The 144,179-nt window shown below is 39.6% G+C and overlaps 5 protein-coding genes and 1 long non-coding RNA gene across 9 annotated transcripts; all 6 read left to right on the top strand.

Moving 5' to 3' along the window:
• Positions 1-12,579: 12,579 nt before the first annotated feature.
• On the top strand, positions 12,580-22,174 carry LOC306897317 (nuclear factor 7, brain-like; the record flags this gene model as incomplete). The annotated part of the gene is made up of 5 exons (XM_079461937.1): positions 12,580-13,023; positions 13,266-13,361; positions 16,176-16,409; positions 17,297-17,438; positions 21,636-22,174. The coding sequence occupies 5 exons, from the start codon at positions 12,580-12,582 to the stop codon at positions 22,172-22,174; spliced, it is 1,455 nt and encodes a 484-aa protein (XP_079318063.1).
• Positions 22,175-30,227: 8,053 nt separating this feature from the next.
• Positions 30,228-42,023, top strand: LOC306894982 (E3 ubiquitin-protein ligase TRIM21-like). Its single transcript, XM_079457857.1, has 7 exons — positions 30,228-30,284; positions 37,549-38,340; positions 38,481-38,576; positions 38,677-38,910; positions 39,863-40,004; positions 40,301-40,327; positions 40,418-42,023. Exons 2-7 carry the CDS (start codon positions 37,786-37,788, stop codon positions 40,954-40,956), a joined length of 1,593 nt encoding a protein of 530 aa, XP_079313983.1. The 5' UTR covers positions 30,228-30,284; positions 37,549-37,785; the 3' UTR covers positions 40,957-42,023.
• A 5,274-nt stretch (positions 42,024-47,297) lies between these two features.
• LOC306894974 (E3 ubiquitin-protein ligase TRIM21-like) lies at positions 47,298-55,648 on the top strand. The gene is made up of 7 exons (XM_079457846.1): positions 47,298-47,354; positions 50,999-51,576; positions 51,793-51,888; positions 51,987-52,217; positions 53,589-53,730; positions 54,025-54,051; positions 54,142-55,648. Exons 2-7 carry the CDS (start codon positions 51,022-51,024, stop codon positions 54,822-54,824), a joined length of 1,734 nt encoding a protein of 577 aa, XP_079313972.1. The 5' UTR covers positions 47,298-47,354; positions 50,999-51,021; the 3' UTR covers positions 54,825-55,648.
• A 6,665-nt stretch (positions 55,649-62,313) lies between these two features.
• On the top strand, positions 62,314-64,295 carry LOC306899754. The gene is made up of 7 exons (XR_013787222.1): positions 62,314-62,434; positions 62,838-62,882; positions 62,975-63,049; positions 63,132-63,200; positions 63,285-63,368; positions 63,519-63,736; positions 63,858-64,295. It is a non-coding gene; the product is annotated as an uncharacterized lncRNA (long non-coding RNA).
• A 3,598-nt stretch (positions 64,296-67,893) lies between these two features.
• LOC306891406 (E3 ubiquitin-protein ligase TRIM21-like) lies at positions 67,894-77,372 on the top strand. The gene is made up of 7 exons (XM_079451635.1): positions 67,894-67,936; positions 72,869-73,446; positions 73,662-73,757; positions 73,856-74,089; positions 74,663-74,804; positions 75,101-75,127; positions 75,217-77,372. Exons 2-7 carry the CDS (start codon positions 72,892-72,894, stop codon positions 75,738-75,740), a joined length of 1,578 nt encoding a protein of 525 aa, XP_079307761.1. The 5' UTR covers positions 67,894-67,936; positions 72,869-72,891; the 3' UTR covers positions 75,741-77,372.
• A 2,630-nt stretch (positions 77,373-80,002) lies between these two features.
• Positions 80,003-118,335, top strand: LOC306903187 (solute carrier family 24 member 2). Of its 4 annotated transcripts, XM_079472175.1 has the most exons (11): positions 80,003-80,123; positions 81,322-82,314; positions 92,537-92,575; positions 93,148-93,256; positions 101,297-101,347; positions 105,498-105,578; positions 107,490-107,572; positions 113,263-113,397; positions 113,478-113,567; positions 114,039-114,205; positions 114,280-118,329. In XM_079472175.1, the coding sequence occupies exons 2-11, from the start codon at positions 81,463-81,465 to the stop codon at positions 114,527-114,529; spliced, it is 1,857 nt and encodes a 618-aa protein (XP_079328301.1). In that variant the 5' UTR covers positions 80,003-80,123; positions 81,322-81,462; the 3' UTR covers positions 114,530-118,329. The 4 variants fall into 4 exon arrangements, with proteins under 4 accessions (XP_079328301.1, XP_079328304.1, XP_079328302.1 ...); XM_079472176.1 differs by lacking the exon at positions 101,297-101,347 and having other exon boundaries at positions 80,038-80,123; positions 114,280-118,335; XM_079472177.1 differs by lacking the exons at positions 92,537-92,575; positions 101,297-101,347 and having other exon boundaries at positions 80,038-80,123.
• Positions 118,336-144,179: the final 25,844 nt, after the last annotated feature.

Here is a 144,179-nt window from a genome sequence, read left to right as displayed (position 1 = left end):
ACTACATTTTTAAATAAACATGTGCATTCTTTTTAGGAAAAATTAACCAGCTGTAACCAGCTTAATGCTGATAATTCACCACAAAAACCACTATGGCTGGATGGTTGATCCCTGTTATCAGGAACGGGAGACCGGAGTTCGAACATCGATACATGGTGTGCTAGATGTTGGGATTGAGGGCAGAGGTAGTGGGGAAGGTGCTATGGGATCCCGGGAAGGGCTTTACCATCAGTAGCGAAAGCCTGTTCAGACTGCAGTGCTACCTTGGGCGTTACGTGAGGTGTGCAGGCCTTCCTGGGCCCTTGGGTGTGGAGAATCCTCTGGCGCCGCCCCTCCCCTTTCTCTCTGTGACCCATTTATACATATATAAAGAATAGAGCATGTGCCAGTGTTTTAAATAAGACTACAAAGTCATTTTTTTTTAAATATTTACTTTGTGCATTCCCTTAACAAAAACCAAAACCAACCCAGTTGTGCTTAGATGGGTTTTGTAAAGGTTAGCTTTAGTTCGCAAAGGTCCTTTTATTATTTAGAGCTAGACTCATTTTGAGTCTTTTGTATCAGGCAGACAGCTGGGCTGTCTGTAAGTCTTGCGTCTGAATGAACTGTGGTTGCTTTCTTTGGCCAAGTCCAGCTATGTATTTAACTTTCCAACGTGATTGCATAGTACGGAATTCATGGATATGCATGCTGGAGGCACTCAGAGACAGGGCATGCCATATATTTATGTTTAAATAGTATATCATTTAAAAAAATTCTTTTTTTGCAACTTGTGCATTGTTTAAGTGCATTATATGGATAAGAACCCTTGAGAAAGCCTCAATTTGTTTTCAACAGAAGAAATGGACACACGGACAGCTTGTATGACCCGTGAGTGAGTAAATTATCATGAAATTTTAATTTTACAGAGAACTACTCCTTTAAGGGAGCTATATTTTTTTGCTTTAATAAATTAGAATAACCAATATAAGCCTTTGTTTTTATTTTCTAAACACGTTTTATGGAACAGCCCTCAGGTCTAGTATAAGTAAATGTGTGTTTTTCCCGGATGCTGCTCTGTGTAAGGCCTATCTGTGCATTTCTAGTCACATCCACGATCTCCATCACGCCTGCAGGATAAATACCGTTATTATATAATTGTATTTTAATGTTTATTTGGTTCACATCCTGCAAGGTTGTCTATTGCATTTGTTATATACAAATATATCTGGTATTTAAACTGTGCAAAAGCTACAGAGAATTTACGTTATTATAGCTGCATCTTTGAGGATATTGCAAAATCTTTAGCAAGGCTTTACAAAGGTATGAAATACTTTAAATTGATTTACTTTTATAAACTGTAAAGTCTCACTTCCGTTTTCCGTTGGCGTCCATGCACAAGATAAGCTTAAATTGCGCTACAAAATGACTTTTTTGAGGTTGCCTTATCTACTGCGCCTGTGAAAGAAAATGCCAGCCCGACATATTGTAGCACACATTATAAATTGTTCATCTACACTGTTAGCTCTTACCAGCCTTTTCTACGGTAATATATTGGCAACACTGTGGCCAGATAGTTACTGTAGGTCACACTTACAAAAGCTCTTATTGAGGTTGAAAGGTTGACTTTTTCGAAGTCACCATTAATGTGATCAATGTAAGTGTGTGGCTTCCTGAGTTAATGGATATTTTTAATTATGTTTTTTTAAACCGTCATTGCAGTAGTTTACTATGAAACACCTACAGTAACTAGCTCAGTGGTTCTTAACTTGGGTTCGATCGAACCCCAGGGGTTCGGTGAGTCAGTCTCAGGGGTTCGGTGGAGGTCAAGACACACACCCGACTCATATGATTCGTGATGACACGCCCCGATTGGCCATCATTGGCTGCAGGTGATCACACAACATCGCTTGGCCTATCTGTGCTGCAGGGAATTTGGTGCGCTCAGTAGTCGACTTGTGACTGTCGTGATGGTACGTCGTGTGATTTCGTTCTTAATATTTGAATCCCTTCATACTAACTATGTCGAGCAAAAAAAGAATTTGGTCGGACGAATATGTACAATATGGATTCACATGTGTAACGGAACGTGGTGGGAGTCAGCGTCCTAACTGCATGATTTGCAATTCTAGTCTAGCACCGGCAAAACTAAGAGAACACTTCCTTAACCTGCATGGATATGGAAAAATGTTTTAATGGTTTTGTTTTTTAAAACACAGTGATGTTGATGCACGGTTCATTTTGTGCACCAGTAAAATATATACCTATGTTTCGAATTTGAAAAAAATCTTATTTAATTTTTCCATTTACGAAGGGTTCGGTGAATGCGCATATGAAACTGGTGGGGTTCAGTACCTCCAACAAGGTTAAGAACCACTGAACTAGCTGTATATTACTGTAGAAGGGCCAACAGTGTAAACATGATTACCAATTACTGAACTTGTGTGGTTTTCCTCACAGTGGAAGTCTGGCTGCTCGTTTTTGTGTTATGCAAATAATAAATCCTCGAACGTTCCTCCTCCCAGGCTGTCAAACGCCTGACAAGAGACCCGCCCTTACCTAATATTTCTACAGTAATATATTGGCAACACTGTTGCCAGCTAGTTACTGTAGGTCACACATCTACAGGACATTTTCTTTCAAGTTTGATCGAATTTGTGTGTTGTTTCAAAAAGATAACTGTGCATAGTATACATCATACATACATAACTAATTGTTCATCTAAACATGATAACCAATTACTAAACTTGTGTTTTTCTCACAGTCGACACATGTTAAGTCTGGCTGCTCTTTTTTGTGTTATGTAAATGATAGGGAGCAGAAACTGTGTGTGGGTAAAAAGAAACCACGGCTTTAACCACGGCCCAGTCAACACGACGATGTCACAGTGATCTCAGTGATGTCACCATGAGCTTTCAGAATACTCATGATGAGGTCAAAATGTAACCTCATAGCAAACTCACAGTGTGCTCAAACAGTGGGGGTTAGAGCGTTGGTCTTGTGATCAGAAGGTTGCTGGTTCAAATCTCACCCACTGCGCAAAGACACGTCTTAACGACGTCTTTTGTACGTCATTTTTGCACGTCCAATTTGGGTTACCCGCAGGTGCAGACTGTGACGCCAGATGACGTCTTTTTTTCAACGTCTACTGAACGTCCAGTATTGACGTACACATGACCTCTATATATGGTCTAGATATAGTCCAAATGTGGTTGTTGTGGGTTTTTTTTCAAAATAAAATTCAAACTTATTTTAGAGGCATAAACGAAGCTACAGTAAGTTAACTGGTACAAGAAACAGGTCCTCCACCTTCTTGAAACATATGACTAGTCATACACAGAGGTTTACAAAAAAACAATTCAATCACCACTCATTTATTTTAATCTTTATTTAACTGGGACTGTTAAAGACGCCTTTAAAAAGACGTCCGTTTTAAGACTATTTGGTCGAGGTAAAGTCGTGGTATTTTTTAGACTTGAATTAAGCATAAATTCATTATTTCATCATACATTATTATAATTTTAAAGTAAGACAACTGACAAAAAAGTAAGCAACAATAAAACATTTATTATTATTACATACAAATAATTTTAAATCGATTATAAACCAAAATAAATACAACCGCCAGATCATCAGGGGCATGTTTAAGGTCTCCCACGGCTTTGGTTATCGTGTGTTCGGCGGCCTTGCTGTCCCACAGACTGCATCTGTAATGACAAAGATACACTTGTGTTGTTTTCACTGCATAAAAGTAATTAGAGTTGATACATGGTTTATTTCTACGTAGTAGCCAATACAAGAAATGTCTTTATCCTCTGTTTCAATTAAAAGTAAGCCGCGACTTCCGTCAACTCACAATATAAGCTGTTTGGTTACTTTCCTGTTTTGTTATTTTGTGGAACACTGTCTCGTATTTTAAATAAATAGAGAAATTGAAACAATTAATGCCGTTTTGACTTCACTATCTTCTGCATCTTTTAGGCATATTAGAAATAAACTGGGGAGCAGCAGTGTTAGTATCGATTTTTAGTTAGGCTATTTAAACCATGCGAAACAGACTGAGAAAAATGCAGGATTAGTTCACCACTTGAAAATCGTCACTGAAAAAATAGAGAAGAGAGTTAATTTCTTAATTAATTTGAACTATTATTATTACTTTTGTACATAATATGTTATTTGTTTAGTTGTGGGCTCATGTTTTAGAATGAATTTAAATAAAGTAAAAATATTTTTACCTCAGAAAAACGGCAGTACATGGTGTCAACAGAGAAGTCAGTCAGGGCGGTGTGCGCGCGATGGTCAGTCACCATGGTCACAGACCCCAGCTTCGCCGTCTCGGCATGCGAGCAAGAACTTCTGACAGAAGTTTTTTATATAATATATTTTTTATTTTGGGATATTTTATTGTACATTTGTACGATTATACATTGTGATATACTTCCAAATGACCAAAAAAGTAAACGCATTAAAAAATTAATCTGCGCTGCAGCTCCATGAGTTCATGAAACTACGTCATTGCGCATTGCATTTGGGGAAGATTCCGCCATGTATTCTACGTATACTAGCAGTACACAATAAGAATAACAACGGGACTTACAAAGATCAGATGTAAAGTTCCATACAGAGAACATGTTAAAGATAAATACCATTTGCGGTACTTATAGCAAATATTAAAGCAATCCAACGATACGCAAATAAATTAGTTGGTGATAGTGGACATTAACTTGCACTTGCCATCGCTTTGTTTAAATATATCTTTATATTTATTTAACATTATCTGTTACAATATGTGTAAAAACATTGTAAGCAACAAATCAACCTTTTAAAAAGACAAAACGATTCTGCGTCTATTTTTGGTCTAAATTTGGACCACTTAGACGGAGCAAAAGAAAATTGACATCCATTTTCGTCTAAACTTGCACCAAATTTAGACGGACCAAAAAAAGACCACATTTTGACGTCGATATTCGGGCTGAAAGACGGCATGGACGGGCCGACTTGATTTAGCCCAAAAAAAGACGTCAAAATGACGTCTGGTGCTGGGTGGGCAGTGCCAGCAGGTTATGACTGGAGGGCCCTTGAGCAAGGCACCTTACCCCTGATTGCTCTGCAGTAATGTGTCACTGTAAAAAAACTACTTGTAAAGTCGCTTTGGATAAAAGCGTCTGCCAAATTAATAAATGTAAATGTAAATTAAGCTGTGACGTCAGTCAGTCGTTTCCCATCATGCTTTTGAATAGCGCAGTCGGAGGAGAGCAACTTTGCCGCCTTGCCGTCGCGAGTGTTTTTTGGCACACGCCAGCATGACATCAGAGCAAGGCGGACGTAAGTCGGACACTTTTCTAACCGGCATGCAGCTCGCGGTGATCACCGGTGATCGGTTCTGCGCAGATTTTGCTCATCTCAAACAAGCCTAATATAATGACTTCAAATGACAAACCAGTCACATCTCAACCTCTAAGATCACAGTACAACAGTAAGATCACAGTTTAAACACACTCTGAGTTTGCTGTGAGATCACTGTGACATCATCGTGTTGACTGGGATTGGCTCCTACAAGGGGAACAAATATATATATTTAAGAGCCAAATAACATGAACTTTAGAAGATTTTTTCTAATCACATTCTTTTCTTTATTCTGCTGTTTAAATCTTCCCTCTCAGGGAAGTACTCACATCATGTTGTTTTCCCTCATCAGCAGGTGATTCAGAATCTGCAGGTTTTATTTGTAAATTCCACCCTAAAATGTGGGGAAAATTGGCAGAATTCCACAGAATAGGTTTAAATTTGTTTTCATTTGTATAGAAATACAGTATTTAAGGAATAAAAAGATCAGCGCTAGTGTATTTAGGCCTTTTAATTAAAATTGAATATAGTTAAACTGTCAATTCGAATTTAAGGGGATACTGAGGTGATTTTTTTTAAATGTACTTAGAAATAGTGAAGGGGCCCCACACATTTTTTTGACATTATGGACATGAATTTGACACATCCCACTACAGTTAAATGGGCGATTGCACTTATGAGTCATTTTGAAGTGCTTTATCTCAAATACCACCTTAAAAGTGTCACATTGGCATTATACCCAGGTACTTGTCTATCACCAAGCGAAAATACAGACGTTTTTACTGTATCAATTTAATGTTATGGACCAATGAAGTTAATTGACAGATGTCACAATACAGTTAAATGGGCGATTGCACTTATGGGTCATTTTGAAGTGCTTTATCTCAAATACCACCTTAAAAGTGCCACATTGGCGTTATACCCAGAGTACTTGTCTATCACCAAGCGAAAATACAGACGTTTTTACTGTATCAATTTAAAGTTATGGACCAATGAAGTTGACAGATGTCACAATACAATTCAATGGGCCATTGCACTTTATGGGTCATTTTGAAGTGCTTTATTTCAAATAATTGAAGGTAAAGGTTAGGTAAATAATAAGGGTGTGTTGAAAGTTTTACATTGGGCTTATACCCAGTCCTTGTTGTCTAAAGTCGTTTTTTGTCATTTACAAATATACAAACCCTGAGGTAATGTATACAAATATGCAAACCGCTGTGGACAGTCAGCCAATGGCTTTTGTGCTGGGAAATGAAAGTAAACTGATGGATCGTCACTGCAAGGAAATTAAATTTAAGTTAACCCTAAAAGAGAGACAAATCTCTGAAGAGAAGAATTCACTCCTCTGAAAAGGTATGTCTGATTTCTCACCCCTTATGTGTGACTTTAACTGAAGTACAGTACATACACTGTAAAACATTTCAGTAAAATTACAATGAAATCCCGTAGTTTTTACTGAAACTAGTAAAAAACTACTGGCAGCTAAAAATTATGTAAATATCTTGAAAAAACAGGTAAACAGTTGGTGTTTTACAAAATGACAGAAAATATTTGTGTGTTTTACAATCCCTGTCCGTTTTACAGTCCCTGTATATTTGACGGCAAAGTCTTTTATTTTCTGCAACTCTTACTCCACTAAAAAGTATTTCTTAATTTAAAACTATAGTAAGATGTATAGATTTACTCAAAAATGCTAGTTTTATCCTTTTAAAAAGTTTACATTATTTTACAATAAAATGAAGTGTTATATCTTGATAAAATGTTTTTTTTGTCATTTGATCACTTTATTTGTGCAGTGTATTTCGCAGTTAACCAATTATCAGTTTTATTTAATAATATATAGCAATTTTTCAGTGGAGAACAACAGAATAAAGAACAGAGCAACAGGGGCTCTTCACCTTTGTTTTTTAATGTCAGTTATGGTTTTCTTTAGCCTTTAACTGTTTTCATTGTGTGTATCTCTTATAATGGAAAAGGATAAGATAACATTTTTTTTTAATAATCAAATGAGAAAGACAATGGGTGAATTCCTATTTTACACTGCAAATGGATTGAATGTAGAAAAACTGATTTTGTTTATTTTTTGAAGTAGAACCAACAGCAGACTGATAGAAGGAAGGGATTGCATCCGTTTTGCATTGTAAATAACCACTATTGGGAAGTAAATGTTTTAGAATTATCTGATTTTATTGTTTGAGTTTTACACAGATCAAGTTTAACACTTTATTTGAGGGGTCAATTCTCCCTCCTAGTTGTTATTAGTATGCCTGTTATTGGCATATTGGCTGATTATTTGTACATATTCTGCGTGACCATATTCTACATCCCTAATCCTACCCAATGCCTAAACCTAACATATACCTTACTAACTATTAATAAGCAACAAATTAAGAGTTAATTGGGAGAAAAGTCATAATTAATGGTTTGTTAATAGCGATTATTGCCCCCTATACTGAAGTGTGAGTAAATCTTTATATTAACAAACACTTTTTATAGTGGACTCAAATGAAATAAGTTATCACACTGCTAGGCATTGTAGAAAACATTGTGTTGAGAGACTGACTGGGGTTTGATCTTGAGAACCTGTCATCTCCGAGATAAATTTTAAACGCCAATGGGCTTGGTGAATGGCACGTGCACGCCAGTCTCCGCCTGTACATACGGGTATAAAAGGAAGATGGCGGCGGTCATTCATTTACCCTTTGGGCTGAGGAACCTGAGAAATAACTCCTGGTCGCTGCAGCGGTTCGGTGAAGCATTGTGGCATGAAGACACGGAGGTTACAGTCGTAACCGAGATATTCCCCTTCAGTCGGTCTCTCGACGTTGTGTTGAGATACTGTCTGGTCATCTATCTCTACACGACACGGCACTGAGCCATATCACAACCTCCAGTGGAGCGACACTGACTAGACTAGCGAGTCACAATGATCACTTCCGCGAGACATAATCTTCCGGTAAAACTAATAGTGGTCATACTGAGAAGCCTGTACTGATGGTCATCACGGACAGGGGTGTACGCCTCTAGTAGTGAGGTGCTGTCCGGAGCTGAATACTGGGGAAACACTGCTCTCCTCGTTGAAGAGTGTGTTACGGAGGCCACATCCTACCCAAGTGGGAGGTTACATCTGGAGAAACTAACATGCTCTCACCAGTGGGGAGAATAACGTGAGAAAAAATGTGTCAGCCCGAGTAGGGGACAAAAACTCAGGTGGAACAACCACCGGCAGGGAGGTCACAGATTCACCAATAGGGAAATCAAAAGTGAGGAATACAACGTACGGGACGACCCTACAGGGGAGTCACTATCTATGGTGCACTAGTCCCAGTATAGGGGTCCACCTGATTAGTGGTGACTCTACCAATACTTGACTTGGTTACAACAGACTGCTCCGCCCAGTCCGTTACCATGCCAATGCTTAGTGATGGATGGAATGCCTGTACTTCGCCCTGAGAGGGGGAAAGTAGGGAGGCTATATAGCACGCCAGACTCACCTGAGAAGGGGAGAAGGTGCTTTCGCAGGCGTACACCCAAACCAGGTGCAAGTCATATATGCCAGTAGGGCTCAGGAAATGGGGTGGCACTGGTTCCACTCGGAGGTTGAAAAACCTTGCGAAGGTACTGGGCGTAGATTAACCCGCAGCGTTGCAAATGTCTGCCAGAAAGGCGCCCTGCCAGCGGGTGCTGTCCCCCATTACAAACAAAGAGCTGCTTGGAGCTTCTAAGGTTGACTGTGCGCAGAGGAGCTCTGCGTGGGGGAGAGTTTACTCTTTTCCCAGTTGACCCAAAGGCCAAGACGGTCTAGGGGCCGAAGCACAAGATCCCTGTACACAACAAATCTATTATGCCAAGATAAGGTAAGCCAGTCGTCGAGATAGTTGCATACATGCACAACTTACCCCCTAAGGGGAGCTAAGGTAGCCTCCACGAATTTGGTAAAAACCTGTGGGGACAGGGCCAGACCGAAGGGCAGGACCTTGTACTGACACGCTCTTCCCTCGAACGCGAACCACAGGAACGGCCTGTGTCGAGGGAGAATAGAGATGTGAAAGTACGCGTCCTTCTGGTCGATTGCCATGAACCAGCACGGGGGAACTCTCTCCTGGCACCATGGCTGGCGACTGGCGAACTGGATCGCGTAACCGAGACGGATCGTCCTCTCTAGCCAGCATGACGGGCAGGTGCACTACCAAGCGCCCAAGAACCGCAGCAGTGGAACCAGACAGACGATCTGCTTTACCGTGACTGGGGAGGCTGGTTCGGTGGCTGACAGTGCGGTCTACTTGCACAGGGGGGAACCCCGGGGAGGTTGACTACTCTGTTGACTTACCTGCTTGTCGTCGCTGCCCGACTCAACGTCGGATGGAGGTTGCGGCCGGCAGCTTGGTCTGTCCCAGACACCATCGAGTCGAGAGTGCTGTGTAGGAAGAAAACCCAGGGAAAACTGCCATCATCCGCGGTATCACCAAACAGGCTAGCTGGCGAGATGGGCACATTCAGAAGGCATGTCACCCATCTGTGCAAGGTTGAGCCACAGATGCCCTCTAGGAACACCATAGTGGACATCGACTGACCCAAGGAACGGGCCGTGGCCTTCGTCGCCGGAACGATTTCGCTTGACAACACATGCCACGCAGGTTCAGAATAACAAAGGAAGAATGAATGACCGCTGCCATCTTCCTTATATACGGGGCAGAGACTGGCATGCGCGAGCCATTCGCCAAGTCCATTGGCGTTTTAAATATAACTCGGAGTTGATAGGTTCTCAAGATCATCCTTCCTAGAAGACTTGGCTTGGAGGAAAGACCATCACCTCCAGCGTAACCCTGCCAAGACGCGGTCATGCCGATATGCCTTATCAACATTAAAAAGGTTAAACCCTACCTCACTGAGCACGCGGAACAACTCCTTATCCAGGCCCTAGTGATATGAAGGTTGGACTACTGCAATGCTATCCTTGCTGGTCTTCTTGCAAAGGCTATCAAACCACTCCAGATGGTTCAGAATGCAGCACATCATGTGACACCGCTTTTCATCTCTCTCCACTGGCTAGCGGAAGAAGCCCGTATCAGATTCAAGTCACTAATGCTTGTCTACTGGATCTACGCTGGCATACTTTCACACTCTTCTACACTCTTACACCTCATCAAGAACCCTGTTTTCAGCAAACCAGCGGTGTATTGTAGTGCCTTCTCAAAAGGGCAGTAAATCGCTTTCCCGCTCATTCTCCTTCACAACTCCTTCCTGGTGAAACATTCTTCCTAACTCAATCCGGTCAACCACATCGATCACAGCATTACATTTTTTTATTAAAACCCATCTCTTCTTTGAATACTTGACAGACAAATAAAAAAAACAAAAGCCTTTCCCTCTACAGATATTGGTCTGGCTTTTGTAGAAACTAGTACCTTTGTTTTAGCACCTTTTGTATAATTGCTCTTGTTTGACATATCACACCCTGAACTCTCTGTTAGTCACTGTGGATAAAAGTGTTTGCCAAATGACTAAATGTAAATGTAGTGGCAGGTAATTTGTTTCAATTGTTATTGTTAATGCAGTGGCTTATAGACCTCTTTACGGCCGACGTCATGATTACGTCACAGAGCTAGCTGGAGGCAAAACTGTAGATAATTTTTGGAATGATCATGTTAATATGTTGTATTTAAATGAATGGGGGCCTTTAAGAAAGGAAGCCTGTCGTCTGCTTCCTGGTGTCAGTGTGCTAGGTCACTGTTAAGTTACGAGCACGCTCGGGTCGTGCTGGAGTACCCGGTAATAAAGTACATACAGTCAACCATGTCTACCACTATTGTGCTTTAATCACTCTTATCTTCCTGTATAAGGCTACACACATCTAAGCTAACTTTGTTAGCAGTTAGCCAACTACCGGAGACTAAACATAAAGGAAACAGTTTGCCGTTGCTGTTTCTACAGTTTTCATAAGTGCATTTGTAGAATTGGGTAGAGAAAACAGTGGAGGAATCTTTTTGCCACCACTTATTCTCCACCCACAAAAATGCAGTGTTTACTAACCAAAAAGGGGCCTAAACATTGCAGTCATCATCATATTAGGCATATTTTGTAATATTTCTATTGGTATCTTCCAAGAAATGACCATTCTTCTCGATTTAAAATGCAGCAATTTTTGACCTTTTGCAGGTTCAGGTGAGAAATAAAAAATACATTGTTTACAAACACGTTTACGTTTTTTTACGTAACCTTTACGGAACAAAAATATATAGGAATATACGGCCAAATACGAAGCGATATATTGCATAATACATGTCCATATATTGGAAACTAGTATCTACTAGAAAGCTTATATTTTTCAATATACAACAATATGTATTGACAATATATGATACATACAAATATGTTTAGAAATTAAGACAAATATTTATCTAATATACATAACGTTTGATCTCTTATAGATGTTGCATGCAAATTTGAATGTACATGTACCTATGCAAACATTCACAAAATGAGTTGAAGCAGATATCCAGGTCCCAGCATGCGTTGCTTATGAAATTGTTAAAATTTGGTGTTATATTTTCTCAATTTTAACATAGGGGGATATCTGTAAGTTTTTAATGTTGTATAATTTTTAAATGTAGAGGGGTTTCTGGTATATGTAAATTTGCGTGGTTGTGGTGGTGTTGCAGAGTAGAGCCTGTGATCAGGGTAATGATGTCCAATTGCCATAAATGTAGCGGTTATAGCTGCATGTAAATATAATGGTGGGCTTTGCTCACCAAATATGATTCTCCACCAGATCTAAGATTCATTTAAAACACCAGTTTCAGTCAAGAAATTAGTTTAGTTCAAAGTAAACCTATAATTATCGTTATTAAATATACCTATTTTACAGTCTCTGAGTAGTAAAAGAAAGTACAACAATATTTGTATGCATTCGTCCAGCGAATGCATCAATGATTAATACAATTTACGTTATCTCATTGCCATAAGTAGCGTGACTTTACCAAACAGAATTTAGAGCAAAGGTAGCGTAAATCTAACACAGTTTAAGTGACCCTCGTATATGAGCATTGAGCACAGAAAACCCATCACAAGTGAATATATGGTTGTTTATTAAACTCTACATTAAATGGTAAACATGATGATGATCGCATAAACACAAACAATACATGAAACTTTTAACAGCTGGGCACTTTTCAGGACAGGGGTTGTTGGTTCATGACATTATTATTAATAATTTTATTTATATCATCAGGCGTAAACTCAGACCTAATCACCATGGCTACAGCTGTAGATATCTCTCACTCTCTTCAGTGTCCCATCTGTAACAACCTGTTTAAAGATCCGGTCACCACTGGCTGTGGACACAGCTTTTGCCAGTGCTGTCTGGACCAGATGGATGATATGAGTCTCTACACGGGAAAGAGAGGTGAGATCCCCTGCAATGGCTGTGAGGAAAACCGACCGTTCAAAGCTGTGAAGTCCTGCTTGACCTGTTTGCTCTCGTACTGTGAGCACCATCTGAAGCGCCATCAGTCTTTGGAGATGCACAGGTTTCATAAACTGGTGAGTCCGGTGGAGAGACTGGAAGAGAAAGCGTGTAGTGTCCACGGCAGACCTCTGGAGCTCTACTGCAAACGGGACAAGCGCTTGATCTGCACCTTATGTTTGAAGAACGGTGAAGATGTCATATCTGTGGAGAAAGAGAGAAAGAGGAGAGAGGTATAAACCTTTCATAGAAACGTCAACAGGGGGCTTTTTTAAGCATATTTCGTTTATCCTGTTTTAATGAAAGTTTTTGTCAAATACCCAGTGAGTAAATTCAAGTATCTATAAGCTACTGTATATAATAAAATCAGCACAAATGTGAGTCTAAATCTTGTATAAGACATCTGCTTGGTTACATTCTGATGGGGCTTTTAAACTGTATCAATGTACTCAGACAGTTTGGTGTGTTTCTGCAGGCCGAACAGCAAAATACTATTGAAGGATTGAAAAGCATGATAAACCAGAGAGAAAGCAAACTTCAGGAACTTCAAAACATTGTCACAGAAGAACAGGTTAGTTTATTTCTTTGAAATACTGTCAATGTTTTTTTTAAATATGTTTTACTAGTTTGTACAAGACACCTTAGTTCATCTAGTGACAATAGCAAAATAAAGTAAACTGTGACATATTTAACCAAAAATAATTCATACAGTTAATGTCTACCAGACTACCAGTAAAATTAATTAAAGTTTCGAAACCAAAAATGATCTTGACACATTAACCTGACAAGGTTTTGCTTAAATGTTCGTTTTATTCAATTGTTATTGCGAAATTTTTACACCACAGTCTGAACGAAATTAAGCATTGCTTGGTAATTGGTGGCCTTAAACTTGTATTATCCAATAGTGTACTTAGATAGGATAGTTGACAGCTATTTTACCTAGTTCATTTGTGAGACAGTCTTTCAAAGGACATTATCAAGATCAACACCTACACTCTAGAGTCTAGCGAGATGTGTCTGCATCAGAGAAGAGTCACAGAGAAGTGGTTCATTGTGCTGGGGAAAGCACTCTTCTCTGCATTCAACCTTAGCCCTAGCTTTTTAACATGGGTGAGAACAATGCTCGATGTTGAACCGCCAACTGTTCCGAATGTGCTAAAATCAGCCAATAGTCTATATTATTCAACACGCGAATGGTTTTCAAGAGCAGCGGATCTAGAATTGCATCTCCACGTATTTCCTGAATGTGAGCGAAAAAACAGAGCCAGGCCGAACAGAAGACCCAATTTCGTTATGCTTTGCCCCCGAAAACAATCTCAGGAACTTTCTGTGATGGGAAAGAATGGGGATGTGAAAATAGGCGTCTAATAAATCAATCGTGAAATAATTTTTTTTTTTTAAATAGATTCCAATTTGATTTCTTATTTCCTTTACATTAATAAAGTATTTTCCTCTATAGGCGTGATAAGGGATGCTCCAATTTAACGACCACTAACTCGTGCTATGACGGACGATGAAAAAGTCTATCACAACCTTCCAACGGTTGTGTTAAAGTGAATCAGAAATGCGAAATCAAACTGCTGCGTAAAATCCACTACATCTAATATTGATTCATGAGTTGAGTTTGTGCGATCAATCTGCGCAACATTCAAAAAATAACCCACAAGCTGACCAGTGATTTGACATCTTGACCACAACATAATTGCATTCACCGAGACCCTGTCCAAAGACTCAGCGACTCCAAACACCCCCCCTTTTAAATAACTAATCGGATCTACACGAATCACAATCATGACCCACCCACTTTGGATCCAAAATGTCGAAGTTCGCTAAAAGGTGAAAATCCGGCATCCGTGCATTGTGACACATTTCCATGCTGCTATATGATTAACTGAAGACAAGCCACTGGTGATTTAACATCGGATGCTGCTGCCATCGAAATGCCCCTGCTGGCAGATCCACAATTGTAATCCCCTGAGGGCATAAGGAGGAACGATCACTTCATACTAAAGTGTGAGTCGTTGCACCCTGGGAGGACATGCCCCCAACAGTCCTGACTTTTTCTTGTGTCCCGTAGTCTTCCTCGCCTGAATGACTGCCCTCAATTGTCTTCCCGAAGCCCGCACCTTCTGGGGGGGAGCTCAAGAAGCTACATTGGGGATGTGGTCACGGCGGGGGGGGTAACGTCTGAACGTCCACGCCTGCTTTGCCTACTCAAACCTCTCGACGACAGTGTTTACTGCATTGCCGAAGAGACCCGATGGGGACAGTGAGCTATCCTATCTTTTTTTTTTCATATGATTTGATGTCTGACAAATTCAACCATAAGTGCTACTCAACACATCAACATCCTTGTATGCAGACAGGTGAAGTAGCGAACCCTCTTCCTGAGTGGAAGGGTCCGCAGTATGTGTTCCCGACTCAGAAAAAACGAGTAGTGGGAGCCACGGAGGGCAGAGAGAAGCTGGAACATGTCTCTATAGCCTCCGTAATGTCCATTTGCGAGCCCCACGAGTGAAGCCTCTGCTCTGCCTGAGCTGAAATGGGACAGGCACCTGACCCTGCTAATCAAACAAAGCCAGTCGGGAGAGTGACTGTGTTGACAAATTTTCATGGGAATTGTTTTCTCATGTTCCTGAATCGTTACCGAGATGATAAAATGCCTTATCGTGAAGTTTTCGTGAGATGTTAAACTTCATAAATTGTTACACTGCCATTTTTAATGGATGTGACCAAATGAAGCGGATTCTCCTCATGTCTACATCATGTGCATATGCGTTAAAGCATGCGTGGTCTGTGTGAACCGTTACTGACCGTACCTGTTATTTTTCTGGGTGTGGGAAAGTATCTTACATAGTGGATGTGTTAGCGTGTGATTCCGGAGACTAGTCGGTGACAGCAAAGATGCATCAAAGGCCTTAAACTGCTTGAACCCCGCGAATGCTGAATGCAGCTTTAATTTTTATATTTTCTTTTAATTCCTAGAAGTGCTTTAATATCACACTGTAGTGTCACCCAATAAAAAAACACACTACTGAGAAATTAATTAAAATGAATAAACATTACCTCAAAAAGATTTCAATCACTATCACCAGATCTCATTGGATCTAAGTTTATATTGCCTTAACACTGTTATAACAAACAATGAACATTTTAAATTTAGTCCATGTGCCCAACTAAAGCGAACACTGAGCACAATAATGATAATTTGTTGAAATTTCAACATTATTTAAAGGTGCAAAAGTAACATTGATGGTCAGCTTTGTGAATATTTTTTTTAACATTGATTCAATGGTTGCTTGATATCTGACGTAGCTTGGGACGTTGTGGATGTGTGCCTGAGAGTCTATAAACAGACACTGAATAATCTCTTCTCTTCAAACAGGCTCAGATACACAGAGAGCAGAGGGAGATAAAGGAGGTCTTTGCGGAAGTGATGGATGTTGTGAGGAGAGCTGAGGAGGAGCTGCTGACTCCTTTGGAGGATGGAAGAAGATGTCTTGAGAAGGAGATGGCAGAGAAAACCCAGCAGATACGAAAGGAAATCCTGAGGTATAAAGAAATCATCGATCAGTTGAACCAAAAGAAAAAAGAGGAAGATGACATCGTCTTTCTCCAGGTCAGTGACTAATATAGTATACTATGAATTTCAAAGTCAACCATGGACCGGAAGTTGTTTTTACTTCCGTATTCTGATGCATTTCCGAGTGAAAGGATTTCAAAGGAGAAAATTAGTGGCCGTGGCTTGCGTTTTTCACTGCGGATGTATAAATACAGCTGTTGCATTTTGAAATGAAACTAGCAGCAGACTGACAGTTGAAGGGGAGGAGTTAACAGATGCTCCGCCCAAGCCGTCTTACTTGCGTCATTTGAGATGAATAGTCATTTCTGGGCGGAAGTGCATTTTCAGATTTTAACTGAAAAAGGAAATAACCCACGTTGATAAGCTATTTACAATAAACGCTGCAATATTTCAAGAAAAAATACGAATTGTAATATTTAATTTCACGGGGGCAACTCATCCCAGATGTACATTGTCTGATTTGTCAAATATATTTTCACTTAACCTTTACCAGACGCCTTCGTCATGCATGAGGTCATAAGTCAAGCCTAAAATGTAATTAGACTGCCATGAAAATGCGTGTGACCAGAAACAGGCCTGTAAATTAGTGGTATTTGCTTTGGGCTACTGAATGGTAAATGAATGAAATGGAAAGACTCCTACGGTTTCTTTTCTTTTTCCTTTTTTCATTACTCATTTACTGTACTTGTGCGCCTTACTTCTGTTTTTTTAATTTAGCACTTATGAATGCAATTGCTAATTTATTTGTTTTTGTTAAAATGAATAAACTGGTCTGGTGAATACTGAAGTCTGATTGGCTGGCGGGTGTGCATATTATCCAGTTCAAATACTGTAATTCTCACACTATTTATGTAAGAATTAAAAAAGGAATAATATAAACATGTATAATCTGTAATGTTGTGATGATTTTGTCTCTCTTTCAGTCACAGTCTTCTGTACCTGCTGAATTCAAACATGATTGTACAGTTTCTATTGACACTGAACTGAAGTTTGGCTCCATGAGAAATATAAACTCAACAACATTGGCTTCTATTAGGACTCTGCTGGAGAATCTTTGCCCTTTTGGTGAGATTTGATGTTTGTGAATAGGGATGTGTTGAGTGGGTTTACTTAGGCAAGCACCACTGATAGTGTCATAGAACCTTGCATAAATACATACCATAATATGTGAGTACAGTTATTACTCGGATGAATCAAAACATTATGACTACCCGCCTTGCAGGCAATATACATTTTTTCTGTGGCTGCTTATGTCTTGGCTGATCAGTATATATAGTGTAAAATAACATCTGATCATTGCGCAGTAAACACGATGAAGTCACTGTTATGTCAGTGATGTCACCATGAGCTTTCAGAATACTCACAATGAGGTCAAAATGTAACCTCACATCAAACTCACTTTGTGCTCAACTGTGATCTTACTGTTGTACTGTGAGCTTAGAGGTTTAGATGTGACTGGTTTGTCATTTGAAGTCATTATGTTGATTAGTGTTTGCTTTAGTTGAGCTCTTGACTCTACAGTGTTTGACTTCTCTTCCTCTGGCTGATGGATCTGTGTGTTTAGTGTATAGAGGACATTTGTTGTATTGAGTAATGCCAACGGACTCTTGGGTGATAGCAGAGAGAGAGATTCAGCTGTTGTGAGACAATCAAGATATTATAATAGTCTTCTAAATGAATTACATACATAAACATTGCAACAATTTATAGTTAAGACCAAAGTGGGTAGTAAGGCGCTTTATTGAATTCGTTAAATTTACTTGAGTAACATTTTGGAAATGATGTACTTTTAAAGTAAAATTATAAGTGGGTACTTTTACTCTTACTTGTGCATATTTCTAATAGAAATTCTGTACTTTTTCTTTGTTACATTGCGTGACGTTCCTTTTTTCCTTTATTTTAAAATATGCATTATAAAATGTGTTGTTTATTTCATGGCTGTCGTCTCTTTTTTCCCGAGTGATTGATTCTTTTGAGTCGATTCTTTCAAAAGCATTTAGTGAACAATGGGCAAAACTGTCTGATTAAGTTCACGAATCAGTTGAAACTATTTGTTCCGTTCGCAGCACGATCACTCACTCCTCGTAGCGCGGAACTTAAGAACACGCAGAACACAAAGAGCGGATATGAAGTGGATATGAATCAAATGTGTAAATGTGTTATAGTGTTTGCCAGCCGCTTGACCCGTTCGTCAGACACAGCAACTTGCGCGCGACCCGTTAGACACAAAGATGTGGGAATACATTTTATACATTATACACAGAAATATATATTTTGAAGAACAGAAGGAAGAAAACTTGTTGATGGGCGTGTGGTATACGGTTTACTGTATGTTTACAAGTAAGAGCTTTTCACAACACACATGTTTGACACAACATGTGAAAACATTTATTTAGTCTAAATCAGTTTGCATTTCATATAAGAGAGCACTGCAGGTGTTTTAGATCATCTTAGCAAATGCTCTGAGTTTAGTTAAATGCATTAGAAACGCAAAACTCTGCAGGTTCACTTTAGTTTGACATGGTCTATTATTCTAAATAAGTAGTTGTGTAGGCTTCATTGATATTAGAACTAGATTGAATTTACAGAAATGCTTGCGTCATCTGTGTTTGTCTATTCTTTAGTCTCTGTGTGTATATTGAAAAGATATCTGCTTATGATAATAATAATAATAATTAAAATATAACATTAAAATATTGGCGTTTACTGTGTATCAATACATACACTCACCTAAAGGATTATTAGGAACACCTGTTCAATTTCTCATTAATGCAATTATCTAGTCAACCAATCACATGGCAGTTGCTTTAATGCATTTAGGGGTGTGGTCAAGATCCATCATGCCTTGTTACCACTGTGCAGGCTGGTGGTGGTGTAATGGTATGGGGATGTTTTCTTGGCACACTTTAGATCCCTTAGTGCCAATTGGGCATGGTTTAAATGCCACGGCCTACCTGAGCATTGTTTCTGACCATGTCCATCCCTTTATGACCACCATGTACCCATCCTCTGATGGCTACTTCCAGCAGGATAATGCACCTTGTCATAAAGCTTGAATCATTTCAAATTGCTTTCTTGAACATGACAATGAGTTCACTGTACTAAAATGGCCCCCACAGTCACCAGGTTACGAGCCAATAGAGCATCTTTGGGATGTGGTGGAACGGGAGCTTCGTGCCCTGGATGTGCATACCACAAATCTCAGTCTACTGCAAGATGCTATCCTATCAATATGGGCCAACGTTTCTAAAGAATGCTTCCAGCACTATGTTGAATCAATGCCACGTAGAATTAAGGCAGTTCTGAATGCGAAAGGGGGTCAAACACAGTATTAGTATGGTGTTCCTAATAATCCTTTATTTAAGTGTATATGCATAATGCATTTAAAGACCTTTATAATATCTAAATATCTCAAACCAGCAGAATCTCACTCTCTACTATCTCTCGAATAGACAGTTTTCTCATCAACATTTACCCATAATTGTTTTATGAAAGAGTCCAAGAGTCATTTGGCATTACTCAATAAAACAAATGTGCTCTATACGGTAAACACACAGTTACAGCAGTCAAATACTGTAGAGTCAAGAGCTCAACTAAAGCAAATACTCATCAACATAATTACTTTAAATTACAAACCAGTCACATCTAAACCTCTAAACTCACAGTTCAATTCAATTCAATTTTAGTTATAGAGCGCTTTTTACAATATGAATTGTTCCAAAGCAACTTTACAGGGGAAAATAAGAAACCGAAAAACACAAAAAAGTAAAAAACAGTACATGATGTTTATATAACAAGTTTAATTATTCTAGTAAATAATATTTAATAAATGCAGTCTCCCAGTGGTTAATTCAGCATATTTTGCATTAAGTGAATGCTTGGCTGAAAAGTTTTTTACCTAGATTTAAATTGGTTGAGTGTTTCTGATCCTCGAATAGTGTTGGGAAGGCTATTCCAGAGTTAAGGTGCTACGTATGAGAAAGCTCAACCCCCTTTGGTGGATTTAGTTATTCTAGGAGTTATCAAAAGTCCTGAGTTTTGAGATCTTAGAGAGCATGATCGGTTGTAGTGTGATAGAAGCTCTGTTATGTAGGTAGGGGCTAAACCGTTTAAGGCTTTATAAGTGATTTAAATAACTTTAAAGACAAAACTATACTTAATGGTTAGCCAGTCAAGGGTTGATAACATTGGGATTATGTGATCATATTTTCTGGACCTGGTTAGAACTCTGGCAGCTGCATTCTGAACTAACTGTAGTTTGTTTATTGATGATGCAGGACAACCCCTAAGTAGTGCATTACAGTTGTCAAGTCTTGATGTTACCAATGCATGAATAAGCTTCTCCGCATCAGCAACACATAGAATATTTCGTAATTTGGCAACATTTCTAAGGTGAAAGAAGGCTGTTTTTGTGACATCTGAGATGAGACAGGTTGCTGTCTAATATAACATCTAGATCTTTCACTGTATTCGTGGGAGTAACAGTACATCATTCAATTTGCAGATTATAATCTGAAATATTTGTTTTTTGGTCCGATAAGTAATATTTCTGTTTAATTATCATCTGCATTGCAGTGGAAGCTTAATCCATGTTCTATAATAATGTTTCAAAGGGGCGGCATGTATATGGAGAATAGCAAGGGTCCTAGAACCGATCCCTGAGGTACTCCATAATTTACTTGCGTTAGATTTGATGATTCTCCATTTGTGGTGTCTGTCTGATAAGTAAGATCTGAACCATTGTAGTGCCTGTCCCTCAATACCAGTATAATTGTGCAAGCGACCTAGAAGTATGTTATGGTCTACAGTATCGAACACGAGGAGTAGAAGTGGTAGATGAAACCTTACCACGGATTTGTGAGCGTCAGCAATAGATGTTTCCAGCACCGTTTTACATTCTCGCAGCCATGTCTGCTTCTAAATCTTGGATCTGCTTCTCCACAGCCTCCAATTCCAAACAGCTGACAGTACAAAAGTAAGATCACAGTTTAAACACACAGTGAGTTTGATGTGAGGTAACATTTTGACCTTATCATGAGTATTATGAAAGCTCATGGTGACATCACTGTGAGATCATTGTGTTGACTGGGTGAAAACATCACTGTGCCAATTTAAGATTAAAGTCTTTTAACTTTATGATTACAGAAATGAGAAGAATTCAGAGGTTTACAGGTATGTATAAGAAGAACACATTTCTGAACTGCTACATTGGTTTATTAAGCTCTCAAGAATTCCATAAGTGATATTTTTCTCTTTACACAGTGGATGTGATTCTGGATGCAGACACCGCACATCCAAGTCTGGAAGTGTCTCAGTATGGCAAAACATTAAGAGTCAAAGGAAACTTTCCTGACAACCCGGGCCCCCACCGACAACTTGATCCGGTGTGTGGAATCCTGGGAAAGCTTCGGATCACATCCGGAAGAGCATTCTGGGTAGTGGAGGTAGGGGTGGAAACAAGTTGGGAACTCGGTGTAGTGAGAGAAAATGCAAATAGGAGAGGTAAAGTCTCCTGCAACCCCAAAGAGGGTTACTGGGACATCGTGCTCTGCGGTTCAAATCTGTATGAAGCTTTAGAAGATCCTCCTATTCAGCTTCATCTCTCCACCAAACCCCTGAAGGTGGGAGTGTTTGTCGACTATGAGGATGCTTTCGTCTCGTTCTATAATATGGACAATCAGTCACATATTTACACTTTCACTCAGTGCGACTTTAATGAAACACTTCGTCCGTATTTTAACCCTTATCCCAAAAAAGATTCAATTCTCACCATTGATCATAATTTCTGTCAACCCAAGTGACATCAGTATGTAGGAACTGTACTAAGTGCAGTAAGCATTACAATGTAAACACACACGTACGCACACACAAATTATTTAAGCATTTTTGTTTTGTTTTTCTTATTCCAAACCCTTTATAAAAACAACTACCCTAATAAAAGGACACATTTTTATTTAACTGTATTGTGTGGTTGACAGAATACAATGGGATTTAAAATTACTAGAAGCATGTGAAATTTGTAATACTAGGAAATGGGGGTAAAAATCATGAAAAACTTTTATACTAAATATACTATAGATGTAAACAACTAAACCCACACATTTAATACCTTGTTAACAGCTTTTGTAACTGCATGGTTCTTTTTTTACCTCTGCACGTTACACCCATGATGTGTATAAGAACTACAAGAAAATTTACATTAGTTTGTAAAACATTTTAACTTTTTTAATTTTATACATATATATGCATATAATAACTTATACATATAACTATATATCAGTTTAAATATATATTTTAAGATTTTTTTTCTTTCTATTAAGTAGTTTATGCAATTAAAATCTATAATAAATGTTAAGCAAATATTAATCTATGTATATTTTAATAAACATTTTGGATCAGTGAAAATTCAGTAATTTTATTACTGTGGCAATTATTTTATATATTATTTATATATAATAAATGTGAATGAAATTATAAATGTGAACAACTTTAAAAACACAATTAAACCTGGATAACAGTTTTTGTTACTGCATGGTTCTTTTTTTTACCTCTGCATGATGTGTATAAGAACTACAAAATGATTATTATGATTATTACTATGAATGGAATGGAATGTAAGTAGACGTTTTTAACTTTTTGAATTTTATTCATATAACTATATATCAGTTGAAGAGATTTCTTTTAATATTTTCTTTCTATTAAGTACCCTAGTTTATGACATTTTAATTTATAATAAATGTTAAGCAAATATTTATCTATGTATATTTAAATTATATTTTGGAATGGGTGAAAATTCAGTAATTTCTTTTCTGTAGCAATTCTCCAGAGCCACCATATATGGAAAAATACATTAATGCCTGGTTTCACAGACAAGGCTTAGGACTAGTCCCAGGCTAAAATGAAAGTTTGAGCTGACTTAACTGAAAATAAATTGCCAGGTCCAGATAAATATATCTTTAAATATGCAATTGCCATTGTTTTGTCGGAAGATGCACACCAATGATGTTTTTATCTAAGGTATTTCAATAAAAACGACTTAAATATCATAATTTCACTAAGGCATAGACCTGGCTTAAGCTTGCCTTGTCTATGAAACCGGGCCTAAAATCACCAGCAGAATGTCATGTAGATGTTTACATATATTTCAAAAAATATTTCTTTATTGATCTTATTTCATGTGTCTGTAATGAGTCAACATGTGCAAAAGACACTTAATATGAATTTCTTCATGTGTATTCTATCATATTCAATAAAGTAACTTTCATTTACAAGACTAAAGCACTTCATGTTTCCTAGAATGCTCTTAATGTTAATTAAGTTCTTCCTGTACCTCATTCTGTAGATCAGGGGTTTTCCATTAAAGTTCCAAGAGTTCCGTTCTTTATATTTTCTTCCAAACGGAGGTCCGGACAATATGTTTTTTTGAAAATAAATAAATATTTAATCAATTTTGCCCAGTTGGATATACTGTATAAAATATATGATCATATGTAAGGCCATTTATATTATATTTTGATATCCACAGTATGTGTGTATTGTGGGCTCTGTGGTTTAGGGGAATGACCTCTTAATAGAAGTCAGATTATTCATATTTGTAAATAAAATAAAAACCTACTGACAACATCCAAACAGCAAATGTAATGTAACAATTAAAATGCTCTCATCATAGACAGAAAATAAAGTCACTTATGTCCTTATCATCCTTCAGAATATTCTGTGAAAATATAGACTGAATAATGCTAAAATCATGGTGAAATTATTGCTTGAAATTATTTTTGTATTGCCTGTTATCTAATACACAATTAGATTATGAGACTTTAGCCTGGGTTTTCACAGCGTCACAAATGCTGCCATGCTGATCAATAGTCTTAAATATAGATAAAAACTTTATGGTTAATAAAATATTACAAATCTGTATGAAAGGTTGGAGACATATAGCCAACAGATTAATGGATATAAATGCTTTGAAATTTTCTGCATTTTGTTTACTGTTGTGTGCCCATTTATCTGCACTGCATGTCTACACTAGTGTTGTTCAAATAAGCACGTGTCTGCTGCTCTTCCGGCGGAGCGTTTTTGGAGGGAGAGAAGCAGCGCACGCAAAGTGGAAAGAGTTAAAAGGAAATTCGTTTGGCACTAAATGAAGATATTAGAAGATACAGCGGCAAAAGATAATTTAAAATCAATGTTCCTGAGAGCGAGTCAATTTATTTATTTAAATAAAATATGATGCAAATTTGTACCATTGTTCACAATAGCCTACCTCAATGTTTAACTAGAAATTTTGTTTTGAAATTATTTTATTTCGTATAATTTGGCACAGAATGAAACTTTTGGTGTCAAAATGATCCTCCTAAAGATAACTTCCCAGCCAGCAAAGACACATGGGGCGCAATGGGTTTGATGTGGGCAGCGTATCTGTGTCTCAGTTGGTTTTGTCCATGGGTTCCATGTAGGCCCTACATGGGTTAGCCTAGATTAATGACTAAATGAACACTGATTGGAGTGCATACTACACTGAATGTTGGAGTAAATGATATAATGAAGTTAAAACAAGCCTACAAAACACAGACATGACTTACGGCCGGGCCACACACACTCCGTGTGCAGTCACCATGCCACAGCCATTAATCTCCAAAGGTACCTCAAAACCCCAGGGGCTTTATTGTAGAGCCTGTTTGGTATACCGCTTAGTCCAGGAGCTGAAGCTGATCTTGGGTTCATTCTTTTCACTCCAAATCTCTCCACCCCATAGGTGTAGATGATCTCCATATCTTCTCCAGTTTTCTGTTGACATCTCCTTTTTTGGCAAGATCCGAGTCAATGGTTGCCCATTCTTTGTTGCAGGATTTAGGCTAAAGTATCTGAGGTCTTCTTCCATTCCATTCTTTCCTTTCCACGGCTTGGTGCGGCTGGGTAGTGTCCAGGTTGCTGATTGCTGGTAAGTTTGTGCCTTGTTGGGCTTTGTCTGGGGTACTGATACCCTGTGGCCCGTGGGGCTTGTCCCGCCACTGGGCTTTACCCGACTGATTTGCCCTACCTCTTTTGAATTATTGGTAAATGCGGGACTGAAGGAATATCGTCTGCAATGATAGGAAGAGCCGACATCGAAGGTGACCAGCATGGGCAGAGTGGCAGGTGGGGAGTTCAACTGGGGCGGTACACCTGTCAAACAATAACGCAGGTGGCCTAAGGCGAGCTCAGGGAGGATGGAAAAGATTTGTTTCATACGTCGCGGGAGCCACTTTTATGGAATTATGTGAATTAGGGAACTCTTAGACAGGTTGATCCCATATACTTCCATTATATGAAGCACAGAGGGCTGCGGATTTACCAAATAATCGTTTTTATTGTTCTACTCAAGTAAATAATGTCACCCACATTACGGATGGCCTGGCAGGGAGTAAATAAACTGCAAATTTGAATTTATGGGTGAACTATCACCTCTTTGAATACCGGGAGGGGAGCAGAAGTTCATTTGCATTTAATGGGACACACAAAAATGGTGCGTTTTCCATTGCAGTCACAAATGGCCATGTTCAACAATGTATAATGAAAGATCTGTGGTGTATTTTGAGCTCAAACTTTACAGACACATTCTGGGGATACCACTGACTATTTTTACATTGCAGAAAACATTGGCGCTTTTAGTTTAAATTGAATTTAACTTTGTTAAAGGACAGAGTTGTCTAAAGAAAAGCAGGTGTTCTTGATCGGGGATGAAGACACACACAAACAAATCCTGAGCAAATGTTTGCAAATATGTGGATAGTCAGCAAATGGCTTTTGTGCTAGGTAATGAGAGTTACTGGTCACTGATTGGAAATGTGACATTAAAATTGATCATAAAAGAGAGACAGATACTGCATACACCGAAGAGAATAATTTACCTCTTTGAAAAAGTGACTCTGATTTTGTGTGACTTTTATTGAAGTACATAGAGGTATTTAAAATAATCAACAGGTCTCCATTCCATGTGGTAACGCAAACACTTAGTTGCAGAAGAAATTTTGAGTTGACAAACCCAACCTGGTTTAGATCAGGTTCAGCTGTAGCACAACGCTTGGATTAAACTTTCTCTGTCAACTCAGGTTCGATACAGAGTTTGTGAGGTGCATGCACTTGAAAGTGTGACAACAGCCAATCACATGGAACATGGAAAGCTATTTCTTGCATCTGTTGAAGATGATGAGATCATTATAGGAAAATTTCATGAATTGAAAGATATTTACAAGGCATGAAAAAACATTGCTGCAGTGAAAGTTTGAGGAGGCGGCTACCGACTATATCAATACAGAATCAACTGAATTTAATTAAAACCCAAACCAGCCTTGTAATGCAGGCCACTAGACTGCTGTGTCAAATCATAAAACGTCCATCTCTAAAACTGATGGACTGATTTAAATTGTCAGTAACTTTGTGAATGTATTGTTTTTACCAAAAAAAAACTATCCTCTGTGTTCATCAAAACAAAGACATTTATACAAATATGGAATAACTTGAAGATGACTAAATTGCTATTGAAGATTTGGTTGAAGTATCCTTTAAAGTTATTATTCAAGATAATATATTCATTTATTAATTTATTAAATTCTTGTTTATTCAATATTAAAAATAATGTAACTTAATATAAGAACTTGTTGTTTCAAATTTAATAGCTATTTTGATATAAGTTCGATATTCTGAGATATGTTGCGTAAATATCTTGTTATTTTGAAACAATAACATGTTATTTCATAACCTCTTATTAAGGTATTACTGATATTAGCCAGTAGAGAGCAGAATACAACGTTTGCAGTACTTGTATATTGAAAACATTAATGAGAAAACAAAAAGAATCTTTATGTCAAGGTCAAGTCAAAATAACTCATTAAGCCATAGGTTTCATTTGTTTCATTGCATTCGGTTCGGTTCACCGTACAAATAAATAAATGACAATTTTAATGCTAAGGTAATATTTAAATACAAAAATCCTTGCAAATGATTATTTGTCACAAACATTTGCCCATATAAATGTTTTTGTGCTGACGCTTTTATAATGTTGCATAGGAGCTTTAGAGAAAGCACAAAAAACATAGGAAACCGGAAACACACATAACACAAAAATTTTGTAAAATTACCAAATTAAAAGAAAATTAGGAAATTACAAATACATTTAGCAGCTTAGAGGATTTAGATGGATTTAAATGCTGCCGCGTTCCTTAGGTTAACACATGATGAGATTTATTAGTGGGTGAGTAGTTGTAGAAGATGATGATGAAAACAATTAAAACAGAAAAGAAAATATATTATAACTTCACTTACATGCCAAATTATAACTTAAATGTAATGTCACGTTTTACGTTTAACAATGTTACTATGTTGGCTATGCTACTGTGACTATGTCACAGTCAGAAGAAAGAGAGTGTCCAATCTACTCATCCCCTACTTCCGTACTATCCAACAGCCAAAATGGCAATTACATTCACCTACACCAGAGACAGGAAGTGACGCAATTTACACTGAACGGTTATCCTGCTCCGCAGTGACCTGCCTCATTCAGCGACCTTGGGTTCTTGCTTTCAACTGCAAATCATTTTTATTGATATTGTAATTTGAATTCTCAGGTGTAAACTAATAACCATGGCTACAGCTGTAGGTCTTAACAGGTGGTGGACACAGCTTTTGCCAGCGCTGTCTGGACCAGCACATCAGCATGAGTGATCAACAATGCCCTCAAAACCTCAACACAGGAGAGAGAGGTGAGATCCACAAACGGGACAAGCACTTGATCTGCAGATTATGTGTGAAGACCAGTGAAGATGGTGGAGAAAGAGAGAAAGAGGTATGAATCTTTTATAGAAAAGTCGACATGTGGCCTTTTTAAGCATATGAATATTGAGTTTATCTTGTTTTAATGAAATTATAATTTGAAGTAAATTCTATTACCTAATATATAAAATAAAAGCAGCATAAATGTGGCTTTAAATCTTGTATAAGACATCTGCTTGGTTACATTCTGATGAAGCTTTTTAAACTACTCAGACAGTTTGGTGTGTCGAACAGCAAAATACTATTAACAGATGGAAAAGCATGATAAACCTGAGTGAAAACAAACTTGAGGAACTTCAAAAGACTGTCACAAAAGACCAGGTTATATTATTTTTTTTAAATACACTTAGAAACTAAAAATGTTCAGACACCACATATGTGACCCTGGATCACATAACCAGTCTTAAGTAGTTCGGGAACATTTTTTGTAAAAGCCAAAAATACATCGTGTGGGGCAAAATTATAGATTTTTATTTTGTGTCAAAAATCATTAGGATATTAAGTAAAGATCTTGTTCCATAAAGATATTTTGTAAATTTTCAACCCAAAATATATAAAAACTTTATTTTTGTCAGTGGATGGCCTGCTACTGTCATGATTCTGCCTTCTCTTGTCTTGATTTTCTGGTCTAGGGGCAGAATCCTGACAGACCCACGTGTTTTATGTGGAGAGAAACATATTATTGTCAATCAGGACATCATATGCGTTCTCTCCAGTCTCGTCATTGGCCCCGCCCCTCTCGTTCCTAGTATTGCTTTCCTCCTGTGTCTCATTACTCACACCTGCCCATTGTTATCTCCTTTGTTAGTTTTCCTATAATATGCCCTCATGTCTATTGTCTTGTGCTCGTTCGTTGTACTTGTTCACAGTCAAGATTCTGTGAGTTTGTTGTTCCTAGTGCCCTTGTCTTTGTTATTATGCTTCGTGTGACTGTTTTGAGATCGTAGTTTGTTTTTGCCCCCCATGTGGGAAGTGTTTGTTTTCAATTTCGTACTTTAGTTTTGGTTAGTGTTTTCCCCCCATTGTGGGTGTTTGTTTTGTGTTTTATCATTAAAGTCTTAACCCCTTCACCAACTGCAATTGGGTTTTTCGACTACGTTCCTGACAGCTACAATGCCTCGGATTAACAACTTCAAAAGGCGATTTTCTTGCACCCTTTATTTCCAGAGTTTTACACTTGTATCTCCACCAGATATTGTCCCATCTTAACAACCCATAAATCAATAAAAAGCTTAACTATTCAGCTTTCAGTTGATGTAAAAATCTCAATTTCAAAAAATTGACCCATAAGACGGTTATGATGGTTTTGTTGTCCAGGGTCACATATATATATTTTTACGAGTGGGTACAGGACACTGTAGTTCATCAAGTAAGAATAGCAAAATAAAATAAACTGTGACCTATTATACCCATCAAAAGCAGTATGATTTCGGGTGCGGGTCCTTTTAAAAACTACAAACATGGGCGAATATGCATTGAGGGAAAGAACAAACGGATTAGTTAAAACTGTTGCATAATGAAACACCATTAAAATCCTTGATAGGGTGACCTCTAACATCGAATTGCAAATCGTTTTAAAATTTTCACTGCGTGTTTTAAGTAAATACAGACAGCAGTTTTTTACACCACAATTGGTGTTTGCGCTGCCGCAAGCTGTTAGTAAATCAGGCTCTTAGTTGCCAAAAGTCATGCCCTTTTTTTTGTTTGTCTAACAGAAGAAATATAAAAATATTTTGTTAAAGATAAAGATTTAAAGTTGGCGTTATGTTGATAATGAGTAAAAAGAAACAAAAGTTTTGAAACACAGACTAGATGGTTTTTAAGGAATGAGAATGTAAGTTTAAATTGAATTTTAATTTGTTCATTGATGTTAAACAGACGGAAGTTCTCTAAAGGAAAGCAGGTATTGCTGATGGAAACACACACAAGCAAATCCTGTGCAAATATGCAAACCACTGTGGATAGTCAGCCAATGGCTTTTGTGCTGGGAAATTTAAGTCAAGAGAGGGATGGATAATGCCGGGAAATGAAACTAAAATAAATGATAAGAGAGAGAGAGATACCGCATACACTGAAGAGAAGATTCACTTCCTTGGAAAGGTAAGTCTTATTTATGATCCTTTATGTGTGACTTTTACTGAAGTACATAGAGATATTTAAAAGAATCAACAGGTCTTCATTCCCTGGAGTGCTGTGTCAAATGGTCAAACTTAATCTCTAAAACCAATGGACTGTTTTAAATCGTCAGTGACTTTGTGAATTCATAAAATCTTTCTCTGTCTTCATCAGAAAAAAATAAATGATCATACAGATTTGAAAAAACTGGAGGTTAAGTCAATTACAGAATTTTCATTTTTGGTTGAAGTATCCGATTAAGTTATTATTCAAGATAAAAATTCAATAAATAAGTATTTAATAAATGAATAAATTATTATTTAAATATAATAACTTATTAGTTCGGTACAACCGGCGTTATGTTGCGTTAAAATCTCGTTATTTTGAAACAATTAGATGTCATTTCATGATAAACTCTAAAAGATAATATTGTTATTAGCCACTAGAGAGCAGAATACAAGCACTACTTATATATTGAATACATTAATGAGAAAACCTCTTCAAGAAGCTTATTTAATGTTATATATGTAATATGATTTGTTTTATCCATATGGTTTTAGTTCTCTTTCTGCCTATCCAGGTCGCATTTGTTTATCATACATATGTGTCACATTTTAGGATTTATGTGATCGAGGGTGCAGACTCTCATAATTTTGCCAATTGAGAGATGTACTTGGGTTAACATTGTGTTGACCCTAGAACAACATTTTAATCCACCAATCATTCGAGGGATGAATTTGCATTTCATGCAAAGTTTAACGTCACAACTAGGGGCTTGTACACAAATGTTATTCACATATTTCACTCTGATTTAAGGGATAATTTATTGTTTATAGGGTTATAGGCTTTTTTACAAAAATATTGTTACAGCATCAAAAAAGTAAAATCAGTTTGAGGGAGGGCAGAGACGAAAATGGCACGTCTTGTCACTTTTCTTGTAAATTTTCTTTTCATACTGTATCATTTCTAGATTGTGGCCATTTCACTCCAGGGTTTGTTGTATTTCTACAAAATGAAACCTCAGGAAAGTCATCCAACAGCAATGTCAAAGACTGACATAATGACAAGACAAATGCAAACTAAGATAAAATAATCTGTTATGTTGACCTGTATCTCCAGTTTTCAATTTCTGCACATAAATGCAAATAGAAACAATATTTTCAATTTTTTATAGATGGTAAAAAAAAATTGATAGTAGTTCACAGAATTAAACAAAAATGATAACTTTACCTAAACAAATACCTTTAAATAATAAATGAGATAATCAGAAAAACATTTTTTGCACGGTTGAATCTTAAATATATGATATATGTAAGATAGTAAATGTATTGCAAGAGAAAGTGTGAGAGTGATTGACAGCTTAACACACTTGCTCTCTGACAATGCAATGAGCCTGTACCATGCATTGTGTAGGTGTGGTTTCTATTTCAGTTAAGGTTATGAAAATGAGGATCCACCCAGTGCAAATGTTTAAAGTCAGGCTATGATCGTATTCTACTTTACCTTGCACAAAATAAGCAACCCCTTGTGTATAGACTACTTTGCACGATACAAAAAAATCTTAATTTTATCCTAAATATATAATTAAACCTTCAAGATGGTCGTTTGACATTTTCATTAGTCATAAATGTTCTGTTTGTTGTATTTTATTAACACTGTCATCCAGTGTTAAAATTGTAACAGGAAGTTCTTCTAGAACAGCAGATGATTTTATGATAAAACGAATCGTCATGTTTGCTTGACTTAAATCAAATGCAAAATAACTCATTAAGACATAGGTTTCATTTTTTTCATTGCTAAGATACATAAATAAATAAATAACCTGGCAAATGATTATATGTCACAAACATTTGTCCAAATAAATTTTTTAGTGCTAATGCTTTTCATAATGAGCATTGTTGCAGAGCTTATCGAGCTTAAGAGAACACACAAAACATACAGGAAACAGGAAATAAGGAACAAACCACATAAAGGACAAAACACAAAAATATATTAAAATAAAATAAAACCCAAATAAATAAAATAGGAATACAAATAAATAAAAATGCAATAATATTGTATAGATATTTATTAGATTTTTGACATTATGAACACCTGTGTTATGGGGTCAAATATCTGTATTCATAGTGATAAAACGATTTGAAAATAGGTCAATGTTTTAAAATCACACTATTTCAGCACAGTTTAATTGCTCAATAGGACATTTCGTTTGTCGACTAGGCATCCTGTCATGATTCCGCTATCATTCTTTGCAGCGGATTCATGGGATAGCCTTAGGTTTTGTGTGAGAAAGACATGGCGTTGTTTTGATTTTGACTTGCCATGTGCTTTCTCGTGTCTTGTCTGTGTTTCCCGCCCTTTTGTCTCATTAGCCTTCCCATTAGTGTTTCATTACCTACACCTGCCCCATGTTAATTATCCTGTGTTTCTCCTTTAAAACATCCTCGTGTTCATTGTCCTGTGCTTGTTCGTTGTACTTGTTTCCCTGTATCGATCCCTTGTCCATCGATCCCTTGTCCTGCAAAACCTTTAAGTATTTTCTAGTCTTTGTGAGTGTTCCGTTTAGTCTTGGTATTTTGTAGTTAGTGTTCTTGTCAAGTGTGTTTTGTTCTTATCAGTTTATCGTGTCCCCTGTTCCTGTTTTGTTACCCCATCATGTGTGTTTGTTTTTTGTTTTGTATATATATATAGGCCTATATTAAAGTCCTTGTGTTAACCCCTTCATCCCTGTGTCTGCCTGCACTTGGGTTCTCCCTTTAACCAAACCGTGACAGAACGAACGAGCCAAATCTGAACCCAGCAGGCAGCATGAACACTGACCGCACAAGTCTGGCCCATCGCCTCTGCAGCCTTCGCCAGGGAAGTGAGACTGTGGATGAGTATGTGGAGAGGTTCCTTGACATTGCTGAGCAAGGCGTCTTCGGGAAGGGGGAGCTGGCGGTGCTGTTCAACACTGGTCTCAGAGAGCCACTCTCTCGCTCGGAGATGAGGGCAATGAGGCCGTTGGACTTCGACGCCGTGGGGCTAACTGCCACAGCTCGTTCGGAGTCCGCGACCTCATTGAACACCTTTGACTCATCTCCGCTGGTTGCGATACCCGAGAGTGGTCCTCTGCAGATCGGTGTTGTGGGCATCGCCACGCACCCCTCTGCAGCCTCTCCACAACCGCCCAGTCTCACTGGCAAGCGGGAGAGACGGGAATCCTGGGGGTCCTCTTCGGAGGCCTCCAATCCGTAGCCAGACCTGCCCTTCGTCTCCTTCCTTCTGCCGGCTACCGGATGGGTGGCGAGACTGAGAAGGAAGAGGCAAAAGAGGAGGGCACAGAAGCAAGCCCAGACGGTGCTGCAGCCTGTGTCCAGTGCCATGCCAAGTCCGGTGGTCCCGTCAAGTCCGGTGGTCCCAAGTCCTGCCCTGCCGGCCTTCCAGCCGGTGCAAAGTCCTGCCCTGCCGGCCTTCCAGCCGGTGCCAAGTCCTGCCCTGCCGGCCTTCCAGCCGGTGCCAAGTCCTGCCCTGCTGGGCCTTCCAGCCTGTGCCAAGTCCTGCCGCTCAGCCGGGGACTCCTAGTGCCCCTGGGACTTCGCGCTCTCGAGCGCTGCCCCCAAGTCCCCTGGGACTTCACGCTCCCGAGCGCCACCCCAGACTAAACCTGTCCCATCTTATCCCAATCCCTTCGGACTTTCCCTCATGGACTCATGTTGTTCCCCCTCCCTTGTTTGTTATTTTTATTACGTCACCCCAACCCTTTTGTAATGTATTCTTGTCTGCCCCTAATCTTGTTTACTATGTTTTGCCTTGTCTTGTCGTTGTCCCATTTTACCTTGTCTTGTCAGTATACCCCTTGATAAACACCTGGAGGTGTTCATTTAAGGGGGGGCTTATGTCATGATTCCGCTATCATGTCATGCTTCTTCTTGGTCTTGCAGCGAAGTCATGGCATAGCCTTAGGTTTTGTGTGAGAAAGACATGGCGTTGTTTTGATTTTGACTTGCCATGTGCTTTTCTCGTGTCTCGTCTGTGTTTCCTGCCCTTTTGTCTCGTTAGCCTTCCCATTAGTGTTTCATTACCTACACCTGCCCCTTGTTAATTATCCTGTGTTTCCCCTTTAAAACATCCCCGTGTTCATTGTCCTGTGCTCATTCGTTGTACTTGTTTCCCTGTATAGATGCCTTGTCCATCGATCCCTTGTCCTGAAAAGCCTTTAAGTATTTTCTAGTCTTTGTTGGTGTTCTGTTTAGTCTTGGTATTTTTAAGTTAGTGTTCTTGTCAAGTGTGTTTTGGTCTCATCAGTTTATCGTGTCCCCTGTTCTTGTTTTGTTACCCCATCGTGGGTGTTTGTTTTCTGTTTTGTATATATATTAAAGTCCTTGTATTAACCCCTTCCTCCCTGTGTCTGCCCGCACTTGGGTTCTCCCTTTAACCAAACCGTGACACATCTTCTATGTCTGGATGTTTTGGCCATGGGAGGCCCACGAAAGGTTGATCAGACCTGGGTGTGTGTTGCATTGTTACATGGTCATTTGGCAGCATATGCTGTGTCCATCCGCCTCAACCACAGCCAGTGGCTTCTTCTTTCCCCCCAACTGGCCAAGTCTTGATTATCCTTCACTGGACCTGTCCTCTGAACCCAACTTCCTGTGTCAATTAACTCAACCAGATTAGTGGCTGCAGCTTCAACAACACTTGCTTTGCTGGTCGTTTGGTGGCATCACACCTCAACTCAACCATACGCAACAACCTGATGGCTAAGACTGTTCTAGCCCCACTGGCAGCGTTAATGCATGTTCAGTGTCCAATCATTACAACACAATTTTATGACATGGTCATTTGACAGCCCATATTGTGTTCTTTGTTTCAACCACAGTCAGTGGCGGCTTCTCTCTGCAACAGTAGGAAGTTCTTTGAGTACCATCCTATATGCATGTTCTCTGATCCCGACTTCCTTAAGCTGCCTTGTAGAGGAATTGGAAACAAAGCCCCTGCAGCCCACTTCCACCAGGAACACTTTCCCTGCCTAGCCCTAATCTTCAGCCTCCGCTGCAAGGTTGGTATACCCGAGATTCTTTCTTTCAAATGCTTCATTAATTGCTTCTTCCCAAGGCACAGTCAACTCAACTATGATGACTATCCTACTGGAGCTGGACAACAGGGCCTTTTACGGCCGTAGATTGGCCGATGCGATTTCCAGGGGGGAAGTTAGTCTGCGATTTAAATCAATTCACATTTCCCAATCACTGGCTATGCTCAGCAGACCTGAATCTGGGTTTCGGGGTGTGGCCCGCTTTTTCTGCCCCTCCCAAATAAAAGGTTACCTATTTATCGAGTTAGCCTGGGCGTTTTGGGGATGGCATTTGCTGACTCTGTTCCATTGGTGTTGCTTTTTGCCATGTGGATGTGGTTATGCCATAACCAATTCCCCCTCTGCCATATTGAACTTGTCTCACGATGTCCTTATGTCTAAGGGCTGTCTTCGCATCTGCTACTAGTGTTGTTGTTTTCTAATTCCTCCCTGTCTCAATTGTTGCAGCAGCATTTTTACAGGGATCACAGGATTGAGCATTATCTCCAACCTTGACATGGTAAGAGAGAGAGCTCCATTCCCATACAGCCCTATTTACCTTATGTTGCAAAGGTATCTTGGTAGCCCAAGCCTTTTCCTCACTTGTGAACTCACCAATCTCTCCAGGTTCTTGTCGTGAGACACTGTGAGATCAGATATTGAAATTTGCCACATCAGGCGTGGCAACAAGCCAAATTGGAAGTTTCAGCATCCCATGAAGAGCTGTATTATTGATTTTCTCAAGTCCACTGGCTGTCTCTTGCCTGAGTTGTTCCGTCTGTTAAGCGTCTTAAAAGATCTGGGGTGTACCACCGTCAAAAGCTTTTGATGGGATTGTCTGTGACCGTTGGTATGGGCTCACCCTCTATACTGAACTTGTCATTGGTAAGCCGGCACATGAAATAACAAATGTTGTGGAATTTGCTGCGTTTGAACTCAGTTTCTTCCCAACTAACGTTTTCCTGGAGCTTATCCATGGTTGTTGTGAGGTCATGTCATCCATTTATGCCCTGATTGGAGGTAGGTGCAACCCACTTTTCAAACATTCTCCTCCAACCACCCAACACGATACCCAAACTATTATTTCCATTCCCATGGTGAAAGCCAGTGGTGAATTGTGCAACCTGCCATTGTGCCAACCTCCAGCTGTTGCCACGTTTTAGTACTATCCTGTGTGGTAATGCAGGCGAAATATTCCTTAATCAGCTTTGTTACCTGCTTTGAAAGGCATGTCAAGATCTAGAATAACCACATGTAGGTCTTTCTTCTTATGTTTTGCCATTTGCAAACGGTGCAAGATGATTTTAGCATGCTCCAAACATCTGGAGACTATTGGCCAAAACACTTGTGAAAATCTTACCTTCCACATTCAAGAGTTTCAAGAGTCGAAACTGTTCAATTGTTGAGGAGTGTTTCTCCTTGGGGATCCACCTGGAGTTTTGTTCACTAAATTGGTCCTCAGGAATGCAAATTGGCTCTGATTGTCAGAATTAGTTTTTCGTAGGTGTTCCTCAAGATCTGTTATAGGTAATTGAAGGGCCCAGTTTTCTCCTCGCTAAAAATGCTACTGACAAACTTATATTTACAATAACATTTAGTCATTTAGCAGACGCTTTTATCCAAAGCAACTTACAGAGGAGGAAACATTGAAAGCAATTATAACAACATAGGCAACAAAATGCATCATAACTAGTCCATTAAAGTCTAGCACAGTATACAAAGCTAACAATAGTGAGGTTAGTACAATTGTTTTTTTATTTTTATAAGAAGACAGAAATGAATTAGAGATTAGAATCAATCAGCTACATGTTGATGGGAGAGATGCGTTTTCAGGCGTTTTTTAAAGATGGCAACAGAGTCTGCTGATCTTGTAGCAGCAGGCAGATCATTCCACCAATGTGGAACAGATCCAGAGAAGGTATGCGAGGGTGACATTTTTCCTTTTTGGGATGGTACCAATAATCGTTGTTTATTTGCAGACCGCAGGGATCTGGAAGGTACTTTAAAGTATCTTTGTAAAAAGCGGTCCTGGTTATCTCCTTTTTCTTATGTTGCTTTGTCAAGCTCTCTGTTGCCAGGCAATCTCTTAATATTGCCAATAGTTCAAGTGGCTATATAAGCTGAGGCCACTGAACTCAGGGTGAGCTTGAACTCCACAACCAATGCTACGTCTATTTTCTTGTGTTTTTTAAGGCTCAGACGAAGGACTGCTACCCAAAACTAATCGGTACAACAACGCTCTGGAACCCGGGACTTTTTCCCCCGTGGCTATATGGACACTATTTCCCCTTTCCCCTATATCTGCAGGTTCAGTTGATAAATATAAAACAAATTGTTCAAAAACACGTCTCCAGCTTGTTTTATTTACACAATCCATTTTTATAAATTTTATTATTCAAATCCTCACGTGTAAACTCAGACCTAATCACCATGGCTACAGCTGTAGATATCTCTCACCACCTTCAGTGTCCCATCTGTAAGAACATGTTTGAAGATCCGGTCACCACAGGCTGTGGACACAGCTTTTGCCAGCGCTGTCTGGACCAGCACATAAACATGAAAGATCTACAATGCCCTCTGTGTAAGGATGCTGTGTACACAAAACCCAGGGTGAACGCTGCTCTCAGAAACCTTCTGCTAGAGTTTCACCAGGTGAAGATGGACTATATGAGTCTCTACACAGGAAAGAGAGGTGAGATCCCCTGCAACGTCTGTGAGGAAAACCGACCGTTCAAAGCTGTGAAGTCCTGCTTGACCTGTTTGCTCTCGTACTGTGATCACCATCTGATGCGCCATCAGTCTTTGGAGATGCATAGGTTTCATAAACTGGTGAGTCCGGTGGAGAGATTGGAAGAGAAAGCGTGTCGTGTCCACGGCAGACCTCTGGAGCTCTACTGCAAACGGGACAAGCGCTTGATCTGCACCTTATGTGTGATGAACGGTGAAGATGTCATATCTGTGGAGACAGAAAGAAAGAGGAGAGAGGTATAAACCTTTTATAGAAATGTCTCAATCAAAATTAAAATACAATCAGCACAAATGTGGTTCTAACACTGCTTGGTTACATTCTGGTGGGGCTTTTAAACTGTATCAATGTACTCAGACAGTTTGGTGTGTTTCTGCAGGCCGAAGAGCAAAATACCATTGAAGGATTGAAAAGCATGATAAACCAGAGTGAAAACAAACTTCAGGAACTTCAAAACATTGTCACAAAATACCAGGTTAGTGTATTTCTTTGAAATGTATATATATATTTTTTAATATTTCTGAGAGTGAATCTATAAACAGACACAGAATGATCAGTCACTTCTCTTCTCACAGGCTCATATAGACGGAGAGCAGAGGGAGATAAAGGAGGTCTTTGCTGAAGTGATGGATGTTGTGAGGAGAGCTGAGGAGGAGCTGCTGACTCCTCTGGAGGATGGAAGAAGATGTCTTGAGAAGGAGATGGCAGAGAAAACCCAGCAGATACGAAAAGAAATCCTGAGGTATAAAGAAATCATCGATCAGTTGAACCAAAATAAGAAAGAGGAAGATGACAACGTCTTTCTCCAGGTCAGTGACTATTTCTGTATTTTGTGCATTTTAAGAAATAGTTCATAATTAACTCAACCTCATCCTAGAATGTCCCAACCCATGGTGGGAAGCCGTGTCATGGGAACCACTTAAAAACCACATTGAGAAGAGCTCAAAATTTGACATGGTGTGTATGGCAATATCAGGTCAGACAGGTACTGCGGAGCCAGGTCATGCAAAGCCTTACATTTTAACATAAGGATTTAATATTAATACAGTATTTTACAGGGAGCCAGTGTAGAGACTCCAACACAGGAGAAAAATGATCACAAAACCAGGGGTCTTTCATGAGGTTGAAAGTCACGCCTAAGTTTGAATTTGAATGCCATAGAATGGCCTAACAGGCTTGTAAATTTGTTGGATTTGCTTTGGTAGAGGCTGCTGGAAGGCGATGGAAAGACCCCTGCTGTTTCTTTTCTTCTTTATTATTTTTCTTTCATTACTCATTTACTTGTGTGCCTTGCTTTTTTAGAATGCATTTACTGTATGAATGCAATTGCAAATGTTTTTGTTTGTATTCAATAAAAAAAGAATAAACATATAAACTGTTGTATAATATTTACTAAATACTCAAGTTTGATTGGCTGGAAGGTGTGCATTAAAACATGCAGATAGTTCCAGACATTTGAATGAAGGTTCAAATTAACCGACAAATTTAATGTCGAAAATTACCACCATCTGTATAATGTCTGATCAAAATCTTATCAATTAGAGCTTTTTACTACGCAAATGACCCTGATAATGCAGGTTAATCCACAGCTAGCTTCTGCATCATGTCTGGTGGTTCTTCACCTCCACATAAACATCCTTTAATCAACAGCTAGCTGTATATTATCCCATACTAATGCACTATTTATGTGAGAATAAATAAAAAGGAATACTATAAGCAGGCCAACACTGTAATGTTGTGATGATTTTGTCTCTCTTTCAGTCACAGTCTTCTGTACCTGCTGAATTCAAACATGATTGTACAGTTTCTATTGACACTGAACTGACGTTTGGCTCCATGAGAAATATAAACTCAACAACATTGGCTTCTATTAGGACTCTGCTGGAGAATCTTTGCCCTTCTGGTGAGATTTGATGTTTTTGAGTAGGGATGTGTTTAGTGGGGTTACTAAAGCCAGCGTCACTGATAGTATCATGACATTTTCAAAGTACCTCCCAGAAACACATAATGAAAAATATGAATATACAATTCAGCCAAAACATTATGATTACCTGCCATATGCAGACAATATTCATTTTTTCTGCGGCTGCTCATAACGTTTTGGCTCATCGGTGCATACATATTATAAAATACCATCTGATCATTAATAACATCACTGTGCCACTGTAAGAATAAAGTCTTTTAACTTTTTGGTTTCAGAAATGAGAAGAATTCAGTGGTTTTCAGGTATGTATAAGAAGAACATATTTCTGAACTGCTACATTGGTTTATTAAGCTCTCAAGAATTCCATAACTGAGATTTTTCTCTTTACACAGTGGATGTGATTCTGGATGCAGACACCGCACATCCAAGTCTGGAAGTGTCTCAGGATGGCAAAACCGTGAGAGTTAAAGAAAACGTTCACGAAAATTTCGATCTGGTGGGTGGAATCCTGGGAAGGCTTAAGATTACATCTGGAAGAGCATTCTGGGTAGTGGAGGTGGGGGAGAAAACGAGTTGGGAACTCGGTGTAGTGAGAGAAAATGCAAATAGGAGAGGAAAAGTCTTCTACAAGCCCAAAGAGGGTTACTGGGCCATCGTGCTCTGCGGTTCAAACCTATATGGAGCTTTTGAAGATCCTCCTATTCAGCTTCATCTCTCCACCAAACCCCTGAAGGTGGGAGTGTTTGTCGACTATGAGGATGCTTTCGTCTCGTTCTATAATATGGACAATCGGTCACATATTTACACTTTCACTCAATGCGACTTTAATGAAACCCTCTGTCCGTATTTTAACCCTCATTTTAACAAAGATGGTAACAATTTTCATCCAATGATCATATGTCCTGTCAACCCAGATGGCATCTTTATTTAGTAGCTGTGCTATGTGCAGTAAGGATAACCCTGCATGCACACACACACACTCGAACGTCTGGTTTAATATCTCAGTGGGGACAGTCGATAGGTGTAATGTTTTCTTGCACTATACAAACTCTATATTTTATCCCTTACCCCAACTTAACCTTTAACATTTAACATTTTAAGATTTAAAAAAAAAATTGTTCTTTACAGTTTATTCGCATTTTTGATGTTTATGTTTAAATATTTGGTTAAACTATAATTTTTGTTTCATTCCGTGAACTATTACCAATATTTCAAATATGAAAATCGTTTCTCTTTGCATTTATTTGCAGATAATGAAAACTGTAGAAATGCACTTTTAAGTAATACAGCATAATATTTGTACATGCATTTAGGAAAGTAAAAGAAAAGTGATAACCTTGATTTTGCACCAGAGTTTTCATGTTCAGTTTTTCACTTTTGTATGACATTGTCACTCCTGACGTTTGATTTAGTTGTAATTCAACAGACACTGGACTTGAATGGCCATAAGACATCTCTTGTAATGAAAATTTGGTGCGGTCTCTTAATTTTTTCTGTGTATGTGTCCATACATTCTGTCTATGTGTACCTATATATGATATATACGATAATTATTTAGTGATAGTGAGTTGGGTACTCTCTTTTTTGTTTACATTTACATTTAGTCATTTAGCAGACGCTTTTATCCAAAGCGACTTACAAAGAGTTCAGGGAGCAATAAGCAATATGTCATACAAAGAGCAATAATACAATAGGTGCTAATACAAACAAAAGCTAGACCACTACCTGTTGAGAGAAGAGGGTTAGTATTTTTCATTTTTTTTAATTTAAGCATTCTTATTCTAAATCCTTTATGAAAACAATTTAGAAAAAGGACATATTTGTATTTTATCAAATATTTGGACCAAGTGGTTTACTATATTGAGTGGGTGACAGAATACTATAAGGTTTTAAAATTACTAGAAGCATTTGAAATATGCAAACCAGTGTTTCACTCTCTGCAGACGGATGAATGTTACTGTTTTGAGTTGATCCCGCTTGCAAGCAAATAAATATTTCAAAGACAAATCTTGGTCTCATCTCTCAGAAATGTTTCCACAACATGATTCTTTTTTTTACCTGTGCATCTTACTCCCATGGTGTGTTTATGAATTAAGTGAAAAGTGAGAAGTTGAAGGTAAAAATATTACTGAATGGAACCCTATGTTAGTATTGTTGGTATTTTTATTAATCTATATATTAGTTCAAGAAACTTTAATTTCTACATTACACAGTATTTTTGTACTGCACAACAGTAGAGTTTCAAATATTCAAAGCTGCAACAGTCAAATAAAAACATAAACAAAAGTTAAGATTATATTGATTAGATACATAATGCGTGTTTTGTTTATGCATATTTATTTTACATTTAAATGTTAAGTTACAATATTTATTTATATTATAATCTGTGCAAGCATTGCCTTTGGTGACGTTGCAGGGCATTTTAACTAAACCTTTTTTTGTCAGTGAAGTCCACTTCAACGGATATCCTGTGCTCAGGGAGTAGGGAACAGTGAACACTGCGTAGGAACCCTATCTAATTGAACACAGCTATAGTCATCAAACTCAGTCATGACTCCCAGCATGCATTGGAGTTGATCTACTTATCTGAATGAGTCGCATTAATAATTACAGCTTGATACCTATTACAAACAGTAACCAACAACAACTTTAGTTCTAAACACCTGTTTTGTTATTAATGCACAAGTTTTTTAGGAGTTAAGAGCCCTACTAAAGCAAACACTGATTACTAAAATTGTGATTTGTTAAAATATCAAAATTTTTCAACATTACTTGCAGGTGAAAAAATGATAAGGATCCAATGCAACTAACATCGACAAATTAACTATTTTTTCACCTGCTCTTTTGCTATCAAGTACTTATACCTACATTTTTTTAATTTTCACAAGCCAAGAATGAGTCAAAATTAACAACATATTTTACCAGGCAGGTTCAAACATCGATCATAGAATAAAAGACGGATGTAGTATAATTTATCAGAGCGATCAGCAAGATGTCAAAGCTATAATGTCATACCTGTCAAAACACACACAGCAATTGTTTGGGAAGTTCTAGTTACAGAATGCTTTCTTGTGCCTTTGTCAGGCCACGTTATACAGATGAGACAGAAGATTAATAAAAGTCTCAAAGTTCCCATGACCTCAGGGCACTCAACTACAGTGACACACTACAAAAACTTGATGACTTCACGCCTCAGGTAGACCGGACCCACCCGAGACTGTGGGCCTGGTTGGGACTGGGGAACTGGTACGGAGTGGGTGGCCGACACTCCAGACGCTTGAGCGGGACGGGGGAGATATCTAACGAATGCCTCCTTGTGGCGTATCACCTCCCGGAACCTGGTGACAATGGTATTATCCGCATCACCAAGCAGTCCAGAAAGCGTGATTGGGGCATCAAGGAGGAACGCACGGTCCCGGTCCTTGATGCCTGTGAGGTTCAGCCACAGGTGTCTCTCCATGGTCACTAAAGCAGCCATAGAATGGGCAATGGCACGGTGCCCCGGCGTAGTTCTGCGAATGCCGTTTTGTCAATCACCCCGTCAGTGCTCATGTCGTGCAGCAAATCAGCCTGGTATGCCTGCAGAACCACCATGGTGTGCAGGGCAGCACCAGCCTGACCAGCTACCTGAAAAGCCTTCCCCAGAGGGCTTTTTCAGAGATTGAATCCAATCCAATCCAACCATCGTGTACCCCCGTGGTCTCGCGCCAACAACAGTCTAATAAATTGATATTGAAATCACAAAAACACTAGAGGAATGAGGTCTCTGCCATGACCGAGATACCTCGGCGTGGAGATCCCGACTTTTGGGTTCGTCCCCTTGGCCCCCGACAGATACCTGTCTGCTAGTTTTCAGTGCTTGTGGGTCTCTTGTTCCTGCGGTCAGTCGAGCTTAAGACGGTTGACTGAATTCGTCACCGCCCCAAGCTCGTCCAACGTTTTTGCGTCGCCAGAGGAACGCCCCAAAGCAGAGCTCTCCAAACCCACAGAAACTAGGAATGTCTCGTCCTCCGCCCTATCCGAAGAAGTGCCGGGGCATTATATACAACAAGCCCTACTTTTCGTTACACTATGTCTTGACGCTTTCGCTATGTAAAAACACACATGCACACAAAGCGGTCCTTGAAGACAAAAGAACCTGAAGACAAAAAACAAATAGTTTTTGCCGTGTTTGACGTGCTTCACAACTGGTCGAACAAAGCATTTGAAACGCAGCATTGAGAGTAGCTTTTGATAGGGAACAGAAAACACAGCTGGTTACACTGGTTAAGCTTGAAATGCATGGTTGATATATCAGTAGATACAGTAAGGTGTAATTCAGGGTAAACACTGCTTACTAAGCAGATTGCATTTACATTTACATTTATTCATTTGGCAGACGCTTTTAAGTAGTTTACAAGTAGTTTTTTTTTACAGTGGCACATTACTGCAGAACAATCAGGGGTGAGGTGCCTTGCTCAAGGGCACTTCAGTCATGACCTGCTGGCACTGAGATTTGAACTGGCAACCTTCTGATCACAAACCCAACGCTCTAACCATTAGGCCACAACTGACCACTGACCAGATTGCTGTAGGCTTCATGCAATATTATAGCTCTGTACACATAAAAAATCTAGAATAAAAGACATAGCACTGTAGACATATGTAATGAACTTTACTTTGAATAAATATGTCATAATATTTAAATAAAACATTGAACACATGGATATACTGTATAGGTAACATTATGTAATTAATCCTACTGTGGAACATAGGCTTTTTTTCAAGCACTTTAATGCAATAGTTAGATGAGGTATTATAAGCCATTGACTAACTTATGGTCTCTCTTATCTGAATTTTGTGTTCATCTATTCAAAACTAGAATGTGTTTGGACCCAGTGCAGACAGCTCAGCTATTGCAGCAGGGTCAAGTGTCATAGAGGTAGGAAGACAGAAGAGAGATATACCCTGACACAGTTGCTGCCAGTTTCTAATGTCATACACACACCTTTACACAACACACACACGCATGCACATGCAGCACACACTAGCAACACTTCAGCTTACTTTAATTCATGAATGTAAATAATAAATTACTTTAAACGATTTAAAAAGGTAAAATCTGTTGGCACACACTAGGGCTGCAGCTATCGATTATTTCGGTAATCGAGTATTCTACTGATTTGTTCACCGATTAATCAGGTATTCGGATAATAAAAGCTTTTTCTTTATATAAAAGCTTTAAATGTTACTGCTGAAATTGCATACATTAATAACTGTGAAAAGTTAACAAATTGAATACATTACACTACCATATTACATTCAAAGTGCAATATAATACAAATGTATAAATAAGAAACATTAATAAAAATAGAAAGAATAATTTCAAAGGTCAAACTTCAAACTAACTTCAGCTTATGCATGGTGCATTTAGTTTATCTAAATTAGTTTTAGTTTATTAAAAAAATTTTAAATAGCGGCCTTTTATTTTGGCAGGTTGTCTGAAGACGGTTATTTTTAAGTATGTCTGTTTCTTCACTCAAACAATAAAATGTTGAATGTGATATAAACTCTCAGAACAGTCCTGGAGATGAAGTTTGTGTGTTCGTGTCCTCATGAAGCGCAGACGAAGACAAATCCACGTTAAACTATGCAGTTCATTCACTCAGACACGCAGATGGCATGTGTAAAAAACAGGATTCGGCATCCACTAGTCCGCATCTAGTTTGCAGCCCCATATACCACAGGCACGTGTAAGATGTCTGCTAAAGATCTGGAGATCTGGAAAACATCTGCTGTGTAAAAAAATCTGCTTAACATCTTAGAAAGAGCTGTTGCACATCCATTCTAAATCATAAACATCTTTCAGACGTCTTCCAAAGGTCTATATTACATCTGACACCAGACGTCCCCGATATGTGGTGCAGATGAGCAAACAGCATCTGCCAGATGTACGTGTGCTATCAAGGGCCGGGAAAACAAGTTTCGCTCGCAAAAAAGACTAAAACTAATTCAAATAGCAGTTCACCATTTCAATAAGCTATCACTTCTTTATCAGCATGAGAAATACAAGTGAGCGTGTGAAAAGACTAAAATGCATGCGTCTCACTGTGTGAATGTGTGAGACTCGAGAGCCCTGTAACATGTATAAAGTCTAGCGGGATATGCGTTAGTAATAATGGTCCGTGTGTACTGTAGTTAAATCAATTAAACAAAGCTTTGAGGCAACAAAAATTGTTGGTGGAATCAGTACAGCCAGAAAACTCTGGTCTTCCAGTACCAATGCTGTGTGGAAGGATGCTATGGTAGGCCTAGGAGAGACAGAAAGGAGTGTGGTAGAGGTAGGAAAAACAGTGACACACAAATGTACTTTGGGTTTATAATTAATGGATGGTGTGGCTACAGTGCCACGGCTGAATTTTTGTCCCAGTCCGCCCCGTTGATATTTTGTAACGCATTACAAAGTGGATTCCTTAAGCGAAATGTCACATTTTTGCACAGTGAATGTGGGTTGTGTACCTACGTAAAGAATTGATATCCATATGTCACGGTTATTGAATGCAAACCAGTGAGGGATTTAATTGAGTACTCTGAATGATCTTGTTTTTTTTATTTCAATTGAAAGAAAGGCCTACCATTTATTTGGGGAAACTTTATTAAAAGCATTGCACTATAGCACAAACCCTATTACTGTAAACCTATTACAGTGATCGCCATCTCCAGAGGGCCGAACCAAAATGTTCTGATGTACAGTTGGCCTATATTGAGCATCAACAGAAATACATTTTACATTTATGCATTTGGCAGACCCTTTTATCCAAAGCGTCTTACATTGCATAATCCCATACATTGGTTTCTAAGTATGTGCAATCCCCTGGGATCGAACCCTCGACGTCACACGCTTACCACTGAGCTACAGGAAAGCTACTAATATAGGAAATACTAATTATATTAAAAGTGAGATGGTGTTACATCAAGTTCTATTTTTGTGTGACCAACAGACAAAATATAAACATCTTTTTTTAGAGTTGAGATATATTGATAATTGATAAAGTTTTGAAACACAGACTAGATGGTTTTCAGAAATTAAAATGTAATGTTATTTTGTACATTGATGTTAAAATAATGTTAAAATGACGGAAGTTGTCTAAGGATAAGCAGGTATTGTTGATCGGGGGTGGATACACACCTAAAAATCCTGACCTGAAATATGCAAACCACTGTGGATAGTCAGCCAATGGCGTTTGTGCTGTGAAATGAATGTTAAAATTGGGGTGGTTACTGTGAGGAAATGAAAGAAGAGAGACAGATACGGCATACACTGAAGAAAAGATTCACTTCTTTGGAAAGGTAAGTCTTATTTATGATCCTTTATGTGTGACTTTTACTGAAGTACATTGAGATATGTAAAAGAATCAACAGGTCTTCATTCCCTGGACTGCTGTGTCAAATGGTCAAACTTAATCTCTAAAACGGATGTACTGATTTAAATCTTCAGTAGATAATCCAAATATCTTTCTCTGTATTCATCTGAACAAAGAAATTTAAAACAGATCTGGAAGATGGAATATCTTCGGTAGTCCTAGATAATAAGTCATTATGTTTCGTTAATATCTCGTTATTTTGAAGCAATAAGATGTCGTTTCATGATAAACTCTCATTATTTAAAGGTAATACTGATATATATTGCAGGAGTGATTGACAGCACAATTCACTTATAGGTGTTGGTTTCTAATTCACTTATGAAAATGTGGATCAACCCAGTGCAAGTGGTTGAAGTCAGGATATGATCGTATTCCACCTTATCTTGCACAATATAAGCAACTTGTTGTGTATAGGACGACTTTGCACGATAGTAAAAACAGCATTGTTATTTATCTTTAACCTTCAACATGGTCATAAGACATTTTGATTAATTATAAATGTTCTGTTTGTTGTATTTTATTAACACTGTCGTGTAGTATTCTAGAACAGTATTGGATCAGCGTCGTTTATGTTTTGTGACATAGTTTTATGAAAACCAAATATGATTTTATGATCAAATTAATCTTAATTTTAGCTTGCCTTATGTCAAATGCAAAACAACTCACTAAGCCATTGGTTTCATAATGCTAAGGTAACGTTTAGATACAAAAACCTGGCAAATGATTATTTGTCACTAACATTTGCCCATATTTAATTTTAGTGCTAATGCTTTCCATAATGTGCACATAAGAAACAGGAGACAAGGAACAAAACACATAGAACACAAAAACATAGTAAAAGAATACCATAATAAATGCAATAATATTGTATAGATATTCAGTTGATATTTAACATTGTGAACAGCTGTGTCAATAGGATTGTAAAGCTGCTGTATTCATAGTTATATTAAGAAACTTTGTGTCTTGAAATATCTTGAGAGAAAGCAGGCTCAACCGGGAGTACCAGTTCTTTTCTGGCACATAACTGATAATAAGATTGCAAAAGGTTACTAGGACAGAATATTAGGCTGTGTTTACATTTGTCATTAACATGCGACCTTATCTGGATGTTGTCCACATACAAATTGAACAAAGACAAGCGTAAATGCGCTTTTGATCGGAATGTTAATGTTAACTCAATCCTTCCAGTTCATCTATATTTACCTGTACAAATTCACAAAAACCCGCCCGCTATCATTATTCTCTCGTCCGTCCGAAGCCTGTCAGACTGCTGGAGAAGGGTCTGGCGGCACTTGCACTCTCAAACTTGCACTCTCAGACACCTTTGCTTCCTATGCAAGAGATGTCACGTGCATTCGACAGTTGCACTCTTCGCGCACTGCTTGCGAGCCACGCCATTTTCAATAGACAAGCACAAGATCATCTTGTGGTCATTTCCGTAAGTTTAAATATAAATGTTTTGTCCATGTATGACAGTATATTATTTCATTTAAAAAGCCAGTGAGTGGCATTTGGAGCAGTCAAGTGAGCTGCTTGGGTCGGATCAGCTGCTCAAAGTACTCTGAAACATCTTGGTCCTCCATGCAGAGGCCATTGACAAATAAGGCAGAATTTTCTGACAAAATTGCAGCTCTGGAACCCCTACAGTTTTTCCTCACTGAAATTCACAGGCATTTTCTGATAATTTACAAGTCTCATGGCCTAGTGGAAAGTGTTTGTGAGCCTGAGCGCTCTAGGACCCTGGGCTTAGTGACGTAGGAGGAAATTTATGAATTTTGCCACTTGAAATAAAACGACAGAGCAAGAATACAATGGCAAAATAGTTTTTTTCCAGATGCAGCGTACAATATTAACAGCAATAATGACATTCAGTCATTCTGAACAAATGAATTAAAAGACTGTATTAACCACTATGTTGTTGAACCAATGTGGTTCAAACAACAGATGAGGGACAAGGTTATTTCTCGGAAACAGTCGTGGGTAGCTAGTTCAAACGATGCGTCTTACTATGGTGGTTGACCAGCAATGTGGTGTTGTTCAGAAAAATTAACCCACCATGATCGGCGGAGGCTCAAACACGAGAACACGCAATTTATATGAACGCCTTATGAAAACAAAGGTGAGGGTATCAGCAAAGACATTGAAAATCGATTTGATAAGCGACTGGATGAAACAAATCGTTCACTTCGTAGGACGAAATACAGCCCTTTCGTGGGAACTGACGTTGTCGTTTATGCTACCAGAGAAAGCAGTTATAGCATAAGGAATCTGGCAGGTCGTTTGTCCAATTGGGACGGAATATGGGATCAACTTCTCTTTAAATATGTTGTGTCCGCCTCGGTATCAACAAAAACCTTCTTTAAGTTTCCCCATTTAGGAATCCTTTTGTGCAAACGACCAGTTTTGGAGGACGACTAGCGTGTAGTTATTTTTAATGTCACGTGAGCGAGCTGTTGTGTTTACTATGGCAGTGCTACTGAAAAATATTGAGTGAAGGTGGTAAGGCGATTTAACTATATATTGGGTTAGCTCTTGATTTGATAGGATGGAGGACGTAATAGCTAATGGCTGGCAGCTGCGTAAGGATTTGCACGTGCTCCTCCCGACCGTTGTTAATAAAACATCTTTAAGGTCACTAATCATTTTAATAACTCCGGATTGGTAGTACAAACAATTGTAGCCTGTATCTGATTCTGACCGTGGTCCACTGTCTCGATCTCAACATGACTGTGTCAACATTGAAATAACAATTGTCTGAAGATCCGATCTGCCTGTTCAGATCACAGAGACCCCACGTTAATGACAAATATAAACGCAGTCTTATTCTAATTCTTATTGTTTGCTGTGCTAATGGTAGGGGTTGGTTTCCTATTATTATTTTTGTGTAATGCAGTGACTTATATAGTGTTTGTGTTACTGCCAAGCTAGGTAGCACTTTGCTCCGCCCACGTAATCAAGAGCCAATCAGGACGTGCTCACGGACTTTACGTGGCACCTGTGCCCAGAGTCTTTGCACTTTGTTTGGTGGACCATGTAGGGGACTGTGGTGTTTTCCTTCTGTGTTTCTGTGTACGTGCATGATTATGTGATGTTAAGATTTTTTTATGTCCAAGTTGGAAGATTTATTTGCCTGTTCCATTATTTCCAAGTTTGTTGTGTGCATTTGATATTCTTTAGATGTCTTTGGGGTGTCCGTGTACTGAATACTTCTTTGTGGTATTTCTTATTCTCTTTAGAGACCACACACACATTAACGAACACAATATGTGCTGGGATATGTAATAAAATGTACAACTTCATCTGACTAGACTAGATTTGTTCTCAGCGACAATCCCATTGGTTTCAAGCCAGTTATCAATGAATTCCTGAAATTCTACAGAATATTCACATATAGCATATTTTGTATCAGTAATCCTCTATAAATTGAAATGCTTCTCGGTTTGAAATGAAGTATTTTTTGACATTTTGCAGGTACATGTGAAAAATATAAAATGCATTGTTTAAAACACGTCTCCAACAGGTTTTTTTTACACAAGCCACTATTATTAATATTATTATTCAAATCCTCAGGTGTAAACTCAGACCTAATCACCATGGCTACAGCTGTAGATATCCCTCACAACCTTCAGTGTCCCATCTGTAACAACCTGTTTAAAGATCCGGTCACCACTGGCTGTGGACACAGCTTTTGCCAGCGCTGTCTGTACAAGCACATATTCAAGAGTGGTCAACAATGCCCTCACTGTAAGGAGCCTGTCCCCACCAAACCCAGCGTGAACGCTGCTCTCAAAACCCTTCTGCAAGAGTTTCACCAGGTGAAGATGGCCGATATGAGTCTCTGCACGGGAGAGAGAGGTGAGATCCCCTGCAACGTCTGTGAGAAAAACCGACCGTTTAAAGCTGTGAAGTCCTGCTTGACCTGTTTGCTCTCGTACTGTGAGCGCCATCTGAAGGACCATCAGTCTTTGGAGAGCCACAGGTTTCATAAACTGGTGAGTCCGGTGGAGAGACTGGAAGAGATGGCGTGTCGTGTCCACGGCAGACCTCTGGAGCTCTACTGCAAACTGGACAAGCGCTTGATCTGCACCTTATGTGTGAAGACCGGTGAAGATGTCATATCTGTGGAGACAGAGAGAAAGAGGAGAGAGGTATAAACCTTTTATAGAAATGTCCACATGTGAATATTGAATTTATCTTGTTTTAATGAAATGATAATTTAAAGTAAATTCAAGTAAAATAAAAAGCCTAATCTACTGTATAAAATACAATCAGCACAAAATGTGGCTCTAACACTGCTTGGTTACATTCTGATGGGGCTTTTAAACTGTATCAATGTACTCAGACAGTTTGGTGTGTTTCTGCAGGCCGAAGAGCAAAATACTATTGAAGGATTGAAAAGCATGATAAACCAGAATGAAAACAAACTTCAGGAACTTCAAAACATTGTCACAAAATACCAGGTTAGTGTATTTCTTTGAAATTCATATATATATATTTATATTTCTGAGAGTGAATCTATAAACAGACACAGAATGATCAGTCGCTTCTCTTCTCACAGGCTCATATAGACGGAGAGCAGAGGGAGATAAAGGAGGTCTTTGCTGAAGTGATGGATGTTGTGAGGAGAGCTGAGGAGGAGCTGCTGACTCCTCTGGAGGATGGAAGAAGATGCCTTGAGAAGATGGCAGTGAAAACCCAGCAGATACAAAAGGAAACCCTGAGGTATAAAGAAATCATCGATCAGTTGAACCAAAATAAGAAAGAGGAAGATGACATCGTCTTTCTCCAGGTCAGTGACTATTTCTGTATTTTGTGCATTTTTTGAAATAGTTCACTATTTACTCAAACTCATCCTAGATGTGCGTTGAATGATTCGTCACGTATATTTTCACTTGACCATTATGAGACACTTTCGTCATGCATGAGGTCGTAAGTCAAGTTGGAATTCGACTGCCATAAACACGCTTAAGAACAGAAACAGACCTGTCATTTGTTGGATTTGCTTTGGTAGAGGCTGCTGGAAGGTGAATTAATGAAATGGAAAGACCCCTGTTGTTTCTTTGCTTCTTTATTATTTCTTCATTACTCATTGACTATTGCGCCATACTTCTGCTTTTTTAGTTTGCATTTATGAATGCAATTGCAAATGTATTTTGTTTATATTCAGTGAAAAAAAAGAATATATACAGTTGAATCAAGGTTCAAATTAACTGAAGATTTTGATCAGACTGGTTATTTTCTAATCAAAACATCAATAAGAGCTTTTTACTTGGCAAATGACCCTGTTATAAGGGGGATAATCCACAGCTAGCTTCTGCATCGTGTCTGGTGTTTCTTCACCTCCACATAAACATCCTTTAATCCATAGCTAGCCGCATACTAATACTAATATTAGTTCATTATATTAATATAATATTAAAATTATAATATTAGTGTTATGATGTATAGGACAGAACCCAAGCGCAGGCAGCTGTTTGCTAAATAATAACTCTTTATTAAAACAAAGACCCACGATGGGGAAAATATGAACAAAATCAAGACTAGACTGAAAACTAAAACTTCCCACAAGGGGGACAAAACAACAGGGTAATCAGAATAATAAATAAACTATAAGTCCACAAACTTTGAAACAGCAACACGGTAACTCCAATGGAAGGCCGGGTATCAAGACAGACAAAGGTGGGTAAACGTGAGGAATGAACCGACAAGGGACAGAGGGAAACTGGGACTTGATAAAGGGAAACACTGACGAGGACTGATGACACAGGGAGAGTGGCGGCAGGTGACATGGATGAAACACTAAAGGAAAGCTAACAGGAGGATTGCACGAGGCAGGTGAGGGGAATGAAACACTAAGGGAAAGATGGACCAGGGCTGGTGACAAGACTAACACTAATGGGCCACTAACAGGGAAACAAGGGGGCGGGGCTAAAGGACGCCGGAGAGAGAGCATGGCGTGACAAACTAAAACAATGCTCTTTCTCCACAGAAAACACATGATCCTGCCACAAGACTCGAAAACCAAGACAAGGAGAGGCAGGATCATGACAATTAGTATTAGTATATTAGCCATATTAATGCACTATTCATGTAAGAATTAAAAAAGGAATACTATAAGCAGGTCAACTCTGTAATGTTGTGATGATTTTCTCTCTTTCAGTCATATCCTTCTGTACCTGCTGAATTCAAACATGATTTAACAGTTTCTATTGACACTGAACTGAAGTTTGGCTCCATGAGAAATATAAACTCAACAACATTGGCTTCTATTAGGACTCAGCTGGAGAAGCTTTGCCCTTCTGGTGAGATTTTATGTTTTTGAGTAGTGATGTAATGAGTGGGGTTACTAAAGCAAGCACCACTGATAGTATCATGACATTTTCAAAGTACCTCCCAGAAACAAATAATGAAAAATATTAATATACAATTCAGCCAAAACATTATGACTACCTGACATATGCAGACAATATTCATTTTTTCTGCGGCTGCTCATAATGTTTTGGCTCATCAGTGCATATATTATAAAATACCATCTGATCATTAATAACATCACTGTGCCACTGTAAGAATAAAGTCTTTTAACTTTTTGGTTTCAGAAATTAGAAGAATTCAGAGGTTTTCAGGTATGTATAAGAAGAACACATTTCTGAACTGCTACATTGGTTTATTAAGCTCTCAAGAATTCCATAAGTGAGATTTTTCTCTTTACACAGTGGATGTGATTCTGGATGCAGACACCGCACATCCAAGTCTGGAAGTGTCTCAGGATGGCAAAACAGTGAGAGTTAAAGAAAACGTTCACGAAAATTTCGATCTGGTGGGTGGAATCCTGGGAAAGCTTCAGATCACATCCGGAAGAGCATTCTGGGTAGTGGAGGTGGGGGAGAAAACGAGTTGGGAACTCGGTGTAGTGAGAGAAAATGCAAATAGGAGAGGTAAAGTCTTCTACAAGCCCAAAGAGGGTTACTGGGCCATCGTGCTCTGCGGTTCAAACCTATATGGAGCTTTTGAAGATCCTCCTATTCAGCTTCATCTCTCCACCAAACCCCTGAAGGTGGGAGTGTTTGTCGACTATGAGGATGCTTTCGTTTCGTTCTATAATATGGACAATCAGTCACATATCTACACTTTCACTCAGTGCGACTTTAATGAAACGCTTCGTCCGTATTTTAACCCTCATCACAAAAAAGATGGTAACAATTCCCAACCACTGATCATAAGTTCTGTCAACCCAGATGACATCTTTATTAGTAGCTGTACTATGTGCAGTAAGGATTACCCCGTGCGCACAAACACACGCAGAAAATTGAGACAATTTCACAGATCTTTTTTGAATATACTATTTATAGGTATATGCATGTGTTTAGGTAAAATTATAATTTGTTTAATTCGGTGAACTACTATAACAGAAAGATGCTCTGAAAGTTCATATTCACTTTTTTTAAGTAATACAACAGTAATATTTGTACATGCATTTAGGAAAAGTTCCAAAAGAATGTTCATGTTCTTGTCATGCTTAGTTTTTCACTTTTGCATGGCTTTGTCACTCATGAAGTTTAATTTAGTTGAAAGTCAACAGGTCTTGTAATGAAAATCTGGTGCTGTCTTAATTTTTTCTGTGGCTGTGTATGTGTACCTATATATAAATACTTTATATACGATAATTATTAGTGCGTGGTGAGTGGATTACTATCTTTTTTGTTTAAGCATCTTTTATCTGTGTTACTTTATGAGAACAATTTAAAAAAGTATTAAAACCAAGTTGTTGACTGTATTGAGTGGTTGACAGAATACGATAGGGTTTTAAAATAAGGGTTAAAATCATGTGTAAGTGACACTTAATATGAATATCTTTTATATGTATTTTCAACAAAGTAACTTTCATTTTCCAGACTAAAGCACTTTTGTACTCCAAAGTTTAAAAAAACCCAAGTTTCAAACCGCATCCAAACTTTAAGTTGTTCCTGTAGTCACCTTATCCTGAAGCTCATGGCCAGGGCCGTAGCTAAGGATTTCTGTGCCCCCTGAGAAGATTTTAGGTGGGCCCCACCGCCCGCCAACTGGTAGTGGGAATATCATTCATTAATATCATTTTGATCCAGTCTATTTCCAGGTAACATAAGATGATAATGTTGTTGTAAACCTTTTCTTTGTTTAAGTTAAATTTTAATAAATGTTACATTAATTTATGAAACATTGTCTTGAATAAATGCATGGTGTAAAAATGAAATATCACTGGTAATCTACAGTTTCTGTGTCTGAAACTTTGTATATATCTTTTTAAATATATCTTTGTAAATATCAATGGCACCGATGTGTCCGGCATATCTAGAAGGGCAGAGCTTTTGAAGGGGGAATTCTGAAGGGAGTATTTCCAATTATTGCTAAGGTTAAGGACCGAGAACAGACAATTTTGTTTATCAACCACACAAGGGAACCTTGAGCAAAAGTTGTGTCATTTTAACAACTAAACGCGTCGTTTTCAATGACTGCATGAGTTTTTGCAGAACCAGAAAATCTATTACAATACCAAACCCTACTCATTATACAGTGGTATGCAAAAGTTAGGAAAATCACTGCATCAGATTGTCACTTGCTGAGCTTTTGAAGCCGCAACTTCATTTTAACACATGTTATACCTTACGGAAACAGAAACATCTCAGTAGTGAATGATTTTTATTGGTCCAACAGAATTTTTTGGTGCATTTAAACAAAAGGAACTCTTACGTACAGGACAGGAAACATGTACAATGAACGAGCACAAGACAATAGACAAGAGGGCATTAAACAGGGAGACTAACAAAGGAGAGAACGATGGGCAGGTGTGGGTAATGAGACACAGGGGGAAAGCTATACTAGGAACGAGAGGGGCGGGGCCAAATGACGAGACTGGAGAGACCGCATATTATGTCCTGATTGACTATAATAGGTTTCTCTCCACATAAAACACGCAAGTCTGTTATGATTCTCTGTGTTCATTTTTAAACCGATTTGGAACAACTCTGTGAGTAATTGACATCATTTAAAATTTTGTTTGAAGTATCCCTTTAAGTCATTACTCAAGATAATTTTATTTTGATTTAATAAATGGTTATTTAATAAACAAATACATTATTATTTCAATATAATATTTTTTTTTTCGTACTTTCGAGATATTAGTTCGGTATTCCTTTGTTGTTGTGACATAGTCTCATTTAGTTTTATGATAAACAAATATGATGTTATGATCAAATTAATCTTCATTTTAGCTTGCCATAAATCAAATGCAAAATAACTCACTAAGCCTTTGGTTTCATAATGCTAAGATAATGTTTAGATGCAAAAACCTGGCAAATGATTATTTGTCACTAACATTTGCCCATATTTAATTTTAGTGCTAATGCTTTCCATAATGTGCACATAGGAAACAGGAGACAAGGAACAAAACACATGGAACACAAAAACATAGTAAAAGAATACCATAATAAATATAAATAGGAAATTTTAAATACAGTACGGACAAATGCAATAATGTTGTATAGATATTCAGTTGATATTTAACATTGTGAACAGCTGTGTCAATAGAATTGTAAAGCTGCTGTATGACATTTACATTTTACATTTATTCATTTGGCTGACGCTTTTATCCAAAGCGACTTACAAGTAGTTTTTTTACAGTGTCACATTACTGCAGAGCAATCAGGGGTAAGGTGCCTTGCTCAAGGGCACTTCAGTCATGACCTGCTGGCACTGAGATTTGAACCAGCAACCTTCTGATCACAAGCCCAACTCTCTAACCAAAACGTTACTAGGACAGAATATTAGGCTGTGTTTACATTTGTCATAAACATGCGACCTTATCTGGGACCCGTTTCAGAAAGCAGGGTAAGTGCAAACTCAGAGTAAGTTAACCCCAGAAAACGGGATACTCTGGGTTTTCAGTTTCAGAACGCGAGGTATATCAAACCCGTGACCGCGGGGTAAGTGAAGCCCGTTTCAGAAATCAAGGTATATTATACTTAGAGTGAGTAACCATAGTAACCTACTCTGTGAACCTAACCTGGTCGGGAGCAGGTTTTATTCCACTAACCCGAGGTTTGTTACAATCTCCGCCCCTTTTAGAAGCGCGAGCGGTTTTGAACTTGCCTACGCCGTTTGTTTTTTCAATCGTTTTCCTTCATCGCGCACAAGTTTATAACACAGACATTAAATGTCCGTTTATTCAGGAACCCGTAGATGAGGAAGCTGCATTCATTTGGAGAGAGTTAAATTTACGTCGGTAGAGAATATATGGTGAAGCCCCGTTTGGATGTTTTATCATATCCGGAGGATTTTTTATTTGAGCGATACAGTTTTTCTTTACAGTCCATTAAATATATTCACAATCTGCTTCATCCTTACATCACAAACCTCTCTCGTGAATGCGCTCTTACATCTGAGCAGATTATTTTTATGGTCACGTTTCTTTGCTAACGGAAGCTTTCTTTATAACACGGGGGATGCAGAACACGTTAGCAAGGCAACTGTATGCAGAGCAGTAAGAAAAGTGTGAATCGCTCTCAAGCACTTTTTATACATTTGTGTTAAGTTTCCTGTGAGAGCCATCAAAGAGGAGTTTCGTAGGATTACAGGTGAATGGTGAACGCCTTTCTGAATAAGCTGATCAAATAAATGTGGTCTTGCTGCCACCTCTGGAAGTAGCTAATAATTCAAATACCCTTAAGGATTTCCCAATGTGATTAAGTGCACATGTAGCCGATCCCACTCGCGCGGTCTTCGAACCGACGTTGGCCCGAATGGGAGACGGGCGCTCTAACGATGAGGGTCAGGGTATATTCTGGCAGTGGCGGCCGGCCAATAGAGGGCGCTAGGGCGCCGCCCCCCTTAAGCCACAAAAAAAAAAAAATTAAAAAAATTAAAACAAAAATAGTAATAATAATGAGAAAAACATCAGTATGTCAATATTTGTGTGTTTTAAATATGGAATGCACCCAGTAATACATGTAAAATATGATACAAAATCATATTTGCAACCTTTCCTCTGCCTGTCTGACCGCTTCATCAGCTCTGGGGCGATAGAGAAAGCGCCCCAAGGAGGCGGGTCTATGTAGCAGTTAAGCCAATTGCTAATTTAAGATATGAATGTATGACATAAAATTTAGCCAATCAGCGTTCTTAAATAGAATCCAAGAAGGGCGATCATTTTATCGCCCCAAGCCCTGATAAAATAAGGACTGGGCTCTAGGGGCGCCATTTTTACTAAACGACAATGGCGAGCGCGGACGTTACTCCTCCAAGACCCAACCCTAACTCGGTGAAATCTCTCCTCCAAGATCCGTTTGAGAGGAGAACTTTGTCGGAGAAAGTTCGGGTGAAAGAGCTGGGCCCAGATCAACCTGACCTCTCAATCAAACAGCAGGCTAGCGAAAAAGGGAAGCAGTATATGCGCGGCTTCTCCCGTAGCTTCACACACACACACACACACGTTTCTTTGTATATAGTTGACCTTAGCATAAAAATCATTCAGTTATATATGGTACTCTAAAAAATGTTAATAGTGTGTTTGCTAATATTACTGTATATATGTTTTGTATCAATTAATTGTTGCAGTTCTGGAGCACATTAACAATTAGTTACATTTAGTTTGATCATAAAATACTTTATGCTATTCTTCCAGTCAAAGGTTTGAGTTCAGCCACTTGATATCCATTTCTATATTATACATCCTTTATACAGTGTAAGAATTCCTATAAACTTTATAATAATTTAATGTTATTGTCCACTTTCCACTCTGTTCTGACAGCATGCATATTGTGTTGCCTATTTACTACCAATGGCACCAACAGCCTTTCCAAAAGATGTTACTTATATGTAGAAATAGTCAATTGTTTACAAGTTCAGTTTAAATGCAAATAAAAGGCTTGTGTTTGTGCATCATGATGTTTATGTTTTTGTGTACGAATGCCTCAACTTTTTAATATTGGCATTAAATATTACTGACTATTTCACTGAGCACTGCTGTCCTGCAGTTTGTGTTAAATTTTATTGCGATGGTTACGGAAACAAAAAAGTATGGCACAGCCCCACCGAGAATATTTTTCACCAGCCGCCACTGTATTCTGGCAAACAGTTTCCCGATCAAGTTTCGCAATCGGCAAAGCAGCTGTAGCACACGCCGTTTTCCAACACACGATGGGTTATTCGCAAAGCAAAACGTACCTGGCCGCCTCCACAGCGCTGTACTATGGATTCGAATAGAAAGCGAGAAGATTAAGACGTAAGAGGCGGGGCAACTGTTTGAAAATTTCAAAATAATGTATGAATGAAAAATGCTAAAGTAGCATGTTAATAAACTGGTGGCATATGGCTTTACGTTCTTATTTCACATTTGAATACTTTGACTTATTTATCAAATCTGTAAAAACTGAACAGCACAATTTCAATGTAGACCTTTTTTTATTATTGTAATGTAAATTAATATATATTTTAATGACTACCACATGCTGAACAATGATGATGGCGCCTGAAATCGTGTTTTTTTGTATAATGTTATCATGTTTGTAATTGTTTTTAATTGCGTTAGTTTGCTGTACTTTTTGTTATTATGGTTAAAATCAAAACGATCCAACTGCAGTGAGAATAACATTTATTGTAAGGCAAAATACAAAAGCATAATTTTCTCTCTCTCTCTGTGTCTCTCTGTCTCTCTCTCTGTGTCTCTCTTTCTCTCTCTCTGTGTCTCTCTCTCTCTCACTCTCACTCTCACTCTCACTCTCACTCTCTCTCTCTCTCTCTCTCTCTCTCTCTCTCTCTCTCTCTCTCTCTCTCTCTCTCTCTCTCTCTCTCTCTCTGTCTCTCTCTCTCTCTCTCTCTCTCTCTCTCTCTGTCTCTCTCTCTGTCTCTCTCTGTATTAAAGGTGCTTTAAGAATTGTGTTGTTTGCTTTGGCTTTTGTTTCAATGGAGTTGTTTAAGCCTATATTGTAAGCAATATGTAGAGTTGTAGGCTATATAGAAGTGCAAAACGAACTTTAAACTGGGGCTATGGAACCTCCCCGCTGTCAGGTGCGATAAGCAGTGACGCGCGCACGTACGTGCACACTGCTGCATAGCACATAAATAATCTACATATTTACATATGGTTGGCGTAAACCACTACAGCTGATTTATGTCATTAAAGATGCCGGTAAACATGCCCCTTATGTGCTATACCACCACTGATCACCAGAGGCAGCGCAGCTGGACTTCCGGTGGACTAAAACGCGCTTGTTTATAAAAATACTTTTTTTGTTTTTGTTTTAATGTGTATTTATTTTCGGCATTTAAACAAATATTGTGCTCTAAGTACCCTGTATCTTTAAGAAATTAAACAGTTACAGTCATCACAATTATTTATTCTACTTAAAGTGATTTATCGTGGTTGGCAATCACATTTTTGGTGCACGAGTGTGGATCACGTAGAGTTTGAATTAAAAGATAAACAAAATTACTTATTTGAAACCCAATATTAAACATTTATTTAAGACAACATGTTATTGTTGCGAAATACATTTTAGATATAAAATTGTCGGGAATTGAGATCATCTGGTGCAGTTCCGAATTTAGCCAGTCATTTGACATTTTGACATTAAACTGCGTTCCCAAATGAGTCCGCTGCTTGAATTCACTAATGATTTACGCAGGCTGTAGCGACAACAACTGTCCTTTCAAGTTTCATATTTTATAATGAAAAAAATGCGAGAGAGAGAGAGATAGAGAGATCATGAAAAATTATGCTTTTGTATTTTGCCTTACAATAAATGTTATTCTCACTGCAGTTGGATCGTTTTGATTTTAACCATAATAACAAAAAATACAGCAAACTAACGCAATTAAAAACAATTACAAACATGATAACATTATACAAAAAAACACGATTTTAGGCGCCATCATCATTGTTCAGCATGTGGTAGTCATTAAAATATATATTAATTTACATTACAATAATAAAAAAAGGTCTACATTGAAATTGTGCTGTTCAGTTTTTACAGATTTGATAAATAAGTTAAAGTATTCAAATGTGAAATAAGAACGTACGCCATATGCCACCAGTTTATTAACATGCTACTTTAGCATTTTTCATTCATACATTATTTTGAAATTTTCAAACAGTTGCCCCGCCTCTTACGTCTTAATCTTCTCGCTTTCCCAGCTAGCAAAAAATATCGGCAAGACTTCTTTTTGCCGCCAGCCCTAAGCTGTCGGCTATAGGTGCGTCTCGCTGGCGGGGATGAAGCGTTTGCCGCCGAATACGTCACTCCCATTTCTTGCGAGATGCCGCCGGCATGCAGCCGGCGGCCCGACTGCTTCATTTTCTCTGGCGGTTGCCTCCGTCTATTGGACTGCGGCGGGCTGGCGGCAAGCCGCTTTGAAATTTTCTCAAAATCGACCATGTGCAGGAGTTAGAGTAAAACTGACAGCATTTTAACTACCTTTCACACTTAAAGTGGTTATAAAATCATAATAGCCTAGATGTTAATTATATCCAACAGGCTATAGTTGTTTTGCTCCAAAGTCAGTAGGGTTTATAACAGATTCTTGACTATGATTCCATTAAAGTAAGGTTTAGAAAATGACATTTAAATTACTTTGAAACTCTGAAGCGAGTACAGTAATATATGTAAAATATATCGAATTATTTTATGCACTTAGGTGAACATTTTTACATTTCTTTGATTTATGCACTGACTGGAAATGTCGTTTATGTCTCATTTTTTTCCGACCTCGATTTTTAATGTATTTGACCTTTAACAAGTGTAAGGGATTAATTTGCAATTGCGACCTGTACAAATTAATTGTTAAGAAAGTTAAAGCACATAAAACGAAGTACCTCCACCGGTCGAAAGGGGCAGCAGACGAAGTTACCGGTTACATTTCTCTGTCTGTGTTGCTTGTGTGCAAATCCTGGAAGATCACTCGTCACACGTTTTTGTTTGAAAAGAGGATCAAGATACAGATTTCAGATAATTGTCATCGACTACGATCGTTTAAGTAAGTACATGTTCATTTTGTACGTTGTTTTTGTTTATCTTTATAAAATCTCTAGTCATCTTTGTTTTTGCCTAACTAGTCGAGCTAAATTAGCGTTGTTTATAAAGTTGTCGCTATAACTATTAACTTTCTGAAATAGCTACTTGGTTTCTTCCAGGCGTTGAGTTTTTTTTCTGTTACAAAAGTAACGATGTCTATATTATTTTGTTTGTATGAACAAGTATGCTTTTAATCCACTAGCTAAAGTTGCTAGCAAGTGTTAGCTAACACATGCGGTTTTGCCTTTGTTACAGTACACATTGAGGTTAAGCAATGTTGTTAGTAAAACTTAATTTGCTGTATGCTGCTAATCCTGTAGCTAAAATGGCATTAACAATGTGGTTTTGTTCACGGTTTCTTTCAGATAACTTGACCAGAGCATAACCTGTTATGGGTGAAAACGCTGGAGGTATGTAATACCTTGTGCTAAACTTAAGTCCAATTCATTAAATGTATGCTATAACTTCAAACATATTTTTACATGTCATTGATTATCAATAGGAGAAAGTCGTCGCTCTGTTATAGGCCCCTTTCCCCTGGCATCTCGTGTACAGCATGAAGTTTTCAGCTACGAAGGTATATTGTAGGCCTCTGTCTTAGTGTGCATATTAAAAATAGTGCCTTAAGTTGTTGTTTAAAAAAATATATATATGTGTAGATTTTCAGACTCCAGAATGAGAACCAAGCCCTGAGGGAGGAGAACCAAGCCCGGGGGATGCACAAGCAGGTGAGAACATGCACTCTTTCTTAAATTTAACTTTTTTTGTCTGTGATGTAGGTCCAAAATTGTCATATGCCTTTCATTTTGTAGCTTCGGATGACAGCGGCTCGCTTCAAGAGCAGGTGAAGCAAGTTGGGACAATGCTGAAGACGTTTGCTAGCACTGGGCAATCAGGTACAACTCGCAAACAACACCTGTGGTTGTTGATTTAATTCCCATTGGGGCCACCTGTACATGTTGTAGACCTAGATATAAATGTCATAGTTCAGTAGTTGATGAACCAGGACTGACTACTTTATTATTTTATTCTGGGAACCCCTGTAGGTGCAGATCAGACCCTAATGCTGCGACGTCTTGGAGAGTTTGGTGATGTTGTGCGTAGCATAGACAACAAAATGGACACTATGCTGCAACATTTCAGTGCCAATGTGTCTGTTGGAGAGATATCCCTGCCAGGGTGTAACTCCCCCTAGACACCCAGGAAGATTTTGGTGTTGCTTGACAACACTTTGAGGCAGGATAAAGAGCTCCAGGAACGACTGGTAAATTTGCTAATTTCGCTGTAGGGTAATCTAAAAAGTAAAATTAAGATTGTACACTGCATGTCACATTTATGTATGAGAAACTTCAGAGAAATTTAATTTGTAACACTTGGATTTTCAGCATCGGTTTTTGGCAATCAAATGTGGGAGGGACCTAAAGACAACCGTGTGGCGAAGGCTTCAGAGTATCTTCTCTAATCACCTTTCCATTAATACAACCTGGACCGGTGTAGAGAATAAAACATGTTTTAGAGACCTGTTCCTGAAGACCATTGTACCTTACTATCCTTTTGTTAGAAATTACTTGTAAATGTGATGTTATACCTCAAATTATTTGGTGCCAAATATCCGCATTACTTGATATATTTACTGGTAGCCTAATTATTTTCATCCCAGAGCTGACCTCTTTAAATTAACAATTATTGTAAGTGTTCTAATTTGACTGTAATGTTTTTTTACCAACATGGTTTTTGTAAACCTGCATGTTCTTTAGTACTTACATTTCAGTGCTCTACACAGTTACTGTACTTTGAAATGTGGAATTAAAACGCCAAATGGGAAATTTACTGGTTTGATGATTCATTCTTTATAAACTGCACGCTAGAAATATATAAGTATTATATATATATATATATATATATATATATATATATATACACAATAAGCGGCGGCAAAACGCACGAAAATAGCCGACGGGCCGCGGAAGAGCCGCCTGCAATATAACGGCGGCTGAACGGCGGTTGGCACGCGGGCCATCCGCGGAACGAAGGCGGTAGAACGCCGGCTGCCGCTTTTAAATAGCGGCTGCCGCCGGCGGGGCGCCGTCAGACGCGTTTGCATTTACGCCTTTCTGACGCTTCTACTGCCGCCGGAGGACCGCCGGTGGGCCGTCGACTCATTGCTATCTGGGTTCTATTCGAATCCATAGTACAGCGCTGTGGAGGCGGCCAGGTACGTTTTGCTTTGCGAATAACCCATCGTGTGTTGGAAAACGGCGTGTGCTACAGCTGCTTTGCCGATTGCGAAACTTGATCGGGAAACTGTTTGCCAGAATATACCCTGACCGCACAGCTCTTCACTCCGTTACACATAGCTGGAGCAGGGGCAAGCATGACCAGTTTTTTGTCTTCTATAGCCACAGTGCTCGGTTCTCATATCCTCATAACTTTCAAAGCCAGTTTATTAAATATATCAAGCATTTCCCAGTCAGGCATCCTACAAGCAAGAGCATTTAAACTCACCGGACTGAAGGATGTTTTTATATTTTATTTTCAGCTGCTGCCATGTTCTTTTTATTGCAGAAGGATTGCACCTACATGACAAAAATCGAAGGTATATATGTGTTTATATATATATATATCTTACATGTAAATGTGTATATATACACATATATATAGTGCCTCCAATTCGACTGCGAGAAATAAACGGAACGCTTTTTGTCACGTGGCGTTGCCATGGTGAATCATGTTATCTTCGCTCAATTGATGATGGCTTTTTAAAGCCGCGATGAACACGCGTAACCTTGAGTGAACTTACTCAGAGTGGATTGAACTGATTGAAACCAGCTGTTCTGAAACAGAAAACTCAGAGTAGCGATTATCTGAGTAAATCAACTCAGTTCATATTTTAACTCAGTGTTGCTTGAACCTCCTTATTGAAACGGGTCCCTGGATGTTGTCCACATACAAATTGAAAAAAGACAAGCGTAAATGCGCTTCTGATCGGAATGTTTTTGGATCTCAGTGTAATGTTAACTCAATCAAGCCAGTTCATCTATATTACCGGTACAAATTCACAAAAAAACAGCACACTATCCTTATTCTATCGTCTGTCCGAAGCCTGTCAGACTGCAAGAGATGTCACGTGCATTTGACACCTGCACTCTTTTGCGCACTCTACACCATTTTCAATAGACAAGCACAAGACCATCTTGTGGTCATTTCCGTAAGTTTAAATATAAATGTTTTGTCCATGTATGACAGTATATTATTTCATTTAAAAAGCCAGTGAGTGGCATTTGGAGCAGTCAAGTGAGCTGCTTGGGTCGGATCAGCTGCTCAAAGTACTCTGAAACATCTTGGTCCTCCATGCAGAGGCCATTGACAAATAAGGCAGAATTTTCTGACAAAATTGCAGCTCTGGAACCCCTACAGTTTTTCCTCACTGAAATTCACAGGCATTTTCTGAGAATTTACAAGTCTCATGAAAGACACATACTGTAAGTAGTGTCTTGCTAACAGCTTTGTATTACGGTTCGTCTGTGGTCAAGACACATACATACCGGCTTTGAAACTCCTTTGCCCACCATGACAGCTGTATGTATGGACATCATATGGTTCATATGCGAGAAAGACACAACACAACCCATCTAACCTGTCAGTGGTTAAATTGACAATTCTCTCACGATTGCAAATGGTTGGAAACATTTAGGGTGTTGTAGGTACTTAAAAAAGTATGTGTCGCTGGCCTAGTGGTTTTTGGATATTTTACTTCAAAAGTTAAGAACTGTACCTTTAATTCAAATAGTCAAGATATAGTTTGGAAAGTGTTTGTGAGCCTGAGCGCTCTAGGACCCTGGGCTTAGTGACGTAGGATGAAATGTATGAATTTGGCCACTTGAAATAAAACGACAGAGCAAGAATACGACTGCAAAATAGTTTTTTTCCAGATGCAGCGTACAATATTAACTGCAATATGACATTCAGTCATTCTGAACAAATCAATTAGAAGACTGTATTAACCACTATGTTGTTGAACCAACGTGGTTCAAACAGCAGATGAGCGACAAGGTTATTTCTGGGAAAGTCGTGGGTAGCTAGTTCAAACGATGCGTCTTTCTATGGTGGTTGACAAGCAATGTGGTGGTGTTCAGGAAAAATGAACCCAGCATGATCGGAGGAGGCTCAAACACGAGAAAACGCAGTTTATATGAATGCCTGATGTATGAAAACAAACGGTGAGGGTATCAGTAAAGATATTGAAAATCAATTTGATAATGTCATGATTCTGCCTTCTCTTGTCTTGATTTTCTGGTCTAGGGGCAGAATCATGACAGACCCACGTGTTTTATGTGGAGAGAAACATTATTGTCAATCAGGACATAATATGCGTTCTCTCCTGTCTCGTCATTTGGCCCCGCCCCTCTCGTTTCTAGTATAGCTTTCCTCCTGTGTCTCATTACCCACACCTGCCCATCGTTATCTCCTTTGTTAGTCTCCCTATATATATACCCTCTTGTCTATTGTCTTGTGCTCGTTTGTTGTACATGTTTCCTTGCTTGTACCTGTACCGTCGTTCTTGTTTATATTAATGGTCCCTTGCATTTTGAAGTTCCTTGTTTTTGTTCCTGTTTATTTATACCCCCTTGTGGGAAACCTTTATTTGTAGTTTGCATTTATTATTTATTAAATCCTGTTTTACCCCGTATTGCTGCCTGCGCTTGAGTTCTTCACTACCTGTTCCGTGACAGATAAGCGACTGGATGAAACAAATCGTTCACTTCGTAGGACGAAATACGGCCCTTTCGTGGGAACTGACATTGTCGTTTACACTACCAGAGAAAGCAGTTATAGCATAATGACTCTGGCGTGTCGTTTGTCCAATTGGGACGGAATATGGGATCAACTTCTCTTTAAATATGTTGTGTCCGCCTCGGTACCAACGAAAACCTTTAAGTTTCTCCGTTTAGGAATCCTTTTGTGTAAACGACCAGTTTTGGAGGACGACTAGCGTGTAGTTACTGAGCTACAGGAAAGCTACTAATATAGGAAATACTAATTATATTAAAAGTGAGGTGGTGTTACATCATGCTGTATTTTTGTGTGACCAACAGACAAAATATAAACATCTTTTTTTAGAGTTTGGATATATTGATAATGAGCCTCCTGCTGCGGATGAGCTAAAAGAAACAAAAGCTTTGAAACACAGACTAGATGGTTTTCAGAAATTAAAATGTAATGTAATTTTGTACATTGATGTTAAAATGACGGAAGTTGTCTAAAGATAAGCAGGTATTGTTGATCGGGGGTGGAAACACGCCTAAAAAACCTGACCTGAAATATGCAAACCACTGTGGATAGTCAGCCAATGGCGTTTGTGCTGGTGAATGAAAGTTAAAATTGGGCTGGTTACTGCGAGGAAATGAAACTAAGAGAGACAGATACAGCATACACTGAAGAGAAGATTCACTTCTTTGAAAGGGTAAGTCTGATGTCTTATAGGTGACTTTTACTGAAGTACATAATAAATGAGATATGTAAAAGAATCAACAGGTCTTCATTCCCTGGACTGCTGTGTCAAATGGTCAAACTTAATCTCTAAAACGGATGGACTGATTTAAATCTTCAGTAAATGTTCCAAATATCTTTCTCTGTATTCATCTGAACAAAGAAATTTAAAACAGATTTGGAACAACATGATGGAATATCTTCGGTATTCCGAGATAAGTCGTTATGTTTCGTTAATATCTCGTTATTTTGAAGCAATAAGATGTCGTTTCATGATAAACTCTCATTATTTAAAGGTAATACTGATATATATTGCAGGAGTGATTGACAGCACAACTCACTTTCTATTTCACTTATGAAAATGTGGATCAACCCAGTGCAAGTGGTTGAAGTCAGGATATGATCGTATTCCACCTTACCTTGCACAATATAAGCAACTTGTTGTGTACAGACCACTTTACACAATAGTAAAAAAGCATTGTTATTTATCTTAAATATATAATTTAACCTTCAAGATGGTCATAAGACATTTCGATAAGTTATAAATGTTCTGTTTGTTGTATTTTATTAACACTGTCGTGTAGTGTTCTAGAACAGCATTGGATCAGTGTTGTTTATGTTTTGTGACATAGTCTAATATAGTTTTATGATGAACAAATATGTTATGATCAAATTAATCTTAATTTTAGCTTGCCTTAAATCAAATGCAAAATAACTCACTAAGCCATTGGTTTCATAATGCTAAGATAATGTTTAGATACAAAAACCTGGCAAATGATTATTTGTCACTAACATTTGCCCATATTTAATTCTAGTGCTAATGCTTTCCATAATGTGCACATAGGAAACAGGAGACAAGGAACAAAACATAGTAAAAGAATACCATAATAAATATAAATAGGAAATTTAAAATACAACATTATTGCATTTGTACGTACTGTATAGATATTCAGTTGATATTTAACATTGTGAACAGCTGTGTCAATAGGATTGTAAAGCTGCTGTATTCATAGTTATATTAAGAAACTTTGTGTCTTGAAATATCTTTAAAGCAGGCTCAACCGGAAGTAACAAGTTCTTTTCTGGCACATAACTGATAATAAGATTGCAAAAGGTTACTAGGACAGAATATTAGGCTGTGTTTACATTTGTCATTAACATACAACCTTATCTGGATGTTGTCCACATACAAATTGAAAAAAGACAAGCGTAAATGCGCTTTTGATCGGAATGTTATCGGATCTCAGTGTTATGTTAACTCAATCCAGCCAGTTCATCTATATTTACCGGTACAAATTCACAAAAACCAGCCCGCTATCATTATTCTCTAGTCCGTCCGAAGCCTGTCAAACTGCTGGAGAAGGGTCTGGCGGCACTTGCACTCTCAGACACCTTTGCTTCCTATGCAAGAGATGTCACGTGCATTCGACACCTGCACTCTTCGCGCACTGCTTGCGAGCCACAGCATTTTCAATAGACAAGCACAAGATCATCTTGCGGTCATTGCCGTAAATTTAAATATAAATGTTTTGTCCATTCATTCATTCATTCATTTTCTACCGCTTATCCGGGGCCGGGTCGCGGGGGCAGCAGTCTAAGCAGAGATGCCCAGACATCCCTCACCCTAGACACTTCCTCCAGCTCTTCCGGGGGGACACCGAGGCGTTCCCAGGCCAGCCGGGAGACATAGTCCCACCAGTGTGTCCTAGGTCTTCCCCGGGGTCTCCTCCCGGTCGGACGGGCCCGGAGCACCTTCCGGGGAAGGCGTCCAGTAGGCATCCGTAACAGATGCCCAACCCACCTCAGCTGACCCCTCTCGATGTGGAGGAGCAGCGGATCTACTCCGAGCTCCTCCCGGGTGACCGAGCTTCTCACCCTATCTCTAAGGGATCGCCCAGCCACCCTGCGGAGGAAGCTCATTTCAGCCGCCTGTATCCGGGATCTTGTCCTTTCGGTCATGACCCAAAGCTCATGACCATAGGTGAGAGTAGGAACGTAGATTGACCGGTAAATTGAGAGCTTCGCCTTGTGGCTCAGCTCTTTCTTCACCACGACGGACCGGTACATCGACCGCATTACTGCAGAAGCTGCACCGATCCGTCTGTCAATCTCCCGTTCCATCCTTCCCTCACTCGTGAACAAGACCCCGAGATACTTAAACTCCTCCACTTGAGGAAGGAACTCTCCACCAACCTGAAGTGGGCAAGCCACCCTTTTCCGACTGAGGACCATGGCCTCGGATTTGGAGGTACTGATTTTCATTCCAGCCGCTTCACACTCTGCTGTAAACCGTCCCAGTGCATGCTGAAGGTCCTGGTTTGAAGGGGCCAACACGACAACATCATCCGCAAATAGCAGAGACGAGATCGTGTCGTCCCCAAACCTGACACCCTCCGGCCCCTGGCTGCGCCTAGAAATTTTGTCCATAAAAATTACGAACAGAACCGGTGACAAAGGGCAGCCCTGCCGGAGTCCGACATGCACTGGGAACAAGTCCGACTTACTGCCGGCAATGCGAACCAAGCTCCTGCTCCGGCCGTACAGGGACCTGACAGCCCTTAGCAAAGGACCACAGACCCCATACTCCCGAAGCACCCTCCACAGGATGCCACGAGGGACACAGTCGAATGCCTTCTCCAAATCCACAAAACACATGTGGATTGGTTGAGCAAACTCCCATTTTGTCCATGTATGACAGTATATTATTTCATTTAAAAAGCCAGTGAGTGGCATTTGGAGCAGTCAAGTGAGCTGCTTGGGTCGGTTCAGCTGCTCAAAGTACTCTGCATGAAGGACCAAGATGTTTTACAGGCCATTGACAAATTACAGAAGGCTAAATTTTTAGGACAAAATTGCAGCTCTGGAACCCCTACAGTTTTTCCTCACTGAAATTCACAGGCATTTTCTGAGAATTTACAAGTCTCATGAAAGACACATACTGTAAGTAGTGTCTTGCTAACAGCTTTGTATTACGGTTCGTCTGTGGTCAAGACACTTATATACGAGCTTTGAAACTCCTTTGCCAACCATGACAGCTGTATGTATGGACATCATATGGTTCATATGCGAGAAAGACACAACACAAACACAACCCATCTAATCTGTCACTGGTTAAATTGACAATTTCCTCATGATTGCAAATGGTTGGAAACATTTAGGGTGTTGTAGGTACTTAACAAAATATGTGTCGCTGGCCTAGTGGTTTTTGGATATTTTACTTCAAAAGTAAAGAACTGTACCTTTAATTCAAATAGTCAAGATATAGTTTGGAAAGTGTTTGTGAGCCTGAGCGCTCTAGGACCCTGGGCTTAGTGACGTAGGATGAAATGTATGAATTTGGCCACTAGAAATAAAACGACAGAGCAAGAATACGACAGCAACATTTTTTTTTTCCAGATGCAGCGTACAATATTAACTGCAATATGACATTCAGTCATTCTGAACAAATCAATTAGAAGACTGTATTAACCACTATGTTGTTGAACCAACGTGGTGAGCGACAAGGTTATTTCTGGGAAACAGTCGTGGGTAGCTAGTTCAAACGATGCGTCTTACTATGGTGGTTGACCAGCAATGTGGTGTTCAGAAAAATTAACCCAGCAGGATTGGCGGAGGCCCAAACACGAGAACACGCAGCTTATATGAACGCCTTATGTATGAAAACGAACGGTGATGGTATCATCAAAGACATCGAAAATCTATTTGATAAGCGACTGGATGAAGTAGTTATTTTTAATGTCACGTGAGTGAGCTGTTGTGTTTACTATGGCAGTGCTACTGAAAAATATTGAGTGAAGGTGGTAAGGCGATTTAACCATTTATTGGGTTTGCTCGGGATGTGATAGGATGGAGGACGTAATGGCTAAAGGCTGGCAGCTGCGTAAGGATTTGCATGTGCTCCTCCCAAACATTGTTAATAAAACATCTTTAAGGTCACTAATCGTTTTAATAACTCCCGATTGGTAGTAAAAACAATTGTAGCCTGTATCTGATTCTGACCGTGGTCCACTGTCTCGATCTCAACATGACTGTGTCAACATTGAAAAAACAATTGTCTGAAGATCCGATCTGCCTGTTCAGATCACAGAGACCCCACGTTAATGACAAATATAAACGCAGTCTTATTCTAATTCTTATTGTTTGCTGTGCTAATGGTAGGGGTTGTTTTCCTATTATTATTGTTAATGCAGTGACTTATAAATTGCAGTAATCCTCATGTTTTGGATTTTGTGTTACTGCCAAGCTTGGTAGCACTTTGCTCCGCCCACATAATCAAGAGCCAATCAGGACGTGCAAATGGACTATTAGTGGCACCTGTGCCCAGAGTCTTTTCACTTTGTTTGGTGGACCATGTAGGGGACTGTGGTGTTTTTCCTTCTGTGTTTCTGTGTACGTGCATGATTATGTGATGTTAAGATTGTTTTATGTCTAAATTGGAAGAATTATTTGCCTGTTCCATTATTTCCAAGTTTGTTTTGTACATTTGATATTCTTTAGATGTCTTTGGGGTGTCCATGTACTGAATACTTCTTTGTGGTATTTCTTATTCTCTTTAGAGACCACACACACATTAATAAACACAATATGTGCTGTAATGTAATATGTAATAGAGCGTACAACTTCATCTGACTAGACTAGATTTGTTCTCAGTGACAATCCCATTGGTTTCAAGCCAGTTATCAATGAATTCCTGAAATTCTACAGAATATTCACATAAAGCATATTTTGGAATATTTTGTATCAGTAATCCTCTATAAATTGAAATGCTTCTCGGTTTGAAATGAAGTATTTTTTGACATTTTGCAGGTACATGTGAAAAATATAAAATGCATTGTTTTAAAACACGTCTCCAACACGTTTTATTTACACAAGCCACTATTATTAATATTATTATTCAAATCCTCAGGTGTAAACTCAGACCTAATCACCATGGCTACAGCTGTAGATATCCCTCACAACCTTCAGTGTCCCATCTGTAACAACCTGTTTAAAGATCCGGTCACCACTGGCTGTGGACACAGCTTTTGCCAGCGCTGTCTGTACAAGCACATATTCAAGAGTGGTCAACAATGCCCTCACTGTAAGGAGCCTGTCCCCACCAAACCCAGCGTGAACGCTGCTCTCAAAAACCTTCTGCAAGAGTTTCACCAGGTGAAGATGGCCGATATGAGTCTCTGCACGGGAGAGAGAGGTGAGATCCCCTGCAACGTCTGTGAGAAAAACCGACCGTTCAAAGCTGTGAAGTCCTGCTTGACCTGTTTGCTCTCGTACTGTGAGCGCCATCTGAAGGGCCATCAGTCTTTGGAGAGCCACAGGTTTCATAAACTGGTGAGTCCGGTGGAGAGACTGGAAGAGATGGCGTGTCGTGTCCACGGCAGACCTCTGGAGCTCTACTGCAAACTGGACAAGCGCTTGATCTGCACCTTATGTGTGATGAACGGTGAAGATGTCATATCTGTGGAGAAAGAGAGAAAGAGGAGAGAGGTATAAACCTTTTATAGAAATGTCCACATGTGAATATTGAATTTATCCGGTTTTAATGAAATTATAATTTAAAGTAAATTCAAGTAAAATAAAAAGCCTAATCTACTGTATAAAATACAATCAGCACAAATGTGGCTCTAACACTGCTTGGTTACATTCTGATGGGGCTTTTAAACTGTATCGATGTACTCAGACAGTTTGGTGTGTTTCTGCAGGCCGAAGAGCAAAATACTATTGAAGGATTGAAAAGCATGATAAACCAGAATGAAAACAAACTTCAGGAACTTCAAAACATTGTCACAAAATACCAGGTTAGTGTATTTCTTTGAAATTCATATATATATATTTATATTTCTGAGAGTGAATCTATAAACAGACACAGAATGATCAGTCACTTCTCTTCTCACAGGTTCAGATAGACAGAGAGCAGAGTGAGATAAAGGGGGTATTTGTTGAAGTGATGGATGTTGTGAGGAGAGCTGAGGAGGAGCTGCTGACTCCTCTGGAGGATGGAAGAAGATGTCTTGAGAAGGAGATGGCAAAGAAAACCCAGCAAATACAAAAGGAAATCCTGAGGTATAAAGAAATCATCGATCACTTGAACCAAAATAAGAAAGAGGAAGATGACATCGTCTTTCTCCAGGTCAGTGACTATTTCTGAATTCTGTCATTTGTTGGATTTGTTTTGGTAGAGGCTGCTGGAAGGTGAATTAATGAAATGGAAAGACCCCTGTTGTTTCTTTGCTTCTTTATTATTTTTTTTCATTACTCATTGACTTGTGCGCCTTACTTCTTTTATTTATGAATGCAATTGCAAATGTATTTTGTTTATATTCAGTGAAAAAAAAGAATATATACAGTTGAATCAAGGTTCAACTGACGAATTAACTGTAGAAAATAACTTGTCTGTTCAAAATCTTATCAAAACATCAATAAGAGCTTTTTACATGGCAAATGACCCTGTTATAAGGGGGATAATCGACAGCTAGCTTCTGCATCGTGTCTGGTGTTTCTTTACCTCCACATAAACATCCTTTAATCCACAGCTAGCTTCTGCATAGTGTCTGGTGTTTCTTCACCTCCACATAAACATCCTTTAATCCACAGCTAGCCATATATTATCCCATACTAATGCACTATTCATGTAAGAATTAAAAAAGGAATAATATAAACATGTAAAATCTGTAATGTTGTGATGATTTTGTCTCTCTTTCAGTCACATCCTTCTGAATCTGATGAAGTCAAACATGATTTTACAGTTTCTATTGACACTGAGCTGAAGTTTCGCTCCATGAGAAATATAAACTCAACAACATTGGCTTCTATTAGGACTCTGCTGGAGAAGCTTTGCCCTTCTGGTGAGATTTGATGTTTTTGAGTAGTGATGTAATGAGTGGGGTTACTAAAGCAAGCACCACTGATAGTATCATGACATTTTCAAAGTACCTCCCAGAAACACATAATGAAAAATATTAATATACAATTCAGCCAAAACATTATGACTACCGGCCATATGCAGACAATATTCATTTTTTCTGCGGCGGCTCATGATGTTTTGGCTGATCAGTGTATATATAGTGTAAAATACCATCTGATCATTAATAACATCACTGTGCCACTGTAAGAATAAAGTCTTTTAACTTTTTGGTTTCAGAAATGAGAAGAATTCAGAGGTTTTCAGGTATGTATAAGAAGAACATATTGATGAACTGCTACATTGGTTTATTAAGCTCTCAAGAACTCCACAGTGAGATATTTCTCTTTACACAGTGGATGTGATTCTGGATGCAGACACCGCACATCCAAGTCTGGAAGTGTCTCAGGATGGCAAAACCGTGAGAGTTAAAGAAAACATTCACGAAAATTTCGATCTTGTGGGTGGAATCCTGGGAAAGCTTAAGATTACATCTGGAAGAGCATTCTGGGTAGTGGAGGTGGGGGAGAAAACGAGTTGGGAACTTGGTGTAGTAAGAGAAAATGCAAATAGGAGAGGTAAAGTCTTCTACAAGCCCAAAGAGGGTTACTGGGCCATCGTGCTCTGCGGTTCAAACCTATATGGAGCTTTTGAAGATCCTCCTATTCAGCTTCATCTCTCCACCAAACCCCTGAAGGTGGGAGTGTTTGTCGACTATGAGGATGCTTTCGTCTCGTTCTATAATATGGACAATCGGTCACATATCTACACTTTCACTCAGTGCGACTTTAATGAAACGCTCTGTCCATATTTTAACCCTCATCACAAAAAAGATGGTAAGAATTCCCAACCATTGATCATATGTCCTGTCAACGCATAGTACAGCTACTAAATAATGATGTCATATGTGCTGTGGGCATTACCCCGCCCGCACACACACACACACACACACACACACAGAACAATTAAGAGACCATTTCACAGATCTTTTTTAATATACTATTTATAGGTATATGCATGTGTTTAGGTAAAATTATAATTTGTGTTTAATTCGGTGAACTACTAACAATATTAATCCTAAATTTCAAATATAAATATTGTTTATTTTTGCACGTATTTGCTGAAAATTTGAACTGGAGAACAGGTCGAAAATACCACAGAAAGATGCTCTGTATATTTCCAAGAAAACAAGTTCATATTCACTTTTAAGAAATACAACAGTAATATTTGTACATGCATTTAGGAAAAGTTCCCAAAAAAAGTTCATGTTTTTGTCATGCTCAGTTTTTCACTTTTACTGTTGCATGGCTTTGTCACTCATGAGGGTTTGATTTAGTTGAAATTCAACAGACACTGGACTGGAATGGCCTCTTTTGTAATGAAAATCTGGTGCGGTCTCTTCATTTTTTCTGTGGCTGTGTATGTGTACCTATATATAGATACTTTATATATGCGTATATATTAGTGCGTAGTAAGTGGGTTACTATCTTTTTTGTTTAAGTATTTTTTTTATCTGTGTTACTTTATGAAAACAATTTAAAAAGGACACATTTGTATCTTATCAAATATTTACACCAAGTTGTTGACTTTATTGAGTGGGTGTCAGAACAGGATAAGGTTTTAAAATAGGGGTTAAAATCATGAAAAACTTTTATACTGACATATATTATAAATGTACAAACATATAAAACCGCACATTTGAAACCTCATTTATAACTTTTGTTACTGCATGGTTCTTTTTTACCTGTACATCTTACTCCCATTGTGAGTATGAGAATTACAGGAAAAGTGAGAAGTTTAAGGCATGAATATACGATTATTACTGAATGGAACCTTATGTTAGTAGTTTTGGTATTTTTATTAAACTTTACATTATTTTGAGATATTTTAATTTCTACATTGCACGCTATTAAGCACCATAGTTTATGCAGTTTAAATGTATAATAAATGTTAAGCAAATAATGTTTAAATTACATTTTAATACTAGATATATATCTGGAGCCACTAGATGTGGAAAAAATCATTGAAATCACCAGCAAGATGTAGATATATTTCAAACATCCCTTTATGAATAATTATTGATCTTATCTCATGTCTCTGCAATGAGTGACACTTAATATGAATATCTTTTATATATATTTTCAACAAAGTAACTTTCATTTTCCAGACTAAAGCACTTTTGTACTCCAAAGTTTTAAAAACCCCAAGTTTCAAACCGCATCCAAACCTTATGTTGTTCCTGTAGTCACCTTATCCTGAAGACCAGGGCCGTAGCTAAGGATTTCTGTGCCCCCTGAAAAGATTTTAGGTGGGCCCCACCGCCCGCCAACTGGTAGTGGGAATATCATTCATTAATATCATTTTGATCCAGTCTATTTCCAGGTAACATAAGATGGTAATGTTGTTGTAAACCTTTTTTTGTGTAAGTTCAATTTTAATAAATGTTATATGAACTTATGAAACATTGTCTTGAATAAATGCATGAAATAAAATGAAATATCACTGGTAATCTACAGTTTCTGTGTCTGAAACTTTGTATATAGCTTTTTAAATATATCTTTGTAAATATCAATGGCACCGATGTGTCCGGCATATCTAGAAGGGCAGAGCTTTTGTAGGGGGAATTCTGAAGGGAGTATTGGCAGTTATTGCTAATGTTGCGGACCAAGAACAGACAATTTTGTTTATCAAACACATGAGGGAACCTTGAGCAAAAGTTGCGTCATTTTAACAACTAAACGCGTCGTTTTCAATGACTGCATGCGTTTTTGCAGAACCAGAAAATGTATTACAATACCCAACCCTACTCATTATACAGTGGTATGCAAAAGTTTGGGCACCCCTTAGGAAAATCACTGCATCAGATTGTCACTTGCTGAGTTCTTGAAGCCGCAACTTCATTTTAACACATGTTATACCTTATGGAAACAGAAACATCTCAGTAGTGAAATAATTTTTATTGGTCCAACAGATTTTTTTGTGTGCATTTAAACAAAAACAGGCATGTGCATACATTTGGGCCCCCCAAAGAAATAATTCCATTAATATTTAGTAACGTTGTGGTTAGAGCATTGGGCTTGTGATCAGAAGGTCGCCAGCTGAATCTCAGTGCCAGCAGTTCATGACTGAAGTGCCCTTGAGCAAGGCTCCTTACCCCTGATTGCTCTGCAGTAATGTGCCACTGTAAAAAAAACTTTGGATAAAAGCGTCTGCCAAATGAATAAATGTAAATCTTAGTCTCATCTGACCACAGTATTTTTAGATGAGGGGTAAGTTAACCTTGCTTTCTGGTATACGCCCCAGCAAATCATGAAAACATCTTCATCAGTTTGACAACTCATTCACTGCAAATATGCACAACACAAACAAATACTTACATTAACAATGCATAGGCCTACAATAGACGGAGAGAAAAACACGTTGAGCAGAAACTGCCTCGGAACATAAAGACACTAGAGAAAACCGTGAGTGTCACATGACGAGAGCTTGTGTTCACACTGTTCACTTGTGTTACAGGTGTCGATTTAAAACCTTTATGACTTTCCTTTGCCCGCAGAACACACAAGAAGACACAATAGAAGTAAAAAGACTGCAGTTCGGTTACCAACTTCCTTCAAAATATCTTATTTTGTGTTCTGCAGAAGAAAGAAATTCATAAAGCAATTGAAGACAGAATTTTCACCTTTCTTGCACAATATTTGACATTTTACGTATGAAGGGATTTAAAAAATGCATTTGAACATTTAAAATAAGTTAAATATTGAAAGTTAATATTAAATAATATACATATGCAGGTATGGAACAGAAAGAGACTAAGCACAGGATCGTTAACTCTAGCTTTATTGAAATTTTGCATGTAGAAATAAAAAAAGCCTCACGCCTTTGTTCTGACACATTTTTGCCCCATGGTGGCACTGTTGGGCAATTTTACTATAGAACACAATTCACAACATATTTTAATGGGGTATATATATATTTATTTGATCATTTTTATGATATGTGTAAGTTGATAACTGTATTTCTTATGTTTGTATCTTGTACTCATTGATGCTCCCAATGAAAAATTTTATGTTGTCTATGTTAACATTTTTATTGATTTTATGTTGGCCATGTATTGTTTTGGTAACATTGTTCTGATTTTTATTTCAATGCTGATGTAACTGTGTTCTAAATTCTAGCCTTATATATATTTGTAATATATCTATATATATATATATATATATATATATATATAGGCCTATATATATATGTTTTATACAGATTGACCAGTATCTCCTACAGTCCCAAACATGTTTTTTAAATGAAAAATGCACATTTCCAATTATATTATGAATATTGACCGGAAATTTAAATTTTCTTTTGTTTTTGTTTATTCAGAAAGGGCAAATTCAATCTGCTTGTGTGTGTATCTCATGAAACCTTGTCCCCGTATTTTAGTCCCAAAATTAAATATTATACAAATATGATAGATTGCATAAACACTGAATGCTCTTTTCTGTCACATAATTGGAACAAATATTGTATCATGGCAATGATGTTTCATTGCAACAAGCACATTAATGCCTATTTTCATTTAACGTAATGGAAATGTTATAAATAAACATCTGGGCATTGCAGTACTGAGAATGTTGGAGAAATGTACTTTGTTGTCATCATTTCACAATGCAAAACATCATAAAAATAACCTTTTTGCTAGCCCATTGCTGTAAAAGAAAATGTTAAACATTTTGTTAGTTTGTCTTTTAACTTTTAAAATCAATATCTTGTTCTTTTTCGGTACTATTCTGTGCGAAACAGTCTGTGAAACAATGAAAATGTGTGCACGTGTGGAAATGCCTTTATAATATCATTGTAAACTCATGTTGATGTAAGAGTTCTCCAGTCGGAGTACCTCGCTCCCGTAACCAGGGCAACCCTTTTACCCGGGCCATTGTGACGTTACAGGGCCACTCGGATCCATGCACCTGTGTGAAGACACACGCACGCACGCTCGCTCGCACACACACACACAGAGAGAGAGAGAGAGAGAGAGAGAGAGAGAGAGAGAGAGCGCTCTAGTGGTGAGTCAGATCAGTGGTTCTCGCTATAGGTGATGTCTGGGGAAAAAGCATCATAGAGGTGGGCTCTCGGAGCTCCGCCCCTAAGTAACATCAGCACCAACATCACCATCCTCATCCACATCACAGGGCATAAGAGAGGACGCACGCGGACTGCCAACCTGCTGCACGCGCCCTGCCGTCGCGTTCATGCATCACCTCTGAATGTAAGTATTTCGTGTCAAATATTCAAGTTGATCAACGCGTTTGCTTGGCTATCCTTATTCAACACGTCGGAATTGGTCCGTTACACATGATGCGTTATTAGTGATGAGTGCACACAACGCTGCGCTGGATCATAACTTACTCTATTATGACTAAACCGTTTACAGTTTTATATTTCGGGATTTATATATCGATTTGTATTTCATCACAAACAGCTCAGAGGTCATAAGAATGACAAGTCTGTTGCATGTCAGACAGGCGGTGAATTTTCAGGTATGACAACCACACTCTTTAATAACAGCATGATAAATGACAGCATTATTAGATGTGACAAACTGAGATTTTACTGCATACGTCAAGAACATGAAATGATGAATATCTGGAGAAGAAAAACAACGCTGCCAGCATGACTAAATGGGTTTCGAGAGAATCGTTTCTTTATATGTGCAGTTATTTACTTGTTTTACTACTTTTGGTTATTTGTCATTGATGAATATTCCCAAGTATTTGCATTCCCAAAATTAATCATGACTAATAACTAAACCAACTTTGGCTTCAAATAAAAGAAAATACTATTACTGAAAATGATAATAATAGGCTTATAATTGTACAGCACTTATAGTGCTGACCTCCTATATACTGGAAATTTGACTGGTTATACATTGCTACCGAGCCTGGAAAAAACACATACATACCTGTATATGAAATAATGTTTCAGAATACAGGACTTGAGCCATAGGAGTCAGGAATAGGCTAGGGTTGATCTAGAGAGATTTTGATCATCGTTATGGGACAGCATTAGGTTTGATTCTGGGATCTTCAGGTGTTCTACAACTAACCCTTGCAAACTGCTTTAGATGTGTCTTTGTGTCGGGTTCTATTCATTGATGTATGTGAATGAATTTTAGCTGCTATTTGTGGTTATGTAAGGCTCATGTTGTGAAACTGCTGCGTCGAGCATGACGGGGTGCAGACGTGCTCTTGACATTGTGCAGTTTCTATGTGACCTTGAAAATGCAGACGCAGCTGAGAGGAAGAGCTAGTCAGCAATCACAGACGCTCACAGATTCACACGTGCACGTACACGCTTTTAATACTTCTTGTGCGTGTGTGGATAGGGAGAGCCGATCTTCGTCCGCTGTGTACTGTGTATGATTAACCCCCCCCCATCTTGGCTGTCTCTGTGATTATTTTTCTCAGGCTAATATGAGGAAGCCTCTGGTGAGCTGAAGGACATCTGGATACAGCTGATTTACTGGACAAGTAGCATGCCCGGTATGCGCTAAGCCCATCCATAGCGTAGTGAGAGAGCGCGTCAACGTCAAAGCCAGGACGTCGGCCATGGCCTCTAACTCAGATGCACTACTGCAGTACCACCAAACTGTCTGCGCCCGCCAGCGCTCCCACTGCACATGGAGAAAGCGTCGGCCTGCAAGAGTACTCGGTCTCCTCATTGCTCTCGTAGCAATAAGCGCAGTGGCCTTTTTGTGGCCCCGGCCTTCTCAATGGGAAGAGCTACAGAGCCACACCCCACACAGGACTCTGCTGTCCACACACCTGGGAAACCTCTCAGAGGACACGCCCGTGGCCATGCGCTCATCCGCGGAGTCGAATGAAAGTCAGGGGGCTTACCCGACTGACCTGTTCAGCCTAGAGGACCGCAGACGGGGTGCGGTGATACTGCACATGTTCGGCATGATGTACATGTTCATCGCCCTTGCAATCGTGTGCGACGAGTTCTTTGTTCCAGCGCTGACAGTCATCACCGAAAAACTCACGATCTCGGACGATGTCGCAGGCGCCACCTTCATGGCGGCCGGGGGCTCGGCTCCCGAGCTCTTCACTTCTGTCATTGGCGTCTTCATTTCCCACAGTAACGTGGGCATCGGGACCATTGTTGGCTCTGCGGTGTTCAACATCCTGTTCGTCATTGGGATGTGCGCCGTGTTCTCTAAAGAGATCCTGAACCTGACGTGGTGGCCTCTGTTCAGGGATGTCTTCTTCTACATCGTCGGCCTCATCATGCTTATTGTTTTCTTCCTGGATAACTACATCACATACTGGGAGAGCATTTGTTTGCTGCTGGCCTACGCTTGCTATGTTGTCTTCATGAAGTTCAATGGAAAAGTAGAGACTCTGGTCAAAAGCGTCATTTACAGAAACCAGGTCGTGGAGGTGGAGGCTCAACCGAAGGTGAGTTAACACCGTCTCTTCCTTTCTCAGAATGTCCAACTTTCATAGACTCTATGGGTTCATTGTGGTCTTGCAAAACATTGGTGACATAACGTCTTATCAACTGTAAGGTTAAAGTGTGCTGTAAATCCAGAACCCATGCACAAGCACAACAGCCGCAAATGCTACTCATGAATGCGCTTCCGAATCAGAAAGCAACAGATTGGACACCCTGCAGTGTCATGGACTTCATGGACACGAACGAATAAAGTCAAGTGTGTCATTTGGGACTGGACCTGTTATTCATATGTTGACAAAACAAACCCGCCAGAAAGCAAGAGAGAAATATGATTAAAATGTAGTGACATGGATTGGTTTGCTGTTGCTATGACAACACCCTAGCTCAAATTAAAGTATAGGAACAAACCAGCAATACTTTAATCGTGAGCTTGTCCCCAGACAGTGTTTAATTGTAGTGACAGTGATAATAACAGCACAGGACATCAAAACAGTCACAGGATTTGGACAAGATGGGTCAGACCGCTTCAGGATAGTATAGTCGGCATGCAGAAGATTTCAGGAGGACCGTGAGCACTCCTATATATTATAAACGCACAGTACCGGACCTCAGTTGGCCCATCAATGTTGCCAGGCAACAGGTAGATGTTTTCTTTATAGGACACACAGAGACACTCCTTCCTTTCCGTAAATATAGTTTTACTGCAGCAAATGTTTTGGTTGCTAACGAAGGCACATGCTGTTTAAATGCGCCGCAGCACTCATGCATGAAGCTGCAGTAATCCTGCAGGCTTTATGTCCGGTAATCCATTTGTCTCAGCTACTGGAGCTAGGCCTCCTGTAACAACAATCATGATCTAATACCGCAGTTTCACCTCACACCTAATCCCTGAACCCAGAAGCGCTCAGAGCATCTTTAGGCATACTGTAGCTTTTGCACATTCACCGGTGTGCTTCCACAGGCATTTAGTTACTAATTGCTTGTTCCTACCGTAGCAATTTTAAAAACGAACACATTGGGGAATATGTCGCACTTTACATCACATGACTAAACTAGAAAACCGGGCTTTGGTGATTGTCATAGAAAGCTTTAAAGTCCCTCTGCATTACATAATTGTATAACCTAAAACTCACATTTTTAGCATTAAAACAACATATGTAAAAGTTGCCTTAAAATGACTTGGATGTTACTCTACAACTTTGCTTCATTTATTATATGCAGATTCATGAATATGCAAATTAGCCCCACATCATTAATTATAGGTACATAGATGTACCTCGTTCGAGGTGTGAGCGGTGCAATGACTCAAATCTATTAATGTGATTGGTTACAGGGTTATGATGTCATAAACAGAGGCAAGTTCAAACATCATTTTATAACTGTCTTTGGTACACTGCAGTTTTATGGAGAAAATATAATGTTAAGTGTTTTAGCTTTCAAATGATGCATAGTTTGTGATATTTGATTGAATAATATTGTAAAACGGTGTGAAAATGCAGACACAATAAAATATGCCTTTTCCACGGGCCCTGTGCACGTTACTGCAATGTAAGGGGTTAAAAACTTGATCTTCACCACATAGGACTTTAACAGCATTATGCAACAGATTTGTTTATGGATTTTTAAGGTAAATAACTAACCTGGCGGTCATGTTTTCTGTTTTTATTCTATTCTAATATTTGTCAGTTTTATATATCCAGCTGGATTTGTGATAGACATTGATTATGTTCATATTGGTAGCTCATTTGAAGACATCTTTAGTAAAACTGTTCCAACCAAATGTAACTTGGCACATAAAATAATCCAAAACTATTTTCCGTTTTCTGCATTTGGCAGTATGGCCTATATTCCTGAAAATAAATAGCTCCTCACGTCCTAGTTAAAATATACAGACAGGTGATGCTACAGAAAAAGTTTTCTACTCTAAAATAATATCAGGCTTGTCGATCAAGATTGTTGTCAGCAAAAAAAAAACGATTTGATTTGCTTCCGCAGCGTTCATGGACAGCGTGGATCCGTAATCGTTCCATTTGAACACTCTGCACTATTTTTTTGCCACCTGTACATTTAACCCTGGAAAATGCACAAATTCAGCAAACTGGATTTTGGATCAATGCTGAAATTATTGCAAACGGTATTTTTGTAGCTCTTACGCAGTCGTTCTCACTTTGATGAGCACGCATCGCACTTGACCGCCCACATCAAGTGGAAAGGGGCCAGATAGTATAGCTGCTATGGGGCCCTGCTCCTGGTGTATGGTCTTGTGTACAACGGACCAGATTTGTGAAATCAGACTGTCAGTGGTAGTGACATTTACCAGAATTCTGAGATTTAGGAGTGATAAAGCATGACATCCACAACAACCAAAAAGAAACATGAGTTGTGACAGGCAAGAGAATTGTTGTTAAACTGGAGCTCAGAGTGGGCCGTATCACACCAGTGGGGGATTGTGGAGTCATGTTCCTTACGTCATTCTATGCACAGGGGATTAAACAATGTCGAGTGTGGATGAAGCTCTGCCGGGATAAGCTGAACAAATTGTGTCCTGTTTAAAGAAAGAAAATGTTATGCTCCTCTGAGCATATTGACAACCTCGGCCTGGATCAGGTGACTTAATTCAGATATCAGATGGTGCCTATTGAAGGCTTAACTTCAGCGGGCAGGAATCGCACGGGGTTGAAAAGGTTAATTTGGAGTGGGGAGAACCACTGGCTGTTTATTCCAGTGATGGTATATTAAAGTGTCAAAAAACAGAATGCAAGCAAACTCTGCGGCCGTGTTTCGGTCATCTCTGGGCTTGTTTGAGTCGTACAAGATGAAAGTTCCATTGACTTGAATGGGGAAGCCAGATATGTCTAAAATTGAATAATTTTTAAATTAATTATAATTTCATTAATGATAGGTTTATTTTACTGGAAGGTGGAATTTTTCTTGTTGTTAGATCAACCGCATTTCGCCCACTAGTCATCGCAGTGCAGCATCTTGTTAATATCTTTCATTTTTTCTATCTCAGCGCCTCGCTAGTTAAGACTGACATGTCAAAGATGGCTGTCACTGTCTTTCTTTAACCCTAATTGCTTTAAAATCAGACAGGTCTCTATGGTGATATGAAGTGAGGTGAAGCATATTGCTGGTGATTCACGTAGGGAAGATGAATGCACGGGCCACAGGGTTTGCAATGCACAAAAAACACCAACCTGTTTATACCATTCTCTTCACAGCAGTGTAAAATATAACTCAGGGCCTGATTTGAGCAATAACTATTTAGGTATTAACAAGCTTGCTCAAAGAAAGTATTTAAAAGAAAAAGGTATTTTTCTATTTTGTGATAGTTATGTAAGTATTATTCTATCTAGATTATTCTATCTATATTTTCTATATTTCTTTATCAGCAATTGTAAATATAATAACTTTTGGTTGCACAGCACTAAAGGTCTTTGCACATACAGTCCGATTTTTATTTGGCGCTCTTTGTACTGTGTCTGAATGGTCAAAATGCCCCTTAAATGCTTGCTACGGATGCAAAAAACGCAGAAAATCAATTCCAGTCCGAATTATTTTAGGACGGACGAAAATATCGCTGGAAATTTGATTGACAGAACATGAGGTCGTATTTTTTTTAATCGTACGAAAATTTCAGACGCAAATTTCGGACTTAATGTGCAATGGCCTTAAGTCATTATCTTTGCTAATGCAATACTCTACCCGTAGGGTAACAGGAAGAGTCGGTTCTGGTAAAGGTGAATGACTGTGTTCAGTCTCTATGTTCAGCGGGTATTTAGACTCCTCTGCATTGCACGGGTTTAGCTAAAGCATCTTTATCTGCACAATTTGTTCTCTGCAAGGATTTAGTTTTAACTTGTGACAAGATATATCAATGAGTTGTGGAGGTATGAGCTCTGAAAGCTTAAACTAAATCAGGATTTATCTTGACCACATAAATAAAATATGGACAGATATTGTAGTGGCTGGGGGGGATGGCGGTCCAATGCCAAAATATTTCCTCAATGTTTATACCAGTACAATATTCTCTATGTTCCGAAACTGCTTGTCAGCTGCATGCTGCTTAATCAGGATGAGTTTTTGCATTATTAACAGCTTGGCAGAGCGCAACAAAATGGAACAGAAGGTACTTTTACATCTAGGCATCATTGCCTACATAAACATTCAACATGCTTGTCCATGCTGTATGTAAATATGTAAATATGATGCAGAGCCCAGATATATCTGAGCTGGTGTAAAGCTTATCCTTATCAGATACACAACACACAAAGTCCAGCTCTAAAACGATTCCTGGCAATTTTATATATATATTTTTAGATTTTTTACATTTTAAATATAACTCACTAGAGACACTTTGTCTTGTTGTGGTAATTGCAGGACAATCTGTCATTTTGTCTCTACTGTTTGTTCTATACTGGGTTTCCTTTAAAGAGGATTTGCAACAAAATTAAAAACTGTGAGAAGTTATGTAGACATAAAAATTTGAATTGAATTGAACTTTGCCTACAGTGGTAAAATTAGAAACATACTTATTCAAATAAAAACTAAATGTGAGTCACCATACAATCAAAACCAACAATTCTTATTTGAGTGAATATTGCAGAGTTTATTATACATATTATTATTATTTATTTAATGAATGCACCTTATCATTTTGTCAAAAACAATGGTGTTTTTCTCAGCGGGTGGGACTACAGTATATGGACTTTCCTATGGTCAGGGTTTTAACTTCCAGTGATCCAATTCCTGAAGGACAAAACAAAGTAAATAAATTTCCTCATTCCACATGCCGTTTCACTTGGATATAAATTACAATATGGGAAAAACACTTTCGGTAAATTGTTTAATGCCGATTTATAATAAGGAAAACATGGCTATGAAACAACCAAATCTTGGTTTCAAAGATGTCAGACATGATTTTTTAAAATACTTGCATTAACAAATTTCCTTTCTAGGAATTTAAGACAACATCTGACATGTTTAAAAGCATTAAAGGAATTTCAACCTACATTTTGTTCACCCCTGTCATCCAAGATGTTTATGTATTCTTCCAGGATTATTCGCCATATAGTGGACTTTAATGGACTCCAAACGGTCACAATAACAGTTTCAGTGAAGCTTCAAGCAGCTTTAAACGATACCAGACGATGATTACGGGTCTTTTCAAGCGAAACGATCCGTCATTTTCTAAAAAAACTAAAAATGTATACATTCATTCAAAAATGTATAAGCTTGTGAACAATTACTTTAATTCATTTCCAAACATTTACGGACAATTTAACACATTTTTCAATACACAACCTTAACATCTTATTACTGTCAATTCTGAAGCATGTTGGGCTAAAAAGGAAAAAAACAAGATCCCTAATGAAGTGTTTATTCACAACACATTATAAGACATTAATGAAATATATTTTTGTAGCTGTAAAACTACCTGTATCTGTAATAACAATTTATGGAGAAATATAGAAATCTGTTATCCGGTAGCTATTTGAAAGGTCCTCGCAGGTGTGATACTACAAGCTCAATATTAATATTATCTGTTTGTACATTGTCCTTTTGCGGAGGATGGAAGCATCAAGGACAACTTTTATAATGTTAAAGTTTGTTTTTAATTTAGACTGACCAAAAACAAGCGGACCCGATTCAAACTCCAGGAGGGGTCAAAAAATTCCAATGTATGTAGCACTGTTTTGCACTGTTGCAGAACAGGTTCACAAAAATAGGTTTTAGAACAAATAATGGAGACAAACAGTAAAGAATGAAAGAAAATAGAAAAGCTTCAGTGCTGCAGTGAAAAAGACACAGGGACAAATACTTTCGACACCATTGATGCAAGTTCGATGCAACTCGCTTCTCTTCTCCACATACCAGATGAGATGGAAAAAGTGAATGATATTTACACTAAATTAGAAACGATAAAAGTGAGTTAGTCCAATATCATTGGTCTTAAAAAGTGGGTGGATCCTATCCGAGCACATACAATGGTTCCGACGCCCATCGGTTGCAAATTTTGGACATAAGCAGTACAAATTGTAATAATTATTAAAAATAACACGTACTGTCCACGTGACAGCAGAATGCTTGACCCTGTAGCCACATTACATGAAGAGTATCTGCCGTGTAGGTGTGTGTGTTGCTGATATCAGTGCCCAGCTGCATCAGAAGGGGGTATGAATGGAAAATGTAAATGTAAGTTAATATGTAATAATCCATATTAATCGCTCTATTAAATAAACATAGATTACTACAACAGACGTTCTGTGAAAGAAACATCCCAGCAGGAATTCACTAGAAACGAGTGTGTTGTATAAACAACCGATTGTGCGGATTTATAGGCCACAATCTATATGAGCTGAATTAACATACAGATACGATTCTTTCGTGAATTCAGCCCACGGAATGAATGAAATGTTTCATTCTTTTGCAACCAATTTCGTGATGGAATCATTGAAGAATTCTTCAACGACAATATGAACAAAGACAAACAATGGTGTCCACTTGTACAGTAGATAAATGAAACATGAACATTGCGTCCTGCTCCGGTTGTCAGACGTGTGCACGTAATTATGTATCTATGTAAGGAGATCTTGCTAGTCTATATTTGGTTTCGAGTAGCGAGGTCACTCGTGACAAGAGCTGAAGGTGAGGAGCCGCGAGACAGAGAGAAATCTGAAGCTCAATCGATCTCAGCTATTTTAAAAGATTAGGGAATTAGCTAATGTAGGCAGTGGAAAAGGGAGGCATTTCCTTACTAAAGCATCATATCATCCCTGTATGGGACGTTTTGGCGGATACAATGGACCCGTTGCTGTCCTACTGTAGATGTTTGTCTTCTGTGTCTGATTATCCGTAACCAAACTACCTGTCGTTTAGAATGACTTTTACTGCTTTAAGGACTTTTAATACATTTTCAGTTTTTTATCCTGGGGGGATTCCCCCCTTACATGAGTAGCATTGGGGGGATTCAACGTTTTTTACATTTCTCGCATTTTAAGAGCTAGACTTGGAGGAATAATTAAAATGAAATTCAAGCCCTGGCGCTTATGGTGTATGTCTACGTTACTGAGCAGATTTAAGCAGGTCTGATTGCAATCAGTTACTGTGATGGGGTCTATAAAAGGCTTATTATCATTATGACCGAATTTACTCCGTAGATGTCCATTCAGCAGCATGTGCTCATAATCACAAACATATCCAGCTCTGTTTGTAGATCATAACCGCAGTTCTGCCTTTGGACAATGTCAATGTATGGTGCCCCGATCATACCTGATCACTGTGCATAGTGTTTGTTTCCATAAATCTTTTAGCAATTACATGTATCTTTTGTATAACCAATGATATGCAAGAAGGTAAATAAATGTATCAGTAATATCATAGGTAATGTTTAAATCATGACCAGAATCTACAGTCTGCCACCTCCAAAATCCCAATTTGACCCTGACGTATACGCCGTCGTATTTATGTAATCTCAAATCTGACAGTCACACATTTCATTGCCCTGATCACGTCTTAAAATGTGTCTGGCTTGTTGCTCTGAGCCGCTTACAGAAAATGAAACTAAGCTGTCCATTTAGTTTAAACCCCTGAGCACAGAAACACTATTTAGTTAGTTAATGGGCCTTTCTATATAAATATTATTTCTAATTAATTTCTAATTTGTTTTGCTTGTTGAAAATTAGCATGAAGCATATTAGCATATGGGGCATTGTTTTTGCAATATGATGAAGGGGCTAAAATCAGAGACGGATTCTCGAAGCCTTGACTTGTCACACAGGGAGTAACACAATGGCTCTGGGTTACTGCGGACCCCTCAGCTCTGGGCTCCTGGCAGTCACGGATTGGTTCAAGTCATTATTTAGTCTTGACTAAAACAGAAAGAAGCCCTAAAGTTTTCAGCTCTGTGGAAACAAATAGATTTCTTTTTACCACCAAATGGAAGGATGGTAATGGATCATGGTTTATAATGGACTTATAGCGCAGGTTGGTTCGCATTAAATCTTAGCAGCTGCTGTTGAGAAAACAACTGTACTGAGACGTGACGTACAGATTGATTTTCTCTCTTTAAAGTGGTCTGCCAGGGGCTCTATGTGCAGCTAAATATAGATTGTCCTTTATTAGCTTCATGACTTAAGATCCACTGGTTTTAGAACCTCAGAACGGTGCGTTCTGACTTCTACAGACATGGACCTTATAGATGCTGCACTCCTGCCGACATTTATATATTGACTGTCCACTTGCTATTGACTGACAGGTAAAATGACCCATCACACTTCGCTGTTTTAAGTGTCTGTGACAAGACTGACGTGTGTACATGGGAACACGTTTCAGTATTTTTTTGGGAAAATTAAATGGGCATGAAAATGTGCAAACCAAGTGAACTGTGATTTGCAGATGTTTACAAATGTGAATGTAAATGTTTTATCATAAGACAAAATTTGGTAACGCTTTAGATTACGGCCCGCATTGAACCGCATAATTAAACAGAATTTACAGCGTAACTAGTTGTAACAATAATGTACCTCTACAGGACACATCTGTTGGTAAAAGGGAACAATATGCAAAGTTTGGGGAATGAAGAAGTCAGGAAATTCTAAAGTATATTTATACGGGAAGTATTTTCAAACTAAAGGGTAACTTTTGAAATATAACGTGGTATGCATGACCTGCAGTATGCTATACAATCTTAGAGTGAACATACATTACATTTTTGTAATTACAATGTTCCCATAAATAAGCTTCTGTGGATATGAATCAAGGACGGGGTTCTTATTTTATCATTATAGCGAACATGAAATATGGGGAAATCATGTTTTCAGTTTTTGCGCAAGCAAAACAGCACGAATGAAGCACGCAGACTGGATTTCAACTGTAAATTTGACTTTTGATTGATTTTAGGATTGTTGGTAACAAATAATTTATTTTAATTATGAGTTATTTGGATGAGTTTGGTTGATGTTGATCTTTTGAGACAATAATCAAGTAGTTCCAGAGCGGTTTGATTTGGATATCTAAAGCGTTACCCAAATTTTGGGGATTTCAGAAAACACACTGTGTGGTCAGAGGTCTGCAAACTTTTTATGAGGTCATAGTACATTCTGTAAGGTCAGAGAACACACAATTGGTTAGGACAAAGCTTAAAACACACTGTGTTAAGTCAGAAGTTATACTACACACTTGGCTCAGAAAACATTCTTGGCAAGGTCAGAACAAACCCTCAATGAGAACAGAGGATAGATATATATATAAGTTGATTCCGTATTCGTTTCTATGGGCTGATATAAGTGGGTCGTCCACCATATTAAAACTAGTGTTGCCAAGTCTTGCCAAGGTTTTTCTCTTTTGAGCTATGTTGTTTTTTTCCTAGGTTAAGAGTGGATGGTTTTTCGTTATTTAGGTGTCTATCTTAAATTATTTTCTGTATGAGGGTAAAGTTCTGTTATTTGGACTATGGACATTAGGCTGGAGACTAATTTTGCTACGCCGATCTGGCAACCCTGCCACTGTGAACACTCTATGAAAACGTATTGTTGTGTAAACATTATATTTGCTTAACTAACACATGACAACAACAAAAGGGAATGCAATTTTTCTGGAATTTAAATCCCTGTGGTTTGCTGTACTATAGCAAACTTTGTGTGACCCCAGTAGACCATGCTTGGCAAATATGTTGACGTGTCGAATGTTGCATCTAGTTATGTATATCTATGAGGACGCAAACTCATTGAGGTCAGTGCACACACTCAATTGTGGCACACACCCAAAGTGAAGATGGTGCACTTTGTAGGCTATATTATCAAGGTTTATTCTTTAAGGTTTTATTTCAAGTATTCAATCGCTACATTTCAAGTTAAGAATGAAATTACAGTGATTGTGTCTTTTGAGGAATAAATGTTCATTTAATAATTGAAAGCCTTTGAAGTGCACAGCCTTCACATTGGGTTCACCTTATGAGTTCAAAATACACACTTTGTGAGTTCATAGTGACACTCTGTGAGGCGAGAACACACTCTGTTTGATCAGAGTCGGTGAGGTCATTGCGCATGCTCTTTGAGGTAAGCGCACGCTCTGCGAATGTCAGTGGATATTTGTTATGTGTATTGTCTATATGGAGTCTGATGTCAGTGTAGTGTCTGCAGTCGTACTGGTCCCGTCTCACTTCACTGTACTGTTATTTCTTCTCCTTCTTTTCTGTTTTCTGTTCATCTTGTGACTGTGAAGCTGAGCCCCAACGGACTGGAAGATGACAGCAAAATGTCGGTAAGTGTTGTCCGTGTGTATGCTGTATATGCAAGTTGTTTTCCATTGTGGTCTGTTGTCTGTGTATCTGTCATTTGAAGCATGGCCCCTGGGTTATCTTTTGTTCTAGATATATCACACCCTTATATATAATATTTTAAAACTAGTAAGTTGCTAAGTCAAGACACACGCTAGTTTCGTCTGCACCAAATAACTCAATCTTTTGATCGGGTTTACGGTTAGTCTCATCACAACACACATCCTCACACACACTCCTGACACCTGCAGAATCATGGGAATGGGCGCTGATTATCCTGATTGCACTGACGAGTTGCCATGGCATCAGCTTTCAGACAGAGTGAACCAGCACTAAAGCTCTAACTTTTAATCAACCTCTAACCCCGCCCCCGCCCTGGTCCCTGACCATCGAAAGGTCAACGTGTCCGGTCTTGCTACAGATCAATCAGCATCTCTCCTCTCGAGATCACAAGTTCTCATCCTGTCTCTATGACGACTGCACTGTCACTAGGAATTCTGTATCGTGCTGTTATTGGCCCGGGGTTCTGATTGACGTTTTTGTTGTCCTTTGACAGACCAAACCCCGGCTCCAGAGAGGAGGAAGCTCCGCCTCGTTACACAACAGCCTAATGAGAAACAGCATCTTTCAGCTAATGATCCACACGCTTGACCCTTTGACTGAAGGTACAACACACAATACACACACAACCGTACAACCATTGAATATGAACACAATCAAATACATTTTTGCATGAAAATGTAAATTTTTACATTTAAATTTTTTGTGTTACACCGCGTCTACACCGGACGCGACCGCCACGATGTGACATGACACCACAAAAGACATTCGAAGCTTATTAGAACCCATTATAATTTGTAATTTCGTCCACACTGGATGCCGAGCGGCACGACGCGACACCCATTAAGAACAAGCAGGATGTCATGTCGTGTCCGGTGTAGATAGGGTGTTATTGTTTAAACAGAATTATGCTGTACAGTAATGCATTTGTGAAAAATAAACTCCTTCAAATACAACGTTATTATTGGTTCCATTTGTCGTAAAGATTTCCCGGTCTTTGTGAGAGAAGTGACTGCAACTATATGTGTTTACTTCAAATTTCTAAATATAATTTCATTTCACACCATTCCCCTCTTCAGCTGAAACATGCATCCCTACCCGGATTAAAGTGATAGTTCATCATTTACTCGCCCTCTTGTAATTTCAAAACCCGTATGACGTTCTTTCTTCCGCAGAACTCAAAAGAAGATATTTCTTAAATGTAAAATGTTGTTGACCGAACAGCGATGACAGCCATTCACTTGCATTGGTTTTAGTCAATGGGTGCCACCGCTGTTCGGTTATCAACATTCTTCAGAATATCTTCTTTTGAGTTCTGTTGAAGAAAGAAAGTCATACAGGTTCGAAATGACAAGAGGCTGAATAAATGATGACAATATTTTCATTTGGGTCAACTATCCTTCCAAGTTCTTATATTTGCTCTTTTTGCCTGCTCGTGTACAGACGTGCTCAAATTTGTTGGTACCTTTCCATCTCGTTGAAATAATGCTTCATTACTCTTGAAGAGTGATGGAATTAAAAGCTAATGTGTCATGTATACTTGCATGCTTTTGGTATGTCATAGAATAAAGCAAAGAAGCTGTGTGGAAAGAGATGAGAAAAGTAGTCACTGTGCTGTTGGGTATCATTGGTATCATCCACACTGAACATGGACCAGAGAAAGCAAAGGATTGAGTTGTCTGAGGAGCTCAGAAAGAAAATAATAGACAAGCATGGTAAAGGTAAAGCCTACAAGACCATCTCCAAGCACCTTGATGTTCCTGTGACAACAGTTGCAAATATTATTAAGAAGTTTAACGTCCATGGAATTGTAGCCGTATTGGCGCCATATTGAACAGAAGGATAGTGCAAATGGTAGAAAAAGAACCAATGATAAGTGCCAAACAGATACAAGCTGAACTCCAAGGTGAAGGTACCTTCACCTCCGTGGCATTTTGAGCAAAAGTGGGCTCCAATTGAAGAAGACCCAGGAGGACTCCACTTTTGAAAGAAAAACATAAAAAAGCCAGACTGGTATTTGCTACAATTCTTATTGACAATCCACAATCCTTCTGTGAGAATGTCCTTTGGACAAATGAGTAAAAACTGGAGCTTTTTGGCAAATCACATCAGCTCATGTTCACAGACGAAAAAAATCAAGCTTTCAAAGAAATGAACGGCATACCTACAGTGAAACAGGGAGGATGCTCGGTTATGTTTTGGGACTGCTTTGGCACAGGGTGCTTTGAATCTGTGCATGGCACAATGAAATCTCAAGACTATCAAGGCATTCTGGAGAGAAACATACTACTGTGTCAGAAAGCTCTGTCTCAGTCACGTGTCATGGGTCCTACAACAGGATAATGACCCAAAACACACTGTTAAAATCACCCAAGAATAGATTAGAACAAAACATTGGACTATTCTGCAGTGAGCTTCTTTGAGTCCTGATCTGAATCCTATCGAACATCTACGGAACGACCTGAAACTTGCAGTCTAGAGGGGGCACCCATCAAAGCTATGACAGCTGGAGCAGTTTGCTCAGGAAGAGTGGGCCAAACTACCTGTTTGCAGGTGCAGAAGTCTCATTGAGAGCTACAAAAAAACTTTTTCTTGCAGTGATCGCCTCTAAAGGTGTTTTAACAAAATATTTGGTTTGGGGTCCCATCATTTTTGTCCATGACATTTTCATTTGTTTTATTATTTATAATATTATGTTGAATACATGAATTCTTAAATATAAGAATTTAAGAGAAAATTATTCATTTTTTGTGGAGGGGTACAAACAAAATCGAGCACGTCTATAACATAAAAATTAGCTAGCCTAACTGCCTGGTGTGTTTTAAAAATATTGAAAAGCACCTCAGGGTTGGCAAAGCCTTAGCGGCTGTTTGGACCTGCAACTGCAAGCTCTCAGGTCTGGGGTGAGGGCATCGTTGTGCATGTACAGAAGAACACAATATATACACTATAGGTTATATTGTATGTGTTAAAACACACTGGTATTTACATAACTTCTTTCCTGTGGCTCAGGGGTAAGAACATGGCATTAGTAATGCCAAGGGTCGTGGTTTCCATCCCAGGGATTGCACTTACTTAGAAACAAATGTATAGTGTAATGCAATATAAGTCCCTTTGTGTCTGCCAAATGCATAAATGTAAATGTAAATGTAAAATGTATTTGTGTTGATAATCTGTGCTATTAGTAGGTGACGGTAAGCACGCATTTTCAGGTACAAACCTCTGCTTCCTGTAAAAGCTTGAAAACTTCACTTTTCTAACTGACATTATATAGGAGTTTGGTGTCTGTGATTGCTGGTTTTCATTGATATGTTCCCATTTGTGGCACATTTTTTTATACTTATAGTAGTGACCTTCATGTATGAATGAAAGCCGGTTGTCTGTCAGAACTTTACAGAACTTCTTGGAACCTAGTTATATAGTGTTTGTATATTGTACATTACGTCCGATAGTTAGAAATAGTCATACAAATAGTCCCGTTGCTATGTTATTTGATGATAATATAGATGGTTGCATCTTTCCCTCGTTTTTTCAAAGATCTGTCTCAGATAATCTAATCGGGTAGATGTGACAGACTGTGTTGTCTCTGCTTTTTTATTCGATTAGTCATTAAAGTGTATAGGAGAACTCGGTTACACGATCGTCACGGAAAACAGACGTCATTGGCTGAGGAAGCGGTTTGGATCTGGTGGCTTGTCAGTCATTCAGTGTGTTAAAAAGCTCATTTCTAACAAAGCAGAAGTCGACTTCGGTTCAGTGGAGCCATTTAGCTCTCAGTTTAACACCCTCGTTCTGTTAGAGTCTCTTATTTCTATTGACTGTTTTAATAAACATTGCAATTCAAAGACACTGCATTTACGTTTAACATACACTTTTATACAACATGAGTGATTTTTTCATTGAGGTGCATTCTACAAAGCCATGTTTACAAGTAGGTCTAGAGTTGAAGCCATGGGGAAAGATGAACAACTTAGAATAAAGATTTTATAGAGTAAGATTGATGTGTGTTTTTCAGCTTGATATAGGATAAGAAGGATATTTTAAGTTATTCCATAGGGACCTATAAGAGGTAAAGAAAATACACAATAAAACGTTACTCATGTCTCTTTAAATATGTAAGTGCTAGATATTGTCGATGGCTTGTTTAGTCACTCTTGAGGATGATCACGCCTGTGCTCATGTCATACAAAAGGCACCCAAAGTGTTTAAATCAGACTTACATCACACAATCCTTTGTATGGTATAGCATTATAGCACTAGGGTCTCTATATGTGTACATATGCATACGGTAAGATGTATTTGTATTTATGACTTGGCTCTTTGGAATACTTGGTTCAGAACTTGATACATCGTTCGGATATTTCTGAATAATAACATTTTTCCTTAATTGTATAACTTATTACGAGTGATCTCTTTAGAAAAAAAGAAAGAAAACCACTCACTTTAATAGTTTTAATTTTATTTCAATTTTAAGAAAATTTTTGTATTGCCTATTTTACATTTATTTGTATTTCTTAACTTTATACTACTGTTGGATTTACTGAAAACTAAAGAATATGAAATGTTATTTACATGAGAAATGTTTGTATTGGTTATTGCTGTGGTATTGAGATTTGTATAAAATGTCAAGTGTTAAACTACTACACACATTGTATTGTGACTTCCATATAATCTCAGATGGCTACAATTACCATTTTTAATCATAAAAATATATTTGATATCAGTATCTGCAAATATATAGACCATTCCTAATGTCCAGAAATCTGTAAAGATAAACATGTAAAACATAAGAAACAATGCAATTGATTCATTGTATGCCAGTTGCAAGTCACTCATCACATCCCATTAGATTCATTCAGCACTAATTCTAATGGAATTTTAGCCACAGAGACATGTTTGCATCTTTCTATTCACTACATGGCTTTGCACTAGAGCTAAATCGTTTTTCTGCTTTTTATTTTCATGTCTCTCTCTCTCTCTTTCTGTCTCTCTCTGTCTGTTTCCTCAGAATTCGCTGACTCTGGTGAGTTTTTCTCTAAATGTCGTTGTCATCACAGTCATAGCTTACCACTCCTCCCATGTCAACCCCCCCAAACACACACCAAAACTGAGCCGTGCCTCCCTGTCTGTGGTGATTCCTCTCAGTATTCAGGAATGAATACTGAATACTGTTAGTTCCTTTAGTTTTCATTTGTGGTCTGTCACATTTCATTGTGTGTTTTATTTGCTGCAACCCCAGTCAACAACAGTTTGAGATCCTCTGTGGATCTGTTTTAAGTACCGGCTGAAAAAAACATCTTAAACCGGCTTAATCTGGTGCGTTGGTCTTATCCTGGCCAGACTGCTCTTTATTTGCAGAGATCTTATAAAGCTGTATTAAATTAAATGGTTGAAACCAGAACAGCCAATAAAATGGAGCAATATGGCTCTGCATTAATGACAATTTATGATGTGTTATTTAATGCGAAGATGCTCCAACTTAACAAATTCAATTAAATATTTACCATAATTGTTGTTTCATCTATACTATGATAGTTCCGCATAGCAACCAGCTATTTGAAGATGTCTGTTTTTCAGCAGGTATTTTAAAACCCCAGCATAAATATAGACTCAATTGTTATATTGCTTTCACTTTACATAATATTTCAGGGAAAAAGCTTAGATTTTTTTTCAAATCAGAAGTCGAAATACCAAACCACATTGAATTTTAAATTGTTAATCATTCAGTGTTATGGCCTGACCTCATAAGAATATAATGCATGTAACGCTTTTGACATATAATCAAAATGTGACTAGAGAAAGCGCCGCGGCTCGCATTTTATGCGCGGTTCTAGACACGAAAAGACTTTTATGTTTTTTTAATAGACTGGGTCGCTATGAACTGTCATTGTATTGCGGGAGCAATGTGAGGTTTACTTTTAGTCTGTGCAAAGGATATCCCAGAATGCACTGCAACATGCTCAGTGGGAAAATAGAAACGACAGATACTGTCATTTTAAAGGGGTCGCATGACACGGCTAAAACAAATATTATCGTTTGTTTTAGATGTAACGCGATGTGTATCCACGAATATAGTTATAAAAACCCTGTATTTTCCACATAGTGTGCATGTTTGTCTCTCCTCTATGCCCCGCCTCTCTGAAACGCGCATATCTTTTACGAAACTCATTGCTCCGAAAAGCAAGGTGTGCTATGATTGGCCAGTTAACCAGAGCATAGTGATTGGTCAAATACTGCAAGCGTGTGACGGAAATGTTACTCCTATTACCCCATTTGGAACATCTGGTTCCAAAGAAATTGTACCGACAGGTACGCCCACCTTACTTGCATATACATTTGGGCGGTCTTAGTCAAATAATACCACGAACAGATGTAGATTTGTGGGGGTATGGTTACACGAGGCGTTTCAGGCCGGTCTGGGTGAGCATTCTCTTTTAGATAGAATCCATCTTTTGTTCAGACACGCGTGTCTAATACATGCAGCAAATTACAGCACACCAACGACTCAGAAAAACATGTATTTGCGCCATATGACCCCTTTAACTCTACTGAACAAATAGATCCTAAAAAGTCGAACAGAGGTAATGAATAACTGATGGCCTGGTAATACTTCAGCATTAGTGTGTGATGTACTTTTGTACTGTCTGTTTATGATGCCCAACTGTATTGAGTCCTCATCATGTTGCTGATTTAAGCGTTCATGTCCAGACATTTTAGGACATGAACATTCCACCATAGCTGCTAGGTATTAGAACAGAGCTAAAGTGTCTAAATGCCAGTCAGTTTGTGTGCATTTTTCATGGACTTTTATGTGTAACGTCCACATAACAGCCTCATCGATTAATTGTGTAAATTCATTGATTAATTCCACATGCACACGGCCCTTTCTATCACATAAACACACAGAGATCACTCGGACAGCCGCTCAGACCTCTCGGAGACATTATAAACATTACAAGTGGTGCATTTGTGTGTTCATGTTAAACTGCGACTGACCTCTTTCACTGCAGTTATTATTGATTATTGCACTCGAGCCCCACGCCAGACCAGCAATTTTTCTATTTTTGGAACTACTAACGGTCCATTCGGGCAAATGGACAAATACATACATAAATGCGATGTCTTGTATCTTACAGTGACTTCCAGCCGGTTGGGTATGAACATTCACACATGCCAATAACTGTCTGATAAATTATAATGCTTGACCTTTATTGAGTAACACAAGCACACACACAAACGCACACCCTTTCCCAGCTGAATCAATGTTAAAAGCTTTCTGCCTCTGGGATGATGATCCAGCCTGCAGAGGTCATTCTGCAAGGTCACTGGTCTCACCACATAACAAGGACATGAGACATGTCTGTGAAGTGTATGTGATTTATTATTTATAATATTAATTTATTCTGTATTTTATAGAAATTGTTTGAAATTTGATTCCTTTATTCAATATTTAAGCTCACTTTAGGATCAGCTGTATTTAAGTGTAATACATAATAAATCAATAACAAACGTAATTAAATAGACTGTAAATAAATTTAATGGAAAGCGAAGGAACCGTTCTTTGAAACATTATCTAATATCCATATCTAACTTAAACCTGCCCCTAAGTTATGTTTATGTATGTTTAATGTAAATGTGGCACATATAAATTGAGGAATAACCACAGTTCTATCTGAACCACTATCGTCAAAAGATTTAAACTATAGCAATATTTAAGGTTGGTGCTATGAAACTGTTCTGAGCAAATTCTTCGCAGGGGTGCAGCAATTATTATATCCCCCACCTGAGGAACCAGAACAGTTATTTAAGCAAAATTATTCATTTCAAAGCGTTACATGCCTTACACGATAGTTATATGAAAATTTAAAATACTAAAAGTACATGACTTAGAAGAGAATTCATACCTGCCTGAAGGGAAGATACATAGAAATGCATACAGGATCAAATAAAAGGTACTTGGTGATGCAGTCGGATGAGGAGGAGTTGGGGAAGGGGGTGGGTTTTGAGGGTGGCACGGCTGAACAGCTGTAATAGAGCTGTAAGAGGGCAACTTAAATAGGACACAGTCTATGCGTTGTATAACTATTGGTTTACAAAGATTAGCTGCACCTGATGAGATCAGGTGAGCGAGCTTGAATAACTCGGTCTGCTAGAACTGACGCTGTATGCGTGATTTTTAATATGACATCTAGCGCTGGTATTATCCGAAATAGATGCTACCATAGTAACTGACTGGTGTGAAAAAAGCAGCAAATGTAGGATGGAGCGTCAGTAGACATGTATTGTGTGTTCCGCTTCATACAGTATAAAGTCATACAGCTCATTCTAAGGTCCATTTTGTTTCTAGTTTTTGTTTTCTATTTTGTGTGCACTTATGCTCGTGAGATCGGCTTAGCGAGGTGTTTATTGTTTATTTACTCACGGACACCTATACTGTATGTGTGTGTGCCCTGCTGAAAATCTTAGCTTCAACAACATATGTCGTGTTTTATGGGATGTTAGCATGCTGGTGTACCCAGCAAGTGTCCAACTTTACCATCAATACTAGCACTTAACCAGCATTCAATTATAATTTTTTCAGCAGGGGTATTGTAAATGTGCTGCGTTTTCTTTCCTTACCCCTGTCTCTGTATGTGATATTGTAGAACTGGGGACTTATGGAAAGCTAAAATATTATCACTCAATGACCGAAGAAGGTAAGAATCTTTCTGTCAACCCTCATCTTTCTGCCATTCATCTCACCTCTGCCCATCTACCCATGGTGCCATCCGTTTATGCCTGTGTGAAAGAGAATGTTTTCTTTTGCATTTTTTATTTAATGACCTCTCTTGGCAAGATTTCACTAACATAAGTGCAAATCGTGGTTTCCATCTTTAATTTGACATCATTTGTAACCTCCATGGGATACTTTCATGTTTTTGTTCAATGTGAGTTCGTTGGTGGTTTGTTTAGCTTCACTGAAAGTACCCATAATAGCAAAAATGACAGATTTCATGTAAAATCACTGTTAAACATAACCAATTTAACATTGATTCTGCATTGAAACAATTATCTTTGCTGTCTGGGATTAAAAGGAAATTTTGTGCGATTTAATTTTGATGATTGTGTGTACAGGGGAACTTGGTAGTTTAAAAAGAATATAGTTAAAAAATTGCAAGCCAAACATTTCAAGTCATACATTTAAAAATGCAATTATCGGAATAGTTTGGCAAATGTACACAAACATAGTGGTATTTTCCGATAAGATTGCTGCTGTTTCCAAGGCATAAGCCATTACTGTCTGAGACCGCTGGACAATCTATAAGATAAAGATAATGCGCCTTCCTTAATTCAAACGTGCACACATACAATAGATGATAAGAAATCTACGTCACGGTGATGAGGTGAGGAAGAGTGAGTCATTCTGTAACTAGAGTTATGCAATACCAGCAGTACAGACATAATGCAATAATAACAGTCTCTCTCTCTCTCTCTCTCTCTATTTCTCTCTTACTTGTCTCACTAATGCAGTAATGTCAGTTCTTAGACTTCTGGTTATGGCTGAATTGGATAAGTCTCATTGAGAATGCATATCATCCAAAGCAACGAAATGACAAATCACAATATGTGTGTCGGACACCTACTGAGTAAATTCTAATTTTAGTTCTTTATTCTAGCTGTCTGTATTTACAGTGACTGCTGTACACATTTTTTTACTGTTTTTTTGCCCAACATAGCGGAATATGGAACCGATTCCATTTTAGGATATTATTATAAAAGCTCAGAGAAGTATTTGTTTTTAATTGCATTTACCTGTATGATTGTAAGCGCTGAGATACATAGATCACTGTCACCTGTTTATTTGTTTTGTTGTTGCAGTATTCATTTACTTTGATTTGGGTATTTGCTGCATAGATAGTTAACAAAATGTTATTTGGCTAGCATATTTGTGTACAAACCTATTGGCACACTATCCATTGTTCAGGCGTATAATAAAGTATTATAAAAAACACACTTGCATTTGATACACAGCTATTGAACACTAGTGCTACAAAATCTGCGTCCATGACCATAAACATCATTATATTACATTTCAAAAGTATTTTATATAATTTTATCCTGATTCACCTGATTCATTTTCAAAAAAAAGAGTAATAATACCTATCGTCTATTATGAGACCCAACAATAACAAATCAAACACTACCCCTCTTAGGCCACATTAACACGATGTAAAGGAACAGAACAGAAAAGGATTTCCTTTGCGTCTTTGAAAGGTTTCACACACACATGACAGCGTTATCAAAATGGTCTGCATTTACACAGATCCAGAAAAACGTATATGTGTGTTTAAAGTCTGGCAAACGTAAATAGTGTGTCTCCGCTGGTCTTATTCGTGCAACAAATCCACATTTTGCGGGGAAATGGTAATACATAGTTGACCAGCGAGAGTTCAGAGTGCGTGAAGCCGCCCTATTGTTTTAGCTATACTGGCGCGACTGACCGCATGATACGCATGCGTGTGACGTCATCGTTTTCAAAATGTTCCGTCTTACAGAAACTAAAACGGTGGCGTTTTCAAAAAGTTGCACTTTGAGACCCATTTTCAAAAGTGGCCATTTGCAGTTTTGAAGTTTGTTATCCCTTACATGCGCATTGATCATTTAGGCCTGATTCACATTGCGCGTTTTTTTCGTGCAAATACTTGTTATTTTAAATGTAGATGCATGGCAGGTGAATGGAAATAGGGGGCGACGTGCATGCGTCCGCTGCAGCGACATGAATAACTGTCAACTTTTCAGAAATCCGCGAGCACACCTCAGGTCATGGGACAAGAACCAACCAGCCAATATAGACAAGCTCAATGAAAATGGAGACACAAATGATCACTAATTCTAGTATCTTGCAGTTGTCGCAAGGTATTTTCAGTGCATATAATCCGTTGTTTATACCTCCTCGTCTCAACGGAACGCAGTGCAGCTCGCATTTTCCGCGCCGTTTTAGACGCGAAATGTGAATCGGGTCTTAGATCTCAACAGTCAATGTGCAGCATCAGTTTCAGTTAAGCACGCAAACAATCTTTGCCTTGGAGAAAGATATGGCGGTAAGTTTTTTTACTGTCTGTAAGCATTCTTATTATGTTTTAACATAATATTGATTCTAGGAAGCTAAGTTGTAATCAATAAAATGTACAAAAAGTTGTATTCTCGCAGTGAACACCTTTATATGAATACTAAACAAATGTATGTGCAAATCATAATTTCACATCTTGTTTATTGTGTTGAAGTAAAAAAAAGATTAGAAAGCATTAAACATTCAGGAAAGGATAAACTGCGTGTGTGTTAGCTAGCGTCTAGATTCTTCAGAGTGACGCATTTGAGAGGACAGCATAGTCCGAGTTAGCTTTGTGATACACAGTCAGTGAAGCGGTTCCTGTGGTGATACTGGTGGAATATTGCATGGCTCTTAGCCAATCAAATAACCAGAAAACACAATGCAACCTCTGTTAAATCAGTGATTTGAAGTATTTATGTAAATGGCATAGATATTATCAGCCCTTAAACTTTTATCTTTAACCCTTTTGGACAAAGCAACTGTTGAGGTGATTTTAATTTGTTCAGGAAAAGTAACTTAATTGTTTTACTAGTAGTTGTTAATATGTTTTGTGGCTGAGTCATTGAATAATTCACTGAACAAATTCATTACATCTTATCAAAGCAATAGGACACAACGCACGAGTCCGTCCCTGCTATAGTTCAGCTGGGTATCAGACCGGCACTAAATCACTATTGTGAGTTTGAAATACCCTTTATACAACATTTCAATGAACAACGGAAAGTATTTACCAGATAACAATGCCATTTGTCATCAGCGGCCACAATGTGCTGGATTCAGACAGTAGTTCTTCTATTACCTTCTAGAATGATCTAACCTGCCTTTAAAACTATCCCTTCCATATAACCTTCTGTGTTACAGTATATGGTGTGTAAGTTGAGACAGACAGCAGAGTGAGCGACCCTGCAGGAAGGTCAAAGACATTTACTGATCGCCATGTTTGGCACACACACATTACGTTCAATATTCTGAGTTTAAACAATACCACACACACGCACACTCCATAGAGACACACTCTATCTACATACAGTGAGATGTCAATCATTTCTCTGCTGTTCCTGTCTGTGTGCATTCAGTTGAGTTTTATTGCCACATTGATGGGAGGTTGAAAAAGTTGTGCAACTGTATTGATGTTTGCTCCGCTGCTAGTCTGGTACAGCTGCAGGCAACTGTGTTTAACTCTGTTGGCTCTACAGTTGGATTAAAGGTCACACAGTGTTAGAATTACAAAGCATTATGGTAACATGAATGTAATGCAAAATGGCCATTTTCAGTGTTTGCAAAATAAAATGACATTCCTTGCTGAACCTCAGAACACAAAAAAATGAATTGCGTTTTTTACGTAAATTTAGCTGAATTGATTTAAAAAAATAATGGGTACTACACACTAGACCGGCAAACATTGGCCAAATAACAATGAACACCATACGAGGGTTAGAAATAGATGTAATATTATTTCAAATGAAATGTTTTTAAACTTGACATCATAAGTGGGTTTACTTTGAGGCAAGCGTTTCTTTTTTTCACTGTTATAACATTGCGTATTGATGCGTGGCTGGAACATCCAGCACCACAGTTATGCATTTATAATTGATATATTTTAGAAAATTGTTTTATGATGGGAACAGTCTGAGTCAAATATCATCTTGTACATTTACTTGGTTTGACAAGCACTCTGCAGCACAGAGGATACATTCAGATGTAAGATGTGTCTTTATCCAAATCAATCTCTTCCGTCCACATGTGTTTTTCAGGAAAGTTTCGCGAAAAGGCTTCCATCCTTCACAAAATTGCCAAAAAGAAATGCCAAGTGGAGGACTCAAATGGGGTTGCTGGTAAGTGTAGAACCTAAAATATGCTTATGGCTTATGGTGGCGAGCAGGGCGGGACGAGAGCCGTGGGGGAAAGGCGCGAGGCTGGTGCACCGGTCTTGCATTTCTTATGGGGGAGCTCCGGAAGCATTAGAGAGGTGTGACAACAGGGAAGGGCGAGAGAGGACCAGGCCTGAAGTTTATGTTGTGTTTTATTATGTTTGTGTGGCAGGCAGTCGACCGCGACTTTCGTTTTATTGTTTGTTTATTTTATAAAAAGCTTGTGTTACGTTTGCCCATTCCCGCTTCCTTCCTTTTATTGAACCGTGTTACATTGGTGCCAAAACCTGGGAGGAAGGAAGGACATGCTGTCGGAAAGTCCTCGCTGCTGAGGGGGATCACGATGCTGAGGAGGTCGGGCAGCGCGGAAGAGTGAGGACCGCGAGTGGTGCTGGAGCCAGTGTTCGGATGGGACTGAGACCTCGCTGCCGTGTTCCATGGTCGAGGTGAGGTGGCTGACGTCCGAGAGGGAGCAGAGGAGTCGCCGCCGTGGGCCGAAGCCTGCTGCCGTCCGCCATGAAAGGGAGAAGCAGGGAACAGGGGATTCGCTGCCGGAGGCCCTCAGCCGGAGGAGACATCGGCGGCCGCCAGGGGGTGGAGATGGATCGAGCCATCCACCGAGCGTCCAGTACCATCGCATGGCACCGCAAGGAAGAGCTTCTCGGCTGGCTGAGGACCGAGCGACAGTGTGTCGGGGAACCAGACCTGGATTTATTTTTCTTTTTTCCTCTCTTCCCTCTCTCACTTGTGTCGCTCCTTATGCTTCTCTCTCTCGGCTCTCGTCTCGGCTGTCCTTACCCCCAGGCGCTGTGGCCACCGAGCCTGGCCCTCGGGGGGGAATAGAGCACAATCTCGGGTATGTGGCGAGCAGGGCGGGATGAGCCATGGGGAACGGCGAGAGAGGACCAGGCCTGGACTTTATATTGTGTTGTAGTGTGTGGCCAGCAGACGACCGTGAGGGAGCAGCAGGCATTTTAAGTTTGTTATGTTGTTTGTTTATTTTATTAAAAGTCTGTTTTACGTTCGCCAGTTCCCGCCTCCTTCCTTCCTTTCTTGAACTGTGTTACAGTTACGTAGTCAAGTTTCTGATAACCAGTTAGTCAACTGGTCATTCATCCCTAGATTATTCTCCAGCAATCCCATTATTCTTTGTTACGTGATAGCATATTATATATATCTATATATATATATATAATAATTTTCATAATATAACTTGAGTGTCTATTTGCAGTGTGTTTAAGACATACATGCACTTTCGTTTCAATGGGGAAATTATGCTAACAGTTCCATATTAGCATATTAGCATGAAAAGCAGGGCCATTGAAAGCATCTTTCTTTGATGTGATTTCTGTCAACAGGACCACTGCCTGTGTTCAAAAACATATTTAACCCTTTCAAATGTGTCTGTCTATAATCCAGACGTATATTTATATTTTCTACACAAACAAAATAGTATGAAAGTTGTTAATCTTGTATTAGTTTACTTGTATTGTAAATGAGTACATGTACAAGGCTACTAGTAGTGGAGAGTATTCCATAGATACTTAGGCGGGATATCAACAGCAAACTCAGAATTCGGTTCAGAAAGTAAAACGTAATCACACTACGTTTAGAGTTTCTGCTCATTTGGATGACCATTAACGAAAGTTTTGGTAAATATAATAATGCACACATGAATGAACTGCTACAAGGATATAGGGTCGGTTTCTCGGACAGGGCTTAAAACTAGTCCCAGACCAATTTAAGGTTTAGTTTTTAGGAAACCTCTAGAGCTTTTAAGAATTGCCCCCCATTCACTCCCATTCTTCCGCTTGGAAGTAAAAGCGGTGAGCACAAGAAAAACATTTTCAACGCTTCTTTCTGTGTACATTGCAGATAAAAATTTGCCGAACAGCTCCAGTGTGGAGGTGGATGTGACCCCACCCATGAACGGCACTGCTGGACCGGACGGAGAAACGGTGAGTCGCTGATACTAAAATAACTGACATCCTCAGCTCCCCCAAAAGTAATATTCAAAAGGTGAATCTGTGACTTTGGAAACAGAAGTGACGGCCAAGTCAGAGAAAAAGCTCATCGGAAATGGAAAACACATTTGGCCATCTCGCTCCCCGCTGTACTGCGTCTCGTCACATGGTTTCACACTCACACACACACCGAAACACACTGCCTTATGCTAGAGACAGCATTCACTTTTCCCGATCTGAAGGATGAAGCGTTCTCATCCGATGCCCCCTGTTGGCACAGCAACATGCCAGAGGAACAGACGGCGCAGCGTGCATGCGGCCCTCTCAATGTCACTGTGACAACCAGGTCACCAGAGGCCCATCACTCATAAACTACGTGCACACACATAAACTATAGATCAGTTTGAGGAATTCTGTAAACATTGCATAGGTTCGGTTGCCTTAAAGTACTGCAGACTAAATACACGGAATAGGGATTTTCATCATTTTTGGGATCAAGGGCCAATCCAAAAATCCATAATAGTGATTGTTTTAGACTCACACTGCACAGTTTACTTTTCTGCATATTAATATGATAAATTTGGAACATAAAGCATTTTTATTTCAATGCTAATTAAAAAAAAGGCTGTAGGGGACAGAAGTAAATTCTGTCTTATTAAAGATGAAGTAAATTCTGTCTTATTAAAGATGTATTGTTCGTGTGCTTCATAGTTTTCATAGTGCTTAAAGTGTAAACTGACAGATTTATGCAGCAAAAAATAAGACATGCGCAAAGCTTATTGAGTCAAGGAGAATGGCTAGAAAATATGACTACAAGAGAAGCTATACAAACATTTTAATAGCTGATAAAATGTTAACATTTTGTCATAATTCATTCACCGTTATGGCATTCCAAACCTGCGTGACTTAAGAAGATATTTTGAGTCAATGTCCCAATGGTTTTGTGGCCATACAATGTAAGTCAATGGGGGTCAATGTTGTTTGGTTACCACGTTCTTCAAAATATCTTCTTTTGTGTTCTGCAGAACTGAGACCGTTCTGTCATTACAAATGACATGAGGTGAATTTTTCTCGAACAACATTTTTGGGTGAACCATCCCTTTAAGCAAGAGGGAGCTGTCTAGTCCTGTAAATCCGCTGCTTGCGAGTGGAGAATGGAACGTTACATTATTGATGAAATAATCCTGAAAGTAGAAATCCTTCCTTCTCTTCATGTCAGAAGAAATTGTGCTGGAAGTTACTAGAAAAAGATCTTTAATCTCCGGTGTTTCTAGCAGAGCTTTTACTTTTCAATGGTTCTACATAATGGGACTTTATGTTTATATTTTTATTTATTTTAGATGGAAACAAAGCAGTATGATATGATGAGCAGTGATATTTTGTTGCACAACCTGCATCTTTACAATTCACTGTGTAGTTCTCCATGTCGTTTCCGTCACATTTTATTGAAACTATTTTGAGTTCTCAGTCACGCTCGCCCACACTTTCCCTGTCTGCGTCAGTCAGGAGGCCGCGGCGCAATGTTCACACCCGCAGGAGCTTTCACGAGTGTGTCGTCCCGATAATTATTCTGCTCCTGCAGGATGCCGTCCCATGACACACATACACACACTTGAGCCGAAGGTGACATTAATAAAAAAACTCAAATCATCTCAACAAGGAGCTATTTTTACCTGAGAAAGGCTTCAGTTTTGCTAAAGTAGGGAGAGGAAATGTTCTAAGATCTCAGTGGCCGTTTACGTGACTTAAGGGCTGTTCACATTATAGTGATAACTGTACCCAGATAGCACAGGTACATCTGTAAGATGTCTGCTAAAGATCTGAAAAACATCTGCTGTGTAAAATCATCTGCTAAACATCTTAGAAAGAGCTGTTGTACATCCATTCTAAATCATAAACATCTTACAGACATCTGTTAGTGGACAGCATAGGTCTTAGAGATTTAGGGTAGATGAGCAAACACCATCTGCCTGATGTCTTGCAGATGAAAATGCTGACATCAGATATATATCTGCCAGACGTACGTGTGCTATTAGGGTAAAGATAACTGTGACTATAACTATATTTGCGTCCACACCAGCGGACGATTACAATAACGTTATGTTTATTTTTAGCTTGCGCGCTATAGTGTTCTGAGTCACTAAAATTAATGTAGATGACCTGCTGATGCTTTCGTTTTCATTCACAAAGGTCTTTTCTCCAAAATAGGCCATGACAGCAAAGGCTGGATGATCTCTCTAAAGGCTGAAGGTGCGCTCATGTCCGGCACGTAAAGCATATATTTTGCCAGCTTGCTGACTCATAAGCGTTACATAGATATAATTTCACATTTTTTAATCATTTAAAAAATAAAAAGTGAATTTGGACATCTGAGGTTTTGGATGGACACCGATGATATAACTGTAAGTTCACGGTACAGGTAAAGTAATGCCTGTCAGTAACGTTTGTGTTCTTGGATGGATATCATTGTTGGTCTAAAATTCTCAAATTTTAGAGCTACATTTAGGGCTTGTATTGAGGATTTATATCGTGTCACAGATTTTGCAGGCTGACAACGGCTAGGCTTTGGTTGGTTGAGTTTGGAATTGAGTTCTGAGCCCAAAAGATGTTGGACTGTCATCATCTGTATGATTTTATTCCCTCGCACATCACTCATCCATCCACAAATTCCCCTCCTTTACAAATCAGTCAAGCTGGAACCTCTTAAACTCATTGCCCATCACCATAGTAACCACTCCACAGTCCTTAAAGGGGAAAACACACACTTTTTTGATGGCTTGCTCCCACACTAATTGTCAACTGCGCTATGTAGTTAGTGCATCCGTTTCATAACCTTGACCTGTTTTTTTACCAGTCTGATGCCCGACCGGGGAGAAATGTAGGAGAATGTAGGAGACAGTGTGAGCTTCCCAATAAACTGGCGCTTTTGTTTTCGTTTTGTCTCAGTGACTTCCATCGCTTCCATTAAGCAGCTGACAGCTCGTCTCAAAGGATCTCGGCTGCGCTCACTGTAACATGCTGCAGATGCACAAAAGCACTCACACACACACCCTCAGTCAGGTAATGAAGGGGGACAGGGCAGTTTGGTTTAGAGCCGCCTGTAGATGTGGCATGTTCAGACAAGACCGACTTTGTCCCCTGGTATTTGCAAGACCTTTAATTGGTGATATAGGGAAGCAATCGAATGTGTTGAAGGTTTGTGTGCCCAGAGGATAATTTTATGGCTTATGCCGGGGCCACACCAAAATATTTAAAAAAATCTTATAAAAGTTTTAAACGTTGAGAGACCACAAACATGAGGAAAACAATTCTAGATTTAATCATTTTGCTCCTATAATGTGTGGTGCGCCGCAAAGACTGCACACCACATCCCAATAGATTTTAAAACTGACTGGGAAGACAGGAAATCCCGCAAATTCTCTCTCAGAGATAACTTCAGAATGAGTTATTTATTATTGCACTGTAAGCTTTGTTTATTATATATGTATTTAATATAAATAAATGTGTACCTTTTATGTAATTTTATCGTTGAGAAATTGCTCAGGCAGCGTCGTCTAAAGCATTTAAGGTGGCACACGCTAGATATAATTTTATTGCAACTCAAATATTGTGGTATTTATGTATTCACAGTAATTAAAAAATAATATTCATAAAATTTTGCTCCACTGGACCTATTTTCTGTGTTCCACCTTAAAGCATCCGCACACTCGAACTCCAACCACTACCGTCACTTCCACATAGCCTGTTTTTTATTGAAATTATTCGTTATTGCAATGATAGTGTTTGTAATGCTTTTGACAAAATAAAAAAATGGTTTGTTGAAACTACGGTTGTTATACTTCTGTCAGCTGGCTTTCTGATTGGGTATTGTTTTGATCCACATGACAACAGCTATCTTGTACGTTTGTCCTCGGGGGTTTCCACCAGACATCAGGATTTCGGATGTTGAATATTTAAGATTCTCGATCGGGTGGCTCCGATGTTCATTCGATCGGGTTCATTCACTCTTAACACACATCACAGGGAAATCTGATAAGATAATCTTTAGAGCCATTTAAGATCATCGAGACTTTACCTAGGACTGTCGGAAGGGGAGAAATCGGCCCGATTATCTTTTGGTGTGGCCCCACCATTAGAGGTTGCTCTTTTTTTAGCTTTGGAGATCTTGTGGAGATAAATTTTACATGTAGATGGGTATGTTTAACTGATGGTGTATGGAACCTGATTGAGAATACAATTATTCGGTTGGTGGGGACAGCGTTACAGAATTGGCCTTGGTAATGACTATGTCATTACAGGTTTTGGACACAACTAAATGTTCGACACTATCAAAAAGAAAGGGAGCAGTTTTTAACACGGCTTAGGTGACACTTGTAAGATTTCTAGGGTAATGGAGCCGCAGAGGTGATGTATTTTGTGTGCTAACCCTGGACTCGAGTTAATATTTTAGCACTTCCGGTTCCATCGCCCCGAAGTCTAAGGGTTTTTTGTAATTCGCCTGAAAAAAGGTTTGTGGTTAACAAAATCCGTGTTTTAATCTATGACATAAAGCATATCAGTTAAAACCCACTCGTGATTTTTTAAAGCTTCATAGTGTCTTAAAAACGACAGTTGCTAACAAGTTGCTAAAAGCAACTGGTGCAGGGACGTTAGACACCATCACACGTATAAATCTCACAAATAATACAACATTGCAACAATTTACTAAAATCAAAGAAGTGGATTAATTCACGGTGTAAATCATTTCAAGCGAACATGTTTTTAATATAGTTTGAATTTTTCGGAGGCTTGGTGGTGGTGATGTTGATATCGAACGACCATAGTGTTTATAGCATCATGTTAGCTTTTTACTTCTGACAATTGTATTTCGGGATACTTAAACTCCTCCACTTGAGGCGAAGCTCTCAATTTACCGGTCAATCTACGTTCCTACTCTCACCTATGGTCATGAGCTTTGGGTCATGACCGAAAGGACAAGATCCCGGATACAGGCGGCTGAAATGAGCTTCCTCCGCAGGGTGGCCGGGCGATCCCTTAGAGATAGGGTGAGAAGCTCGGTCACCCGGGAGGAGCTCGGAGTAGAGCCGCTGCTCCTCCACATCGAGAGGGGTCAGCTGAGGTGGCTTGGGCATCTGTTACGGATGCCTACTGGACGCCTTCCCTGGAAGGTGCTCCGGGCCCGTCCGACCGGGAGGAGACCCCGGGGAAGACCTAGGACACGCTGGTGGGACTATGTCTCCCGGCTGGCCTGGGAACGCCTCGGTGTCCCCCCGGAAGAGCTGGAGGAAGTGTCTAGGGTGAGGGATGTCTGGGCATCTCTGCTTAGACTGCTGCCCCCGCGACCCGGCCCCGGATAATAGCGGTAGAAAATGAATGAATGAATGAATGAATTGTATTTCGGCTTTAAAAGTAACAAATGTTGTCAACATCATAAACCTTTAATCACAGATCTTGTTTTTTTTCCAATCTTCCAAAAGTCTACGGAAAAATTAATAGGCTTTAGGTCGATGGAACCAGTGCGGCGCGAGTGTGGGTTAGCCTACAAAAATACATCATCTCTGCACCACTCCATTGTTTCTAAAAAAAAGCTTTCAACACGAGTCTTCATTTGATATTTATTCTATTGTTGTTGAGGATGCCGCAGTGTTCACTTTCACAAATAAAACGTTATTTTCGTTTAACAGGGTGAAGAAGACGATGAGGAAGATCAGCCTCTTAGCCTCTCGTGGCCAGAGAGCGGTCGTAAGCGCTTCACATACCTCTTCTTCCTACCTATCATCATCCCTCTGTGGATAACTCTACCAGATGTGAGGAAACCGGTGAGTACCTGCTGACCGCTATTGTTATTGCACCGGGACACTGACATGACTATGACACACTTCCTCTTCTTTCCCTTCAGACTTCCCAAAAATTTTTTCCCGTCACATTTCTGGGATCCATTTGCTGGATTGCTGCCTTCTCATACCTGATGGTCTGGTGGGCTCACCAGGTAAGACATGTCTCGGTTGTCTGATGGTGCAAAACAAGTTATTTTCTTTTGAAACATAACAGTGGGTTGGGAGACCATGATTTTAAATAATTATCAGACAGAATGCTGGAAACCTACAGGAGATGCTGTTTTTTTCTAATTTTATGACGGATGGAAGTGAACTAAATGCTTCAAAAGTCCACTTTCATTGGGTCTTTGAAATAATTATGTTTTAGCACGCTTGCGATTTAAATGTTCAGTTTATATATTTACTTGGGATAGTGCTTGACACACTGTATCTGCAAACCCAAATAAGTTGACTTTACTTATATGTATTACTTTAAGTGATTGGGTAAACTATTTTCCTTCACAACTCATATTTTTTTGTTCGTTGCACTTGGATTTGAAAGTGTGTAGATGTCTTTGTGAAGTTTAATGTACCCCAAAACCAACCATTCATCAGTCTATGTGTTCTGTGTTCTTGCACTACAGGTTGGAGAGACTATAGGCATCACAGAGGAGATCATGGGACTTACCATTCTGGCGGCTGGAACCTCAATCCCTGATCTCATTACCAGTGTTATAGTAGCACGAAAGGGTCTTGGGGACATGGCGGTGTCCAGCTCTGTGGGTTCTAACATATTCGACATAACTGTGGGGTAAGATGCTTAATCAAAGTATGCTTTGTTACAGGGCCATTTCTTACACTAACATTCATGTCTTTGTATCCCAGGTTACCGTTCCCATGGCTGCTCTACTCCATCATAAACAATATGATTCCAGTAAGGGTGAGCAGTAATGGTCTGTTCTGTGCCATCGTGCTGCTCTTCATCATGCTCATCTTCGTCATCATCTCCATCGCCGCCTGTAAGTGGAAAATGAGCAAACTGCTGGGCTTCATCATGTTCCTTCTCTATATTGTCTTCCTGGTGGTCAGCGTCCTGTTGGAGGACAAGGTCATCGTCTGCCCTGTCTCCATTTAGCGTCTTCTCTTATTCGCACACACACACATCTTCAGGAAGCTAAAGACCCTTCCTACAAGTTTGTACTCTGTGACATCACATCTTTTCATCCAACATCGATCCAGCTGCGTGAGGCACAGGCATTCTTCCAGTGTAAATTATGCTTCGGTGAATCCGCACCAGTCTCTGAAGGAATCCGAACAGTTCCACTTTAAAACCACCAGGTTGTTTCAATGTCCAACCTGTGACCTCCGTTTGACCTGCTGTGTGGAGAATCAGTCATTGCTGTATAGCGGCTGTAAGGTATGGAGTTGTAACGGTACACTAAACAAAAGTGAGCTGGGAAAAATACCATATATTTTACTTAACAACAAAAAGAGGCTTGCAAAATTCTGAATTCAATAATTGTCTCTTTTTTTGTATGCAGTCTGCAGGGTACACTAAAGATTTATAACCACACAGACGCTTGGTCATTTCTCAGTCTCTGTTGGGCGCGCGTGCATGCTGCGAACATGCGGCATCATTGACTAATAGCATAGAGAGTTCATCCATATACCAGTGCAGAGATTTGAAGAAATTCTTACGTTTTTAATATCTGTGAGAAATACCAGGACACCACTTTACAATGAGCTTTTTTTTATATATATCTAAATGCATCAGCTAACATGAACTAACAATGAGCAAAAAAAAACAGCTCATGGTGCATGAATTAACGTTAAAGCCACAATATGTAAATTTGAACCGCTAGTTGGCGCACTTTCAAAACAACACCAAAAGCTGGATGTATGGGACATGTCGTTTTCACCATCCAGGGGCACATGGAGATCGCCCATCATATTCACGTACGAGGTAATGGATTAGCTTGCAAGAACATGGAAGAAACGTGGAATGTAATGCTACGTATGCTGTATATTCCGCATTTGCGTGTTGCCATAGTTTCTCTGACCAGAAACTGAGGGCATTTGAATACTGATACGCGACAGATACAACAAAGGGAAGGGACGGGCCATTATTTTAAATAGGAATTTCGATGGATCTGCACATTCTTGGGATCATTCGGGATAATGTAAGTACACAACTGCATGAAATATATCACACTGTGCAAGTGATTTCGCAACAAATATTTTCCATATTGTGGCTTTAACAGATACAATATTTTATTTTTTAAAGATGTTTAAAAAATGCTGAAATCAACATAGTTTTGAAGTTAGTTCATGGTAGTTTATTCTTTAACTAATTGTTAACAAATAGTGTTACCAAAAATCCCTTCCCTTTTCTAATAACGTTTCCTCTATTCCGCACATTTAGCAATCCCTTTTATTTGAATATTTATTTATTTAAGTATATAACTGTTTAATATTTATTCGCACACATTTGTCTGCCTTAAAATCTGGTTTCGTGAACCGTTACATCTCTAACTGAAAGAGACAACAGTCAATATCTGGTTGGTGCTTAATTTGAGACGGAATGGATGAATATGATCATGTGTTGATGAATCGTGTTTAAACAAAAACCCTTCTGGTCCTGGTATTACTGCTGCCTCCAAGTATGTGGGTGCTTTATTCTGTCACCTAATATTCCATGAGGTCTCATCTGCTGGCTTTCAAGGGTACTGGTGAGATCACACGGCCCTCCACTAAAGCCTGGACAATGTATTTGCAACCACAATATTCCCCGGAAATGGCCATAACTACAGTGGCAAAGAACATCTGAGGGTTTATATGTATACAGATCGCCCTATTGGATGTTTTTTTCAGCAAAACGCAGATCTAAATATAATTTCAGTAGGCTAAGAAACAGATTTGGACGCATTGTGCCACGTGATGATTCCTCATCTGTAAATTGGTCGTCATGGATTCTCCACTTTTAGTTTCGAGAGATTTAAATGTTCTGTTAATTTCGGAACAGCGTTGTTCATAGAGGAAGTTCAGCTGCAGTGACGATTGCGGTCGTACACCAATAACTATTCAATAACGCCTCGTGCACTGGAAGACTCTACAAAATGACATGCATGTTGCTTCCCAAAGTATAAAAGAGCAACCTTAGTATTCACTCATTTATGAAAAAAAACATGTTAAATAATATTACAAAGGGACACGTGTAGGTGCCTAAAGTCTGTAGTTAGGTGTTAAAATAACATTTAGACATATATTAGGCACTCAAAACTGCTGAAACGATATGCAGCGATTTCCCTAAATAGTAGATCCCTGAGTATGTGGACTGGAGCTCAGCACGTTCAGAAATTCTTCATTCTAAAGTAGTCGAAAATACATGCATGGAAAAGTGTAGCTTAAATCAAGGTGTTAATTCAACCTGTGCTCATTGCTTTACTGTAAGGCTATAAAAGATAACACATTTGCCTACTAATAAAAAGTAGTCTTTTGGTCTGTTTGAAGTAATTCTAGCTATGTATAATCACAAGCCTTTACAAATGGCGCAATTCATGTTCCTTCTAAAGGTGCTTTAGGATATAATCTGTACAGAGACACGTTAACTAATATAGACACAAAACTCACTGATGAATGCTACTCACAAATAACATAACAGTACACTAGCATGAAATCACATTTAACTTGTGGAGGCCGAATCTCTTTAAATGCGTAAATTAAACTTGTTTCTCTCTGTATATTTATTACGAATATTTCGGCGTGACATGGTCAGAAAACCTGCACACTGCTGACCATCTTTTACTTTGTAACTTTACTTTGTAAATTCTGCCCCCTAGTGGGGAGTGAGAAGTGTTTGCTCGCATGGTGTCTTCTCTCCACCCAAGTAATATGCATAAATAAAATGTTTTTTTCTTTTTTACTTATTTACTAGTCTTACTAAACATAATTAGAAGCATTGCTGAGTTTACTGCTTGTTTATTTGTTAAGAAGATTAATAAACAAAACTTTTTTTTCTGAAGATACCGAGTATGATGTATGTCTGTCCCAAAATGTTGACAATTTCATCGCTATTTATTTTATTTATTTATCCATCAGACACACGGTTAACTTATATAAGTTATAATAGACTTTACAAGTGCTTCAACGTTACTGTGTTTTTTGTAAACAGATGATGTCAATGGGAATGTCACTGATAAGCAATGTGGCTGTTCCTAGGCATTCGAAACAGTTTTTACCTTCTTCCTTCCCCCAAACTAAAACTGATCTAAAATGTATCATCAGTGGTTTTTTTACTGCCCTTATGTCATGCACCATATATACTGTACAGTATTCATTTCCTTCACCAGCATCTGCTTTTCAAAATGTTTTTAAATCTTTATTTTGTCTTACAACAGGGCTGTAGAACTACACAATACTTTAAGTGCTTTACCCTGTTTTACCTTGCTTTTCAACCCTCTGTAGGTTGTCAAAATCTAATTGAAAGCGCTCCGCATTGACATGTGTTTGTTTGATGTGTTCTGTTGAGTGATACATCTGAATTTACATTATGGAAGTACATTGGGTATGTTTAGAGTATGTTTAGACTTCATACATACAGTAAAACATCATTATAATCCATTTATGCGCTCTAGTATCTGCAGAAAACCCTGGTTTTGATCTCATCCTGGCTTCTCAGAGTTAACTGTCACTGTCTCCACTGTTTTATTTCTTTAAGGGGATATACGAAGAGTAGTTTTACACATTCGATTCACACCTGGTCATAGACACAGCATGTTAAATCCACTCCACTGCTCAATGTTTAAAGTTCCATTTTGGGTGGTCAAATGAGTCATCTAAACTGTACAGCTATACAGACACTTATACAATCCTACAATCAGAGTATAGAGAATATGTTTATGTAAATGCAAAGTAATAAAATAAATAAAGGCACATATAAGGAAAGATGTTTGTGGTCAATGGCGTTTTTATTAAAGTGAGCAACTGCAAAGATAGTAATAAAGACACACAGTCATACAGGACTGTCTCGTTTCCTTTTTCTGCAAATATTCAACATGTCATTTTACCATTTTGAACATGTCTGTAAAGTGAAGAATTAAAGAAACAATCGACCGCACCTTCAGATTAGCAAAACCAGCTGATCAATTTTATCTTTCCTCAATTTTGTTTCATAAATGATTTGGTTTGGTTTATATCTGATATAGCAGATTTCTATTGCTATACACAAAGTGCTGTACATACAATAAAACCAAGATGAAAAGAAAATATTACAAACGTTGAACATACCAACCTAAAACAAAATTGAATCAAACGGCAAACTATAAAAGTGCGTTGTCAAAGCCGATTTAAAGAGGGGCGGAGCGAAAATATATATAGATATAGACACATAGTCACACAGGACTTGTTTCTCGTTTATATATACACAGTATACATGAAGAGTTTGGTTCCATAATGAGATCCAAAACTAAATTTTTTAAATATCATGTTTTTAATATTGTGTACATGTTTTTATGGTGTTTTATCATGTTATTTAGCTTTATTTTTTTAGTTATTATCAAAATAAATAGCAGTTTGATTGAAAATTTGATGAATTTCAAAGATCATATTTTTTTTATTGTGCATTCCAGTTAATGTCAATGTCAAGTTTATTTATATAGCACCATTTAATTCAACCGAGGTTGGCCAATGTGCTGCACAATTTAAACAGATTTAAAATAAATTCAAAGAAGACAGCATACATACACATTAAAAAAATCAATTATAGAAAGCCAGGTCAAAGGAGTATGTTTTCAGCAGAGACTTAAAGAAATAGAAATTTTTTCTTTCGACCATTTAGGAGGTTTGTGGCATGTCCTCTGGAATGGAAATTGGCTCATGCTTCATATTGTCGGAATATTATTTCTGTAGGTGTTCCTCAAGATCTGTTATAGGTACTTTAAGGGTCCCAGTTTTCCCAGAATTTGTAAGGATGTTTGTAGAAAGCGGCCCAGGGTGGCTCCTTTTTCTGATGTTGCTTTCTCAAGCTCTCTGCTCTTCGCAGCGAGGCCAGGTAATGTTTAATATCATCTTGTAGTTCCTCTAGGCCCTCCCTCTCCTCTTCTGTGGCCTTCTTCCACTGTTCCTCAGGCTCCTCCTTTCTTTCACAAGTCTGTCGATTTCTTTTTGTCTCCTGGACTTTGGTCGGCCCATCGTCTCCTTCTGTGACCTTGGATTGTAATAAGTGTAGATGATCTCCTCCATCTTCTCTTGTTTTCTTTCAACGTCTCCTTTTTGGCCCGATAAAAGCCGGCCGAGATACGAGTCAATGGTTGCTCATTCTTTTAGGATTTAGGCCAAAGGTCTTTTTCCATCCATTTTGCTTTTTTTACTGCTTGGTTACTTATGCATGACAAGGGGAAGCATTCAAGAATATTGAAAGGATTTCAAGGTTTGGGTTCGTCGGGGAGGCTTCCTGTGTATTTGGGGGATAAATGATTGTAGAAATACAATACGTAAAGGTAAAGTATTGAATATATTATTGCTGTAAAATAAGTTTCATTATTGTGGATGATAATGACATGAAAGCAACACTTTTACAACAATAAGGGTGTCTTTAATATGTCTTTGGTGTTTTGATACTGTTGTCATGAGATGACTTGAAGTTGCAGTTTGGACAAAGCAAAACTAAGAAAATTATTGTCCATTCTTCATGTCTAGACTCTCTTGTCATTCAATAGCTTCATGACTTTTTTGTGACCACTGCAGAACACAAAATATATTAATAAAAACGTTGGTAACGAACAACTTTGACCCTGTTGACTTTTGTGTATGGCCAAAAAACCTTTTCTTGAATTTCTCAAAATATCTTCTTTTGTGATCTACAGAAGTCACAACATGTTTTGAATGGCTTGATAGTGAATATATCATTACAGAAATTCTATATGTATAAAATGTTAATAATTATCCCTCTTAGGACTGAATAACTACGCAACATGTCGGTCAAAGGGACATTTTATTTGACACTTTTAAACCAGAAAATATTAAAAATAAACAGCACGATACAATTGAAATCAATTATTTTAAGATATTAAAATGATCTACCAAAAAACGTGTGCCTCCAATGCTCGCTAAAGTCAACGGTCACCAAAAATACAATTTCAGTCGTATATTGTGGTTGGAATATTTCAACAGTTTACACATATACCTAACATACACAGGCAAACAATACAAATGCTTTAATGCACAATTTACACCAGGTACAATGAGCTTATCTTTAGCATCTTCCCTATATGGGTGCTTGACAGACTAATATGCTAATTTATCTTCCACTTGCTGCAAATAGACATTTTATTTAATCGTCTTGTTTTGGCTTGTTTGCAGTGTCACTTCCCTATCTGCCAAGTTTCCAACCATCCAGGTCCGAAAAAGTTCAGATCTTCTTAACTTTATGCAAATATCAAGCGACAAACCCCGCGCGGCGCCCATTTGGCTTTATCTTGGCTTGCCTAGACTTGTATCTGTTTTTCTCTGAAATGCGTCGCATTTATCAGTTCCATTAAAATGTACATTTTGTTTAATATTTTATAAATAATAATAATAATAAAGTGTGTGTCGTTAAATAGGCACATTTTTTAATACAGTATTCATGCTTCTGTTTTAGACGGGTGAGCAAAGCCGTATTTAACTATCATTGTATATATTAAACGTAGCATGAGAATGTATTTTTGCATTAAGTATGTTAATAAACTCCTCTACTGAGACATCATGTAGTCCTGTGTTTACTTTGATCACTCCTTCAAGGCAACCATCAATCAATGCACATGTTATGTCCTCGTTCTGTCAGGAATCACAGAGAGGACGAACCCAAGCGCAGGCAACAGGAGATGAAGGGGTTAACAAGACTTTAATAAATAATAAAACAGGAACAAAACAAAAACCCACGAGGGAGTAACAAAACAGTACACAATAACAAATATGATAAACGGATTACTAAACACTCAACAAGAACTCAATATTAAACACTAAGACTAGACGTTACTTGACAAGGTTTCAAGGACACAGTAAGGAGTACAAGCAAGGGATATTGTACAACCAACGAGCACAAGACAATAGACAAGAGGGTATTATATAGGGAGACTAACAAAGGGGATAACGATGGGCAGGTGTGGGTAATGCGACACAGGAGGAGAGCTATACTAGAAACGAGAGGGGCAGGGCCAAATGACGAGACAGGAGAGAACGCATATTATGTCCTGATTGACCATAATATGTTCCTCTCCACATAAAACACGTGGGTCTGTCATGATTCTGCCCCTAGACCAGAAAATCAAGACAAGAGCAGGCAGAATCATGACAGGACCCCCCCCTTTAATGAACGCCCCCTGGCGTTCACCAAAGGAGCAGACTAACGAGACAAGACTGACTGGGAAACGGACAACATCCAACAAAACATGGTAAAAAATAACAAGGGCAGACAGGCAAGAATAATCAATGGGTTGGGGTGACATAATAAAAATAACAAACAGGGGAGGGGGGGTGGGGGAACAAGAGTTCATGGGGGGAACACAAGAGTCCAGGGGGGTAAATCCGAAGGGATTGGCACAAGGGGGAACAGTCTTTGTCCCTGGCGCTCGGAAGCGCGGAGTACCAGGGTACACCCTGGGGGGCGGCGCTCGAGAGCGCGAAGGCCCAGAGGTTCTGGGAGGGGCCGGCTGAAGAACAGGACTTGAGGCCGGCTGGAAGGCCGGCAGGGCAGGACTTGACGCCGGCTGGAAGGCCGGCAGGGCAGGACTTGACGCCGGCTGGAAGGCCGGCAGGGCAGGACTTGACGCCGGCTGGAAGGCCGGCAGGGCAGGACTTGACTCTGGACTGGGTGCAGGTGGGACCACCGGACTTGGTACCACCGGACACGGGACCACCGGACACGACGGGACCACCGGACCCACCGGGACCACCGGACTTGACGGGACCACCGGACTTGACGGGACCACCGGACTTGACGGGACCACCGGACTTGACGGGACCACCGGACTTGACGGGACCACCGGGACCACCGGACTTGACGGGGCCACCGGGACCACCGGACTTGACGGGGCCACCGGGACCACCGGACTTGACGGGGCCACCGGACTCCGAGCCGCCCTCCGTTGCCTCTTCTTCTTCTGCCGAGCCACCCGCCTGGTGGTCGGCTGCAGGAACGAAGTGAATGGGATGGGCGGCTCGGGATTGGAGGCCTCGGACGAGGACCCCCAGGATTCCCGTCTCCCCCGCTTGCCAGTGAGACTGGGCGGTTGTGGAGAGGCTGCAGAGGCTGGAGAGTGGTGCGTGGCAATGCCCACAACACCCATCTGCAGAGGACCACTCTCGGGTATCGCTACCAGCGGAGATGAGCAAAATGGGTTCGATGAGGTCGCGGACTCCGAACGCTCTGCGGCAGTTACCCACACGGCGTCGAAATCCAACGGCCTCATCGCCCTCATCTCGGAGCGAGAGAGTGGCTCTCTGAGACCGGCGTTGAAAAGCACCGCCAGCTCCCTCTCTCCGAACGCACCTTGTTCCGCGATGTCCAGGAACCTCCCCACATACTCATCCACAGTCTCATTCCCCTGGCGAAGACTGCAGAGGCGACGGGCCAAGCTGGACCGGTCAGTGTCCATGCTGCCGCTGGGTTCTGTAGTGGCTCGTTGGTTCTGTCAGGAATCACAGAGAGGACGAACCCAAGCGCAGGCAACAGGAGATGAAGGGGTTAACAAGACTTTAATAAATAATAAAACAGGAACAAAACAAAAACCCACGAGGGAGTAACAAAACAGTACACAATAACAAATATGATAAACGGATTACTAAACACTCAACAAGAACTCAATATTAAACACTAAGACTAGACTATACGTTACTTGACAAGGTTTCAAGGACACAGTAAGGAGTACAAGCAAGGGATATTGTACAACCAACGAGCACAAGACAATAGACAAGAGGGTATTATATAGGGAGACTAACAAAGGGGATAACGATGGGCAGGTGTGGGTAATGCGACACAGGAGGAGAGCTATACTAGAAACGAGAGGGGCAGGGCCAAATGACGAGACAGGAGAGAACGCATATTATGTCCTGATTGACCATAATATGTTCCTCTCGACATAAAACACGTGGGTCTGTCATGATTCTGCCCCTAGACCAGAAAATCAAGACAAGAGCAGGCAGAATCATGACACGTTCATTTGTGTGTGGCAACATGGAGAAGTTGAGAAGTTGTCTTCATTCCCTGTGCTCTACAATACTTCTCTTTATTCCTATAGAGACGCAACGGTGAAACATGGCGCATGGCGCAAAGTGGCAGAGGCTGTTGATGCTCCTGGTAGGTTTAAAAGTAGTAAATATTTTGTCATAACCCGGGATTCATTTAATAACGGGCTGCTGCACCTATAGTAAAAAGCTGTATGTGTGTTTGTGTGTGTGTGTGTGTGTGTGTGTGTATGTGTGCATGCGTGCTTGTGTTTTGGACTTAGTTTGACTATTTTTTACAGCGTACACGTGCCCGAACATAACACTTAACATAAATGTAAACTAGCCTATATGAATCCATAAATTTAAACATTCCATATCAATTTGACAGTATTTCTGTTAGTAATTTTATGGTTTATGGTTCTTGCATTTTTGTTACCATATTTAGCGGAAATTTGCTAAAAGAAATGGAAGGGATTGAGAGATGCCTACAAAAATGATAAGAACATAGAGAAGGAGGCCAACAGGAGTGGAGCGGGGTTTGGGGCTCATAAACCCTGTATATGTTCAGCTATTATTTCTTAGTTTCTTAACCCCATTCCTTGAGTTTGGAGAAACCTCCAGCAATATTTCTAGGTTCCATCAACCTTCTGTAACAACTGCATCGCATGCAGAGTACCCTAGCGTCCAATATAAAGAGAACAGCACATCCTGAAAATCATTCCACCATTCCTTGACAGCCTTCGCACACTGGAATACCAAAACACAAAAGAATGCCCGTCGAGTCAGCCTTCTTCACTACTCCCCTGCCAGTATGTATAGGTGTGTCTCAGCTTCCTCTATGCCTTCTCCAAATGCTCATTGCAACCAGGCTCCCTGGCAGGAGCTATCAGCCAGAACATACTCTTGATAGCCAGTATCTGTGTAGTGATTTATTCAAACACTAGCGTGCACTCTAGTACTGAAATGTTGTCCCGCTAGCAGGTATCCAATGCGCGAATACAGACAACATACAACTTACACAATACTTTTGGGTGAATTGTTAACAAAATTTTTTTTAATTGTGTAAACACACAGAAACCAAATAGTAAAGACAAAAACCCAATTTCTCCTAAAGATATAATATATAAAGGAAGCTTTAGCTTTAGCCATCACACTTACTAACCAATGTTTTTTTCTGTCCAGGGTTTATTATATGTTGAAGTTTTATTGGTCAAAATATGATGTCACCATTATGGTGGTCAGTGTTTGCATTAGTTGTGCTCTTGGCCTTAAACTACATACTCTAGCTTTATTTTTATTGTAGGCATTACATATATTGTGGTAAAGCAGTAAAGCTAGCAATTGCTAGTGTTTTACACAGTGATTTGGTCATTGGCGCAAAAAACAGATTATCTTTCACATCGTAAGTAAATGTTGAATTATTCATACTGAACATCTAAGGATTGAATTGATAACTCTGCAGAGCTAAACATTGCGACATCATATATTATGGCTAAATTAAACTGATATTGTTTTACTTGGATTCACACAAACATCAAGAATCAGTGGATGAATCTCAAGAATGGTGAAAATAAACGAATTGTAGGAAAAGTGTTGATGTTTATTCTTAGGCCTAAGTAATTTTTTCCTGTCAGTTGTTTATTAGAATTTCGTTTTTTACAGTGTGATATTAATTCTTCAATCTTGCAAACAGAAAGCACTGTCTTATTTTGTAAGTGCATTTCTTCAGCCATGTGCAAGTTTTTATCTTAAAAAACTACTACAATTGATTATTACGTTGCTTTAAAAGGTAAAGCTCCTGTAAAGCTGCTTTGGAAATATGCACATTATTGAAAAGCGCTATATAAATAAAGTTGAGTTAAATTGCATTAAATGCTTAGTCCACAACTAAAGCAAACACTGACCACCATAATGGTGACATACATTTTTAACCAATGAAACATCAATAGCAATTCTCAACAATGACTTCTGTGGACGTCTGAGAAGTAATAAGTGAAGCTGTAATGCTGTTTGTTGAGTTGTTTATTCAGATCTTGCTAGATGTAATATCATCATATCTTAAATAATCACTTAATTGCCTCATTATCTTCAACACTACGTTAGTGTTAATTTAACACTCTGCGGATTGGGACCATATATACTCTGAGCAGTGCTGATTTAACACTGGCCATTTTACTGTGAACCACAATGTCATACATAATAAGGCTTAATAACAATATAGCCTACTGCATGAGGATCAAAAGATTCCATCTCATTTGTGGGTTAAAAAACATTAATACATTTTCTCAGATATTATATTACTCGATTATAAATGTGCTAAATGAAAATAAAACTGGACACAGCATCCTTCGATTCCGTTTCCAGACTTTATTCTGTGGTGTTTGAGGACCTCTTGTGGACATCAGATACAAATGCAGACATGTATTGTGTCCCAAAAAATACAAAAATATTCATATAAATCAGTGTCAATTGCAATCTTTTAGACTTCCACATGAAAAATTGTGTAGTATGTTAAGCATTTGCTAAAGTAAATTGTTGTTAAATGATTAGATATTATAATGTTATAGTGTATAGCATTATCATAGTAAATTATATTACACTATTTAGCACGGTTTTATATATGTTTATATTGAAAGGGTATACCACTGATGAGATATTTATGTAAATATATATTGTGAACTCAAGGATTAATATAGGTACTTTCAAATGATTATTTTTACAGTATAATTTATCTTTATAGTATCTTAAAATTGCAAATGTTATAAAGCAAGTCTGATACTACCAAGGTCATTGTTTTGCATTTATATTAACCACTTTCTCCAATATCTTTGCTTGTAATGTACATTTATGGGATGTTGGTTTCAGAGAGACATGAGAATTACAAAAGTGTTTTAGAATTATTCTTTAACGGGTAACATGACAACATGTTTACTGTTCTATTATAAACAGTTTTTTGGAATGGGGTACCAGTGATTTGAGAAATTAATATTTTTAAACCAGTTGCTTGATCATGATTCCCAAGTGCTCAACACATGACACGCTGAAGACATCTGCTGGTTGATGCGACGCAACAACAATATATACAAATATTTTAGTGTAATTTTCGAAATGTAATTTAATGAATAATTGATTGTAATTTAATTCAATATTAATAAATGAATATAGCTGCCCACTGCTCCGGGTGTATGTGTGTTCACTACTCTCTGGATGGTTTAATTGCAGAGGTCACATTTCAGCTATGGTTCACCATAACTAACAAATAGGTAACTTTCAATTTCAACTGATTCAAGCAATGGGTTTAGGCCAATATGTGTTTTTAGCAACATCGCAAAACTGATGATTTCCTGATGTTATAAATGACAGAAAAATACGTTCTTGAAATAATCTCCTCTAGAACGGAGAACCTTGATGCAGTTTAAGCAAAAACAACTGTTTTAACAAAAAGAAAATACCATGATGGGGCAAAAACAGCAAATATAACGTACTCGGTTACTAACGTAACCTCGGTTCCCTGAGATAAGGGAACGAGTACTGCGTAGCAGGACGCTATGGGGAAAACTCCTTTTTCTCCGATGACTGAAGCAGTTCAATAGCGCAGTGAAAACTGCACGGTGATTGGTTGGAAAAAAGTAAAACTTTAAACCAATCGTAGCGGAGCTGCCGGACCAATGGCGATGGCACCCGCCAGAATGGGCGGGGCTTATGGCTATATAAGCAGACGCATCGCCGTAGAGTCCTCAGGTTACTTCGACTGAAGCGACGACAATGCAGCTCGTAGCTCGTTCCCGTATCTCAGGGAACCGAGGTTACGTTAGTAACCGAGTACGTTCCCTATCGATACTTCACTCGTCCTGCATAGCAGGACCCTATGGGGAACCAGTATAATCACGCCGTGCTACAGATGGAACGAAAACACAGATAGTCTCAGAGCCTTGGCTCAGAGACGGGGTAGAACAGGGAATCCCTGAGAAGGCGGAGAAGGCCAAGCTAGTAGGTGGCCTAGTCCGGTTAATCGTCCCAAAATTATTAGGCACTGGCGTGGCTATAGAGCCAGGGCTCAGCGGCCTAATCCAAAGCAGAAAGGACCCGGGCCTGAAGGGCCGGGACGTCCAGACTGTAGAATCTTGTAAAAGTGGACGGCGAAGCCCAGCAGGCCGCCGCACAGATATCCTCTATAGAGACACCGCTAGACCATGCCCAGGAAGAGGCAATGCCTCTAGTAGAATGGGCTCTAACTCTCGTGGGACATTGAAGGCCAAAGGAAGAGTACGCCAGCGATATAGCCTCGACTATCCATTTTGACAGTCTATGTTTCGAGACCGAAGACCCTCTGGTGCGGTCACCGAAGCACACAAAGAGCTGTTCCGACCGTCTGAATGGGGCGGAGCGCTCAATGTATATTTTTAATGCTCTGACTGGGCAGAGCAGGTAAAGCTCTGGGTCCCGCTCGGAGGAGGGGAAAGCAGAGAGCGTAATAACCTGTGCTCTGAATGGAGAGAGCATTCACAGAGAGAGCCTGTAGGTCGCCCACACGCTTCACCGATGCTAATGCGAGAAGCAAAGCAGTCTTGAGCGTTAAGGAACGGAGGTCCACAGATAGCAACGGCTCAGGACCGTGGGCAGATCCCAAGTGGGAACTGTAAGAGGGCGAGGAGGGTGTAGCCGCCTGGAGCCCTTCAAGAAACGAACAATGAGGTCGTTTTTGCCCACTCATTTTCCTTCGATGTGGATATGTGAGGCTGAAATAGCTGCCACATAGACTTTGAGCTTGGAAGGGGCCGGCCGTTATCCAACAACTCTTGCAAAAATGACAGTATCAGCGATTGATCCCTGATTCTCCTGATCGTCTGCTGTAAGAGCGCGATCAGGGGAAAAGCATAGAGGAGCCGATTGGGCCAAGTGTGGGCCAAGGCGTCCCTGCCCTTCGAAAAGTACGTTGGGCAATGAATATTGTCTTCTGAGGAGAAAAGGTCTACTTCTGCCTTGCCGAAGATTTGCCAGATTCGCTGAACCGACATGGGGTGGAGCGTCCATTCGTCCGAAGGAACATTGCTCCGAGATAGCATATCTGCCCCCGGTTCAGTCTGCCTGGAACGTGAGTTTCCCTCAGTGAGCGCAGATTGGACTGGGCCCATTCCAAGAGGCGTAATACCAGGGAAAAAAGGCGTCTTGAGGAGAGGCCTCCCTGGTGATTTATGTCTAAGACGTGGCGATCCTTTAGCACCGGCAGGAAGTAGCGAAGAGCCAACCATACAGCCTTATTTCCAGGTAGTTGTTGTGGAGGCTTCTTTCCTGGTTCGACCAGAGGCCGAAGGCAGGTTCGCTGTCGCACAGAGCCCCCCAACCCGTGTTGGAGGCGTCTGTCGTGACCACTTTCCGGCTGGACGTGGAGCCCAGGGGCATACCCTGCTCTAGCCAAAGGGGATCTATCCACGAGGTTAGGGCGGTTACGCAGGCTTGGTTCACCAAAACACGTAGACGTCCAGGACGCCAAGCGTGTGGAGGAACTCTGGGGTTCAGCCAGTACTGCAGGGGGCGGATCCGGAGGATGCCCAGACTCAGCACCTGAGATGCAAAGGCCATAAGGCCCAGCATTTTCTGAAAAACCCTGAGGGGGCGTGAAACCCCGGGTGTGAATGAGGCCACAAGCCGTCGAATAGCCAGAGCTCGTTCTGGCGATATTCTGGCAGTCATGCGATTTGAGTCGAAGACTGCCCCAGGAACTATATAAGTAGGCTGGGGGACAGTGCACTCTTGACAAGATTGATCCTGAGTCCCAGGCATTCTAGATGGCTGAGGAGGAGGGATCTGTGGGACTGGGCTAGAACAAGCCAGTCGTCGAGGTAGTTCAGAATGCGGATTCCCTTCTGTCTGAGAGGTTTGTGAAAGTGCGGGGAGCTAGAGAGAGTCCGAATGGAAGGACCATGTACTGATATGCAACCCCCTCGTAGGCGAATCTCAAGAATCGTCTGTGAGAAGAACCAGTCCTCTGGGAGTATTTGCGAGAGGATCTGCTTCATTGTGATCATTCTGAAACGCCGTTTCATAAGGGCGCAATTCAGATGTCTGAGATCGAGGATGGGGCGGAGGCCGCCGTCCTTCTTTGGTACGAGGAAGTATCGGCTGTAGAAGCCTGACTCGATTTGGTCTGGAGAAACCATTTCTATGGCTCCTTTGTCCAGTAAGTTCCTCAACTCCGTGCGCAGAACGTGTGAATTTGAGTTCTGTACTCGGGTGGGGATGACCCCGCGGAATCGCGGGGGTCGACGAGCAAACTGGAGTGAATATCCTCATGATATATATCCAGAACCCAATCTGACACACCGGGGATGGCTCGCCAGGCCTTGGCCCGGGTGGCAAGGGGTTGGGTGCAATGGGGAGGTACGCCGCCTTTTGGGGGCTTTGCTCCCAAGGATAATGGAAGAGGAAGATTGCTCTTTTTTTTGACAATGTTTGTGTTTTATTAAACATTTTGCAGTATATTGTGTGGGCATTGGAACAGGCCCCGCACTTACAACCTTGCACATTATCAATATTTTGCCGGCACCCGGAACTGAACGGGGTGACCGGGCAGACATGAGAGCGGACTTTGAAGGAGGGCCAGCTGGAGCGGGCCCTGTAGCCCTCCTCTTCCTTGCATCGGTCTCAGGAGGGGGCCTGAGGCGCAGGGTCCAGCGTGATCTTAGGCCGGGGCCCCTGTCGTGGGGGATGCGGGTAGCGCCGTCCCGATCGGGAGCGTTGACGGCCGTCAGCTCCCGGAGCCTTCTGAGCAGCAGGGGTTCTCACCGGCTGTTGCGTCGGAGCTGGCTTGGGGTGGGTCGCCACCGGTCTAGATCTGGGTCTTTTCGGCAGAAAGTGTTTCATGGCCTGCGAAGACTTCTGCGCAGCCTTGAAGCGTTCTGCGAATCCCTCCACCACCGGTCCGAAGAGGCCGGTAGTGGAGATTGGAGTGTCTAGGAGGGGGACTTTGTCTGCCTCCTTGATCTCCGTAAGCCTCAGCCACAGATGGCGCTCGAACACTTCTAGGCTGGCCATGGATCTTCCTATCGCCTGGGCCGTGGCCTTGGTGGTGCGTAGAGCAAGATCCATGAAGTCCTTTGACGAGGGGCCTGACGGCGCCCCGCAAGAACCATTGTCCAGGCGGCTGCGAGCGGGTTCCTCTGGGGAGACCACTCTAACCAAGCTCGTTGACTGCCTTTGTGAGGATATGTGGGGCGATATATCCCATTGGGAGCGATGTTTTGTTTGGTGTCGATATATGGGTTGATATATCCCATTGGGAGCGATGTTTTGTTTGGTGTGGATATATGGGGCGATATATCCCATTGGGAGCGATATTTTGTGTGTTGTTGATATATGGGGCGATATATCCCATTGGGAGCGATGTTTTGTGTGATGTCGATATATGGGGCGATTTATCCCATTGGGAGCGATGTTTTGTGTGGTGTGGATATATCCCATTGGGAGTGATATTTTGTGTGTTGTCGATATATGGGGCGATATATCCCATTGGGAGCGATATTTTGTGTGTTGTTGATATAAGGGGCGATATATTCCATTTGGAGCGATGTTTTGTGTGATGTCGATATATGGGGCGATTTATCCGATTGGGAGCGATGTTTTGTGTGGTGTGGATATATCCCATTGGGAGTGATATTTTGTGTGTTGTCGATATATGGGGCGATATATCCCATTGGGAGCGATATTTTGTGTGTTGTTGATATATGGGGCGATATATCCCATTGGGAGCGATGTTTTGTGTGATGTCGATATATGGGGCGATTTATCCCATTGGGAGCGATGTTTTGTGTGGTGTGGATATATCCCATTGGGAGTGATATTTTGTGTGTTGTCGATATATGGGGCGATATATCCCATTGGGAGCGATATTTTGTGTGTTGTTGATATATGGGGCGATATATCCCATTGGGAGCGATGTTTTGTGTGATGTCGATATATGGGGCGATTTATCCCATTGGGAGCGATGTTTTGTGTGGTGTGGATATATCCCATTGGGAGTGATATTTTGTGTGTTGTCGATATATGGGGCGATATATCCCATTAGGAGCGATATTTTGTGTGTTGTTGATATATGGGGCGATATATCCCATTGGGAGCGATGTTTTGTGTGATGTCGATATATGGGGCGATTTATCCCATTGGGAGCGATGTTTTGTGTGATGTCGATATATGGGGCGATTTATCCCATTGGGAGTGATATTTTGTTTGTTGTCGATATATGGTGCGATATATATCCCATTGGGAGCGATATTTTGTGTGTTGTTGATATATGGGGCAATATATCCCATTGGGAGTGATGTTTTGTGTGATGTCGATATATGGGGCGATTTATCCCATTGTGAGTGATATTTTGTGTGTTGTCGATATATGGGGCAATATATCTCATTGGGAGCGATGTTTTGTTTGGTGTGGATATATGGGGCGATATATCCCATTGGGAGCGATATTTTGTGTGTTGATGATATATGGGGCGATATATAACATTGGGAGCGATATTTTGTGTGTTGTTGATATATGGGGCGGTATATCCCATTGTGAGCGATGTTTTGTGTGATGTCGATATATGGGGAGATTTATCCCATTGGGAGCGATGTTTTGTGTGGTGTGGATATATCCCATTGGGAGTGATATTTTGTGTGTTGTCGTTATATGGGGCGATATATCCCATTGGGAGCGATATTTTGTGTGTTGTTGATATATGGGGCGATATATCCCATTGGGAGCGATGTTTTGTGTGTTGTTTATATATTGGGCGATATATCCCATTGGGAGCAATGTTTTGTGTGATGTCGATATATGGGCGATATATCCCATTGGGAGCGGTGTTTTGTGTGATGTCGATATATGGGGCGATATATCCCATTGGGAGCGATGTTTTGTGTGGTGTCGGTACATGGGGCGATATATCCCATTTGGAGCGATGTTTTGTGTGGCGTCGATATATGGGGCGATATATCCCATTGGGAGCGTTGTTTTGTGTGGCGTCGATATATGGTGCGATATATCCCATTGGGAGCGATGTTTTGTGTGGCGTCGATATATGTGGCGATATATCCCATTGGGAGCGATGTTTTGTGTGGTGTCGATATGCGGGTTGATATATCCCATTGGGAGCGATGTTTTGTGTGTTGTTGATATTTGGGGCGATATATCCCATTGGGAGCGATGTTTTGTGTGGTGTCGATATATGGGTTGATATATCCCATTGGGAGCGATGTTTTGTGTGGCGTCGATATATGGGGAGATATATCCCATTGGGAGCGATGTTTTGTGTGGCGTCGATATATGGGTTGATATATCCCATTGGGAGCGATGTTTTGTGTGGTGTCGATATATGGGGTGATATATCCCATTGGGAGCGATGTTTTGTGTGGTGTGGATATATCCCATTGGGAGTGATATTTTGTGTGATGTCGATATATGGGGCGATATATATCCCATTGGAAGCGATATTTTGTGTGTTGTTGATATATGGGGCAATATATCCCATTGGGAGCGATGTTTTGTGTGATGTCGATATATGGGGCGATTTATCCCATTGTGAGTGATATTTTGTGTGTTGTCGATATATGGGGCAATATATCCCATTGGGAGCGATGTTTTGTTTGGTGTGGATATATAGGGCGATATATCCCATTGGGAGCGATATTTTGTGTGTTGATGATATATGGGGCGATATATCCCATTGGGAGCGATATTTTGTGTGTTGTTGATATATGGGGCGATATATCCCATTGTGAGCGATGTTTTGTGTGATGTCGATATATGGGGAGATGTATCCCATTGGGAGCAATGTTTTGTGTGGTGTGGATATATCCCATTGGGAGTGATATTTTGTGTGGTGTCGATATATGCAGCGATATATCCCATTGGGAGCGATATTTTGTGTGTTGTTGATATATGGGGCGATATATCCCATTGGGAGCGATGTTTTGTGTGTTGTTGATATATTGGGCGATACATCCCATTGGGAGCGATGTTTTGTGTGATGTCGATATATGGGCGATATATCCCATTGGGAGCGATGTTTTGTGTGATGTCGATATATGGGGCAATATATCCCATTGGGAGCGATGTTTTGTGTGGTGTCGGTATAAGGGGCGATATATCCCATTTGGAGCGATGTTTTGTGTGGCGTCGATATATGGGGCGATATATCCCATTGGGAGCAATGTTTTGTGTGGCGTCGATATATGGGGCGATATATCCCATTGGGAGCGATGTTTTGTGTGGCGTCGATATATGGGGCGATATATCCTTTTGTTTGCGATGTTTTGTGTGGTGTCGATATATGGGGCGATATATCCCATTGGGAGCGATGTTTTGTGTGGCATCGATATATGGGGCGATATATCCCATTGGGAGCGACGTTTTGTGTGGCGTCGATATATGGGGCGATATATCCCATTGAGAGCGATGTTTTGTGTGGTGTCGATATATGGGGCGATATATCCGATTGGGAGCGATGTTTTGTGTGGTGTCGATATATGGGGCGATATATCCCAATGGGAGCGATGTTTTGTGTGGTGTCGATATATGGGGCGATATATCCGATTGGGAGCGATGTTTTGTGTGGCGTCGATATATGGGGTGATATATCCCATTGGGAGCGATGTTTTGTGTGTTGTTGATATATGGGGCGATATATCCCATTGGGAGCGATGTTTTGTGTGGTGTCGATATGTGGGTTGATATATCCCATTAGGAGCGATGTTTTGTGTGGCGTCGATATATTCGCTCTGTCAACGGAGGCAGTCGCATTTTTCTCGCTCCCGTCCTTCCCTTTTTTTTTCCTGCTGATCTCGTGTCTCGTCTCGTATCATCTATTGAGAGATTCTCTCTGCACTGCTCTACAACTGAAATTATGGATCTGATCAACTGGTCTCTCAACGCTATTGACACGATCTTCTCGAAGAGAAGCTTGGGTTCGGGGGAACCTGTCTGCCCTGACGGAACGTTCGCAGCTGGCTACACGATGGACGCCTGGGAGAGATGGCGGATCGTGTGTCTGGCTCCTCTTTCCGTGGAGGACATTGAAGATATCTACCTATTCGGAACCATGATAACAGGTATTATGCTGATTTGATTAGGCTGTGCCCTTAGTTATCGAGAAATTAATAATTTAATAACATTGGGAGCGATGTTTTGTGTGTTGTTGATATATGGGGCGATATATCCCATTGGGAGCGATGTTTTGTGTGGTGTCGATATGTTGGTTGATATATCCCATTAGGAGCGATGTTTTGTGTGGCGTCGATATATTCGCTCTGTCAACGGAGGCAGTCGCATTTTTCTCGCTCCCGTCCTTCCCTTTTTTTTTCCTGCTGATCTCGTGTCTCGTCTCGTATCATCTATTGAGAGATTCTCTCTGCACTGCTCTACAACTGAAATTATGGATCTGATCAACTGGTCTCTCAACGCTATTGACACGATCTTCTCGAAGAGAAGCTTGGGTTCGGGGGAACCTGTCTGCCCTGACGGAACGTTCGCAGCTGGCTACACGATGGACGCCTGGGAGAGATGGCGGATCGTGTGTCTGGCTCCTCTTTCCGTGGAGGACATTGAAGATATCTACCTATTCGGAACCATGATAACAGGTATTATGCTGATTTGATTAGGCTGTGCCCTTAGTTATCGAGAAATTAAGAAAACGGTAACAGCTCTCAAAAGTCTCACAAGGCTGCCCGTTATGATGGAAGTCGTGGGAAGAGCGGTCGGCTCTGGAAATGAGACTATTAACCGCAATATGGATTCTATCACGGAGAAGCTCACGACTTTGCAAGGGAAAATTGATATTTTTGGAGACCAAATGGACAATGAGAGTATTCGTGGAAATGGAATGCGGTTGCTCGCCCAAAGACCAAACAATCAATCTTATCTCTTTCGACTCCCCCGTATCAGCCTTGGCCAAGGCTGCTGCTGGAAATCAACCCTGAGTGGAGCAGTATGGAGAGACGCTCTTGTGTACCTCCCCCATTCTACTGAAACACCTGCACAGACTATCACACAGACTATCACACACACACACACAAACATAGGCCGCACTCGAGGGCGGCCACTCACACCCAGATCCAATGCCTTCGTCGCTTTGACCCGCCAGCCTGACAAGTGGGTCTGCATGCGGCGCCACCATGGCAGCAGAATCAGATGCTGCTTGTCGGAACTGGATTACCTATCCCTGTTGCAAGTCTTGTCTTTGGTGTATTGTGTACATGTTTTTCTCCCCACCTTCCCCATGTTATGCTTTATCTTCTTCTAAAAATACATTTCGTTGCACTGTACTTGTATGTGTGTAATGACAATAAATTGAATCAAATCAAAATCAAATCAAATATGGGGCGACATATCCGATTGGGAGCGATGTTTTGTGTGGTGTCGATATATCCCATTGGGAGTGATATTTTGTGTGTTGTCGATATATGGGGCGATATATCCGATTGGGAGCGATGTTTTGTGTGGTGTCGATATATGGGGCGATATATCCCAATGGGAGCGATGTTTTGTGTGGTGTCGATATATGGGGCGATATATCCGATTGGGAGCGATGTTTTGTGTGGCGTAGATATATGGGTTGATATATCCCATTGGGAGCGATGTTTTGTGTGGTGTCGATATATGGGGTGATATATCCCATTGGGAGCGATGTTTTGTGTGGTGTCGATATATGGGTTGATATATCCCATTGGGAGCGATGTTTTGTGTGATGTCGATATATGGGGCGATTTATCCCATTGGGAGCGATGTTTTGTGTGGTGTCGATATATCCCATTGGGAGTGATATTTTGTGTGTTGTCGATATATGGGGCGATATATCCCATTGGGAGCGATATTTTGTGTGTTGTTGATATATGGGGCGATACATCCCATTGGGAGCGATGTTTTGTGTGATGTCGATATATGGGGCGATTTATCCCATTGGGAGCGATGTTTTGTGTGATGTCGATATATGGGGCGATTTATCCCATTGGGAGTGATATTTTGTTTGTTGTCGATATATGGGGCGATATATCCCATTGGGAGCGATGTTTTGTGTGGCATCGATATATGGGGCGATATATCCCATTGGGAGCGATGTTTTGTGTGATGTCGATATATGGGGCGATTTATCCCATTGGGAGTGATATTTTGTTTGTTGTCGATATATGGTGCGATATATATCCCATTGGAGCGATGTTTTGTGTGTTGTTGATATATGGGGCAATATATCCCACTGGCAGTGATGTTTTGTGTGATGTCGATATATGGGGCAATATATCCCATTGGGAGCGATGTTTTGTTTGGTGTGGATATATGGGGCGATATATCCCATTGGGAGCGATATTTTGTGTGTTGATGATATATGGGGCGATATATCCCATTGGGAGCGATGTTTTGTGTGATGTCGATATATGGGGAGATGTATCCCATTGGGAGCGATGTTTTGTGTGGTGTGGATATATCCCATTGGGAGTGATATTTTGTGTGGTGTCGATATATGGGGCGATATATCCCATTGGGAGCGATATTTTGTGTGTTGTTGATATATGGGGCGATATATCCCTTTCGGAGCGATGTTTTGTGTGTTGTTGATATATTGGGCGATATATCCCATTGGGAGCAATGTTTTGTGTGATGTCGATATATGGGCGATATATCCCATTGGGAGCGATGTTTTGTGTGATGTCGATATATGGGTTGATATATCCCATTGGGAGCGATGTTTTGTGTGGCGTCGATATATGGGGTGATATATCCCATTGGGAGCGATGTTTTGTGTGGTGTCAATATAAGGGTTGATATATGCCATTGGGAGCGATGTTTTGTGTGGCGCCGACATATGGGGCGATATATCCCATTTGGAAATTTTTGCTGGTGCGTTTACGCCACCAAGTGTTTTCTATATTCTATTATACAGACGTGTTGGTTTAGAATAGTTTAAAATAGCTTTTTGTCTGTTACACTTGCCATTTAACACGCCCTGTAATGTTAATGAATACATTCCAGCAGTTTTTAATTCCTCCACGTAATCCTTCAGCGCTGTGATTGTCTTGATTAGTTACACAGTGTCACACAAAACGAGATCCATTGGCGATAATTTCAAACAGGTTAAAAATATCGTAACATCTGGGATAGTTCGAAAAAGGGCCAGATCATGTTGCAAACCTGATTATACTTAACAAGTTCCGCCGACCAAAACTGTAACATGTAGTGTGAACAGTAATGGTGCTCAGATTAGCAGTTATTTTTGATTTTTTAAGGCTATCATGTGACATGTGCTACATAATTTAGGTAATTTTACTTGATTTTTAATCATGCAATATTGGGTAAAAAATAAGCTTTAAAATGATCCTTGGGTTTAGAGAGATGTATGGCTTAATAAATCAACAATGGCATTTACTTTATAAATGTGAAATAAAAAATCTGTGTAATTCTCACAGTATTCACAAACTTTGAAAAAATATTTCGCTGCCATTTATTTGCGTCAAAATCCGTGAGGTCATATACTTGCAAGCTAAACCTGTTCTCTTTATGGCTAAAGTGAAAGAACATACGTTTTCTATATACAACGGTAAAATACGATCAGATATATAAATACAAAATGAAGTAGGTAGCGGTATGTCCTATTGACACAAACCAGTCAGCCTTTCATAAAACAAGAATGCGTTCATAGGTGTTGGTGCAAGGCAATGCATTGAATCATAGCTTTAAACGACCATCAAGACTTTTTATGTCATCATCATCCACCATTATGTATCTGAAAATACTGATAAACACAATAATAAGATTCTTGCTGTTTGGTTATTTATTCTGTATTAGAGCACACCTTAATATTAGCCCCTGTCAGCTAATGACTGAGAGAGCAAATCAGGATTAAATGCATTTATAAAGGGTTAAACATTGTGTATATGTAGTGGGTTGGACTAGGTCCTTGTATATTTGGGTGACCTCACTGTAAAGTGCATCCTATGTCAGTTCCCCCTTAATGGAATAAATAACAGACTGCATGGCATGGTAGGGAGTGCACACATGAGCTCTCTACACAGTTATAAATTTTCCACTTTGGTTTATTTTTGTTTTCTGTTAGGTTGCTCGGAAACAGATGTTGCAGTGCAGCTATGCTGTTGAGAAACGGTTCTCCGTTCTAGTGTCGGTCTTTAAGGACGATAATGGTCTGGCTACAAACTTTACACGTCAGCTGTGGCTCTTTGATAGGATGTGTGATTAATACACTTGTGCAATTCTTATTTATTCTTCTCAATACTTGATGTTCCCGATTTCCGGGTACGTTCACAGTAAAACGGCCAGTGTTAAATCAGCACTACTCAGAGTATATATGGTCCCACTCTACAGAGTGTTAAAGTAACACTGATGTTGTGTTGAAGATAATAAGGCAAATAAGTGATTAATTAAGAGATGATTAAGTATTAATGATGAACACCTGCTGTTAAAAAGCAGAATCAGTGCCAGGAATGAGAAACACAAGAACTACAACTGGCATCCAATCACAACATTAGATGACGTTAACTGAAGATAAAAGAAGATATTACATCTCGCAAGATCTGAATAAACAACTCTGCAAAAAGCATTACAGCTTCACTTATTACCATAGGCGGAGTTTGACATTCGAGCCAGGGGGGGCAAAAAAAAAATCATTGTAGCAGCTGGGACCTGGGCTATCAATTGGGGAACACAGCACTAACACATATGGACACAACAAACATGCTAAATAAACACATATATTTATTTTTAACCCAAAGAAGAAGAAAAAAAAACAGTACAACAATACAATCATTCTATTAGTAAACAGGTAAGCCACTTGACTTTGCATCGCATCTTCGGACACAATTAGGATCAACGCAATAAAATGCGGACCACTTTTGTTAAAATATTATCTTCAACCAAAACGAAAAGATTTTAAAAGTTTTTCTTTCCTTTTTTCAAAACACATTGTGGCAATGAGAGCGATTAAAAAACAAGTTATATTTCGCATTTTGTTGTACTTCATGAAACATTTAAAACATTTTTAGACAAGGGGAAAAAATAAAAAAGACGCCATGTGAGAGGCTACAGTATGCATAGATACAAAATTGCCTTTATCTCATAAGTGTGACAAGACGGAACATTTTCAACTGACAGTCACACAATACTCCCCACTTTTAATTTTTATATCAGTGGGACCCCCGTCCCCATCCCTCAAAAGACAGCATATTGAAAGCAGTGTGTTGAGTTTAAAGCAGTTATTTGGCAGAGAAAATGGTCTTTTAAAGAATGCAATTATTTTTTTGTTGAAACAATGCAATTACCCGTTTCAGCCGCCAGGGGGGGCAATGCTCCCCCTGCCCCCCCGCAAACTCCGCGCATGCTTATTACTTCTCAGACGTCCACAGAAGTCATTGTTGAGAATTGCAATTGATGTTTCATTGGTTAAAACGTTATGTCACCATTATGGTGGTCCGTGTTTGTTTTAGTTGGGCTCTTAGCACATTTACCTTTTAAAGCAATGTTATAATCAATTGTAGTAGTGTTTAAAGACACATCTCTTAATTAATCACTTAATTGCCTAATTTTCTTCAATACTACATCAGTGTTACTTTAACACTCTGTAGAGTGGGACCATATATACTCGGAGTAGTGTTGATTTAACACTGGCCATTTTACTGTTTTATTTTGCATAGTGTGTCTATGTGTTGAAATGTGTATGCTTATTTTATTCACAAGGACGACCTTCGTTCTGCAGCTGCTGTTGCGATATGATAATTCCACTTACCAATATGTTCTCCTCACTATACAAGGTTTCCCGTATCTGGGTAAGTCACAATAACTGAAAACAGTGAAGTCTGTAAAACGTTATGATCAACACATATAATTGTAATAGTACTTGCAGTGAAGAGTTTCATTTCTGCAGATTGGTGATATGATATTCTCAGTATCAAAGAATTGTAAAGGTAGTGAATGTTTGTTTTTATTACAAAAGATTAGTTTAATAGGACAAGGTGTTATAATCCCACTATTTAAGAACAGTTGAATGTCCATGACAAGGGGAAGCAGTCAAGAATTTGCTAACAGGGTATATATGCAGGAATCATAGAGATGAATTTACTACCTTTTTTACCACCTCCAAAATATTTTTTACCACTAACACGACATCAAACAGCAGCCCTTTTTTGGGGGGGTGGGGGGTATGCAAATCACCACTTACTACTTACTATAAGGGTGTGTTCACACCAGGGGTCTCCAACCTTTTTGTAAGCGAGTGCTACCAAAATATCCAAAATCCTCTAGAGGGCTACTTGTTGATAACATACTTTCAAACTTTTAGTTTTGCTAATAATAAACTTTCATGACGACGTAGCACTTGGCTGATCGGTATAGTCACAGATTTGTCAGCTGTCTTGAGCATTATTGGTGAGCACTGTGTTTAGTGGGCACCTTACAGAGTTCATGCGGGGCACCACGTTGGAGACCACTGGTTGACACAAAGTGCGAATGAAGCGTTAAGCGCGAGTGATTTTCATGTTAAGTCAATGTAAAGATGCAATGACCTACTTGGGTTGCGATTCGCTCGAGTAAGGCGGCGAAAATTAAGCATTTAATTTAAATGACGGGTCTTCAATCCAAGTTCGCGAAAACTTACATTTCCCCATTTCACACTGTAAATTTGGTAGAAAATAGAAGCAAGTGGCTAATATCAACTGAGGCAAAAAGGCGGAAAATGTTGTTGGCGTCGCTGATAGCCTATCAACCAAGTTTACTTCTACGTCATTGCTATCAACTCTGACTCACTCAGGGTCCTGTTAGCGCCATATATATTTTTAAACTAGGTTAGATGAAGATAAAACATGGAGACACAAATATTAAGCAAAAAATGGAAACTCATTATATATTGGGGTGGTGATGAAAAATTTCACCCTGGCAAAGGAGGTCTAAGGTTTCACTGGGTTCGGTGGGTAGGCATCCTCTGTGTTTGGGGGATAAATTACTATAGAAATACATAGCATACTTACCTTTTCTTGGTATTATCAGAGACACATCTCATGAGTTTCATCACATCCATAATCATGGGTGAGGGATGCCTTTTGGTGAAGTGCTGCTGATAATGCCCTTTGTATGGTTCCCATTGATGCAACACATCGTCAGTTGTACATTTACGTTGCACATTTACGTTGTACATTTACGTTGCACAATACATTTCGTTGCACTGTACTTGTATGTGTGTAATGACAATAAATTGAATCAAATCAAAATCAGTTGTGCACCTCAGCCTCATTGGGTGTCCTTCCATTTCAACCCCAGCCAGTGGCTGCTTCTCTCAGCAACAGTGGCAAGTTCTTTGACTACTGTCCGCTGGGCCTGTCCTCTGATCCCCACTTCCTTAGTAGCCTTGTAGTGAAATTTGAAACAAAGCCCCTGCAGCATGCTTCCACCAGGAACACTTACGCTGTCCATCCCTGATCTTCGGCTTCCGCTGTCAAGTTGGCATACCAGAGATTATTTCTTTCAAATGCTTCATTAATGGCCTCTTCCCAAGGTAAAGTCAACTCAACTATGAGGACTGTCCTACTAGAGCTGGACCACAGAGCCCTGTCCGGCTGCAGGTTGGTTGCTGCGATTTCCAAGGGGAAAGTAAATCTGTGGTTTAAATCAACTCTCATTTCCCAATCCCTGGCTATACTCAGCAGACCTGATTCTGCGTTTTGGGGGAATATATTTGCTGTCACACTCTTGGTTTCTACTGCTGCAGCACTTTAGTTCTTGATTGTGGTGCCATGTGTATCTCCCCTGTGTCAAACTCTTCTTACAACCCACAATAATATGTCCTGCCAATGGGCTTAACCTGACTGATTTGCCCTACCTCTTGTGAAGTATTGGTCGATATGAGGCCCCTCACACAGCTCTCTCAGGCGCATTGTACTATGGTGGTTAACCAGCAAGTTATGTCCTTGTTTGGGGAATGCACCCCAGGTTAGGTTCACAGAGTAAGTTAAAAGGTTACTGATTACTCTAGGGTTTGCCATACCTTGCATTCTGAAATGGAAAACCCAGAGTTTCCCTCATTTCAGGGCTAATGATGGGTTTACGATTTTCTATGCATTTCAAGTTTATATTTACTGTTGTTTTACTGTCAAATATAATGATATGAGTATGTTGAGGCTGTGCTGTTTTTTTAATCTTGAAAACTAGTTTGCAGGAGTGTGAAACAAGGGCTGTGAGGAATGCAGGAGCTGAGTTTAAGATAACGAGTGTGTGTGCGAAAGAATGTTCCTGTCATTAATCACATTCTGTTTGCAAGACAGGCTGTTTTCAAATTATGTTTTGCAGAAAACCAACAGTTTGCTGGAAAATGGAGTCAGATTAACGTGTCCCGCAGTGATTGGTTTCAGAGGAGAGTACGTCCGCCCCAGGTCAGGGGAGGAGCCTGAAGAGAGAAACGACGTCACATATGTTTTAAATGTCTGTTACACACAAGGCTGGGGGTTGTTTTTCTTACTCATGTATATGAGAAGCAAAAGAAGCAAAGAAGCTTTTACATCTGATAATAAATTTACTTAAACTTTTTGGGAAAACTGTCTCTTCGACTTTCTTCAAATTTTGAACATGCAGGACTGAAGTGAAAAGTCCGTCACATAAACTCAAAGTTTGAAAACAGGCCCAAGTGTAGCGCCCCCTCCAGATATTCTCCAAGGGTGAGCTAACCTGAGTTCTAAATATTATTATTAGGAGAGTACGTCCGCCCCAGGGCAGGGGAGGAGCCTGAAGAGAGAAACGACGTCACATATGTTTTAAATGTCTGTTACACACAAGGCTGGGGGTTGTTTTTCTTACTCATGTATATGAGAAGCAAAAGAAGCAAAGAAGCTTTTACATCTGATAATAAATTTACTTAAACTTTTTGGGAAAACTGTCTCTTCGACTTTCTTCAAATTTTGAACATGCAGGACTGAAGTGAAAAGTCCGTCACATAAACTCAAAGTTTGAAAACAGGCCCAAGTGTAGCAACCCCTCCAGATATTCTCCAAGGGTGAGCTAACCTGAGTTCTAAATATTATTGATTAAAGAGAACGTCTCGGTTACGTCTGTAACCTCGGTTCCCTGATGGAGGGAACGAGACGTTGTGAGAGACTGACTGGGGTTTGATCTTGAGAACCTACCTTCTTCGAGATAATTAATTATAAAACGCCAATGGGCTTGGCGAATGGCACGCGCACGCCAGTCTCCGCCCCGTGCATACGGGTATAAAGGAAGATGGCGGCGGTCATTCACTCACCCTTTGTACTGAGGAACCTGAGAGGGCACTCCCGTTCACTGCAGTGATTCGGTGCAGCGTTGTGGCATGAAGTCACAACGTCTCGTTCCCTCCATCAGGGAACCGAGGTTACAGACGTAACCGAGACGTTCCCCTTCAGTCGGTCTCTCGACGTTGTGAGAGACTGACTGGGGATCAATCTTAAACGCCACAGCGCTTGCACCGATATCACGACCTCTAGCGGAGCGACCCTGACTGGGCTAGCAAGTCACAAGAGTGCTACCGCGAGACTTAATCTTCCAGTCATATAGTATTGGTCATACTGAGAAGCCTC

Source organism: Barbatula barbatula (genome assembly GCF_947034865.1).
Source record: "Barbatula barbatula genome assembly, chromosome: 1".
Lineage (NCBI taxonomy): Eukaryota > Metazoa > Chordata > Actinopteri > Cypriniformes > Nemacheilidae > Barbatula > Barbatula barbatula.
Note: the sequence above shows the minus strand (reverse complement) of the source record. Positions and strands in the feature narration are given on the sequence as shown.

Excerpts from the sequence above, each read along its gene's own strand:
- LOC306903187 (XM_079472175.1), top strand. The coding sequence starts at position 81,463 with ATGGCCTCTAACTCAGATGCACTACTGCAGTACCACCAAACTGTCTGC. Across the intron at positions 82,315-92,536 it reads AGGTGGAGGCTCAACCGAAG|CTGAGCCCCAACGGACTGGA; the intron begins GTGAGTTAACAC and ends GTGACTGTGAAG. Across the intron at positions 113,398-113,477 it reads TACCAGATGTGAGGAAACCG|ACTTCCCAAAAATTTTTTCC; the intron begins GTGAGTACCTGC and ends CTTTCCCTTCAG.
- LOC306894982 (XM_079457857.1), top strand. The coding sequence starts at position 37,786 with ATGGCTACAGCTGTAGATATCTCTCACCACCTTCAGTGTCCCATCTGT. Across the intron at positions 40,005-40,300 it reads GGAGAATCTTTGCCCTTCTG|AAATGAGAAGAATTCAGTGG; the intron begins GTGAGATTTGAT and ends TTTTGGTTTCAG. Across the intron at positions 40,328-40,417 it reads AAGAATTCAGTGGTTTTCAG|TGGATGTGATTCTGGATGCA; the intron begins GTATGTATAAGA and ends CTCTTTACACAG.
- LOC306894974 (XM_079457846.1), top strand. The coding sequence starts at position 51,022 with ATGGCTACAGCTGTAGATATCCCTCACAACCTTCAGTGTCCCATCTGT. Across the intron at positions 51,577-51,792 it reads CAGAGAGAAAGAGGAGAGAG|GCCGAAGAGCAAAATACTAT; the intron begins GTATAAACCTTT and ends GTGTTTCTGCAG. Across the intron at positions 54,052-54,141 it reads AAGAATTCAGAGGTTTTCAG|TGGATGTGATTCTGGATGCA; the intron begins GTATGTATAAGA and ends CTCTTTACACAG.
- LOC306891406 (XM_079451635.1), top strand. The coding sequence starts at position 72,892 with ATGGCTACAGCTGTAGATATCCCTCACAACCTTCAGTGTCCCATCTGT. Across the intron at positions 73,758-73,855 it reads ACATTGTCACAAAATACCAG|GTTCAGATAGACAGAGAGCA; the intron begins GTTAGTGTATTT and ends CTCTTCTCACAG. Across the intron at positions 75,128-75,216 it reads AAGAATTCAGAGGTTTTCAG|TGGATGTGATTCTGGATGCA; the intron begins GTATGTATAAGA and ends CTCTTTACACAG.